This window comes from Ranitomeya imitator, chromosome 5 (genome assembly GCF_032444005.1).
Source record: "Ranitomeya imitator isolate aRanImi1 chromosome 5, aRanImi1.pri, whole genome shotgun sequence".
Classification (NCBI taxonomy): domain Eukaryota; kingdom Metazoa; phylum Chordata; class Amphibia; order Anura; family Dendrobatidae; genus Ranitomeya; species Ranitomeya imitator.
This window is the reverse complement of record NC_091286.1, coordinates 654,994,877-655,139,055: the sequence shown is the minus strand read 5'-3', so window position 1 is coordinate 655,139,055 and position 144,179 is coordinate 654,994,877. Positions and strand designations below refer to the sequence as shown.

Sequence of the window (144,179 nt, the reverse complement as noted above, 5' to 3'; positions counted from 1 at the left end):
CCAAGCCTGGTTTCAGCACCGTCAGCTGTTTCCGGGTTGTGTCAAGCTCACTGAGACGCCTATGCTTGCCCCGTCGTGGTGCTGTCGGGTTAGCCAACTCCAGGGTGCCTCCAGTTTAGGAGCTTCCTATGTGGGCTGCGTGAACTGGTAGTCAAGGCTGGTTCTGTAGTGCCAGTAGGCCCAGCTCCCCCTGTAGGACTGTTGGGGTTCGGTAACTGCGGCTGCCTCGCGGCCTAGCTATTCTCTCCTCTCCTGTGGGCCTTCGGGTCCACCACCTGGTTCCAGCACCGTCAGCTGGTTCTCGGCAGTGTCTTTTGCTCTTGTACCTTCTGCTCCCCATCCTGGTTCCAGTACCGTCAGCTGGTTCCGGGCAGAGCCTTTGGCTTAGGTGCCTCCTTCTGGGTATCCAAGTTCCACCAACGTCAGGTGGTCCTTGGTAGTGCTTTCAGGCACGGGTACCTCCTGCTTAGTAACCGGGTTCCAGTAACGTCAGCTGGTCCTCGGTAGTTCCATTGGCATTCGGACCTTCGGCTACCCATCCGGGTTCCAGTACCGTCAGCTGGTTCTCGGCAGTGTCTTTTGCTCTTGTACCTTCTGCTCCCCATCCTGGTTCCAGTACCGTCAGCTGGTTCCGGGCAGAGCCTTTGGCTTAGGTGCCTCCTTCTGGGTATCCGAGTTCCGCCAACGTCAGGCGGTCCTTGGTAGTGCTTTTTAGCACGGGTACCTCCTGCTTAGTAACCGGGTTCCAGTAACGTCAGCTGGTCCTCGGTAGTTCCATAGGCTCTTGAACCTTCGGGTAGCCATCCGAGTTCCAGTTCCATCAGCTGGTTCTTGGCATTTTCTCAGCCTTCTTGTACCTTCTGCTACATTTCCAAGTTGAAGACCCTAAAGTCGACGACCCGGAAGACCACCCCGATGACGACGACGACGACGACCCGGAAGACCACCCCGATGACGGCGGAGACGACGACGGCTGAGACGACGACGGCGGAGACGACGACACTGGAGACGACGACCCTGGAGACGACAACATGGAAGACCGAGAAGCAGAAGAACAAGAGGCTGCAGAACAAAGAGCAGAAGAACATTAAGCATAAGACTTAATATCAGAGCAAAAGATATTATCTAAATTATATGCAGAAGAAGACTAAGCAGTGTATGGGGGTGAGTCCGTTCCTCCTCGTGGTGCCCCTGGATAAAGCCTGATGCTGCAGGCCAAACTGAACGCGGACAAATGTAACTTTTGTGACTGGCAGAACGGAAGGTGTAATCTTCCAACTTTTATAGATAACTACGGGAATGCCTGTCACAAATGAGAATATGATGAAGAAGTAGAATAGGAAGAATAATAACAGTGGAATAAAAAGAATATGTAAAATAGGAAGAATAATAATAGTTGAATAAAATGAATATGAAGAATGTAATAAAAAAAAAAAAAAGGTAAAGGATGAAGAAGATGATAAATAAGGTGAAGAAGAAGTTGATGTCAAAGATGCTGATGATGATGAAGATGAAAGTGTGGGAAAAGAAAAAAAAAAAAAAGAAAAAAAAGAAGGGGAAGGGCGTGGAATAGTGAAACATCAATATCTGACAAAATAAAAAAATGTACATAGTCAATATCTTTGTCACTCCGAACGTCTTAAAAAAAAACAAAAAACATGCTATTCTATTTGATTGGGATAAACCTCTATGAATTTAATGTCTCCGCCACCTCCCCAAATACATCCGGCATTATTCTTAGTTGTTTTCCTTCATGTAGAATGAACCTACAAGGCAAGAAAGGGTTTATTTTAATTCCGATATTTTGGTCCCATTGACTTGCATTGGGATCGGGTATCGGTATCGGCGATATCCGATATTTTTTGAATATCGGCCGATCCTATCCGATACCGATACTTTCCGATATCGGAAGGTATCGCTCAACACTACTTCCCAGACATCACTGTCCCCATTGGAGCTCACAATCTAGATTCCTTATCAGTATGTGCAGCCCGCCAGGGTCCTGGTCGTTGCAGTAATATCATTCTCCTCTAGGGGGGAGTGATGTTACATTTGGAGGCAATAAAGGAGATCTCTTTGCCAGGTATCACAAACATACAACACATTTCATACTCCAGTCCACCAGGGGGAGCTATGCTCCTATCAATCATAAAAAATAAATAGAAATGGATGGCACTAGAGCGACAAAATGTAGTCAGGACTTAGAACGGAATCCCAAGTTGCCAGGTGTCACGCATGCTGGGGGTAGTGGTGCTCTGCACGATAATAAAGAATGAGGAGTTCATATAAGCGGTTAAGAAAAAATCTGCGGCACTCACCCCAATGTAGCAGTGAAGACGTGAGACTTTAATGGAGAAAATAAATCAATATTACATCCATCAGGACATAAGGTAAGCAGGAGGGTGCGGTAATGGAGCTTGGACGACGGCCGTTTCGCTTACCTTATGTCCTGTTGGATGTAATATTGATTTATTTTCTCCATTAAAGTCTCACGTCTTCACTGCTACATTGGGGTGAGTGCCGCAGATTTTTTCTTTTCCGCTTATAGGAGCTATGCTCCTATTTATTAGGGCACGCTTCACACTTACGTAAAACTGGTGGCCTGGAGAGGAAGTTAGGCAGTTGCTGGCTGAGCTTTGCTCAAGAAGTTGGTCCCTGAGAGGGGTGGGAGCCTGTCATAGGCCTAGACAGAAGGTCACGGAGCTGCGCCTGCCCCACGTGCGGCAGTTCCTAAGAAAGGACACGAAAGGAGAATTGTATTGTAGAGAGGGTGAAGAAGTCATAGCAAAGGAGTGGATACCAGAAGGAGTTCTGCCCTGCACAGGCTGCCTCTTTCTGAGGTGCAGGATCCCAGTAGCCGGAACACTGAGGGAGCAACAGCCCTTTATGCCTTGCTCCAGAGACCGGCAGGACAGCTAATTGCAAGTTACTGATCCGCCCCATACACAGGAGGCAAGGTGGCACCCACGAGAGGCCGGGGCATGATAGAGTCCCTGTAAAAATCCTCAAGCCACCAGTCATATGGGTTGGTCTTTCTCTCTGTCCCCCAGATGGATAAGAGATAACATTGATAACATCTACAACATCTGTGAGGACCTTATGAGAGGCTTAGCAGTAAGGTACTACAACACCAAGGCGCTAGAGGAAGGCTACTGATTTCTACCTGGATAAGGGGACTCTGGATTTGCCTCCAAATCTGCCAGACTCTGCCTACCCTGTGTTCTGTGCACTGGACTGTGGATGCTGAAGCCTTCAGTAAAAGGTAAAGAGACTGCATCCTTGTGTCCTCGTTCTTCACTGCACCTCACACCATCCACCATCTACACACTGGCAAGCCCTGGGGACACACTTCACCTGTGGGAAGGTTTACCATCTAGCTGCCATAACATCACCCCAGCGGACCCCTTAAAGCAGCGTCGGTCACCCTGACCGAACACCACAGGTGGCATCACAAACATTTCCCCTTTAAAGACCTTTCCTGTTATGTTTGCTAATGACAGGTGTTATGAAGGCAATCCAGAAACACAGTGTGCTTAGCGATCAGAGCGCACACAGTGATCTGACAAATACCCAAAAATACAAGAACGAGCTCTGAGACGTGGAAACTCTGTAGACTGCACACCTGATCCTATCCTAAACACAACTAAAAGCGGCTGTGGATTGCGCCTAACAACTACCTAGGCAACTCGGCACAGCCTAAGAAACTAGCTAGCCTGAAGATAGAAAAATAGGCCTGACTTGCCCCAGAGAAATTCCCCAAAGGAAAAGGCAGCCCCCCACATATAATGACTGTGAGTAAGATGAAAAGACAAAACGTAGGGATGAAATAGATTCAGCAAAGTGGGGCCCGATATTCTAGGACAGAGCGAGGACAGTAAAGCGAACTTTGCAGTCTACAAAAAACCCTAAAGCAAAACCACGCAAAGGGGGCAAAAAAAAACCCACCGTGCCGAACTAACGGCACGGCAATACACCCTTTGCGTCTCAGAGCTTCCAGCAAAACAAAAGACAAGCTGGACAGAAAAAAAGCAACAAAAAAGCAAAAAGCACTTAGCTATACAGAGCAGCAGGTCACAGGAACAATCAGGAGAAGCTCAGATCCAACACTGAAACATTGACAAGGAGCAAGGATAGCAGCATCAGGCGGAGTTAAGTAATGAAGCAGTTAACGAGCTCACCAGAACACCTGAGGGAGGAAGCTCAGAAGCTGCAGTACCACTTGTGACCACAGGAGTGAATTCAGCCACAGAATTCACAACACTTTCCCCTTTTAACACGGACATCCCACGGGCCACGGATCGGGTCAGCCACCGTGACATCCCCCCGAGAACCGAAGGACCCGGTACCGAGTACCCCATGGCCCAAAGGGCGCTCCATATGTCTATGGAGTGTGGACAGAAACCGGAGAACCCAGAAGAAACTCACGCAAACACTGGGAGAACATACAAAGTCCTTGCAGATGTTGTCCTTGGTGGGATTTGGACCCAATGCCCCCTATGTATATATTTTCATTTTAAAGTGGTGGTTGCACATCTGGTGCACAAAGTTGAGAGCACATATTACAACTGCCAAGTTGGCTGGCCCTTACTTCATATGTTTGCAAGCTTTTGGAGCACAGAGGCCCCCTCATTAGGCAATTTGCACCCCGGGCAAATGCTCATTTTCCTAGGGAAAGCCTTGACCACACAGGTATACCCCCTACATTGACCTCTGCAGAGAAAATGTAATATCACATGGATATCATTCAGTTAATCACCTCTTTGTTTTGGCTTTCAAAATGGAGGTCCCAAACTGCCGACCCCCCTCCTCAATGCCATGTCCCATGACTTGGGAAGCATATAGTATTGTATTATCATTGCTGCTATATTGCTATGCAATCAGCTTTGCCTTGTAGAAGTTTATCCTGTTTCTTTTCCTGTAGCCTAGCTCTGATGTAAGCAACACTTCCCTTCTTCTCCAGTTAGTGTTTGTCAGACATCTTTCTATGTTCATCTCTGTGCACCTCTAGTTCTGAATTGTCATTTCACCTGCTGCAGCAGTTGCAGTTACTCCTACTATTACTATTGTCCACAATTCAAGAATTCAGCCTGAGAATGAAATCTCTGTAATCGAGTTGAAGCTATCTGATAAAGTTCTTGGTGTGAGTACTGGTACATACAGACAGTCACCGATTTAGTGTCTCAAGAGCCCCACACTCGCAGCCTAGTTATGGAGTCAGAATAGTGAATGATGGAATATGTGAGTCAACCGCCCATATTCCGTTTGCTTTCCTTGTGGGGGCATTTTTCCTTGCCAGACTATCTGCTCTTAATTACACTTTGATTCTATTTAGCAAAGATCTAGTGATACGGTCTCTCCTGTTATGACCTGGTGGTCAGGACAATAATGGACCTGGTGGTTAAGAGCACACGGAATGACCTGATAGTTACTGATAATAAAGGACGAGCTCTGGGACGTGGGAACTCTGCTGACCGCAATCCCTAATCCTATCAAACACACTAGAAATAGCCGTGGATTGCGCCTAACGCTCCCTATGCAACTCGGCACAGCCTAAGGAACTAGCTAGCCCTGAAGATAGAAAAATAAAGCCTACCTTGCCTCAGAGAAATTCCCCAAATGAAAAGGCAGCCCCCCACATATAATGACTGTGAGTAAAGATGAAAATACAAACACAGAGATTAAATAGATTTAGCAAAGTGAGGCCCGACTTACTGAACAGACCGAGGATAGGAAAGGTTACTTTGCGGTCAGCACAAAAACCTACAAAAAGACCACGCAGAGGGCGCAAAAAAGACCCTCCGCACCGACTCACGGTGCAGAGGCGCTCCCTCTGCGTCCCAGAGCTTCCAGCAAGCAAGACAACAATAAAAATAGCAAGCTGGACAGAAAAATAGCAAACCAAAGAAATACAAGCTGGAACTTAGCTTCTGCTGGGAAGACAGGTCACAAGAACGATCCAGGAGTGAACTAGACCAATACTGGAACATTGACAGGTGGCATGGAGCAAAGATGTAAGTGGAGTTAAATAGAGCAGCCAGCTAACGAATTAACCTCGTCACCTGTGGAAGGAAACTCAGAAACACCCACCAGAGGAAGTCCATGGACAGAACCAGCCGAAGTACCATTCATGACCACAGGAGGGAGCCCGACAACAGAATTCACAACACTCTCCTCATGTAAACCACCATGTGTTATAGGGTGTTATACATGTCAGGTAATGCTTCCTGTGAGATTTAAAAGAAAAAAAATGTATGCAAATTAGTTCTCCTTTAGAGGAATGAAAATTTTCTAGTTCCCTGTTATTAAAGATAAGAAGTGTTTAGCAAATCTCACAAAACTCGATTTGGGCAGATTCATGTTTAATGTAATTGTCTATATTTGCCCCGTATTCACATGTAAAGCGCCATGGAACAAATGGCGCTATAAAAATGTATAATAATAATAAATAATAATAATAATTTGCTCAATTTGGACGGGGAGGTTCAATTTGCATCTACTGAATTTGTTGCAAATCAAATTTGCCCGGAAAGTGTTAAAAAAAAGAAGAAAAAGCTGCAAACTGTAATGCTTGTATCTCTTTGGTCCTATCTATACTTGACCCTGTCCTATTGCTGCAGCTTCCAGGCTGGTCCTTTGATCGCTCCACTTTGGCCTTCTCCTCATTCTGGCTTTTACACTGCTGCTGTTGACTAGGCCCCACTTGGTCATGAGGCACAATACACAATATTAACATCATTGATGTGTATCACTCTTATGCAAGCAGGTGAGGCACAGTCAGCGACAGCACGGGAAGATCTGGAATGAAAAGAAGGTTAAAGAGCAATCAGAGGAGTGGCCAGGGAGCTGTGATGGCCGGACAGATATGGAGGAGAGGGTCAAGATTTGGAGAGTATGATAATTTTTTGTTTTTATACCCTCAAAAAATTGGATTCATTACAACCCTATTTTTGTTGAAAATTCATACCAAAATTTGTTTCCTCTGTTAGAAATGAAGGAAAACTCTCCATTTAGAGGTTTACCATTTTAGGGTTGCTGTCTTTTTGAGTAGAATTATTTGCATATCTAATTTCCTAATAATTGGGAGGGAACTAGTTTAAAGTGGCCTAAAAATAAGCACTGGTGTATTTTCTCATGCCTAAGCAGAACTACCTGATACAATCACTACCCGTATAAATCTAAGCCGGTGGATTTTTATGTGCCATTTAATAAGGTTTTTTGGCAGCTTAAGAATAAGCCCTGAGTTGACCGGAGGTCTTCTACTACACTTGGACACTTGAACCTCTGTTGTGACAGCTCAGGCTGATATATGACGAGGTAACTGTAAGCCGAGGGGTCCCTATACTTAGCAGTGTGAAAGGTCATGGAGCATTTTATGCATGACAGAGGTTATGTGTGAAAACAAATGCAATCCATAAACTATATAGGGCATTTACACCCTGGAAAACATGGAGATCAGTCATGGGTCAGGTCACAGGTTATCTTAGGCAAGCCATAGAAAGCTTCAGGGGGTTCCCAATTCCATACATTCCTTTGGTGGCTTATAATTTTATGGTGCTGGTGCCAGTGATCTGAATAGTTTATGTCTGGATTCAAGAACTTAACCGGGTGGGTAGAAAAGGGCAAGTTACATGAGGAGGACTAAGACCCTAGAAGGTCATATTGTAACATCATATTTTGGCAACTCAACAGTGGACACTAACCCATTCATTCTTTCACTTTTGTAAATCAAATATCAAGGAGATTTGATGGGATACCATAACAGCCTACAGACTGCCCACATTGGAGCCATCCTATTATTACTTTCTATGGCGGATGTGGGTAAAAAACATGGTGGGTGCTGTCCCCTAACAGAAACGGCTAGCCTCGATCGTTGCCTTTTAACCACTTAGACCACAAACATCAAATGACCTTAGCTTTTGATTTGGGTCAGGTGCATCTTCACTCATTAACCCCTTAAGCCCCACGTTTCACGTTAATGACCAGGCCAATTTTAACAATTCTGACCACTGTCCCTTTATGAGGTTATAACTCGAACGTTTCAACAGAAATATTGATTCTGACAATGTTTTCTCGAGACATATTGTACTTCATGATATTACCTGCTTTTATTTGTGAAAAAAAAATGGAAATTTGGCGAAAATTTTGAAAATTTCGCATTTTCTAACTTTTAATTTTTATGCCCTTAAATCACAGAGAAATGTCACACAAAATAATAAGTAATATTTCCCACATGTCTACTTTACATCAGCACAATTTTGGAAACAACCTTTTTTCGTTAGGGAGTTATAAGGGTTAAAAGTTGACCAGAAATTTCTCATTTTTACAACACCATTATTTTTTAGGGACCACATCTCATTTGAAGTCATTTTGAGGGGTCTATATGATAGAAAATACCCAAGTTTGACACCATTCTAAAAACTGCACCCCTCAAGGTGCTCAAGACCACATTCAAGAAGTTTATTAACCCTTCTGGTGCTTCACAGGAATGTTTGGAATGTTTAAAAAAATGAACATTTAATTTTTTTTCACAAAAAAATTTCTTCAGCTCCAATTTGTTTTATTTTTCAAGGGTAACAGGAGAAAATGGACCCCAAAAGTTGTACAATTTGTCCTGAGTACCCTGATACCCAATATGTGGGGGTAAACTACTGTTTGGGTGCATGGCAGAGCTCGGAAGGGAAGGAGCGCCATTTGACTTTTCAATGCAAATTTGGCTGGAATTGAGATGGGATGTGATGTTGCGTTTGGAGAGCCACTAATGTGCCTAAACATTGAAACCCCCCCACAAGTGACACCATTTTGGAAAATAGACCCCCTAAGGAACTTATCTAGATGTGTGGTGAGCACTTGGCCCACCAAGTGCTTCACAGAAGTTTAAAATGTAGAGCCATAAAAATAAAAAACGGTATTTTTTCACAAAAATGAACATTTCGCCTCCAATTTTTTATTTTTCCAAGGTTACCAGAAGAAATAGTACCCCAAACGTTGTTGTGCAATTTCTCCTGAGTACGCTGATACTCCATATGTTGGGATAAACCACTGTTTAGATGCATGGCAGAGCTCAGAAGGGAAGGAGCACCGTTTGACTTTTCAATGCAAAATTGGCTGGAAATGAAATGGGACACCATGTTGTGTTTGGAGAGCCCCTGATGTGCATAAACATTGAAACCCCCCACAATTGACCCCATATTGTAAACTAGACCCCCCATTGAACTTATCTAGATGTGTTGTGAATACTTTGAACCCCCATGTATTTCATTACAGTTTGTAATGCAGAGCCGTGAAAATAAAAATTCATTTTTTTACGACAAAAAATGTTTTTTAAGCCCACCAAATTTTTCTTTTCCCAAGGGTAACAAGAGAAATTGGACCCCAAAAGTTGTTGTCCAATTTGTCCTGAGTACGCTGATACCCCATATGTTGGGGTAAACCCCTGTTTGGGCGCACGGGAGAGCTCGGAAGGGAAGGAGCACTGGTTTACTTTTTCCTAATAGGAAAATGGAAATAAATAATTTTTTTTTTCCCTAACTAAGGGGGTGATGAAGGGGGGTTTGATTTACTTTTATAGCAGGATTTTTAGTGGATTTTTATGATTGGCAGCTGTCACACACTAAAAGACGCTTTTTATCGCAAAAAATATTTTTTGCATTACCACATTTTGAGAGCTATAATTTGTCCATATTTTGGTTCACAGAGTCATGTGAGGTCTTGTTTTTTGCGGGACGAGTTGAGGTTTGGGCATGTAACATTTTTTGATCGCTTTTTATTCCGATTTTTGTGAGGCAGTATGACCAAAAACCAGCTATTCATGAATTATTTTTTTTTTTGGGGGGGGAGGGGGGCGTTTATACCATTTATTCTTCGGGTCGGTACGATTACAGCGATACCTCATTTATATTTTTTTATGTTTTGGCGCTTTTATACGATAAAAACTATTTTATTTCGCTGATGATGCCGTATTGTAACTCGTTTTTTGCGGGACAAGATGACTTTTTCAGCGGTACCATAGTTATTTATATCTGTGTTTTTGATCGTGTGCTATTCCACTTTTTGTTCGGCGGTATGATAATAAAGCGTTGTTTTTTTGCTTGTTTTTTTTTTTCTTTTTTTACGGAGTTCACTTTAGGGGCTAACTAGTGGGACAGTTTTATAGGTTGGGTTGTTACGAATGCGGTGATACTAAATATCTGTATTTACCAGAGGGGGGGGGGGCATCATGTTATAAGGTCAGATCGCTGATCTGATACTTTGCGGAGCCCTATGTCAGATCAGCGATCTGACGTGCACTGCTCCTGGCTTACCAGTGCCTGCTCTGAGCAGTTGCTTGGTAAGCCACCTCCCTGCAGGACCTGGATGCAGCCCCACGGCCATTTTGGATCCGGGGCCTGCAGGGAGAAGGAGGTAGGAGACCCTCAGAGCAACGCGATCGCATCACGTTGCTCCGAGGATCTCAGGGATGCACGCAGGGAGCCCCCTCCCTGTGCAATGCTTCCCTATGCCCCCTGAATGCTGCAATCATGTTTGATCACAGTGTTCCAGGGGTTAATGTGCTGGGGGCTCCTGACACATAGTGCCGGATGTCAGCTGACACCCGGCTGCAATCGGCCGCGCTCCCCCGTGAGCGCGGCCGATCGCTATGACGTACTATCCCGTCCCTGGGCATTAAGTCCCAGGTCACCTTGACGGGAAAGTACGTCATATGGGATTAAGGGGTTAATGTGCCAACGGGAGACCTTGCAACCTACTGAAGACCTTCATTGCCACAATCTTGATAATCATATGAAGACCAACCTGTGACTTCATAGAAGTAGTACCAATAATTATATCAGCAAGCCCACAAACAAATAAGTTCTTCATTGATGTGAAAATTAAAACAATTGTGTCTTTGTAAGAAAAAATATCATATGTTACCTTTATCTTAGATCTAAACTTCTTGAAACCGTGATTCTCCTAGTCAGTACATTTATATATTTATTAAATATTTGACCGCTTTTAAGATCATTTTTACTTGCTAATTAAATCCATACAAACAAAACCCAAAAATAATGGCAGAATATCACTTTTTTTTTCAGCATTTCACAGCATTTGTGATTTTTTTTTTCACTTTTTTTTCATTAAACTACATGGTAAAATTGAGTTATTTTGGAAAACATTGTCATCTTGAAAAAAGAAAAAACCTCACGCAGTTATATGGACAACAAAATAAAAAAGTTACCGTATGGCCTTTGGAAGAAAGGGAGGAAAATAATGAAAGTGCAGAAATGAAAACTGGTCCAGTCGGGAAAGTGCTAAAACATATTCACATAATAGTATTTCTCGTCTATGTGCACACAGTCCCATGTAATTTAATGGAACTATAACAAAATGTTTTATTTTGCTTTCTTTTTTGGTGGGGGTGTTATGTTTTTTTTAAAATGGATCTGTGTGTCCATTCCATTACTCAGTGCATGTCCTGTTACGATCCTTTTATGCCGGTAAGCATTTGTCATTCAAGTCTATGATGTTCCGTAAAAAAAATGTGGCACACAAAAGTCTTCCATTTTTAATGAAATTGTTGTTTTTTCGCGGATGCAACAACAGTCATGGCTGTGTGAAGGTTGCCCAAGTTATGCCATAAATAACTTGTTTCACGTAGGCACATTAAAAAGTTTCTCAAGAAGAAAGACTTTGCTTTTCAATAATTTATTTGATTACTAAAAATAACTGAAAGGCTTTTCAGAACAGCGGGTATTCAGTTTTCTGGGAAGAAAAAACATCACGAAGAGAACATCCAGAAATAACCAGGACCTCAAGTCATTGACATCAGGAGCCTCGTCTAGGAGCTTCTATCTTATCATTTGAAGAGTCAATCTGGTTTTATGCTAAAAACTTAGTTAAAAAAAAGTTATCTAGGAGTATTTTTTTTTTATGGTCCTAAAATCTAACAGGCGGGAAGTTGCTAACTACCGTACCGACCCGTTTTACTTGGCGTTGGCAGAGAGCCGTCATTAATTGTTCCTACCGGCTATTTAGCTGCTCCACGCCAGCATAGCAGACCTTCTTCCAGGCTGCTCTGTCAATGTAGCATGCCAATGTCATGCTGATTGACAACCGGCTCCCTGAAGTCAGGCAGAGGGGAGCCAGCTGTCAATCAGCACGACAGCCAGCTGTCAATCAGCATGACATCAGCAATCATACCCAGCCAACAGAGGAGAATGGAAGAAAACAAAGCCACAGAATCACCAGCTGAAGTGGTCTGTGGCAGAGATTGGTGCCAGACACAACAGGCTGGTAGTTAGCAACTATCTGCCTAATTTTTTTTGTTTTTTGTTTTACTATGGGCATAAAAAACGAAGTCCTGGATATCCCCTTTAAAGGATTTTTTTTTACCTAAAATGCTAAGTTTATACATAAACACAATGATGCCAAGTGTCAATCTTACAAGGACTTTCTACTTTTCCCCACTTAACCCCTTAGTGAGGTGGAGCCAAATTTTTTAAATCTGACCAGTGTCACTTTATGTGGTAACTCTGGACTGCTTCAACAAATCCCAGTTATTTTGAGATTGTTTTTTCAGGACACATTATACTTTATGATAATGGTACAGTTAGGTCGATATGTTTTGTGTTTATTTATAAAAAATATCAGAAATTTGAGAAAATTTTAATAAATGGCAATTTTTAAACTTTAGATGATTATCCCTTTAATCTAGATAGTCATATCACAGCAAAATATTAATAAATAACATTTCCCACATGTCGGCTTTACATCAGCATCATTTGTAAAATGTTATTTTATTTTGTTAGCATTTTAGGTGGTTTAAAAATGTAGCAGTAATTTTTCATTTTTTCAAGAAAATGCACAAAATTTATTTTTTTAGGACTTATCCATATTTGAAGTGTCTTTAAGGGTCTCCTATATTGGGAAACCCCCAAAGTTATACCATTTTAAAAACAACACCTCCTGACATACTGAAAACTGCTGTCGGGTAGCTTCTGCACAGATTACTAACTTCTAAACAGATTACTACAGCCGACAGACTCTAAAGGTACCTTCACACTGAACGATATCGCTAGCGATCCGTGACGTTGCAGCGTCCTGGCTAGCGATATCGTTCAGTTTGACACGCAGCAGCGATCAGGATCCTGCTGTGATGTCGTTGGTCAGAGCAGAAAGTCCAGCACTTTATTTCGTCGCTGGACCTCCTGCAGACATCGCTGAATCGGCGTATGTGACGCCGATTCAGCGATGTCTTCACTGGTAACCAGGGTAAACATCGGGTTACTAAGCGCAGGGCCGTGCTTAGTAACCCGATGTTTACCCTGGTTACCAGCGTAAAAGTAAAAAAAAAAAAAACACTACATACTTACCTTCCGCTGTCTGTTCCCCGGCGCTCTGCTTCCTGCACTGGCTGTGAGCGCCGGCCGGAAAGCAGAGCACAGCGGTGACGTCACCGCTCTGCTTTCCGGCCGCTGTACTTACACAGTGCAGGAAAGCACAGCGCCGGGGGACAGACAGCGGAAGGTAAGTATGTAGTGTTTTTTTTTTTACTTTTACGCTGGTAACCAGGGTAAACATCGGGTTACTAAGTGCGGCCCTGCGCTTAGTAACCCGATGTTTACCCTGGTTACCGGCATCGTTGGTCGCTGGAGAGCGGTCTGTGTGACAGCTCTCCAGCGACCAAACAGCGACGCTGCAGCGATCCGGATCGTTGTCTGGATCGCTGCAGCGTCGCTTAATGTGAAGGTACCTTTAGGCCGCTATTTGGTCATGAATTGCCATGGCAAACATCAGGACCACAAAATCCTGATCTGAGAGCACCAATTGGGATAAAGAAAAAGCCCCCACACTCTGTTAACCAATTATAATGATGTAGTCACTATTGACAGCAGCATCTAAGGGGTTAAACAGATTTGGACGGTGCAAACACTGATCGTGGCTGATGCAGCAAGTTGTCAGCTATAGTGTACAGCCAACAGCTGCTGGATTGTCTCCTGTATGGGGAGGCTAGTCTCTTATATCTCAGGTCAGTTAAAAGACATATTGGCGTTAATAGTCTTCATACAGTAAGGGGTTAATAGTCTTCATACAGTAATGGACTGGTGCTTACAAAGATGTAGAGGGCAAGCAAGAATAAGCATGCAGCATATAGTACAAGGTCTCCTAATGTTTCGCATTAAGTACACAGATTAATTGTACTTTTATTATGTACTTCAAGTTGTTTCTGAAGAGTCTCTTCAAACTTGCTCATTCCTGAATTGCCAGACATTGAATAAGTAAAAGTAGACTGAGTGCACGCATCAATAGGTGAGCTTTGGGTCACGCATCTGTCTATTTTAATTAAGGAATAAATCTACATTGAGGACGGCCAACATATGGTAAAGTTTTAATACTAGAGGATATGACCGTCCAAATTGGGTACATCTTGTCACAGTGGGATGGCTTTTACGCTTTTTTGATCAAAGTAGTATTAATTAAGTACATTGTGTTATTTACTTGTACTATTACTACTTATTTACTACAGGATATTTGCTCTTTTTGTTCTTGGGTTATGTCTGTGAAATGGCCACAGTGTGAACGTGATCTTGCACGTTGTACGTACACAAACTTATGCTCCTGCTCATTCTTTGGTTTTGCTCTTGTCTCTTGTACTTTGTACAAATATAGGTATGGACCCAATTTGGAGCTAAACACTTCATCTGGACAGCTTCTTATGGACAGGTGTCTGAACAGTCAGGCCTATTGCATCTCTGCTCTTATCTACATTGAGAATGTCTGACACAAGGTGAGGTTTTCCCTTCCCCCATGATGGCACACCTGAGAGAGGGGATCCGCCCAGCCAAGACTGGAATCCCTACTGAAAATAAAAGGGCGGTACCTCTCCGTTGCTTCAGTTCGGTTTCCTTTCCTGAAAGGGACCCTCGTGCTGAACATGGCGGAAGATATTTTTAGTTACCCACTACCCGTCCTGGTGTGGAAGAACATGCAGGCTTGTGTGCTGGTTCTCGGGTGCTGGAAGTGCCATCCACAGGTCCTCCGGGGCTTAACGTCCGAGTGGGCATTGGTGAAGCACGGTCGAATGTCTGGGCTCCCCCATGGCTGCAGCGCCGCCCTCCCCTCTCTGCCAATCTCCAGAAGCTCCAGGTGAGGCAGCCGCACGTCTAACGTCACGCGCAAGGCACGCTGGGAATTGGCGTGCCTGCGTGACATTGGGGGCGCGTTTCGGATCAAAGATGGCGGCACCCATGAAAAGTACGCCGGCCGGTGAAAGTCTCCGGCGGTGTTGCAGAGGGGAGGGGCCACCATTGGGCACTGGAGAAGGCGGGAAGTGCAGTGCATCCCTCATAAAAAGGGGGGTGACCACAGAACATGCACTTGTGCACAGAACTTTATCATGGAAGTGAGGCAGCAGGAGCAGAAGCAGTCGCCGTCACAGCAGCAGCAGGAGCTCTCGCCAGATGCCTTGCCGAGCCACCAGCATACCAGGATAAGCAGCTGCTCAAGTGGTAGGAGCAGCAGTCGTCCTGTCCAGCAAGACTCCTCGGCGTCCAAAAGGGACGCTGCACATGCATCTGTCCAGCCTCCAAAACCGGTACCCTTGACTATCAGTGGTGGTGAGTGATCTACGTGAATGTCACCCTTATGGTAACCAGGTCAATTTTTTCTGCTTGATCACTAGGGGTCGAGGAAGTCTAGCGGCAAAACAAAGAACCGAGAATGTGTCCTTTGTAAAATTCCGCTTGCAGTTCAGTGGCAGAAGGATCTCTGCGCTAACTGCATTAATAAAACTATACAGGAAGAAACCCCCAATTTCACCACCAGCCTTAAAGCCATTATACAGGCTGAAATAAGATACTCCTTAAAAATGGCCTTTAAAAAACCGAGGAGAAAAAGCCACAAGGCGTCTACAGATTTGGATGCCTCTCAAGGACAGGAAGGTCATAAAACAGCCCGAGCTCCCTTTATCTCCTTCACCTCTATCCAGTCCTCAGATTCCTCCTCAGACAGTGACACAGGGGGTCGACCATGTTTTCCAACTGAGGACGTAGAAAAATTAGTTAAAGCAGTCAGGTCTGCAATGGGCCTAAAGGAGGAAAAGACACCTAGGTCATTAGAGGATGTCATGTTTGGTGGGTTAGAAGAAAAAAGGAAACGTACGTTTCCAGTTAATGCAAAAATCAAAGTATTGATTGAAAAAGAATGGAAAAAACCTGAAAAAATGGGTACCTTGCCTTCATCTAAAAGGAGGTATCCCTTTGAGGAGAAAGACTCCGAATCTTGGGAAATAAATCCCTAAGATTGAAGGAGCTGTGGACAAATCTTTAAAAAAATCATCCCTTCCATTGGAATATTTGGACGTTCTAAAAGACCCTCTTGATAAAAAAGCAGATAGTTTTTTGAGACACATCTGGAAAGCCTCGGCAGGGGGCCTGAAACCAGGAATATGCTCTCATGGTCTGGCTACAGCAGATAGAGGATCAGCTAAGGGATAAAGTACCTAGAGACAACATTCTTGCTAACATATCCTTAGTGCACCTTAGTGCAAGGAGAAGCAGCTTTTTTGGCAGATTCTGCAAGATTAACAGCTAGAGAAGCAGGCTTGTCCAATGGGGCAGCACGGTGGCGCAGTGGTTAGCACTACAGCCTTGCAGCGCTGGGGTCCTGGGTTCTATTCCCACCCAGGACAACATCTGCAAAGAGTTTGTATGTTCTCTCCGTGTTTGCGTGGGTTTCCTCCGGGCACTCCGGTTTCCTCCCACATTCCAAAGACATACTGATAGGAATTCTAGATTGTGAGCCCAATCGGGGACAGTGATGATAATGTGTGCAAAACTGTAAAGCGCTGCGGAATATGTTAGCGCTATATAAAAATAAAGATTATTATTATTATTATTATTATTATTATAATGTGGCAAGGAGAGCCCTATAGCTCAAAGGTTGTCTGGGGGATTTACTGTCTAAACAAACTGTGCTCCATTCCATGTGACGGTCAATTCCTTTTTGGCAAAAAGATAGAAGAAATCTTGGAAAATGCAGGAGATAAAAAGAAAGCCTTTCCCAGTTTCTCTAGAGATCCCAAAAAAACTTTCTTTCGGAGGAGAAGATTTAACAGAGGTCGCCCCCCAGGAGATAGGAGAAATTGGGACTTTGAACATGTAGCCCAGCCCCCTTTTATCTTTAAAGGGCCCTCTACATCAGCAAAAAAAATCCCCCCAATGACATTACATCCGAGGTTGGGGGAAGGCTCTCCCCTCTTTGTCTCGGCCTGGATAAACATCTCCCCCAGCACCTGGGTTTTAAATATTACACAGGTCAACAAAAAAAAAATTTTTTTCTGGTGTCCAAAATATTTTAATGAATTTGGGGTATTTTTGGGGTGCTGATTCTGAATATGCTATCAGTTTTGCCAGATTGGCTCAAGTTTTTGAGATTTTTGGTATCTTATTTATAGCACTTGTTGGTAAATGCGACGCATCATCTCATTAATTTCTTTGGATTAGTACTTGAACTGAGCAGTTCTCAATATAGTTTTGTGTTAATTAGTGTTCTAAAAGTTTGTTCATAGCTTGATTTTTGCACTAACTTTATGTTGTTGTCTGTTTTCCAGTGAAAAGCATGAAATCATCAAGAAGAAGTTGTCTTAACGATCCAGACTCATTCTGTTACATTTGTGGTGAATACACACTGCCAATACACACTTCATCATCATCAGGTGGGGGAAGGTCAGGTAACATGGTAAACACAGGTACAGGCACATCTTCACAATGAGGGACAGGCCTTCTTGCAGATTCCATGTTAGGTTACTCCCATTTTCGTTTCTTATGCTTATTGAATCCTTGCACTTGCACTGCACAGAAATAACAGTCATCATGATGATTTTTTTGCTCTCTCCACACCATTGGAACACCAAATTTGAAGCTTTTTCTTTGTCCTTTGCTCCATTTTCGTAATAATTCGATACATGCTTTGCACACTATGTGTGGTGCCCAAAACTTGTCTTGGTCCCCAAGCATAACCCCAAAATAGGCAAAATACACTTTTTTTACGAAGTCTGTTATGTTTCTTCTATGTTTTGGCAGTGTGTATTCACCACAAATGTAACAGAATGAGTCTGGATCGTTAAGACAACTTCTTCTTGATGAGTTCATGCTTTTCACTGGAAAACAGACAACAACATAAAGTTAGTGCAAAAATCAAGCTATGAACAAACTTTTAGAACACTAATTAACACAAAACTATATTGAGAACTGCTCAGTTCAAGTACTAATCCAAAGAAATTAATGAGATGATGCGTCGCATTTACCAACAAGTGCTATAAATAAGATACCAAAAATCTCAAAAACTTGAGCCAATCTGGCAAAACTGATGACATATTCAGAATCGGCACCCCAAAGTTACCCTAAATTCGATGAAATATTTTTGGCACCAAAAATGCTGTTGACCAGTGTTATCAAAGACGGTCTAAAGATAAAATTCATCCATCCACCCAGGCAAAATTTTGTAATAACACCCGGAGGATGTCCCAGCAGGAGCAATCTGCTCTGTAGACAGAAGTCTTGGGACTTGTTCACAAAAATGTTCTGCAGGAAGTCCTGGCTCGGGAGGAAGGAAGTGGGTTTAACTCCCCCCTCTTTTTGATACAAAAACTGGATGGCTCCTGGAGAACCATAGTCAATCTAAGGAAGCTCAATCAATCAGTAGAGAACTACTCTTTCAAGATTGAGTCTATCAACATGACCACAAAACTTATGTTCCAACACTGCTTCATGACAGTAATAGACTTAAAAGATGCATAGTATCATATCCCAATACATTAGGAATAGTGAAAATACTTGAGTAGCGCTCTAGATACAAAACCAAGTGAAGCATTACCAATATACAGCCCTTCCATTCATCCTGTCTACAGCTCCCAGGATCTTCACCAAAGTGATAGTAGAGGTAATGTCATACCTCCGATCCCGGGATGTAGTGATTGACCTTCCTACAACAAGGAAGTCGTCCAGGTATGGGACAGAGATCCACTGCGCCCATCAAGTAACAGTTGTAGCATCAACTTTAATAGAGCTGGGATGGATAAAAAATACCCCCAAATCAAGATTAGTACCAGTAAAAATGCAATCCTTCCTAGGGTTAATACTGGACTCTGAGCTTCAACTCTGCCTCCTGCCAGAGAACAAAGTGGCCAAAATAATGAACCTGGCTGGTACAGCAATACATCAGCAGCAATGACCCTAAGAAAAGCAATGTCCCTTCTAGTCTCATTAACGTCATGCATTTTGGCTATAGGATGTGCTCAATTTCACCTGAAACAACTGCAGTGAGAAGTTCTGTCAGCTCAGAAACTGTTAAGAGGGCATTTAGAAGGAAATCTATTTATTTCTCTGGGCATAAGAGGTTCCCTAATTTGGTGGACTGTGAAGGAACATCTGACAATGGGGGTCCAGTGGCAGAAACCGGTCAAAGACATGATCACGACCGACGCAAGCAGTATAGGTTGGGGTGCTCACCAAAGGTCTTATTCAGTACAAGGAACCTGGTCCTTGCAAGAAAGGAATCATGGTTCAAACAAAAAAGAACTATGGGCAGTGGAAAAGGCCTGGAAACATTTTCTCCCCTTGCTCTGGGGCCTCGATACTCGGATCATGATGGACAATTGAGCAGTGGTGGCTTATATCAATCACCAGGGGGGATGAGGTCTCGGGGCCTCATGGAGGTGTCAGATCTACTTTTTCAGTTGGCAGAACAACACCTGTCATCTCTGATGGCACTACACGTAAGGGGCGTCGACAACACACATGCAGACTTCCTGAGTCGCAGAGGCTTGAGACAGGGGAAATGCTCCTTAAACCCCCAAGTGTTCCAACAAATAGTACAAGCCTGGGGCACACCAGAAATAGACTTATTTGCCACCTCACAAAAAAGTCAAGAAGTTCTGCTCCCTAAATCCAATAGAACATCCTTTTGCAGTAAATGCCCAACTAATACCCCAATGGTTCACCCAGGAAGTCAATAAACTTCTTCCATGCCCTACCGTAGATTCTACATTTTATAGGTTTTCTACTTTTCAATAGGGTGGAGACTAACCCTGGTGAGAATCCCTAGTGACTCAATAATGCCCTCTCAAATTCCAGGCTGCCAGATGGAAGCCCTTCACCTGAGAGTGGCTCACTGGCCCCTGGGTCAGCAGGTAAGGACTTCTGGCAGAATCCATGGGTCTGTTATTGACATCTGCCTTAGAAGGGAGAACCATGGCCTCCTTGGCCAAAATGGAGCTATGAGTATTATTTTCGCCCGATCCTCTCTGATCTTCCAGACTACTGTTGTAATCATCACTATCGGGGGGAATCTGTAGGCTAGAGAGAACCTCCAGGGGATGCAGCTCCAATGGGACCCATCCTAGTGTTGCTGCAGACAGGGTTGCAACTTCGGTTAGCGACTAGCACCCTTAAAGTTCAAGTTTCAACCTTGGGGCCCTATACAACTGCAACCTAGCATCAAATAGGTGGGTTTCACGATTCATAAAATCCTGTGTTAGGTCTAGGCCGGTCATTATCCCAAAAATCCCTCATTGAGATCTGAATTTAGTCTTAGAAGCCTTAACCAAAGACCCTTTTGAGCCTTTTAAGGGTGAGTAATTTAGGTGACAACTCCTGCAAACAGTGCTACTGGTAACCTTAATATCGACCAGTAGGGTAGGTGACTTACAGGCCCTGTCTGTGTGCCCTCCTTAGAACTATTCTGTCTTCAAAAACCTGAGTATAAGACCAGATCTGGCATATCTCCCCAAGGTAGTCCTTAAATTCCATAGGAGTCAGTAGATTATTTTACCATGATTTTGTAATAATCCTAGGAGTCCTGGGGATAAAAAGTACCATACATTAGATGTAAGAAGGTCCATGTTACAATATACGTCCATGACCAGCCAGTGGAGGAAAGACCAAACCCTATTCGTAGCCTTTCAGGGTAGCAGAAGAGGGTGCGGGGTAGCTAAAATACCATTGCCAGATGGATCAGGGAGGCCATTAGTTTATCCTACTCTGTGAGTGGCACTCTGGTTCCTGAAGGCATCAAAGCTCACTCCACCAGAGCCGTGGCTACCTCCTGGGCAGAAAAGCCTGAGGTATCGATTGATCAAATTTGCAAGGCCTCTACCTGGTTCTCACCCTTAAGTTTTTTCAAACACTACCGGCTAGACCTTTCTTCCTCTGCTTACCTAACCTTTGGTAGAATGGTTCTGCAAGCGGTGGTCCCTCCCTAAGATTTCATTCTACAAAAGTCTCTTAGGTGTGCCATCATGGAGGAAGGGAAAACACCAAGGTTACTTACCGGTAGCTGTTTTTTCCGGAACCCATGGTGGAACCTGTATATTTTCCCCCTTTATCACCCCTTCAGTGTGCACTATAGTTTTGGGTGTTTTTAGTTGATATAATGTGGTTATGGATTTACCATGTGTACTAAACAGGGGGGGCCTCTCATGCTCTGAAAACCAACTGAAGCGACGGAGAGGTACCGCCCTTTTATTTTCAGTAGGGTTTGATGTCCTGGCTGGGCAGATCCCCCTTCTCAGGTGTGCCATAATAGGTTCCGGAAAAATCGGCTACCGGTTAGTAACCTTGGTATTTTCATACTAGAGATTGGATAGGACCGCTCCGATTGGGAACACCTTGTCACGTTGGCATATAGTGTTAGTTAAGTACGCTATTATTATTTACTTACTACAGGGTATATGCTCATTTTGTTTTTTTCTTGGGTTTTTTATTAAAATGAATGACCCAACATAGGGTCCCTACAGCAGGGTGACCCCCACTATGGTGTCAATATGCTCTAATACTGCATTTAGACAATCACTAAATCCCTAAAGCTTATATAATAATATTTTGTTATTTCTACAGTGCCAACATATTATGCAGCACTTTACAATTCAGAGGGAATGTGTACAAATAAGATAAGCTTTTACACAGTAGCATATAGTTCAATGGCTACCAAAGGGTAATGCTAGCAAGCTTACAAGCTATGACTAAATAGGGGTGACACAAAAAGTAAAAAATAAAGTGCCATTGACATTTTCCATGTCCCTTTTATAAACTGCGCCCCTTGTCCCACCCGCTTAATGAGTATTTGAAAGTCAGGGCTCCAACTTATGCACCAGAAGCTCATTGAAGGTTTTGGGTGGAGTATTAATTTGGCATACAGTCAGTACATTTGTCAACTCTCCTAGTAGCATAAGTGAAAGTGGTCCAAACCCACCAACCATTTAATGAATCCTGATATCATCTGCTGGAAGCTCCCAAACACAGAAGGGTTGGACAATGTGAATTTCTACACACACTGCTTTTATTTTCAGAGGAGATTTCTCCCTATTTTCCCCTTGAAAAAAATATAAGTGCTCAGTATCCCAATCCAGCACAAATCGTTGGATTGGAAGGATTTTAAGGTCTCTATTTATATTATCGTATACGCTCGTGTATAAGCCGACCCGAGTATAAGCCAAGGGACCTAATTTTGCATCGAAAAACTGGGAAAATTAATTTAATAAGCCCAGAATGCATTGTCCCTAATCCCCATTATGATATGCATGGCTCCTTTTTTTCCCATCCTTGTATGCATTGCTCCTTATTCCCATCCTTGTCTGCATGGCTCCTTATTACCATCCTTGTGTGCATGATTTATCATTCTTGTATGTATGTCCCCCATGAGAAAAGCATAAAAAACAAAAACCTCCTACTTACCTTCCCTGCGTGCCCTCGCAGCATCTTGTTCCAGTGTCAGCACTTCCTACGGCCGAGTGATCATGTGTCCCTGCTCATTAAGGTATTGAATAGTCACCTTTCTCACACTTATTGAAGTGGAAAGATGTGAATATTCATTACTTTAATGAGCAGGCACCAGTGATAGTAGCAGTCGCTGGCTTCAAAGCAGCTGCTGGGCTGACACTGTGCGTGTGCTAGAAGAGAAATGAATGTTCACCTCAAGTGCAGTGAATATTCATTTCATTTGCTTTCTGTCACCTGATGCTCCCCCTCCCCCACCATCTTCTGGGACAATGACTCATGTATAAGCCGAGGGGGGCATTTTCAGCACAACCAAATGTGCTGAAAAGCTTGTCTTATACACGAGTATATATGGTGTATATACATATACATTTTCACATGTATATATAGTAAGATGGCTGTCGGACAGGTCCTTGAGGGGAGATATTTATCAACGAGGTTAATAGCTTCAGTGATGCAAGCCCGGGAAAGCAGGATCCAGCACAAATAGTGCTGACAGAGTTAATAGATCGTATCAGAGCCAGATTTTACAAGCAGTCAAAGAGATGGGTGGCTCCGTGGGCATTATATAGTAGATAAAATACAGACCAGTTTTCTCTTATAGTGTCTGTAACTGGAGCTGTGGAGACCTCCAGTGTATTTTAGAGGACACTGACCCAAGCGTGCGAACCCGCCATCCTGGACTATTTACTTAGCCTTTTCTGGCACAGAGTGAAAAAAACAGCCCTGTTCTTGGCTTATACTTGGTAGTTTATGAAATACTAAATAAACCAGCCTCGACATTTTAATGAAACTGCCTTAAGCGCCTACCTCAACTGCAACCAAATGAGTAGAAACCCTACAATATATAAATATACATATATCATTTATTGTTCTATTGCTTGTTAAATGCAAAATTAGCCAAAAAAGATGAGTGAGAACTAAAATGCTCGGTTGCTCGAACCGAGCAATTCCTAATACTCGCATGCTCGTTTCGAATAATGAGTATAATCGAAGTCAATGGGATAGCCAAGCTTTTTTCTGAGATCTGAGGGCCAGTGAAAATGTTCAAATGAATGGGAAAAGTGCTGAATGGAAGGAGAACAGCATGGGGAAGATCCCTGGAAGCATCTCTGACTCCCAGACTGATGCTGAGAACAATTGCCAGTCCTTAAAGTGGAGTAAAAGTGTGACACCCAACATTCCAAATCCACGAGAAATTGCATTTTACAGGAAAAAATGTTAAACATTTTTCTCAGTATAATGAGTTGTATATAAGGCAAAATTTAAAAAGGATTAAAAAATATATAATTTAACCCTTTTCCGGCCTTAGACGTATCCATACGTCCAGGTGGCCTAATACTTACCAACCTGGTGCGTGTGGATACGTCCAGGCGATTTTGTGAGTACAGACACCGCCGAGCGTTAGCTGATTCTGAACTCTCAGCATTTCGGGAGCAGGCAGAGGGAAGAAAGCCTCTCTGCCCCTGGATCGGGGGTCTCGATCGTTGCCGTTGTGACTCGATGTCATCATAACTACATCAAGGTCACCAGGCACTAGGAATCTATAAGATGCGCCAATTCTGACACTTTGCTGACTCTTCCTACTTGCCCTGTATTAGTGGCAAGTGGGGTTCACTGGGGTTAATTGGGGTTGTGGTGACCTCCCTGTGACTTCTCCGCAGTTCACTGAGAGAATTTCAACTGTGGTGAATTTGAATAAGTAATCTTTGCAAACATTACCAACCCCAGTGGCCATTTTCCTGGAGGCCACCGCATCTCAGCAATGGAGCTGCTGGGGCCTCCGGGCTTTGAGAAAATGCCGGCGGAGCCCCAACGCTGCACAAAGATACGCTGCTGCCCCCCAGCATGGAGACACCATGCTGCACAAATAGGAGCTGCCACCACCGCAGCCCCTTAGCACAGAGAACATCGCTGCCACAATGAGGTAATATGGGGATACTCCACTTACTGTTACAAAAAAAAAATTGGGTCAAAATTACATTTTTGGGGAAAAAAGTTAAATGTTCGGGTTTTTTTCTCACACTCCAAAAATTCCTGTGAAGCACCTGAATGGTTAATAAAGTTTTTGAATGCGGTTTTCAGCACCTTGAAGGGTGTAGTTTTTAGGATGGTGTCTCTTTGAGGGGTCTATATGACAGAAAATACCCCAAAGTGACTTCAAATGTGACGTGGTCCCTAAAAAAATAATGGTTTTATAATGGATTTAGTGGTAATGAGTGCCAGCTCCAACATGCCTTTCGGTATTCTGGTCAGCCTCCGCACATAACAGAAGAGTGGGCATGGATGTCTGACATTTGTGTGGCTCTCCAAAACTTTGAAGACTCCACAAAGACGGTGAGCGGTGATGACGCAATGGTCGGTGCAACTGTTCCGCTTCTGTGCCTACTTAAACAGTCGCTGCTCACAATTAAAGATGAAGATTTGCTTCCGAACTAAGTGGTAATGGAGGAAGACATAACACAGAGAATGTAGCCAGCCCATCCTCATCTCATCTGCTTGGTGCAGATCGGCTATCAATAAGAAGGTGGACACTGAGGAGGAAGAACAAGACGAACAGGAGCTGGTGGCTAGCGCAACAGAGACTAGTAGCCACACAACCTTTGTTCAGTCCCTCCTACATGGATGGGCTGAGGATGGGAATGAGGAGGAAGAGAGGGAGAGTCATCATCATGGTGGAGACAAGAAAGTGTTGGCTGATTGGAGCTTGGAACATATGGCCTACTCTATGTACCTCTGCCTTTCCCGTGACCCTTGCGTTACATTAATATTGGCCAAAAAAAGAGTACCATATTTTCTGGCGTATAAGACAACCTTTTAACCCATGAAAATCTTCTTAAAAGTCGGGGGTCGTCTTATACGTCGGGTGTCGTCTTATAGGGCGGGTGCGGATCAATGTGCGTATGGTGGGGGGGAGTGGTCCCAATGACGAAGAGAGGGGGTGTCTCACAGGGAAGGAGTAAGTGGAGTATCCCCTTATTACCTCATTGTGGCAGCGATGCTCTCTGTGCTGGGGGGTGGTGGCAGCTCCACTTTGTGCAGCATGGTGTCTACGTACTGGGGGTGGTGGCAGCTCCTCTTTTTGCAGCGTGGGGGCTCTGTGCTGGGGGGCAGCAGCGTATCTTTGAGGAAATGCCGGCGGAGCCCCAACGCTGCGCAAAGCCAGGAGGCCCCGGCAGCTCCATTGCTGCGATGAGGTGGCCTCCGGGAAAATGGCCGCTGGGGGCAGCACATTCTGATTCAGATCTCGTACCGAGATCTTGGGAGACGAGATCTGAATCTGAGCATGCGCCAACCCCAGTGGCCATTTTCCTGGAGGCCACCGCATCTCAGCAATGGAGCTGCTGGGGCCTCCGGGCTTTGAGAAAACGCTGGCAGAGCCCCAACGCTGCACAAAGATACGCTGCCGCCCCCCAGCAAAGAGCCCCCATGCTGCACAAAGAGGAGCCTTGCCGCCCCCAGCATGGAGACACCATGCTGCACAAAGAGAAGCTGCCACCGCCGCAGCCCCTTAGCACAGAGAACATCGCTGCCACAATGAGGTAATATGGGGATACTCCACTTACTTCTTCCCTGTGAGACGCCCCCTCTCCATCATTGGGACCACTCCACCCCACCATATGCACATTGGTCACCCGCCTTATAAGCCGACACATGGCGTATAAGAAGACCCCCAACTTTTAAGAAGATTTTATATTTTAACTAGAAAAGTTGGGGGGTCGTCTTATACGCCGGAAAATACGGTACTCTTTACCTTGCTAGACCCTCGCTACAAGGAGAGTTTTGCATCTCTTCTTCCTAAGGTTGAGCGGTCTTCTAAAATGGTGCTATACCAAAAGGCCATTGTGGAAAATATGTTGAAAAAATTCCCATCTGACAATGCTAGTGGCAGGGGCAAGCTGCCTCTGCTGTCTCCTTGATTTGCAAGGAAGAGGTACACTGTCAAAGGCATGAGCCAATTTCATGACAGTAGCCCAGCACCCAGGGCATGATGACTGGGTATTTTTGACAAGGAGGTAAACATTTTTAAAGATGTTCAAGGAATTCCTGTCCGACCAAAGCAGCAAACTCCTTAATTCCTCTGCGACTTTCCACTATTGGGTCTCAGAGGGAAAGCTCATGCCAGGTGTCCACCTTTATGCCTTGGAGGTGTTGTTCTGCCTTGCCACTATCCTCTTGGCAGAACAGGTTTTTAGTGCCGAGGTGAGGGGTTATCAAACAGACAGGCACTTTGTTTACTTTTATGAGACTGAGCCTGTCTATGAAAGCCTAAGCCTGGATTAGCCCACACTCTTCACAGCACCAGATGACAGCAGCATATAAAGTGTTAGTAATTTTTAATATTTTATTAATGAGGCCCATGAGTTGTTGCCTTTCATGGGTCTATAGATGTCCCTCCTCATAATTTCTGTCTGGCTTTGCACTTTCTGCGAAGCCATTATGACTGTATAAGTACATCAACTACACTTTCAAAATATTTTTGTTCAAAATGTTTTTTTATGCATTCAGTGACTTATCCATACAGTTTAACATAGTTATTGTTGGATTACGGTGAGATGTAAAGCTTACAATAAGCGTAAAAAAGGATTTAATTACTCATCCATAAAGTATTGCATGCTTTCTGTCACATTTGGTGGCATATCAGTCCAAAAAAGCATTTGAAAATTTTGCTTGCTTGTTCACATTTCTTACCCATTCACTATTCCGGGTTCTGGGGTACATTTTTGGATATATAAGACTCAAAAAAAAGTAAAAAAATGTTGCTTGGTTACATTTCTCAGCCATACAGTATTACGTGTTCTAGGATACAATTCATTGGCATATAACCACCAAAAAACTTGTTCAAAATGTTACCGTTATTATTTTGCACTTCAAACCATGAAATAGTCTATAGGTGATCATTTCCTTGGTATATAATCCTCAAAAAAACTTATTCAAAATTTATTGGTATCATATTGCTCACCCTTAGGGAATTACATCTTCTTGGGTACAGTTCGTTGCTGTAAAAGCCTCAAAAAACTTGATCACAAATTTATTGATATTATATTGCTCACCTATAGGGTATTTCATTTTCTTGGGTACACTTCGTTGGTTCTAAAGCTTCAAAAAGCATGTTCAAAATTTCAGTCAGGAGCTGGTACTCCACCACTGGCCTTTTCTGCTCAAAAGCTTTGCCAGTATGTGCAGTGTGGCTTTCAAGCACGTGGTGACATCACACACCATTTGGTGAGCTGGCTCTTGCATTCGCTGCAAGCAGCAGCTGTAGCCGACGCGGAATACCTTGATCAGAAACTCTGGCAAATTTGGGTATGTTTTCAGAAATTGCTGAATCACCAAATTGAGCATAGCTGCCAAGCATAGTACATGTGTGAGCTTGCCAAGCTCTTAGAAATTACAGAAATGTTCACAGACCTCGTAACACTGTATGGCTGAGAAATGGAAGGCTACAGCATTTTTACAAGCTTTTTCTTAGTTTTAGAGATCACAGAAATTTACTACACACTACAGAATAGCGTATAGCTGAGAAATGTAGCCCAGGAAAATGTGTCAACGATTTTTGGGTGTGTTATATAACACAAAAAGGACCCGTAATACTTGATGGATCAAAATACATTACATTTTTTCAGCCCCCACACAAAAAGCTGCAGCTATATATTTGCCAATGGACTGCACAGGCCTAATCCCCGTCTACAGAAAGGATTCTGTCACTCTCCCTGCTCCTGCGACTCTCTCTCCCTCCGTAGGGTAAATGCAGATTGTATGTGCTGCAAACGATTAGCCCTTAGAATGGCTGTTAGTCTGATGGTTCGGCTTCAGCACTTGTATCAGCACTACAAGATTCTGATTCGTTACATTGTGCACACTGGCCTTGATCAGCACTCTCCTCCTTCCAATCTGAAGTGTCACAGAGCTGTGCAATGGTGTCAGTGTGCCGAGCCATATGGCGCCTGTCCTTCTATAACCTCTGATGTCACACGGCCTGCCAATCACAGTAATGCCACAACCAAGAAGTCTACGGCATTACCGTGACTCACAGGCAATTCTTGCATGCTTATTGGCTGCGTAACATGTGCCAATGATGCGAGACGGGCATTAAGGTTTTACATCGAGGACCGCCCATTGCTCACCTAATAACAAGCGCAAACGAGCACCATGATACTCGAATGATAAGAAAGTTTGCTCATCCCTGTTAAGCAACTTTCCAAATATTTTCATATTTTACTCCTTCAATATTTCTGAAAGTCCTTAGTACTTTTACAAAACTGATACATGTCCATCAGAACTCCTGCACCTGGTTCTTATGGCTCTCTGCCTCCCTCACTCCACTTTGTACTACCTCTCCCTCCTCCTGCTGCTAGCTCTAAAACTATCCACAAATTGTGTAGATCTTGGTCTCAGAAGTGTTCAAAGTCTTGGAAAAAGCAGAAAAAAACATAGAAAAAGGAGATTTAATGAGGCAGTTAGTTCAGGATAGAAGCTATGCTGATATAACGATGACAGCAGTACATCGGATACACACAGAATTCACATTCAGCCTAAAATACTAAGAGAGACATACAGAGAGGTTACATCCAGCCTATATTACTGCGAGAGACACACAGGGCTCACATCCAGCCTGTATTACTGGGAGAGACATATGAACCTTACTTCAAGCTTATAGGCTGGATGTGAGACCAGGGTTTATCTCCCAGTAATATATTACTGAGGGAGACTCAGAAACCTCACATCCAGCCGTTATTACGGAGAGAGACATATGAACCTTACTTCAAGCTTATATTACTGGGAGATAAACCCCGGTATCACATCCAGCCTATATTACTGAGGGAGACTCAGAAACCTCACATCCAGCCTATATTACTGAGGGAGACTTAGAAACCTCACATCCAGTATATATTACTGGGAGAGACACACAGACCCGCACATCCAGCTTATATTACTGAGAGAGAGACATATGAACCTTACTTCAAGCTTGTATTACTGGGAGATAAACCCTGGTCTCACATCCAGCCTATATTACTGAGGGAGACTCAGAAACCTCACATCCAGCCTATATTACTGAGAGAGGTGCGAAGTTCACAACAAGTCTTCATTACAAAGAGAGACAGAGAAGCTCATTTTCAAACTATATTACGGGAAAGACACTCCCACAAGTGAAAAAAAAATATGAAACTTTTTTATTGCTACAAACCATTAACATGTAAAAATATATATATTTTTTTCTTGTCAAAGGTGTCCAAAGGTGCCTTCAACATCTATCTTGTACACATTTGGTAGGTAGAGATTTTAGATTGTGCGTCCAATTGAGAAAAGGCAACTGGTGTGAGTTAGTAGATCATTTATTGGTATTACTTCCCAATAGCACCAATCTGAAGGGACAGATTTAGTCTAATTAAGGTATTTCAGTCTTCAGCTAAAGTGGACAGAGTTTTTGATTCTGGCCATTTGTGCAACTGCACCTGGGTACATGCTATTTTGTGGCTCTATTAATGTCGATGTTTTTTGCTTTAATTAACTAATCGAGGCTTCACCGTTTCTTCACTGGCCAAGTATATGGCATTCCCGACAGCCGAATGGAGTGTTAATGTGTTTACATTCAGCCGTCGGCAGCTGCACCCTGGAGGATAAGTTCTGGACAAATGCTGCATTTCCTCCAGATTTTTATTCACACTTCAGTAATTTCCAGTTTTTACTACAGACATTTCTCGAGCTCGAACGCTGTAAGATTAGTGAGCAGCTGAACATTGCAGTCATGATAAGTACTGTGTTATGGTCATGTCAGGTCATGAATTATAGATGAAGGTTGCATACATGCTAGCCACCTTAGGGAGAGACCCAAGTTGGGCTAAATGTAGCGGGACGAAAGAGACCGAAAAGCCCTCTACTTAAAGGAAATACATAGTGGATGCTTTCCTGAAACGGAAAGTACTTGCAAGCAGCATAATACAAAGAATAGCAGGTTTACCCAGAATCCTTTGCAGTAGGCGGAGCTATGCAAATCATCTCTTTCCACCCCTGTCTAATCCACAGCGCTTGGAACCGCCAAGCGTGCAATGCTGCGGATTAGTTTCTAAATTTACACAGCCAACCAATTCCTACCTGTGGACACGTGTTTCGGGCTTTAGGCCCTCATCAGCACAGGGCTGGAATTGGTTGGCTGTATGGAGTGGGGCTCGGTGAGCAAGCGATACATACATGCTAGCCACCTTAGGGAGAGACCCAAGTTGGGCTAAATGTAGCGGGACGAAAGAGACCGAAAAGCCCTCTACTTAGACAGGGGTGGAAAGAGATGATTTGCATAGCTCCGCCTACTGCAAAGGATTCTGGGTAAACCTGCTATTCTTTGTATTATGCTGCTTTCCAGATGAAGGTTGAAAACTTAATTTTTATGTTTTTGTTTTCTTTCCTTCCAACCCCAATCCTGAGGAAAAAGAAGAAAAACTCTAGGATCATTTGGTTTTCAGATGTTTAAAATGACAAATGAATGGGGACAATGAAAATAATGATGACCATGTTCCCCGGAAACAAGGCTCTTACTAATAAGTCACCCTTGACCTCAACTTCCCTGCCATATAGTCTCAGGGGCTATCCAAATGTGAATTCCCTATTCAACACGTCTGGCCAAGAATTAAGGCTTTTTTGACCTCGGCATATTTAGAATGTCTCTCTCTGCATGTCTACAGCCTCATTGTTGCTTTGGTCATTAATCTGCCTTGAAGGGGTTGTCCACCTTCGGGGACAATTGTTTCTTACGTTAAAATTATTTTACCCCAAAATTCATGTGATTAGATTTTATTTAAAAAGTTTTACCATTGTCTTCTATGTCCTATATGTTGCATTATTTTGTATCCTCACCCACCCCCTGCAGACTGTGAGCCCTCGCGGGCAGGGTCCTCCCTCCTTATGTACTCGTGTGCCTTGTTATCTGCTCATGTTTAATGTAATTGTCTATATTTGCCCCGTATTCACATGTAAAGCGCCATGGAATAAATGGCGCTATAAAAATGTATAATAATAATAAAAATAATAATTTTGCTGGCTGCAGAATGAGTTAAGTGAGAATCCGTCAGTGTGCAACTAATTGAGAGTAAAAGTTAGGAGTTTCCGCCAAGTTTGGAAGAGGACTAGAAAAATTGGCATGGTCTTTAAATATATGGGTCCTCCAAATTAAATCTTTGTCTCGGGTAAAGGAAAACCTAGCTACACTTCTGACATATCTGAAGACTTAGAATATGGAAAAACAGACTGTGCCCGTTTGTGCCTCTTTCAGTTTTGAAAGTAACAAAGCAGTAGAAATGAGCCATTTCACCAAAGTCTTATCTGCCTGTTAGATGTTTCTTTCCGACTCCATATGCGGCACCCAGCTTTCAACAATTAATGTAATTTCCACAATACTAGGGTGGTTTTGGCCTCCAATGATAACACACTATGACCGAGAACAATGAGCTTTAAATACAGCCAGTTCATTATTCATTTGTGAATGGCTACTCCAATGGGTATGGCGGTCAATAAAGCTCAAGTCTTTAAGTCTTGGTTTTCTCGCCCCTGACTCCACTGTATCCTGAAGAACACTCGTTTTTCCACCAACATAGAAGAGGATTCTTTACTGTTAGGGCACTGAGAATCTGGAATTGCTTGCCTGAGGAGGTGGTGACAGCGAACTCAGTCGAGGGGGTCAAGAGAGGCCCGGATGTCTTCCTGGAGCAGAACAATATTGTATCTTACAGTTATTAGGTTCTTTAGAAGGACGTAGATCTGGGGATTTATTCTGACGGAATATAGGTTGAACTGGATGGGCAAATGTCTTTTTTCGGCTTTGCTAACTATGTTACTCTCTGGTACACTACTGACAGAGGAGTACACTTAGCTTGTGTGTTCCACCGAGAATTCCAGGAGACAATTCCAGGTAGTTACGGATCATAGCATGGACCAAAATACAACGCATTTCAGAAACACGGTTTCCTTCCTCAGTAAGATGATATTATTTTGGCCTCCAGGTCAGAATGAGCAGGTGGTACAGTGGTTACCATTATTGGTTGCATCACAGAGACCTTAAGTAAGGTCCATCTGCTTGACATTTGCGTGTTGTTCTTGGCGAGAGTCTCCACCTACAACTTCCTACCTGAAGGCTTTTTAGTTTCCTTTCAATTTGATTTACTATTTTTTTTGTAGAAATGAAAGATACATGTTATAATAAACTAAATATAGACAAATGAAAATACGAATAGAAATCTGCTTGTGTTTATGTCGCAGATGTCCGAGAGCCTACGTGGTCCATGCAGATGCCATACTACAAACATTCCCAACCAGCAAATGGGTTACCAGGTGAAAAGTCAATGATTTTGTTCATAAAAAAAAATTGTAAGAGGCTGATGGCCGGAGGGTGGTAATGCAAGTCGCCTACAAAGGCCAGATGTGCTCTGGAAACACTGCAAGTTCTTGGTTTTTTGGAAAGTCACCAGGTTCTCAGGAAGAAGGACATGCCTCATTTACTTCTGGGAATTCCATGATGTTGTTCTAATGGCTGAATTATCCCAGGCAGCAGCATGCTGAGTAGATGCAGGTTATCATCCATCTCTGTATTATGTAACGGAGATTTTAGAATTTGGTATTGTTAGTTACTTTTTAGTTAGTACTATTAGTATTATGCCAGGAAAAGAGGTTTGTGTCCTAAGCAGCCTTTGAGTGGATTGAGCTCCTAGTACTTTTGGTCATATCATATGCTCATTACCAAATTGCTTGAAGAAAAATTGAATGTGACACTGTAAAGATATATATTTTTGTGAAATTTGATGTGCCAGAATCCAATTGGATTTAATGGCAGCAGAGTGGTCACCATTTTCTTGGATTTAAAGGGGCCTAGATGGAGTTAAAAAAAATAAATAAGAAAACGTAATACTCACTAGGCCCTCGCCTGTCTTCTTTGATATGTTTCACTGGACCATCTTTGGTGTCTCATGCGCGGACTAGGCCGTGAGGTCATGATATTGTGCAATGCCATAAATGTGCGTTGCATGATGTCATAGTCTCATGGCCTGGTCAGTACAAGAGATGCCACAGTTACTGGACAGCAGCAGATGCTGAAGACCAACCATATCATTTACCTGACTGAAGAAGACAAGCAGCCATGTCCAGGGTACAGAAGTCCTCAATTGAACGGATACATTGCTGTCACCATGAGCTATTACATTTTCCAAATTTTTTATTTTGTGAGTGCTGCCTTCATTTTTGTATGTATATTGGAGGATTGGTTTATACCCAGGAGGCTCTGCACCCCTGTTCCGTTTGTTTCTTTTTGCTGGGGCTGCCTTGAATTTATTTTTATATAAATTACTTTATTGCTTAATGCAGGGTATTTGTTTGGGCATTTGTTTTTTTTTGTTATCTTAGGTTTTGTTTGTTAAATGGCCACAGTATGAACGTGCCCCTACAAACTGAACTTATACCAACATGTGCTCCAGATCATTTCTTTGAGAGAAAAAACAAAAGAAAAAACAAAACTATTTTGCTCCTAATATCCCCCTATACATTATCGTTTTACCATGCCGTGTTTCTACCATTTTTGATTGTTTTTTTTCCTAATTCTATTAAGCAGCAGGTACAATACCGCTTTCCCGGATTGTTCGGAGAAGAAATTTAAGCAGCTAGTGAACTGACACAGTGCTGGTCATATGCCAGGGCCCACCGGAAAGTCAACTACTTTTGTGGGCCAGTTTAAGTCTGTGCCTGAGAATACCTTACTGACATTGTGAAGGAGCGGGGTATCATCTTGTATCTCTTTCAGTTCCTTGTGAAGTCCACCAATCGTGAGTTGTGCTGTGCTATTGAGACAGACCGGGGTGGTGGATCTGGAGGGGGAAAAATAACCCCAGTTGGCTGTTTTGCAGTCAAATCAGTGTCAGAATCGAGGGGTTCAAGAGAGGCCTGGATGTCTTCCTGGAACGCAACAATATTGTATCTTACAGTTATTAGTTCAATAGAGCTCAAGTCTTCAAGTCTTGGTTTTCTTCTCGCCTGTGACTACCGTATCCTGAAGAACAAACGTTGTTTTTCCACCAACATACAGTAGAAGATGATTCCTTACTGTTAGGACCGTGAGAATCTGGGATTGCTTGCCTAAGAAGGTGGTGATGGTGAACTCAGTTGAGGGGTTCAAGAGAGGCCTGATGTCTTCCTGGAGCAGAACAATATTAGGTTCTTTAGAAGGACGTAGATCAGTGGAGTTATACTGCGAAATATAGGCTGAACTGGATGGACAAATGTCTTTTTTCGGCCTTGCTATGTTACTATGTTAGAATTAATAACAGCAGCATCACTCTCCAATTTTACAAATCGGGGAAGGGCGATGATAGAGCAACTCTGTCTCGTCCAGGCACTCGATTCCTGTCTGAAGTGAGCAATAGCTGCCGCAGTACCGCACCACTTTCCCAGATTGTCTGGAGTAGGATGGTGAGCAGTTAGCATTAGGTGAACTGCGGCAGTACTGTAGTGCTTGCCAGGGCCCACCAGAAGATCATCCGGTCATCTGGTGGGCCAGTCCGATACAGTATGTCCATATTAATTTCTTGTCTATTACAGTAGGTGCAGAATTATGGAAGCCAAAGATTTATTTTTAGAGTCTGAGTTTTATTTCTCACGGATTATGGAGATATTTTTCTATACAAGTATTGCTTGTTAAGGATGCTAGCCCTCCTATTTAGGCACATGGTGCACAGATTGAGGCTTTTTTTTTTCAAAGGTATACTCTAAGGAAGTCTTAGACTTCTAATTAATATAGAAAGAAAAACTAAACTAGACACAGAATGGCCAAAGGTGAAGAGGACGATACTTATCACCGGAGAAGGCAAAGTGATTGATATAGGATATTACCACAGGTGTCACTTAGAAGGAGGGGGATGTCAAGTATTAAACACCAGCTGTGCAGGGGGTTTAAAGTCATCCATTTGTGAATGATAGATGTTGGGAAGACTAATAGAGGTCAAAGAACGCAAATTGCTGACAAATTAGCGTGAAGATGAACTGGGATGGGTTTAGGTGAACATTTAGGATTGCTGCGCCATTAAGAGGAATCACAATGTGAAAAAATAATGTAGATCACTTGTACTCATTTCTCTGTAGAGAAATTACAAAGAGACAGTTGATTTTGCTTCTCTATATTTCCCCAGTTGTGACACCATCAATCTGCTGTAGAGGAATGTGACTGTACGAAGTCTCACCACCCAGCCACCAAAAGTGCTGTAAAATGAAAAATCTGTTACAGTGGGTTCCCATTGCGTTATGGGAACGCGCTTAACGGACAGCGTTGCACGGCGAAATTAACGCCGTGCAACGCGTCCGTTAGCGCGCCCATTCACGGCAATGGGAACGCGCAGCACTAGCGCGTGCCATGTTCGGCACGCGCTAGCGACGCGCCGGTGTTTCCTGGCACGCCGCGGACGCTGCTTGCAGCGTCCGAGGCGCGCCCGTGGTCCGTTCCCCGCTCTTTCAGATCGGGGATCTGCGAGAGCGGGGACGTTACCGCGACCCCGGGACGCGGCCACAGTAAAAACATTGCGTTAGCGCAACCCGCTAGCGCTAAACGGGTTGCACTAACGCAATGTGACCCTAGCCTTAGGCCGGGTTCACATTAGCATATCTGTATGCAGCGTATGAGCTGCATGCGTCATGCATACATATCTTTAACATGATGTACACAGGGACATGCGCTTGCATGCAGATGCGTACCCATCGCGGTGTCCGGTGAACGCAACATGTTGCATTTTTTTTTGAGGTGTCAAATATTGCACAATCATGCGGATGAGTGCGTCAAAAAATGCATTACTGTGTATGGGAACGCATTGGTACGCATGCGTTCAATACGCATGCGCACTTCAGACTGCGCATGTCCAGGAAATGATGTCAGAACCCCCACCATGCGCAAAAACAACGTAAAAGCATGCCAAAATGCATTTAAACACATGCAGCTGTTTTTTTGCGTCACGCATAAGATGATGCGGAGATGTAAGCATGCGTTTGGGCATGCAGATGATACACTGCGCACGGAAACGCTAATGTGAACCAAGCCTTAGAGTCAGCATATGCCCGGTATTAAGAAGTAGTATCAAATGGTGCCTTCAGGGGAAAGAAAAGAGTGTATTTAAGAGGAATGTGTCAATAGAAAAAAAATTCTTAATACCATGAGTTTGGTATAAAGGCTCATCTAACGCTAATGGTGTTTTTTTTTTTTGTTAATTTTCAGATCACAATACAAAAAAAAGATTTTTCTCACTGCCCACTAGGTCCAATACCAAGCTCATATCTCTGCCTCCACATGTAAGAGCATGCATAGAAAGCTCTCCTATAGGAGATGTTATTGTGATGAATCCTGTGTCATCACCGAGAACACCTCTATGTACAGTAGATGGAGGTAATCAGTCATTGTACAGGAGGAGGTGGAGGTGAGCTGTGACATCACCTATTGTGAATGGTGGATCCTGTGTTATCTACTGTATATAGGAGGTGTTAACACAGGATCCACCATTCCCAATAGGTGAGGTCACAGCTCTCCTCCTCCTCCTGTACAATGGTTGATAACACCTACTGTGAATAGTCAATTCTGTCTTCTACTGTTTATATTCCTGCTTGTAATACTTCTATAATGACTGTTACAAACCCTTTTTACCTCTCAAAGTGTTATTTCTATGTTTTCATAGAAAATGAAAAATATATATTTTTAATATTATTACTTTAAAGAGGACTTATTTTAAATGAGTTTTTTGTTAAAAGGGAATGTGTCATCAGAAAATAACCGGAGTTCTCCTAAGTACTTAGGCACCACTATCCGAAGGACTCTTCTAACTACTGTTTGAAAAAGTAATGGACAACCTCTTCTATCGATGACCTACCCTAAGGATAGATAATTAAAAAAAAAAAAAATTGTGGACAGCCTCTTAAAATGTCCATATTATAAAGGAGTAAAGTATCTACTGGAACATACAAGATCAAAATAAAATCACAACTTTTTTTTTATACATGTATGTTTATCATTGGTGGGGTTTGTCACAATAGGGCACCGTTATTAAAAGAAAATGTTCACGTCAGAAGAGCACAAAGGCAGTGACAAAGGAAGAACTTCTTACATCTCTATATCCGTGACATTTCTAGACACTGTGGTTCCAGCATTGGACGTTACACAAAGCCCGTGTGTCCTCCTGACTATAAACACGTCACCCGGCACAATACCCACCCGGAGAACTGCCATCTTCACATCCTGAACACTTCTGTCTCAACCGGTCCAGTTTGTTCTTCATTCAAGCTCTCTTTATTCTCCATACAATGCTCACCGTCACCGCTCTTCAGACATCAAGGAGCAGAAGTTACTAAATACCTGCTATTATTTAGGAGTTTCTTCTCCATTTCCATTCAAAGCTGAATTCAGACTTCTGCTAATTATTTTGTACAAGGTCAAATAGTGTCAAGGCCGGGCCCATGTGCGAGGACAATGTGAGCCTTCATTCCCTAGGCATACCCAAATTTATAGGCTTTAATATTTTAAATATTTTATATTTGAAGAGTATTTTTGCATATTTAAAACTAAAAGAAAAATATTAAAGGGGTTATCTAATCTGAATATTTTCTGGGAGAAGAAAATATTTTTGCAATATTTACCAGGTAATAACATCAAATCGCTGGATGTTCGCACAGTAGAGCAAAGCGTTAGGGAAAACAAGTAGGTCGGAACTTGCCATCTATTCTTTTTGAGTGGACAAAGTTTGGTTAGCCTTCTGCCAGCACTACAAGTCCAAGAACCTCCTTCCTTTCAATTCCAAGCAGGCAAGTTATTAGACAATAACAGGAGCAATACATATTGAGAAAGTCTGTCTCAATGTTATATCTGTGTGCAGAATGACAGGAGAACAGGAACAGGAGACAAAAACCCACCCTTACTTCCTGTAATGCAAGAAAGACCCACCCCCACTTTCTGTAGCACAAGACAGATCCACCCCCACTTCCTGTAGCACAAGAAAGACCCACCCCCACTTCCTGTAATGCAAGACAGACCCGCCCCCACTTTCTATAGCACAAGACAGATCCACCCCCACTTCCTGTAGTGCAAGAAAGACCCACCCCCACTTCCTGTAATGCAAGACAGTCCCACCCCCACTTCCTGTAGCACAAGACAGATCCACCCCCACTTCCTGTAGCGCAAGAAAGACCCACCCCCACTTCCTGTAATGCAAGACAGACCCGCCCCCACTTTCTGTAGCGCAAGAAAGACCCGCCCCCACTTTCTGTAGAGAAGGAAGGACCAACCCCCACTTCCTGTAGAGATAAAGCCCCAGAAACACTTGGATTAGGCTCAACTACAGAGACAGTGCAAGATTGCCTGCTCCTAGAGATGTAGAGGACAGCAAGTTAGACAAAAGGGAGACATCTAGTGGCCAGCACATTGGAGAGATATTTGGGTAGTAAGAGCCATAAATAAAATAAGAATTTAGAACATTTTAAAAGTAAAGTGCCTAGTAATGTGATAGAGTCTTGTAAAAGTAGTGCAGCTATTTATGGTTACATCCCTTGCTGGTCTATGGTAGTTTAATAATTTATTATAATTTATTTCTTTAGTCCTGGTGGACTGGGGTAGTAATGTAATGCCAACATCCCTGGTGGTCTAGAGTGCTGAAGGGGGTTACATTCCTGCAGTCTTAACTAGAGAGTTTGTTGGATATCACTGGTTTCTGCTTGATCTCTGCCTTAAAGAGGCTCTGATTAGCCGAAAAAATTTCAACATACTGTATAAGAGCAATGTTGAAACCTTTAATACAGGGCGGACCCATATTGGGTGCAACATTTGAAGCCGAACAGGGGCTAAAAAGTAAGAGGGCCACTTACACCTCCAAACAGGTGGAATTGTGCATTATGATGAGCTATTGGACTGCAAAGGGCCCATATATTGTTCTTGAACAGGGGCCCCCTTCTGTCTGTTTTGATGGGTCATCTATATTATAGCAAACAAGGAAATAGGCTGATAAACGTCATTCAACTGCTGAAAGTTGACCTTACCATGTGTCTCCTGCTCTACTCAGGACAACTTAAAAACAGTCATTTTAGGCGGTGAACCCCATGAGTATTTGCATTTTTTTAAATATATATTTTGTATTACTACTTAAAATTTTTTTAAAAAGTTATTGTTTTATTTGCTTATTTTATTCATCACTTTTGGTCTCCCTTTGTTTTCCACATACAAATGTTTTTGTTCCTTTAATAAAATATATATAAAAAAAATGTGCATTGCCATTCATCAAGGAGACAGTTGGACAACAGATACTCATTAAGGCACATGGATTGTGCAGCATTCCCCAAATACTTATATACTTATGTATATCGAAACAGTTCAACCTCTCCAAGGTTGTTATCTGACAACACTCGCAGGTCAGGGTCACCACAGCCACAGGGAGACCGTTTCGATTTTCATTCCTATATTTAATATAGACAGAGTTGGATTTATAATTTAGAACTTCATTAAAACTTTACCCTTATATGTCCCTCTAAGTTTTCCCTGTGTGTTTCGATAAATCAAAAGTACATGTATGGATTTTTCCAAAGCGTTTGATACCGTGCCGCACAAGAGGTTGGTACACAAAATGAGAATGCTTGGTCTGGGGGAAAATGTGTGTAAATGGGTTAGTAACTGGCTTAGTGATAGAAAGCAGAGGGTGGTTATAAATGGTATAGTCTCTAACTGGGTCGCTGTGACCAGTGGGGTACCGCAGGGGTCAGTATTGGGACCTGTTCTCTTCAACATATTCATTAATGATCTGGTAGAAGGTTTACACAGTAAAATATCGATATTTGCAGATGATACAAAACTATGTAAAGCAGTTAATACAAGAGAAGATAGTATTCTGCTACAGATGGATCTGGATAAGTTGGAAACTTGGGCTGAAAGGTGGCAGATGAGGTTTAACAATGATAAATGTAAGGTTATACACATGGGAAGAGGGAATCAATATCACCATTACACACTGAACGGGAAACCACTGGGTAAATCTGACAGGGAGAAGGACTTGGGGATCCTAGTTAATGATAAACTTACCTGGAGCAGCCAGTGCCAGGCAGCAGCTGCCAAGGCAAACAGGATCATGGGGTGCATTAAAAGAGGTCTGGATACACATGATGAGAGCATTATACTGCCTCTGTACAAATCCCTAGTTAGACCGCACATGGAGTACTGTGTCCAGTTTTGGGCACCGGTGCTCAGGAAGGATATAATGGAACTAGAGAGAGTACAAAGGAGGGCAACAAAATTAATAAAGGGGATGGGAGAACTACAATACCCAGATAGATTAGCGAAATTAGGATTATTTAGTCTAGAAAAAAGACGACTGAGGGGCGATCTAATAACCATGTATAAGTATATAAGGGGACAATACAAATATCTCGCTGAGGATCTGTTTATACCAAGGAAGGTAACGGGCACAAGGGGGCATTCTTTGCGTCTGGAGGAGAGAAGGTTTTTCCACCAACATAGAAGAGGATTCTTTACTGTTAGGGCAGTGAGAATCTGGAATTGCTTGCCTGAGGAGGTGGTGATGGCGAACTCAGTCGAGGGGTTCAAGAGAGGCCTGGATGTCTTCCTGGAGCAGAACAATATTGTATCATACAATTATTAGGTTCTGTAGAAGGACGTAGATCTGGGTATTTATTATGATGGAATATAGGCTGAACTGGATGGACAAATGTCTTTTTTCGGCCTTACTAACTATGTTACTATGTTACTATGTGAACATAAACTTTGCAATATATCTAATTAGAGAAATCTGCTTCTTTCTCCTCCAGGACTGATCAGTCATTCTCAATTCAGGAGATGGCAGTTGGTGCTTTTAAAATTCTATGGAGAGGGGAGGAGGAGCTAAAGGCAGGCATTATGCTGCAAGTTCTTGTGAAACAGTTCTTGTTCTTCCATAAATTTCCCAGAAGAGCATTGCATGGCAATTAAGCCTCCTTACCTTGGCATTCCTGTGCTGGAATATCACTCTCCACAAGGAGAAACCTTACCCCATAGGCCTCAGTCCAGAGCCTCTCACCTAGCTGAATCAGTTCTCATACTTTGCACTGATGAAGGTAAAATAGCCCCAAACACCATGTCGGCAAAATTAGATTTTGATTTCGCTTTCATCCAGAGTCATATTACAAGACTCGTTAAAGCGTTAATTGTGAGTTGTAGGATCGCTACTTCCAACAGGTGGCGCTATAGAGTTCAGAGAGAGAGGAGACTTGAAGAGGCAATTTGCATATTCTTCCATAGACATTAAGCACCATTTCAGGAGAACTTGAAGCATATGTCTATGGAAGAACATTAACTGTTTCAGGAGAACTTGCAGCATAATATTTGTGCCTCCTCTCTCCTCTATAGAATTTTAATAGCACCAAATGTCATTGCCTATCTCAATACCTGGAAAATCAGTCTTCACTGAAAATAGACTTTGGGATTTAACTTTCACCTCTGGATTTTACCTATGAATTTAGAATGATTGCAACAGAAGATATATGACAAAATTGCTAAATTTTCATGTGTATTATTGACGGTTTCTCTAATTTCCTATATTAAACTTTGGATGCTCCATAGGGGACTGGCCAGTCAATGAATTTTCACCATCTTGATTTCCAAATACACTAGGTCTTCTATATCAAAGCTAAAGCCACTGCAGCAGAGTTTTCATGGTCAACATAGGCTTCAATTGTAGCCGAATCATTTTTGGAAAACTAGCAGTACATGAATGTGGCCAAGACGGAATTTAATTTTTTCTTCAATTCTATTTACTTTATTTACAATTTCAAAATTTGAAACTGTCAAAGAAATAAGGTAGCATACCCCCATCTCCCCCGAGAACAAATGGATCGGGTGTTGCTATTCATCATGCGCAATACTTCTTTCACCCAAAACCATTTGCCAGGGGAGAGTAGAGAGGTCCCTCATCTTTACGAGAGAGTTGGCAAGTCCAGCTAAACTTAGCGGGTTTGGACAACTTTGTTCTATTGGGTGTGGGCACCTTTAGAGAGGGGCCACTTTGACTATCACCTAAAATAATAAAAAGGGGCTTGTCAGAATTGGTCAAAGCCATCATAATTTCTTTATTTTAAATCGGAAGTAGAGTGGGAACTGCAATGAGACTTTTGGCAGTCGCTTTTCTTAAGAGGAAAACGAAGGATTGGTCATCTTGGATTCCAAATTGCCCAGTACTTTTCACCCCTGACATACAGGGCCTGCGTTTGGCACAGGCAGACCAGGCAGACGCCTGGGGCCCCCACCTACAAAGGGGGCCACTTGCATGTGCAACCCCTGTATGAAGTGCCCAGAGGGTGTACAGCAGTGAAGCAGCAGTCCCAGAGCGTCTCTCCCAAACCCCCTTTGAGACCCCCTCAGTGCAGTGATTTACTCATGTGGTCCTGGAGCTCTGTGCTGTTTGATGTAGGATCAGGTTTCACGGTCACATACAGGAGCCATCAGCATAGGCTCTGACCACAGTCACTGCTTGTAATCTGACAGGGCGACCTGCTGTCACTACTGTCTGGATGACACAAGGCAGGAATATTGTCTGTTGAATCAGGGTATTTATTATATAGAAACAAATGAATTCCCACATGAAACAATAAGGGTAGACTATACACATAGTACAGGTGTGCATAGGAATCAGCGTTTTTGGTGCATTTTTTTGCAGCCAAAGCCTGCTCTCTTGGCAGTAAAAACACTGCTTTCAAAACACCCATTGTTTAGGGTATGTGCAGAGGATCCAGAAGTGGCAGCACCTTGGACGCAGTGGACATGTGCTACGTCCAAAGTGCTGCCATGTTTTGAACACAGGTGATTCCGCGTGTGTTTATTGAACTGTGTGGAATCACCACGTCCTATACATCGCAAGAGAAATCTCACCGCTGCAGAGACTCTAGTCTACACCAGATAAATTGGCATGCTGGGGTCTGGAGAGACGCGCCGCATGTCCGTCTCTGCGGGTGAGATGCACACATAGTAGAGATTGGAGTTTCTTGAAATCCCATCCACTATACTGTAACATCTGGCCGCTGCGGGTTGAACGGTGCCCCGCAGCGTTTACTGATTGTAGACACACACCCTTAGAGCTTTTGCGGTTTGTTTCTTACAGTTTGCATTTTGTCTACAGTACATGTTTAATAAAGTTCATGTTATTCACAAAAACACGGCGAAAAACAACGTTGCAACATTTTTTAAACTTTTTCATTGCTTTCTATGGGTGAAAAAAATTGCTGAAAGCGACACGCTGCAGATTTAAAAAAAGGCTGCAGTTGTGAAATTTAGTCAGGGGAAAATAAAAGGGTGTGCAGGAGATTTCTGAACATCTCAGTTTTTGCTTGTGCTGTAAAATGCTGTAAACTTCTTATTTGCAGAGGAAAAAGCTGCAAAAATTCTGCATATGAACATGGCGAAAAGCTGCTTTTCAAAGTGCCAGCAAAACATAGGAGATTTCCGAAATCTCCTGCAGGCGCTTGTTTTTTTCTGACTGGATTTCAGAACTGTAGCGCTATTTAAGCTGTAGCGTGTCACTTCTTTCAGTGTGTTTTCACCTGTAGAAAGCAATGAAAGAATAAAAAAGCTGCAGATATTGCAACGGCATTTTTCACTGCAATTTTTTGAGTGGTTTTGGTGAATTAAACTATTAGGTCTCGTTCACATGTTCAGTATTTGTAATGCAGGAACAGCAATGGAACAATGAGGCTATGTGCACACATTGCGGAATCTGCCACGGATTTTTCCACGCAGATTTCTAAAAATCTGCAGACAAGACGCCCTGCGTTTTACCTGCATATTTATGGCGGAATTACCGCGGTTTTTGTGCGGTTTTCAACAGCGTTTTTACACCTGCGGATTCCTATTATGGAGCAGGTGTAAAACGCTGCAGAATCCTCACAAAGAATTGACATGCTGCAGAAAATACAGCGCAGCGTTTCTGCGCGGCATTTTTCCGCAGCATGTGTATGGTGGATTTTTTTTTTCCATACGTTTACATGGTGCTGTACAACACATGGAAAACTGCTGCAGATCCGCAGCAAAATTCGCAGCGTGTGCACATAGCCTGAGAAGCACATCACCACTTCGGTATTTATCACCCTCCTGGTTTTGGCTTACACATACTGATGTGAAATACTGATCGTATGAATGTGGTCTTAAACATGCTGTAGACAAAGCAAACATCCTCACTCCAAAAAAAAGCTGAAGAAAGTGTGAAAAACACCACAGAACAAGCTGAAAAACAGGGGTTTTGAACGCAATGTTTTTACTGCTAATAGAAAAGGTTTTGGCTACTGAAAAAAATGCTGCATGTGAACATAGTCTTAGTCTGAAATGCTATGTCTATCTGTGGTGTTACATAGGACTGCAGGTGACATCTACTACATTATCTGTTCTCAGAGAGTTAGCACTGTTTTATCTGAAGAGTTAAAAATTTAAGAGGGGGTTGGGGGCAACTCTTTGTCTTGGGGCTTGGGCCCCCAATCTTTTCTGACCCTAGCAACGCCCCTGCCTACAGCTAATAGTGGCAGACCTGTTGGCTGATATAAGGCCCCTAAATATAGAGGCCACAGTGTGAGCACTGGCTTCAGGCCCCTCCACCAACTGTATCCGCATCCTGCTCATGTACTGTAATCTAAAGGTTTGTGTGATTTTACAATGTTAGCATCTGGGGCCCCCACTTTAAATTTTTGCCTAGGGCCCCACTTTGTCTAAAACCGGCCCTGCTGACATATGCTATTTAGGAATTCCTAGGGTGTTGGCTGATTAAAATAAGCAAGCGTTCTACTTTGGTCTAGTGCAATGTGATCAGTAGTGATGAGCAGATGTGCTCAGATAATCAGATAGGATATCGGATGATAACAGCCGCGAATCATGCAGCCATGGGAACTCGGACCTCTTACACTAGCATGCCCGAGATACTCCGATATCGCATTATCCAAGCTTGCTCATCACTAGTGAACAGCCATCTTTATTTTGAACTTTTGGTTTAACCAGAGTTGATGTTGCCATTCAACAGTTGCCGGAAAGCTCCTAAATTGTAAATCCAACTCTGATAGGAATTCTGTTTGCTGACCATAAAAGCTTATGCAAATACAACAGTACTTCATCCCTGAGGTGTCCGTTTTAAATGCTGCCAAGAACAGAAAGGTTTCAAACATCTATTAAATATTACAGACAAGACTATCGTCTGTCTGCAAGAAACAAATTGTCTTTCTGGTTGTTCTACCGAAAAGAAAAATGCCCAAAAGTATCCTGCATTGTATAGTTCTATTGTCCATGCTGATAACATATCCTGAAAGGAGAACATTGAGAGTCATCAAGGACCAGCCTCGGACAACATCGCTAGCGTCTCATTGAAGACTGTCACATCACCAGATGTCTATAAATTGTCCTATCCAGCAACCGGATTACCGGTAGTGATCTTCTGTTAATTGTTCTCTTGGACAACAGTAATAATTGTCAGGTTTTTTGTTGTATCAAGGATCTGAACTCTGAGGAACTGCTCTGCTTGAACTCAAATAATTGCTTCCACTGCATTTCCTGTTCCAGTCTCTCCGAAAATACAAGTTTCCCATTATTAATTCCACTTCTTTCCAAGAACAGAAGAATCCCTAGTAATAACGGTTGAGGCTCCTTGTCCCTGGGATGTCTGGTTGTCCGTTCATCCAAATCTCACGAATGATGCGTTCCCTTTCTTCAAGCCTTTGTGCTCTCTCAAGTTCTTCTGCAGACGTAAAAACGTTCATATTTAAAGTCCTCTCAAAGCGTCTGTGCCTCCTCGCGGAGAGATCGGAAGTGGTGTCAGAGTCGTCATCGCTGTCGCTGGTGTCACTCTCCTGTTTCCTGGGATTCTTCTTCACAGATGACCTCCTACAGTCTGTCCTACAGGATATCCTCATCACTAAAGCCACTAGTGTCAGAATTAGGCCGATGCATACTCCAGATACGAAATACAAAGCAGCTCTCTCCGGATTTTCTACAAATAAATCAGAAAGACGTGTCAGAAAGAGAGGAAAGGGAAAAAAAAAAAAAAAAAAACACCACACAAAACAAATCTATGAGCCAATTTTTAACTAACGAGTTTGCGTTTTGTATTTTAAACCACGGTATTTAATTTTTGAAGGGACTCTAGCTACACGAAGGGTGCGCCAAGTGCCTGTGCTTTGGTTTGGCACCACAAAATGACTTAACTTTCAGTGCACCTGCCCACCTACTTGTTTTCCATCTGTCATTTACACATGTAAAGTCAGAGCTGTCAAAGTAAGCCAGTGACGGACTGAGATGCATGGAAAACAAGTAGATGGGAAAGTGCACTGAAGTGTTTGGCCACGCCAAGTGTGCACCGAGTGTCTCTGCTTTGTTTGAAGAGTCATTCTGTGCTGAAAAACCATTCAGTACACCTTCGAACATACTTGTTTTTCGTCTAAATTATTTCGGCTATCCTCGATGTTGATTAGCTAAAGTAAAGGTACCGTCACACTAGATGATATCGCTAGCGATCCGTGATGTTGCAGCGTCCTCGCTAGCGATATCATCCAGTGTGACAGGCAGCAGCGATCAGGCCCCTGCTGTGCTGTCGCTGGTCGGGGAAGAAAGTCCAGAACTTTGTTTGGTCGCTGGACTCCCCGCAGACATCGCTGAATCGGCGTGTGTGACACAGATTCAGCGATGTCTTCGCTGGTAACCAGGATAAACATCGGGTTACTAAGCGCAGGGCCGTGCTTAGTAACCCGATGTTTACCCTGGTTACCATTGTTAAAGTAAAAAAAACAACCGCTACATACTTACCTACCGCTGTCTGTCCTCGGCGCTCTGCTTCTCTGGTCTGGCTGTGAGCACAGCGGCCGGAAAGCAGAGCGGTGACGTCACCGCTCTGCTTTTTGGCTGCCCGGCGCTCACAGCCAGACCAGAGGAGCAGAGCGCCGAGGACAGACAGCGGTAGGTAAGTATGTAGCGGTTGTTTTTTTTACTTTAACGATGGTAACCAGGGTAAACATCGGGTTACTAAGCGCGGCCCTGATCGTTGGTCGCTGGAGAGCTGTCTGTGTGACAGCTCTCCAGCGACCAAACAGAGACACTGCAGCGATCCGGATCGTTGTCGGTATCGCTGCAGCGTCGCTTAGTGTGACGGGGCCTTAAGAGCTGTCAGAGGAGGGTGGAGTTAGATGAATTGAAAACAAATAGATGGTGTGGCCAAACAATTCAGTGTCCCTTCCCAAGGATGAACCGATCAACAGTTCTTGGTTTGAACAGATATTTTGGGCTGACCGACTCCCTTAAAATCACTTTAGATAGGCTACAAAAAATAACATTTAGGATATAATCAGATTTTGACTAAACACTTAACCAGTAGAGATGACTAGACACAGCAATGAAAAAGGTGAATCAAACATGTGCCTTACAACATACACATACATTTGGGGTAAAAACTGAGAAGTAAAATCATGAGTCAGCATAAAAGTGAATATGAAGTAAAGAATCCTACCGCACTTCTCAGTAGTTACTCATTAAAAGCCGGTTTCCTCCCACATTCAAAAGACATACTGATAGGGAATTTGATTGTGAGCCCCAATGGGGGACAGAGATAATGTCAGTACAGCGCTGTGGAATTAATGGTGCTATATAAGTGAGTAAAATAAATGTGTAGGGCCTTATTGTCCGATATATCTGGTGGCATGATCTATATTTTATTCATTTCATATGATGGAAGTTACATTAACAACATACATTCATAGAGGACCCGCTCTGGCCCTGTGCCCAGACCTCCAAAAAATGAAATTCCTATTTGACCGATGTTTGACTTATCAATTACATTTTCTTTTGCAGTTTGTAGCTTCTTCTAGATTCTCGCAATTATATCCGCTCTTCCTGTACTGCAACAGCTTGGCAAATAGCCGGAAAACCAGAGCCTATGACAAATCATAGGAACATTGGCCCATTGTATGGCGTCAGTTTAGAGGGGTTGTCCAAGTTCAAGTCTGCTGTCACTATGCGATTGCCGACTTGTCTACCCTCACAGCCCACAGTCAGGATTCTTCATCGCCGGGAGCGGGACAGTCCATGACTGCTTGTATGTGATTTCCATGTATGAAGTCACGTGCCGACTAGACATATGCGGTAATACGAGTAAACTGAGCGAGGCCGGGCACATCTACTCAGAATGTGGCCAGAAGGATGTCACATATTTGCGGTCACATGGCCGCTTGAACCTGGCGCTGGAGAATCCCGACACCACACACTATGCTGCCAACAATGGCGACATTCACGCTATGCCAACTACCTGTTGTCATACAGTTTGAGTGAGGGTGAACCGGCCGCTAAATGAGCGTCAATCCACTTGCGGGGTCAGTGTTTGCTGGTCTAAATGCAATGGATTCACTTCAAAATCTGCATCAAAAAACATTTCCGATAACCTTTTTTTATTGATTTCAATGGGAAATTCGCATTTCAGTGTTGATACAATAAAGTGTTTGAAAAAATGTCTACCAACGAGGTAAACTCATCTCAAGGAAAAGAAAATTGGAAGAAAAAAAAAAGTCACTTTTGGAATCTGCTCAAAAGTTGACAAACAAAAAAAATGCTCAAAAAAACTAAAAAAAACAACTTAAAGATTTTTGAACATGTTTTTCTTGCGCCTTTGTAACTTGACAGTCAGATCTGAAAACCTCAACAAAAGCCCATGGATTTCTCTTGAAAATTGTATTATTGTCATCATTTGTCTCTAAAATCATTGTAAATCATCAACATTGTATATTTTTGCAGCAAGTTTGGAAAATTGAGGCAAAAAAATAGTTTATGCTGTGATTTAAAAAAAAAATTGTAGCAAAAAGTTAGCAATTTAAAATGTATGATTGCACAGGATCATTTTTAAAGCCGTTCATTTACTACCAGACCATAGTGAAAAGAATGTACGGTATATCTTAAAAAATGCAGATTTTTTACATTTGCATTTTTCTTTTTAGCGTGGTATTTGGTGCATTTTCTGATGCAGTTTTTCTACTGCCAGGTCTCATTTGCTTCAATCTGGAAATGCTGCAGTAAAAACGCTGAAACAAATATGTACGTGTGAACGCCACAGATAAGAGAATTTGGAGTTTTTCCCCACATACTTATGGTGTTTTCTTTCGAAAAGAAAAATAAAAAAAAAATTAAATATCTTTTTCACACAGTGAATTTTTCACCTTGTGTGTCTTGACCTTGGTTGCAATAATAAAAAAAAAAAAAAAAGTATTTTTGCTACAAAGTCTCAGTGATCTCAATGGGGAAAACCTGCAGTTAATACTGTACACAAAGAAATGTGTGCACAAGATAAATGAGGAGTAAATTTATGAAACTGAAAAGACAACCGTCATTGTTGCCCAAAGCAACCAATCGCAGCGCAGCTTTCAGTTTTCAAAAGTGTCATTTTAAATAAAAGCCTCACTGTGATTGGCCGCATCATTTCATCTAGGTGTAAAAATAACAGTAAAAGTCTAAACATAACAGGATAATGTGAGACTTGCACTGAAAATAGTAGCGCCATATGCTGGCGATTTTGCCTGACGTTTCTTAGTGTAACCATATGATGGTCTACTAGGCACAATACATATGGGAGGAATCCTATGGATACATTTACACCTAGGAGAAACGAGAGCAAAGTTATGAAAAATGCTAAAAAGACAAACATGTCTGTTTCCCCACAACTACCAATCACAGCGCAGCTTTCAGTTCTAAGATTACTTTTGAAAAATGTAAGCGGTGTTGTGATTGGTTGCTATGGGCAATATTTAGGCCCTAAAACAGACTTATGAAATAAGTTAAGAAATAGACCATTATGAAATAGTCCGCTTTGCCCATAGCAACCACTTCCCTAAATCTACTTTAGGGCCTCAATGTTGCCTATAGAAACCAGTCACAAGACTTAGAAAAAAATGAAAGCTGGGCTTTTAGCTTTAATTTCTAATGGGTTGCTATTGGTAACCAAAACAGGTTATTTCTTTAGCAGTTTTCGTAACTCAGCCTCCATTTTTTCTAGGTTTAAGAGAATCCTAAGCTTCTTCCATATGCATTGTGCCTAGTAGATCATCACACGGTTACAGTAGGACACTTGGGTCAGAATCTGCGGCATATGGCGCTGCTGTTTACAGCGCGAGTCTCACATTATCCTTTCATGTTCAGACTTTTACGCTACAGCTGCCGCTCTTGGACCTTTTAAGACTCCGCTTGCAACACTACAACATATAAATAAAGGCATCCGACATCTTAGACCAGTAAATGGGGTTGTGCGGCTCGTGAAGGAAATTCCCGGTATTTATAGGAGCAGGACAGCTGTGCTGGGCATGTAACGGCCAATAGTTTAGCAGGTGCAAACACTACGATTAGCCAGGCCAAATGTACACACATCTATAATTTCATCAGTAGTTCTGATCACTTACAATGTCGCTGTCGAGGGGCTGGCAGACAAATCAGTGGCAGCGAGTGCCATAGCCTACAGAGTCCTTAAGGATCTTACATAAAAAGAGCAGATGGCCAATCTGATTACGCTCCACAGTACCCATCTTTTAAAGCAACTGGATTAGGAAGGAAAGTTTAGTTCTATCTTTTTTTTTCGTGGGCTAAATCTGTAGACGTAAAAACGATAAACCTAAATATATATGGTTGAGAGAAAAGAGACATACTGGCACTCACCCGTCCTATTAAAATCCACCATTTTGTTCAAACATCAAGTGAAAACTGTATATAGGGTAAAAAATTGATAATAAATCTGAGGACACAAACTACTGAAAGAACACAAGGAAACCGTGATGCTCCTGAATAAGTCAACACTTGTGGTTGCACTGATGTAGAGTACGAGCTCATTCAGATGTCCCCGATTATCATAAAAGTTTTATTTTTGTTGTTGCATTTTTTTTTTAAAGTACAGAATATTTTGGGGTGAATACCTGCAGAAGAGAAAGTAGTGGGAAACAGATGCAGCATTTACACACATGGGAAAACTACATTAGAGCGAATTCCCGAGCTACAGAGTTTTTTTGCAACTGAAAATCAATTTCATTCTTCTGAATGGAGCGGTTTCTAATGAATGGGACAGTTGAGGATCTTTCTGCAAGAAAGTGCAAACATACCATGAAGAGCATGTTCACATGATGTGATCATGCTGGGCTTCAATTCGAGCAATATTCCAAAATTGCAGTAACTATGCAAATATTTTACAGCATCTTGAGACGAAAAAAAAAAAATGACGCACAACTAAATTGTGTGAAAACCAGTTATGTTATACAGGTTACAGGAAAATTACACTGTTGCAGGCCAATGAATTAGTCTAAACATTTTTTGTCTTTTTGGAGTGTTACAAAACTAAAGCAGCTTTATTTAAAGCATACATCTTGGCAATTGACTTTCATAAAACTTTATTGAAATACATAGGTGAAGATTACATGCGTTTTTGAGGCACTTCTGCTTTGAAAATGCTAAAAAAAAGGTGCGTTTTTTCACCTGTGTTTTTTGCATCTAACGCAAGTTTATGGAGAAAATCCGCACAGAAAACTCTGCGTACCTGCAAAAGAAATTGACATGCTGCATATTTGAAACACGCAGCACAGGTCAGTTTATGATGCGGAAAACAAAACCACAGTAGTCAAGTAAGGCCCAGACATGACTCAAAGAGGCTACAAAGTAAGGTCCCATGACTAGGAGACATGCTCAGGCCTTGGGTGAGTTTTATGGGGGGAAAATGGCATTAGAGTTCTTAAGATGGCATTTGTTAAGAAATAGGGGCAGGGGTGCAAGCAAGGGAAGAGGACACACCCGACTGGAGATCAAGATGGAGCATATAAGTTGACCAGATATGGTTAGGGGCAGCCTGTAGATGGAGCAGCGTCAAAACCACTTTGGATACCATAGAAGCACTCTTCAGCAGCATGAAGTCCTTTGCAGAAGAGAATAGTCCAAGCTGGCTCCTGGAGCAGTTATTGTTGAGCAGCTGAGTCGGAGAGGTGGCCCAAGCAGGTTGCGGCCTTATGAGAAGGGCAGTGTAAGCGGTTTATACCTTGTGGGAATAAAAGGACTAGAAATAGGAAAAACCCAATGTGGCTAAACAAAGAAGTAAGACAGGCAATTAACAGTAAAAAGAAAGCATTTGCACTACTAAAGCAGGATGTCACCATTGAAGCTCTAAAAAACTATAGGGAGAAAACTACTTTATCTAAAAAACTAATTAAAGCTGCCAAAAAGGAAACAGAGAAGCACATTGCTAAGGAGAGTAAAACTAATCCCAAACTGTTCTTCAACTATATCAATAGTAAAAGAATAAAAACTGAAAATGTAGGCCCCTTAAAAAATAGTGAGGAAAGAATGGTTGTAGATGACGAGGAAAAAGCTAACATATTAAACACCTTCTTCTCCACGGTATTCACGGTGGAAAATGAAATGCTAGGTGAAATCCCAAGAAACAATGAAAACCCTATATTAAGGGTCACCAATCTAACCCAAGAAGAGGTGCGAAACCGGCTAAATAAGATTAAAATAGATAAATCTCCGGGTCCGGATGGCATACACCCACGAGTACTAAGAGAACTAAGTAATGTAATAGATAAACCATTATTTCTTATTTTTAGGGACTCTATAGCGACAGGGTCTGTTCCGCAGGACTGGCGCATAGCAAATGTGGTGCCAATATTCAAAAAGGGCTCTAAAAGTGAACCTGGAAATTATAGGCCAGTAAGTCTAACCTCTATTGTTGGTAAAATATTTGAAGGGTTTCTGAGGGATGTTATTCTGGATTATCTCAATGAGAATAACTGTTTAACTCCATATCAGCATGGGTTTATGAGAAATCGCTCCTGTCAAACCAATCTAATCAGTTTTTATGAAGAGGTAAGCTATAGGCTGGACCACGGTGAGTCATTGGACGTGGTATATCTCGATTTTTCCAAAGCGTTTGATACCGTGCCGCACAAGAGGTTGGTACACAAAATGAGAATGCTTGGTCTGGGGGAAAATGTGTGTAAATGGGTTAGTAACTGGCTTAGTGATAGAAAGCAGAGGGTGGTTATAAATGGTATAGTCTCTAACTGGGTCGCTGTGACCAGTGGGGTACCGCAGGGGTCGGTATTGGGACCTGTTCTCTTCAACATATTCATTAATGATCTGGTAGAAGGTTTACACAGTAAAATATCGATATTTGCAGATGATACAAAACTATGTAAAGCAGTTAATACAAGAGAAGATAGTATTCTGCTACAGATGGATCTGGATAAGTTGGAAACTTGGGCTGAAAGGTGGCAGATGAGGTTTAACAATGATAAATGTAAGGTTATACACATGGGAAGAAGGAATCAATGTCACCACTACACACTGAATGGGAAACCACTGGGTAAATCTGACAGGGAGAAGGACTTGGGGATCCTAGTTAATGATAAACTTACTTGGAGCAGCCAGTGCCAGGCAGCAGCTGCCAAGGCAAACAGGATCATGGGGTGCATTAAAAGAGGTCTGGATACACATGATGAGAGCATTATACTGCCTCTGTACAAATCCCTAGTTAGACCGCACATGGAGTACTGTGTCCAGTTTTGGGCATCGGTGCTCAGGAAGGATATAATGGAACTAGAGAGAGTACAAAGGAGGGCAACAAAATTAATAAAGGGGATGGGAGAACTACAATACCCAGATACATTAGCGAAATTAGGATTATTTAGTCTAGAAAAAAGACGACTGAGGGGCGATCTAATAACCATGTATAAGTATATAAGGGGACAATACAAATCTCTCGGTGAGGATCTGTTTATACCAAGAAAGGTGACGGGCACAAGGGGGCATTCTTTGCGTCTGGAGGAGAGAAGGTTTTTCCACCAACATAGAAGAGGATTCTTTACTTTTAGGGCAGTGAGAATCTGGAATTGCTTGCCTGAGGAGGTGGTGATGGCGAACTCAGTCGAGGGGTTCAAGAGAGGCCTGGATGTCTTCCTGGAGCAGAACAATATTGTATCATACAATTATTAGGTTCTGTAGAAGGACGTAGATCTGGGGATTTATTATGATGGAATATAGGCTGAACTGGATGGACAAATGTCTTTTTTCGGCCTTACTAACTATGTTACTATGTTACTATGAGTCCAGAGGTGACCCCCAGAGTGCAGTAGAGACAAAAGGAGCCCCACCAGGGACCTTCTGGTGACTGAAGCACATCGTGCAAGCCAGCTAAGATGTCCAGGAGGAATTTGTGCTGAAGCGCCGGCCCTGTGGTGGACGTTGAGATGCGCTCAAGTTGACATTCTGATGTCTCCGAGCACTGATACCCTATCATCAAAGCATGCCAATATAATGGCAAAAAAGGAAGCAAAAGGCTCAGTTTCATCAGTGACGGCAACCGGAGCACAGGCTGGCCCGGAGGAATACCATCTAGGTAGTAGGTAGTGTGAAGGATCCATAACGGCTGCATCCATTACAGGTGGCAAACGGATGGAGAAGAGGCAAGTAGAAATGGGACACAGACAGCAAAAAGAGAGTGACATAGGAGGGTGTATGGCTGTCACAGGAACTGTTTCGACCATGCCTCGCAGTCAGCCTGGTAAGTAATGTGGTCATTATTTCAGCAGCATCTAGTGGGAATGTAGAGGTGGCACAACAGATTGCACATGTGGGCTGTGTGGATACCAGTGCAGTGTCACACCGATTGTCCTGGTGGGGATGAACCCAGCAGTGTTATAGTGAGGGGACATGTCTGCATTAGAGAAGGCTGGGGTTGTGGCTGTAGTACTAGAGTCCGTTGTGAATAGTCAGGTTGTTAAACAGGATGCAGCAACAGTATCGCTAGGTGACCCCATTATGTCATCAGCGAGTAACATGGATCTGTTTTGACGTGACTGGCTGTTGGGGCACACTTAAAACAGGACATGAAAGGAAAAAAAATCTGGAAAGACTAATATGTCAAGATTTCTTTCTTTAGCGCCATTTGGAGAAGTTTAATTTTAATCATGTGAAGATAGATGAGAGCAAGAAAGAAGATATATTTTAATTTCTCAGTTCTTCACTAACTGGCTCCTGGTTTTTGCAATTCTGGCTAGTGTAGAAGGAGAAAAGGCTCCAGAAAATTGTTCTACTTGGTTTTGTTATATAGATGGTATGGGCGAAAGATATCGTATCTATGGAAGTATTTTTTGGTTGCAATACGACGAATAGGTCAGGCAAAGGAAAGCGGTCCGGCCTAATTTGCGCTGGGACCATAACAAACTTAGTTTGTGGGTGCCATTGACAACACTGCTTCACAGTCCTTTCCAAGGGTCCCTCGAGAGTGAAAGGATAGTCAGTGGGAGCCCGTAAGAGTGTGTTGGCATTTCAATGAGAGAGTGAAATTTTGGATCCTCATCTAGATTAAAACTAGAGTGTTCAGGATGTTTGAAGACGGGAAAGGGTAAGTAAGGGTAATCTTCAAGTAAAAGGGAAGACTCCAATGTAAGAAGAACAGATGGAACTGCATCTAATTAAGTATCCAGACAAGAAAGCTGCAACTTTCTTGCTGGACTGTTTTCGCATTTGGTTCAAAATTACTTCTAGAGTCGGTAAGGTTTCTACCTTAGTCGGGAACTAAAATTCTGCTATAGTACATCCTGTGGTGGTTTCTGAAAGGTTAGCAAAGGAAGTGGAGTTGGACTATTCCTGAAAGGTCTTGCCAACCTTCCCATTACTCCATTGAAGGATTTCCCTGATGGATTTAGTTCCCAAAAAGGAACCTAACAAATTGTTTGCTCCATCACTTACTGGACTCAGAAGAGTCATTTGTGAATTACGGGATCAATCTTCAGTTGCTTCCATTGTCATATGTTTTTTGAAAGGGGGATTGAATGAGCTGGGCGGTTTGGAAAGGGATCCTTATTGGCAAAACATTGACGCGGCTTTTCACTTACTACTAGTTCATCTGGACAGTTTTTACCTTTTTGGATGACATTGGGAAGGGAGTTTTATGCTGATTGTTGTTTGCCTATGGGATGCTCAAGCCGTCTGCATATTTTCAGAAGTTCAGTTCTTGTGTTGAATGGGCTGTCAGAGATGTAACTGGTTTAGTGTCAATTATGCATTAGACGATTTTCTATGTATTGGACCAGCTGACTCCCTCATGTGTGCCGTTCTTTTAAGGACCATTCAGCAATTGGCTTGAAAGTTTGGGATTTTACCATCCCTAAGTAAAACTGTAAAGCCAACAAATGCTTTAAGTTTTTTGGAGCTTGAGTTGGATACCGTGTCAATGGAGTGTCTCTTGCCGGCAGACAAGGTGGCTTGTGCCACCGCTTTGGATTCTCGTCCGACGCATTTCAGCCACTTAAGTGCAGGTCGGAAAACGGTTTTTGGAGGCTTACAAAGGATGTTTGGATGGATGAGGTAATCTCTACCGCGGATTTTGATCTGGCAACGGATGTTGCGGAGTCACATGGCTTTGTTGCATACTTTGAAGGAAAATGGTGCGTGGAGGAGTTGCCTGAGGCCATGGAGACTTCATAGGTTGACAAAAACTTAGTGGTGTTGTAAGGGTTTCAAATTGTTGCAGCAAAAATTGTTCTGAGTTGGAGGAATAAAAAGTTTGCTTTTTACATGACATGGCGGTGGTACAATACATCAATAATATATCAGCTCAACCCCCCAGGTGGTTAACTTAATGTGGCATTTGGTGTGGCCTTGTTTGGAGCTGAATGTATCCCTGCAGGCATCTCATGGGCCCAGGGTCACTAATTAAATTGCTGACTCTCTCAGTTTCAGTATAGTAGGATTTTGAGAGCGGTCGCCTGTTGTGCAGCAGCATGGAGCTAACTGGCCACGCATTGAGGTTGGTCAGAGAATCGGTGACTCCGGTCACTTGGGAGAAGAATGGGATTTGTGGCACCATTTGGAGGTGGGGGGGGAACCAGTCTGATGAGGAAAAGTTGTAGTTGTTGCTGCATCTGATTGGAAAATTGTATAATTAAGGAATTTTTCTGTTTGTTGTGAAAAATCGCATGGCTGCATTAGCTTTCCTGTTCAAATTAGCAGAGGGGAAGGTTGTCACAAAAGATTTTATGGTTAGGCAGGCGATGAAGGGTTTTAGAAAAGGGGGGAGAGATAGGGATTGAAGACGGCTGATAACATTTGAATTGTTAGGTAAAATTGTGCAGGTATTGAAGGAGATTTGTTTTTCGGGGTAGGAGACTGTTTCAGTTGTCTTTTACCCTAGTGTTTTTTGGGGCTTTCAGAATTAGTGAGCTTGTGAGTAATAATGGATATAGCCAGGCTAGATTAGAATATTAGAATGTGGTTTGCGAAACTGAGGTGATGTACTGTTGGTTGAGAAAATCCAAGATCGATTGTGGTGACACTTTGATTAATTGAGCTACGAGCAGTAGAAGGATTAGTGGAGTGCCCAATATCTCGCATGAGAGCATTTGAAGGTGCAGGGGGATCAAGCGGATCGTTGCCAATTTATGAGAACGGGTTGGCTGTCTCATTTACAGTTTGTTTCGAACTTTAGGTGGTGTTTATTGGCTTGTGGTGGTGGGGTGGATGGGTCTAATTTTGAGTCCCCTTAGTTTAGGATAGGGGTGGCGACAGAAGCTTCCAGATGGAGCCTGCCCCTGACATGGTACAAAAGATTGGACATTGGGAGTCAGATACCTGTCGTACATTCGTCCAAAGAGGTTATGAATGTTAATTTTGGGTACATTTTTATTTGACATTAGGTTATGAGATTGAAAAAAAACTCTGTTCACACACGTCCATAAAATTAAACTGAGTGACCATTTCAATCACACTAATACAGACAGCAAACGGACGTGTCAATCAGACGTCTTTTTCAGACAGCACATTGCACGTAGAGTTTCACTGATCTATACACGCCAGTATTAAAAACAGGACCAGGTCGCCGATCCGCAAGACTCAGAGCAAGACCTATTCTCATCAGCTTTGCGGATTACATGCTGACGTAAAAGACAATGTGAATCCGTGAGACGCAGATGAAATGAGGAAGACAGACTTTTGCTGGGGTCACGCGAGCGTATATTCTCTCATGGAAGAGAATCACGCTGATTATGCTAATGACAGTTTGCATGCAAAAATCGCAGCACAAGTGCGGAGAAGATGGAGAACTTAATTTCTCCATCTTCTCTATTGTATGAGTCTGAGTGTCGAATAACATCTGAGTGCAGTCCAATGTTTAAAACGCACCTCTAGACTTGAACGGGTGTGCGTGATCGGAATTCTGGAGCCACAGCCTGCTGCAATTTTTTTTCCATAAAAAAACCTGACTCTCTTGGACGGTAATACTCACATGGACGTGTAAATCTATTAATTTTTAATTATTTTACATAATTAGGTTAAAATCAACAATATTCCAGCGCTGAGCGTCCATGTGGTCTCGGCAGACAGACTGCAAATAATGTGTCATCCATCCTACTGCAGACCTCAGGGCTAAATATTTCCAAATATGTAATAGCGTGTTTGCTTTACTTGCTGTTATATTTGGAAATAAAGTTCTTCAGACCTAAGCTCAAGCCAGAAGACATTACTCATCTACAAACAAAGCAACTAGAGACATCCGAATGAAAAAAAGGAAAGCTTTCATCTATGAGAAAACGAGGCGTCTTATAATAACACATATGGATTACAGCTCCTAATCACACTGAGGAGTGGTGGCTGAAATGTCTATTAGGATAAGTGGCCGTGTGCTGCTGTTCCGGATCCTTAGAAGAGTAGTTCTTAGAAGATGACACATCTCCGTTATAAGTGTCAGCTCATTTAAAAGGAACCGGTCACATCCCCATATGCTAGTAACATGCGGTTATGAGGTCAATCTGCAGGTCAATTAAGTTCTAAAGCCGTGCAACCGCTGCACTGAAAGCCTAGCTACTGGGAAGAAATTAGCTTTATTTTCCCCAGCAGCCACTGGTTTTAAAGTTGTAAAGACTCCGCTTTAGTCAATGCTCAGAACATAGTGGCAGGGTGCGGTTACAACCGCCACAGAACTGATTGACAGCCAGCTCAGTGCAGAGGCGGCTGTTGGTCATTGTGGTAGGACATGGTTACAGCCGCCACTCACTATGCGGAGAACGGTGACTAAAGCTACACCAGTAGCATCTCTATGACTGAAGGCTGGAGATATTTACTTCCAGACGCCGGGCTTTCAGTGCAGCTTTAACCTACAAATTAACCCAATATCTGCAAATTATTAGTATTTATGGACTTGACAGGTTCTCTATCAAAACGGAGTTGGCGAATAAAAAAATATATACATCCCCGGGGTATATAGCAAGGGATGAAGAGATCAAAGTTAGAGATTTGCATATCGATTTCAAGCCAATTGCTTCAAATTTTACACACAAAAATCAAATTTAGATGCTCTAGAGCCCAGATTTATGCAATTTTTTTCTCTCGACTCATGTCTGCTGGCCACAACACTGCTACATTTGTTTTTTTAAGGAATTAAAAAAGAAATAAAAACATTATAAAATCGCTTTTTTTCCCGGGCACCTCTGCTCCACGATGGGTCATCAGCTTCCTCCTTCCAGCTCTCATATCCTCTTCGGTCTTCCCTCTTCAGCACCTCCGATGAAGACTAAGGCTCAAGAGAAATCAAGTCGTTGCCTGAAGCTTAGTGAACAACGGAGGCACTAAAGTGTAAAGGAGACTGAAGAGAAAAAGTGGAAGTGAGCCAGTGGATGATCAAGAGAGATACGTGGTGCCAGGATAAATCAGGGGCAAGAAGAGTATAAAAATAGTTTATTCTTTAACACCTCCCGTCCCAGTCTGGAGAGACCTAAGAGTCTAAAGGGCATTTACTAGCAACTCAATTCCCACCCAATAAATTCTATACAAATTAATAATCCTGGACAAATATAAGTGAATCTGTTGAAATTCACAGTTATTCTCGGGTTCAGGTACGAGAGAGCCTAATGGACACCAGGGACAAAAACTTAAAATTATGATGAAGTTTTCATTTTATGAAATGTCAACGTAAAGAATATTTTTTAAAAAAATGGACAGCTTCTGGAATGAAAATCAGACTAATGACTGGTGTTTGATTTTCAAGCTGCCCTATAAAGAATTGGAGAGAAACTGAAATCCACCGGGTGTTCTTTACGAGATGGCTGTTAATCCATTTTCCACCAGCTTCCTCTTAGAAATTGTAGAGAGACCTAATAGATCAAAGCTGCTGCCCTTTACTGGACCTCCATATTTCCTTAAGTTCATCACTTTCAGAGGTTCAGAGCAATGTTTTACTAAGTAATTATGGAGATTCTCTCCAGCAGACAAACTACTTTTATGGCTGAAAAATTTGGTCATACAGTGCCATAAGGAAGCACAATATGGCCACAGATGGAATGCCTACAACTCCAAAGTAACCATCAGAATGGTCAGTATGTGCTGTACATTACAGGCAAGTATGTCTTCGTACCACATACCTGTAATAAAGGAGTAAGCTGCCAAGACATTGCTGATCAATGCCATCTCCGAATTGCTTTGTCCCACAGGTGCCATGGTTTGATTGGAGATAGGGGGATCGATGGCTCCCATAGAGAGGTTATTATCGATTGGGTAGAAGGCAGCCGCCTGTCCTTTCTTTGCTTCTGTAGAATACACAAGGAGAACAGTCAATGTTACTATGGTGGTTAATGTATACCACATTTAGGTCACTCCATTATCTGGGACAAGTAAGGTCTTTGATCTCAAACAAGACCAATCATCTAACAATGAAGGGTTCTTAATGGTACCTGCAAGGTGGGTAATATGGACAACTCAAATCTCACACCGATATTCGCAAAATAGGATGATAACTGTATAAAATGAGTTCTGTGATCAAATGAAAGGAGGTGTAACCAGTGGGAGACATGCAGATCAGGAGAGCTGACTGGCAGTCATTACATGTCTCACACTGGTAACACCCAGGATCGGACTGGCCCACAGGGGAACAGGAGAATCCTCAGGTAGGCCCCTGTAAAGGAATGCTAATGGAGTAGTAATATTACATATGATTCATAGGAGAAAAAAAAGGTATCATAATCATTCAATAAAAAAGCAGACCAAATTAAAATTAGATCAAAGCAAAAGTAAATTTGTGCTCCAGGTTCTGAATCAATGTTACTGGTGGGTCTTTGATAAACCAGTCCAACACTGGTAATGCCCCATTAATGTTAATATAATCTCTTAAGGCAGATTCTCTGGGAGATCTATGTCCGGCCCATAAATATTAACAGCTCCTTTACATATTAAAAAAAAGGTGAATTTTTCTGGAATAAAACTTTGGATTGCAGAGGTATCATTTTATTCAACTCTCTATGACCTTCATGAGCATGTAGAGGTTTAGCAGGATGGATCCTACTGACAGATTCCCTTTAAAGGCGCTGTCTCATGCAATATACATTGTGGAGTTTCCCTTCCAGAGTAGGAGAAGATCACCGTCTGGGAGAAGCGTGACTTGAGACGCCGATATATTTTCTTGCCAAGTTTTCCAGAACACAACCAGAACTCTTCTCCAATATAAACCTCTCAGCGGATGAGCTTAACGAGAGATCACACTGGACACCGTCTCGCTGACTTTCTCCAGACCTGGATCCGAGACCTCTGCTCTATGTCTGGAGCCAATTAGACCCGAGACAGATGTATTAATCACTTCCTCTCATACAGGCTTATTAAAATTACACAGACCGCTTCTGGCAGGACCGTTCCGCTTGGACGACAATCAGATACCGAAATCAGCTATTTTCTTGTAAAGCCAGGGGTTCTCCAGTTTGGACAATCTTTACTAGCTGTAAATTAACAGATCACATCGTAGCCTCCTGCTGGGATCTCTAGCCGTAATCCATTCCCTTTCTCATAGATGGTTACTATCGGATAGAGCTTTTAAAAACAAGCAATTTTGCAATTTACAGTTTATTAAAATTTGCAGCGGTTTTTGAGGTATTAACTAGTTTACAGTATGTTGCCTTGGAGACCGACCACCACTGCTGTCATACTTGTTAGTACTATATGAAACTGGCCAGGATTAGGAGATAACAGTGCACTCTGGCAATCCTGGTCTTCTTTAAAAAAAAGTGCTAAGAAGCTCAGCAAGAACACTGCGCATATTGTGGTCGGTCTCCTAGCAACAATTTGTAAATAAAGTAAAATGTAAATACCTCAAGAATAGATGAAAATTTTATCAAGCAATTTTTACAATTAGGTATCGGACATTACTTATTTTTTAACATGGGAATAACCTTTCTAATTTCCTGACAGCGCCACCACAGGACATATTAAGAATTACACAATACCTCATTTAACGGTCTGTCCTTTCTCTTGAAGACTTTCTTTTACTCTTTGTAACTGCTCTCATAGGGGCCTAGAACAGTGGACCCCCCATATTAACTCTAAATTCTTTAACAGCGTAAGTAGACATGGGTTTTTGGAAACTCTAAAGAGTAAACCTATAAATATATGCCCGGCTATGTGGGTTGATTAAAACCTTTCACTTTTTTTCACTTTAACAATGGAGTGCTGCCTCTTTTTTGAATATACATATATATATATATATATATATATATATATATATATATATATATATATATATATAGTACAGACCAAAAGTTTGGACACACCTTCTCACTTAAATATTTTTCTGTATTTTCAGGACTATGAAAATTGTACATTCACACTGAAGGCATCAAAACTATGAATGAACACATGTGGAATTATATACTTAACAAAAAAGTGTGAAACAACTGAAAATATGTCTTATATTATAGGTTCTTCAAAGTAGCCACCTTTTGCTTTGATGACTGCTTTGCACACTCTTGGCATTCTCTTGATGAGCTTCAAGATATAGTCACCGGGAATGGTTTTCACTTCACACGTGTGCCCTGTCAGATTTAATAAGAGGGATTTCTTGCCTTATAAATGGGGTTGGGACCATCAGCTGTGTTGTGCAGAAGTCTGGTGGATACACAGCTGATAGTCCTACTGAATAGACTGTTAGCTGCTTTTTTCTTGCCATAATACAAATTCTAAGTAAAGAAAAACAAGTGGCCATCATTACTTTAAGAAATGAAGGTCAGTCAGTCCGAAAAATTGGGAAAACTTTGAAAGTGTCCCACGCTTGTGACACTTGACTACACGTTTTACATCTGGGCTAGAGTGAATACTTGTGGTAAAGATGGCTTTTATGGTGGACGTGGGTTCCATAGATGAGGGAGTAGTAGGCCCAAAAATCTAATTGTTTTGGGAGTTTTTTTTTTTTTTTCTTCATTTTCAACCCCTGCACCAGTGTCTCCATGCCCTAAAAGATTTTTCAACTGTCTTTTTCAGTAGTTAGGTTGGGCCCAGAATTAGACTGAAAGAGTGGCAGAAAAACGCTCCATAAACAAAACATCACTGCTGTGTCACTTTTTAAGCACTTCAAGGTTTCCGAAGCAATTAAAAGTAGTGAGATGATCAATCTTTGGGCAGTATAGAGTGAAATACACCAGTGCAAGAATGACTGCACAACCGACCACAGGCGTTTTTCGGAAACAGCTTTTCCTGGGAAAATTCGAAGCAGTTAAAAATTAGGACTATGTTCACACAGCGTGGGAGAAAAAACATTAAGTTTTTGCTGGAGGATTTGGAAAGAAAAAAAAAAAAAAAGGTAAAGAGTTTTTGGAGCAGAAACTTCATGAACATAGACCAAGCCGCCTGAAAATGAATATGCTGCTTCTTTTAACACTTCAGGGTTCGTAAGCTATAGCAACAAAAGCCACAAAATCTGCACCGCAATGTCATTTTTACTTTTGCTGTTCATTATGTTCACTTTCTGCAGTGGATTTGTATTTTATTGGTGCCAGTTTTTAATTTCGAAGCATTTCATTTGTGTTTCAACTTTAATTGCAGATTTTTTGTCACCCACCGAAGTCTTTGCTAATCTGCAGCAAAATCACTAACACCACACTATGTGCAAATTTATCAGGGTGGATCCACAACAAATTCTGCAACTATACATTTTTTATTTTTTTTTTCAGCTTCTAAGGTCACTGCCGTCACACTATCAGTATTTGGTCAGTATTTTACATCAGTATTTGTAAGCCAAAACCAGGAGTGGGTGATAAACACAGAAGTGGTGCATATGTTTCTATTATACTTTTCCTCTATTTGTTCCACTCCTGGTTTTGGCTTACAAATACTGATGTAAAATACTGACCAAATACTGCTAGTGTGACGGCAGCCTAAGGAAAATCCACAAAAATACTCGCGGAAGCAAATCTGTATCAAATCTGCTACATGTCTTGTGGATTTTCTGGCAAATTTCACATGGACCCTAAAAGTATGGAACAGGTCCACTATGGAAAATTCTGCACCAAAAAAAATTGTTCACATTTTGCTGTGGAATTTCCAAAGGTATCACGTTTCATGATTTTTATTGCCAAGCATTAAGTCAACAAAAAAAGAGCAGAATTATTTTTTTTAACTTGTGGATTGGATTTCATACAATCTCATCCGCAATATTTTCTACTAGAATAAATTGTGGATTTTCCATCCAGGGGGGAAAAAAAGGAAGTACTGAAATTTTCAGCGTATCCGACCCTTGTGAACAAGTCCATTCTCTCTATTTCAAACTTTCCAAAAGTTGAAAAGGGGTTCTACTTTTGGGGAAAGGGATTTGGTTTCTCAATCTATATTACCTGGTAGAACTTGCTCCGTTATGAATGCAGGATCAGGAAAGAGGACCCCATCCCCAATGACATCGCGGTCATACGCTCCCGGCAGTCGGGTGAAGTGTGTTTGCCGTACTCCTTGGTAATGTGTTGATTTTGGCTGGGATTCAAGCAGCAGTTTCTTTGGTACTAAGAGAAACAGAACGAAAAAGGTTTTAAAAAAAATCATTATTAGCAGTAAAAGGAATTTACTCCATTATACTTCTAATTAATGCCCCCGAAGATTAAAATATGTTTATTTTTGCTACATTGGATTAGATTTCTCAGACTGGTGAACACAGGGGGAGGCCGAGAAAGCTTCAGGCTTAAAGTACCCAAAAAAAATATATAAATGTAATGGAAAAGCAAATGGAGCAAATGCAGAATAATAAAATCATGAGCAACATGAGTGTAGTGCAACATAAGTTTACATAGTGTTTTGAATTTCCAAATAATTTTTTTTGGTATATCCTCAAGATGTTGGACATTTTGAGAACAGGGTCCCCTCTCCCCCATTTTGCTGCAGCCATGGACAGTCCAATCAATGGACTTCTGTAAGGATTAAAAAAAAAAAAGTTGAAGAAGCTATTAAGAACTCAATGGAGAGAACCGCACATACACAAGAGCAGGAGGCCTACATCTCAAGGCCACGGTCATCGGATAGGTGGTTGAGATCGATGCGGGTTCCATCATTAAGACCTAACAGACCCATCGATGTCTGAGATGAAAATACGCCTTTAAACTTTTATATAAATTAACGTTCCATTAAGATAAAGCGTCCTCTGGAAACACACATGCCATAGAAAAAGTCTGCTCATCGATTTTACGGGGTACAGTGTAATGTTTTGTTTCCCCTGTGGGGGTGCTGCAAGGAAACTGAACCCTTGAGTCCAGTTTCTTTCAATGAGTACCGCCAGAAACTTGGGGTCTAAACAGTAGATCACATTGGCATCCGCTAATTTGTAAGGTAATATTCGTACAAAAAGGAAGTGTGCATAGCAATCTAGTCAAAGGGTTTTCCTGTCAAAACAAACAAAAAAAAAAAAGACTTTTGACCCCGTAACCAAATCAGCATCCACAGAGGTGGTCAGTAATATCACTGCTCCTGGCTTAGCAGAGACCACCGGATCAGTATAATCGGAGCAGGGAGTGGAATGCAAGGGTGAGTACGTAATATTTTACTGTTTTAAACCCACCCAATTAACCAATTGACAACTTTACAGCAGATGTATCCCCTAAAATCACATCAGGATCTACCGACATTGAGTATATGTCACCACCAGACAGAGCAGATTTATATTGAAGCTTTCCTCTCTAAGGTTTTCATTTTCTACCTTGAAACCATCGACCGCTCCAGTTTACAGAGATGACAAACAATGGCCCGCTGTGTGAGCAGATTAAATAAACGTTCCTCCGCCGTGATTATACAATCCCTCCCAAGATGTGCTAAACTTTATGAATGGATTGGGAAGGGTTATAAAACTTGAAGTTGACAATGAGCTAAGGCAGGAGAGATAAAGCTGTGATCACGAGGGGCAAAGTGTTCAAGATTAATCTCATTACAAAATCCCTACAGTCATCCAGAAAGTGCTGATAACAGAAAGAGTTCACTGTAAAGCAAAGGCATGCCTGAGAAAGATGAAGTCTGTCAGGATGGAAGCTAGCAGTGTCCAGAGAGCAACTTGAATGAAGGTGATGGAGTCAGTTGGCTTCCCATCGGAATAAAAGTTTTCAGAGATTCCGACAAATTCCAACGTATCGCTGGATCGAGAGTACAGTTTTAATGTAAACCTACCCTAAACTTTTCAGATTTCATAGTGATAGGTTATTCGTTTTGGTGCCGATTTAGGTGCTAGGTCTCCACAATTGTCAAAACAAAAGAGATTGTTCCCATTTGTCTCGCCTTGAAAAGCAAATTAAGACATAAGACTTTGCTCTCCGAATAGAACTGATCACAGAACTACAGAGAGAGAGAATCAAACCAAGTCAAAGGAGTACAGAGCTTAGTGGAGGGCTTCTGCCCTAAGTTTAAGTAGTTGATGAGGACTTAATTTTTATCCATTGGAAGACCATTCCTGACATGGTTATTACACAGAAGTAGGGAGAAAAGTCAATGCCAGATCCCTCTGGCGCAAATCATCCAAAGTTCAACAAAATAAGATCAGGGATGTTTGGATTAACGCTTGGCCAAGATCTCTACAAGCAGCTTGAGAATCATTTAATTGTGTAGCAAGGGTCGGACATCAATTTGCAAGGTAGCTACTTGTTACAGATGGCACTAGTGAGATAGCTTGAGATTTAATTTTTTGGTTTTTCCCATGGGGAATAGCCAATATTACTGTCCTTCGCTTATCTCCTCAAAAAAATTCAGTCTCGTACTTCAAAGTTTCCTCAAGATCAGATTTTGGATGACAGTTAATTATACGCGTTTACCATAATTGCCACATGTGCAGTAAATTGGACAAAGAGGGTTTAGACCAACGATCTGTTCAGATTTGCATCTAGTACAATTTTTAAAAATGTTGTGAACATTTTCTCTACAGATTAGCTGGGACTAGAAAGGAGAATCTGATGAAATTTGATTTGTCAGATTTGGTTGAACTCAGCCAAGAAAATTGATTTGCATTGTATTTATGCAATGTGAATAGAGTTGCCGGTAAAAGTAAATTATTATGCTCTGTGTTTTTTTCTAGGCCATGATGCACAATAAATGGATGGGTTAAAGATCACAAAATACTATACGCACCTCTCTTCCCGCCTATCCTGGTCTTCCAGCTCTCCACCCGTTCTTCCACTGGCTTGCTTCCTCCCACCTAAATCAAGTCTTATCCTCCATTTTCACTCTTTGGCACCTTTAACGCTCACTACTAGGCCTTCTACAACGTCATGACTTGTGTTGCCCTGAATCATTTGTGGTCTTGAGCCAAAGGTTCCAAAGAGTGATGGCAGAAGAAATACCAAAGCCACATGGAGGAAATAAGCCAGCAAAGGCCTGGCAGGGATCTGCAGCCCAAGGACACATAAGGAAAGTATATCCTGTGTATTTTTTTAACTCCCTTCTTGGCTCCAGAAATTTGCCATTTTGCTCGAACATATATTTTGAGCACGTCAAAAACACTTTTGGCAGGCACTGTACTAAATAAGGTAGGTACCTCTGACTGTGGTGCCCCTCCTGTTTTCATCATGGTTACGCACCTATGCATTCGCTCCTACCCACCCCTATGTTAAGGGGTGGTTATAAAATAGTTGGCCAATGGAAATTGGAAGTGGCTAGTACAGCCCCTAACTAGTATTTAAAGTGGGCAGTGAGCCATTCTCCTCGGGTCCTAGAGGCGCTCGTTTTTTCTAGATTTACAAGTCACAGCGGCAGTAAATGAAAGAAAGGACACTTACGTTACACCTCGTTGGCCAACTTGCCTGTGAATATTGATGATCTAGGTTTAATAAAGTTAAGTCCCTTTCTTATTGTTAAGGAAAAAAAAAAAAAATTAATAAAGCTGTGACCGACCTTCACCCATCAATTAGTGTACTTGCTTTATTTGTTATGACCGTAATTGTGAGTGGGAAGGGGTGCCGGTGAGTTATGTTTGGGTCGCTGCAGTTTAGCGAACATGCTCTGATAAGGTCTCATCCGAGCATGCTCGTGCGCTAATCACTGGTAAGCATTAGAAAGTTATATGATGCATAGAATTGCAGCAACCAATAAAACAGGAACATATTAACAAGAATACATTAAGTATTTTATTAACGGGGCTCGATTGACCAAAAAAAGAAAAAAAAAGCTCTCTAATCCCACAAAATATGGTGGCATGATTGCAGCAGCTCCATACTCTGCACCGCAGACCACCAACAGTGCAGCCTTTAGAATATTGTATATAAAGCGGCCAAATGTTTGAGAGGAGAACGACTAGCTGGAGTCTCATTAAGCTGCGGTGGCAGAAAATAACAGACGAGAATCTCCTCCATCCTAACGATGGGGGTGAAGAGGTTGGCACGGCCACAGCAGAATTGTATATTCCTCCTTGTAAACTCTTCTTGGACATAAATGAAGTGGTGGGACATATGGTGAACATTACAGAGACAAGGAGGGGATGTTTACTATAAATTACAGCCTGGAAAGCAGATTTTTAGGAAAGCTGATCTTATTCATTAGTATGCTAATGAGGAACCGCAGAATTTCCTATGATTTACTCTAAAATTCATTTAACTAGACAAAAGATGAAGGACTGAATTCCGGTAAAAATGAAATTTTCAGGGGGGTTTGAGGGGTTGAAGTGGCAAGAATTTTCCATGCTAACACTTTTGGCATCATTTGTGAACTACAATTGGCTGGTGTAAGAAAAACCACACACGCAGAGGCACCAAGAACCCATCGTAAGATACCAAGTGGGCCTTTCCCACGTGCTGTTCGGTCAATACTTGCCTATAATTTGCAGCACTGATGTGTGATAATATGGAGTAGTTAAGGGTGAAGATAGAAGTGGAGTTTTCCACCACAATGGCACCCCTAAGGGTCTTTTATAGAGGCAAGACGTCATTGCTACCTGTGACAATAGAGTTGTTTGTTTCAACATAATGGTTACAGCATAAAATTATCCTTAACCTCTATTTCTCTATCTCCGAGGATCTGTTTATACCAAGGAAGGTGACGATCACAATGGGGCATTCTCTGTGTTTGGAGGAGAGAAGGTTTTGCCACGAACATAGAAGAGGATTCTTTACTGTTAGGTAATAAAGCTGGGTTCACATTGCGTTAGTGGGTGTCTGCTGACGGAATCCGTTACATGGCACAATTAACGCTATGTAACGGATCCGTTAGCGCACCCATTGACCGCAATGTATCTAACGCATCGCTAACGAACCTGTCACCCCGAAAATCGCGGGTGAGGTAAGCCCACCGGCATCAGGGGCTTATCTACAGCATTCTGTAATGCTGTAGATAAGCCCCCGATGTTACCTGAAAGAGGAGAAAAAGACGTTATATTATACTCACCCAGGGGCGGTCTCGCTGCTGGTCAGGTTGGATGGGCGTCTCCGTGCCGCTGCAGCACCTCCCATCTTCATTACAAGACGTCCTCTTCTGATCTTCAGCCACGGCTCCGGTGCAGGCGAACTTTGCTCTGCCCTGTTGAGGGCAGACAAAGTACTGCAGTGCGCAGGCGTCGGGCCTCTGACCTTTCCGGCGCCTGCGCACTGCAGTACTATCCTGCAAAGTACGCCTGCGCCGGAGCCGTGGCTGAAGATCAGAAGAGGACGTCTTGTAATGAAGATGGGAGGCGCCGGAGCGGACCGGAGACGCCCATCCGACCTGACCAGCAGCGGGACCGCCCCTGGGTGAGTATAATCTAACGTCTTTTTCTCCTCTTTCAGGTAACATCGGGGGCTTATCTACAGCATTACAGAATGCTGTAGATAAGCCCCTGATGCCGGTGGGCTTACCTCACCCACGATTTTCGGGGTGACAGGTTCCCTTTAACCCCTTTACCCCCAAGGGTGGTTTACACAATGACAGGGCCATTTTTTACAATTCTGACCACTGTCCCTTTATGAGGTTATAACTCTGGAACACTTCAACAGATCATGATGATTTGGGCATTGTTTTCTCGTGACATATTGTACTTCATGACAGTGGTAAAATTTATTTGATATTACCTGCGTTTATTTGTGAAAAAAGCGAAAATTTAACAAAAATTTTGAAAATTTTGCACTTTTCCAACTTTGAATTTTTATACCCTTAAATCGCAGAGATATGTCACACAAAATACTTAAGTAACATTCTCCATGTCTACTTTACATCAGCACAATTTTGGAACCAAAATTTTTCGTTAGGGAGTTATAAGGGTTAAAATTTGACCAGCAATTTCTCATTTTTACAACACCATTTTTTTAAGGGACCACATCACATTTGAAGTCATTTTGAGGGGTTTATATGATAGAATGGTGTCACACTGGGTTATTTTCCAAAAACTTCACCCCTCAGGGTGCTCAAAGCCACATTCAAGAAGTTTATTAACCCTTCAGGTGTTTCACAGAAATTTTTGGAATGTTTAAAAAAAAATGAACATTTAACTTTTCTCAAAAAATTTATTTCAGCTCCAATTTGTTTTATTTTACCAAGGGTAACAGGAGAAATTGGACACCAAAAGTTGTTGTAAAATTTGTCCTGAGTACGCTGATATGCAATATGGGGGTAAATCACTGTTTGGGCGCATGGCCGAGCTCGGACAGGAAGGAGCGCCGTTTGACTTTTCAATGCAAAATTGACTGGAATTGAGATAGGACACCATGTCGCATTTGGAGAACCCCTGATGTACCTAAACATTGAAACCCCCAAAAAGTGACACCATTTTGGAAACTAGACCCCCTAAGGAACTTATCTAGATGTGTGGTGAGAACTTTGAACCCCCAAGTGTTTCACTACAGTTTATAACACAGAGCCGTGAAAATAAAAAATCTTTTTTCCCACAAAAAATATTTTTTAGCCCCCAGTTTTGTATTTTCCCAAAGGTAACAGGAGAAATTGGACACCAAAAGTTATTATCCAATGTGTCCTGAATACACTGATACCCCATATGTTGGGGTAAACCCTTGTTTGGGCACACGGGAGAGCTTGGAAGGGATGGAGCACTGTTTTACTTTTTCAACGCTGAATTGACTGGAATTGAGATCGGACGCCATGTTGCGTTTGGAGAGCCCCTGATGTGCCTAAACAGTGGAAACACCCCAATTCTAACAAACCCTAACCCAAACACACACCTAACCCTAATCCCAGCTGCAAATTTATTCCAACTCCTAACTTTAGCCCCATGTCCAACTTTAGCCCCAACCCCACTTTTAGCCCCAACCCGAACTTTAGCCCCAACCCGAACTTTAGCCCCAACCCGAACTTTAGCCCCAACCCGAACTTTAGCCCCAACCCGAACTTTAGCCCCAACCCGAACTTTAGCCCCAACTCCAACTTTAGCCCCAATCCTATCTTTAGCACCCAACCCTAACCCTAACTTTAGCCCCAACCCTAATAGGAACATGGAAATAAATACATTTTTTAAAATTTTATTATTTTTCCCTAACTAAGTGGGTGATGAATGGGGGTTTGATTTACTTTTATAGTGGTTTTTTTAGCGGATTTTTATGATTGGCAGCCGTCACACACTAAAAGACGCTATTTATTGCAAAAAATAGTTTTTGCATCTCCACATTTTGAGAGCTATAATTTTTCCATATTTTGGTTCAGAGTCATGTGAGGTCTTGTTTTTTGCGGAACGAGTTGACGTTTTTAATTGTACCATTTTTGGGTTTGCAACATTTTTTGATCACTTTTTATTCTGATTTTTGTGAGGTAGAATAAACAAAACCCAGCTATTCATGAATCTCTTTTTGGGGGCCCTTATACCGTTCCACTTTTGGTAAAATTGATAAAGCAGTTTTATTCTTTGGGTCAGTACAATTACAGCGATACCTCATTTATATCATTTTTTTATGTATTGGCGCTTTTATACGATAAAAACTACTTTATATAAAAAATTATTTTTGCATCGCTTTATTCTGAGGACCAACTTATTTTTTCGCTGATGCTGTATGGTGGCTCATTTTTTGTAAGACAAGATGACATTTTCAGTGGTACCATGGTTATTTATATCCGTCTTTTTGATCGCGTGTTATTCCACTTTGTTTGGCGGTATGATAATAAAGCATCGCTTTTTGCCTCTTTGACGGTGTTCACTGAAGGGGTTAACTAGTGGAACAGTTTTATAGGTCAGCTCGTTACGGACGCGGCGATACTAAATATAGTATGTGTACTTTTATTTTTTTGTTTATTTATTTAGATAAAGAAATGTATTTAGTGGAACAATATTTTTTTTTCTTTGTTTAGAATTTAGGCACTTGAAAGCCACCTCCCTGCAGGGCCCAGAAGGCGCCCCGTGGCCATTTTGGATCCAGGCATGCAGGGAGGAGAAGGTAGGAGACCCTTGGAGCAACACAATCACATCGCGTTGCTTCCAGGATCTCAGGGAAGCACGCAGGGAGCCCCTTCCCTGTGCGATGCTTCCATATGCCGCCGCACCAGCTGCGATCGTAGCCGGGTGTCAGCTGACTATCAGCCACGCTCCCCCCGGGAGCGCGGCTGATCGCATTAGACGTACTATCCCGTCGGTGGTCATACGGCCCATACCACCTCGACGGGATAGTACGTCTAATGTCAGAAAGGGGTTAAAAATAGGCATGTTTATGCCAAAAAAAAAAAATCTCCTTGACCTCTATTAATGTTTACAAGTATGCTCTGACTTAAGACCTCAGAAACCCATGGTTTACAGGTCTGGTGGCCATAACACTAGAAGACCAGTCTTCGTAAATAGCTCACCAGAAAAAGGGCCAATAAAAATGTTAGATCGCTCATCAAGATCGCTCATCTGGCATCAGCTTATTTGCCTTCAGAACAAAAAGATCGGGCAATTAATCTTTCACATCCTCCTCTCCTTTTACATTATGTGGAGGTACACATACACAATAGATATAAATAATCCAAATCTGCCAATTTGGGCATAAGCAATCAAAAGAGCCCTGTACGCAATGTAATGCTGGCCAAACCCAGAGATATTGGCCAGCTTGGCAGATAGCCATTTATGGGGACTTTCCAACTCTTTCGACAGATAAAGATCCAGCATGTTCCATGTTGGACTACTGATCTTTAAGTTAATCCCACCCAGGACAACATCTGCAAAGAGTTTCTATGTTCTCTCTGTGTTTGCGTGGGTTTCCTCCGGGCACTCCGGTTTCCTCCCACATTCCAAAGACATACTGATAGGGATTCTAGATTGTGAGCCCCATCGAGGACAGTGATGATAATGTGTGCAAACTAAAGCGCTGCGGAATATGTTAGCGCTATATAAAAATAAAGATTATTATTATTGTCAGAGAGATAAGCTACCACCAGCGTAGTCTGGCAGTGACTTTCCCAACTCCTCCTTATATGAGAAACCTGCCAGCTGAATGATTGGCTGGAACATTTTTCAGTTGACAGCTATCTACTGTGTGTAGAGCCCCAAATGTGTATAGGAGTCATAAGACAAGCTGCGCACCATTCGGTTACTGTCTGGACTTGAAACTCCTCCATTGCTAGGACCGGTTGTCCCTGCAATATCTTCATCAAGCCTATGTGCATTCTAGAGCTGGCAGAGATTGCTGTAGGCAAGGCAGCATATACAAAGACTATGACACTTACACATAAGCGATCAAGAGATCAAGAGTTGAGGATGGAGGCTGATATTAGGCTGAACAATCATTTGGAAGGATCGTTTCCAAGAGTGCTCATTTCCAGACTATCAGTCTGTTTAAGCAGGATGAAACTCATCTGTCAAATAAGCAAAACACTCATTCGCTGGGCGAAAATCAGGAAATGTGCTGCCAAGAACAACAGTAATTTTGCACACAGAACATTTGTGTTAATGATTGTTTTGTGTGCATAAAGTGTAGTCTTCCTGTCTAAACAGGCTATTAAACAACCTCCAAGTTTGCCTATATGTAACTGGTGGTTTATCGGCCACCAATGTTTAACGTAAATGCACCCTACTGCTTCATTCAGACTGCCGATTTTCTCACATACAAGAAAAACAGAATAATTATTTTCAGGGTGTGGGCCAAGTGTCAATTTTTCTCTTCCATCGAGAGAAAATAAAAATAACGTTTCTCCTTTCTAACAATCTGTGAAAAATTGAACAAGACTGATGTCAGAGTGTGGTCCGATTTTTCTTCACATACTTATAGACTTGCATTGCGGATTTTGATCTGATGCTCGGATCAAAAACCTTAACATGTCTCCTCAATTTTGCCAGAAGCGAAAAATCAGACAGTTAAAAGGCTCCAAAGACTATCAATGGCATAAGTGCTATCCATGAAAATGACGGATAACACTCATATGGGAAAATTGGACGTCATTAGCTTGACTGTCCAGAAGCTTTCAATGTGAAGATACATGATGAAAAACAACATTAACATTTTTTTTATTTTTTTTTTTTAGCTGTCTTGTGGTATATTTACCCATAGTTGTTTTAGGGGTTTATTTTTATATTAGTTAATTGCTGCAACACCACCATAAAACCAGCACATGTATATCCCCCGAAATACTGTGCATTTACGGGTAAATGTGGCAAGTGTCAAATGACTTGAACTACAATATTTCATCTACAGAAGAAAAAATACAAATGCCTTGTAAATCAAAAAAGTAAGGTCAACGCAACATTCTTCCATTTACACATTCCATTACACGATGCTGCCATTGTGGTTCTCCATTCACTGGTTGGGTAATAGATGGAAATTTACCAGATGTCAAGTTCTGAATATTGAAACCTTTTTGAGGAGCGGTTCAGTAGGACCTAAGAAAACATCTTCACATATCCAAAGTATAGAAGGCAGGAGGGAGGCAATTTTTTATTTAACGGAAGCCGAAGATTAATTGTTTTCATACATTTTTGGCTATAAATCTCATAGGGAATACAAGTGGTATTTTGCCTCTAATAATTATCCCATTGTATCTTAAAATCCATGCTCTGCCGTTAAAATCTTTGCTATCATTACATTAATATATCACCATCAGTAATTCCAACCCATTAAAATATGTATGGTTACTACAGAGGAAAATCTTAGAACACAACCCCTTTGTCTAGGATAGCTCTTGATACTGTTTTTTTTTCCCCGGTGAGTGTCCTGTCTGTATAGTTATCATGTCTAACAAACATCAGTGAATTAGCAGAGTGACCAGCTTTGTAAATTGAGAAATTTAAAAAAGTGTCATATAATCATTTTTTTTTAAGATATTAGACATTTGTATGAGTTACAAGTGCTTCGAACCCAATGGTAAAGGAGCCAGTTGAGAATGTCTAGCCTCAGCGATTGGGAAGAAAATACTTGGGATAAAACATAGCCATTATAATCCTCAACAAGGATTTCAATTAGAGCTAAAAAAAAAATGCATTTTGGGCATTTGTTAATTATTAATAATGAAAACTCATGCACAAGATTGTGCCCCAGGAATGAAGCCTATATAGAGATGCGAATGGTCCTTACGGCATCATAAAACATATGGTGCCAATTAACCCACACTGTAGGTATTCTCTTCAAGTACCATGCTTCTGGCGGTGGGGGTAATGGGTATCCAATCTGACATGTAGTTTTGTTTGTCAGATTCTACACAAAATGAAAAAAATAATTGGTAAGCTTCTGCGTGAAATCACAAGAATAGCAGCATACAGTAGGGCCTCTGAGTTCTTGGAGAGCCATTCAACACAGAAGCATATTGCTGAACAAAAGCCACATGACTAATATATGGAACATGGTTGTATTCATCTAGAAACCAGCCTATTGGCACTCAGGTGCCCCATTTGTCCACCATATTTCATAGTGCAGGTGGAATAAAGCTGCCCTTAACTTCACAATTGAAATCCGGAGTCAATTTTACCAACACAAAATCCACATCAAATCCATTACGAAACCCTATTCTTTCAGAAGTCCGTTTTCCACGCAAGAGAAAAATGGACCACACTGAGCAAAACAATCAATTCTAGTGTCAGCTTTTCATGTATGTGGAGAGAAAAAAAAAATTCTTCACCTTCCCTTGACAATCTGAAAATCGAACCGCACTCATATGCAATCCAATTTTTTCACAGAACCATAGACTTGCATTGCCGATTTTCAACCAATTCTCAGATCAAAATAAAACAAGACTGTGATTTTTTTGTGGACCTTTCAGTTAGCAACAATTCAAACATGTGGATGGCCCCATAGACTTCCACAGGTACAAGTGATATCCATGAAAAAAAATTGATAGTACTTTCATGTAAGAGGAAGCAGGGATATACCTGAAGAGCCCTTGAGTGATGTAACAGTGCAATTGCAATTGCAGGGAGAGCAAGTTCTTTTGCTAGACCTGGTCAGGTGACTCGCATGCCTGAGCTCCAGGAAATAAAAGCCCCGAGAGTCAAAACGTAGGGAGATTTGGTGCCAAGAAGGAAAGCAGAGCAGACAGACCAGGGATGGAGCCGCCAGCGTGACAGGCCTCAGCCGAAAGCCTATGCAAGTAAGGTTACGGTCATGGCCTGACCTGGTCCATATGATGCCTGGCGAGACCCAGAGTCCTGCCTACGCCAGTCAAGACCCACAGTCCTGAACTGAGCCTTTCAAGACCTGGAGCTGCACTCTACGTCAGTCAAGTTCCAGGTTCTTCCTGCCCAAGGAGACATTCGCTGAAGTCAAGCACCGAAGACCCACAAGAAGACATTGACCAGAGGAACATACCTGTGGTTGCTGAGTGACAGCGCGAGTGAGCAGGCCAGCTACTTCCAGCTGCTATAACATATGGTACTAGCCTTGGCTAGGACATCAGGTGGTGAGTGGGCCAGTTGGTGCGTGGGAGGCTCAATGCGCTTTAATAAACTTAGTCAGAAAGACTTGCTACCTAGCGGGAAAACCTGGTGACCCCGCTAAGGCCAGAATTGAAGGAAAAACTTACACGGTAACTCCTGTGAACGGGTGTAACCTCCTTGTAAAGAGAACATTCGTGTTATATAGTGTGGAGCTTTCTTTGTGGTTATTACAATTGCATAGATATATGGTTTATTATTGATTTTCATTGCTTAATATGACCAATTGTCTTAAAACTGCTATAAATTACATAGTTCACTGACTGTTGTTGACTCGTGCCCTCTAAGCATTGCATCCGGTCATCTGTATTACATGTGCACAAAAAAATGGACGTCTGAATGAAGCCTAAATGGAGTTAATGTAACATGCAGCAAAGAAAAAAAGAAAAAGTCAGCCTTGGATTTGTGCCATATATTCTCTAGTAAAATACACAAGAGATTTGACACAAGCTAAGGCCGGAGTCACACTACCGTAGAACACAGGCGAGTGCTGAGCGAGAAAACATCGCATAGCACTCGGATCAGTGTTAATCTATGGGGCAGCTCACATCAGCATTTATTTCCTCAGCCGTATTCGGCGTGCGTGTAAAATCGCAGCATGCTGCGATTGTCACCGAGACTCGCCAATGCAAGTGTATGGGTGCAAGAAAAAAAGTTAAAAAAAAATAAAAATAAAAAAAAAAAAAAAATTCGCACAGCACTCGGACCATGCGAGTGCTGTCCGAATTTTACGCATCGCTCTCCTTTGAAAAGTCAGCAATTCATGTGCCGCGTACAGCAAAATCACACTGACAGGCTAGAATAGAATAGGTAAAATAGATATATACACATAGAATACATAGATATATAGATGTCAGTGACACACACATATACATACATATATATATATGTATACATATATACATACAGTATATACAGCTTACAGTACTCGGCAGTTGAATTGCCGGCTTTTCTTCTATCGCTCTATGGGAGATATGTGTATATATATATATATATATATATATATATATATATATATATATATATATATATATATATATATATATATATATATATATATATATATATATATATCTCACATAGAGCGATAGAAGAAAAGCTGGCAATTCAACTGCCAAGTACTGTAAAATCACTGCAGGAGCCGACAAGATAGAAGAGATGGATCACATACAGTAATTACAAATAGAATATGTAGATATGCAGATGTCTGACAAATACAATTAGTACAGTGTGTTCTGCTTACTGTACATGTATTTAATTAATAAAAGGTAATTAATCTGAAAAAAATTACGTGGGCTCACAATTTTTGTAACCAACAGAGGGAAAGCAGATGGCTGGGAACAAATGTTTATAGCTTGGGAAGGGGATAATACACATGGCGCATCACAGGCTATTGATATCAGCTCAAAACAGTATAATTAGCCTTTACTGGCTATTAAAATGGAGTACTCCCCCCAAAAAAAATTGTGGGGTCTTCCTTTAATTAATAACCAGCAAAGGTTATGTAGACAGCTGTGGGCGGATATTAATAGCCTAGAATGGGGCCATGGATACCAACAGGCTAAAAACATCAGCTCTCAGCCACCCCAGAAAAGGTGCATTTTTAAGATGCGCGAATTCAGGCAGTTAGCCTTCCTCTTCCCACTTGCCATGTAGCAGTGGCAAGTGGGGTGATCGTTGAGGGGGGTTGATGTCACCTTTGTATTGTCAGGTGACATCAAGACCTGACGTTAGTAATGAAGATGCATCAATAAGGCATCCTCATTACTAACCCCATACTCATTGTATGAAAACACAGACACCCAGAATAAAGTCCTTTTAATAAAGGAGTCTGTGTCATTCTTTCAATTAATCTTAATTAAACCATACTTATGATCTCGCCCATTCCCTCGACGCCCTTGTCAACTGTAAGAGAGTTAAAAGTAAAATTAATAAAGCAACAATATTCCTCACCTTTCCACTGAGATGCTGCTAATCCATTTGTCGCACGTCAGGTCTAGCTCTGCTACATCTAGATGGCAGGCTGCATGGTTGCATGATGCGACCACAAGGCTTATCGTCTAGCAGACACTCAGCACCGTGTGCACAGTGTCTCCCTGTGTACTCCTATTCCCTGTCTGAGGACACTACGAATGTGAGAAAGTTCTCCTGCTTGCGGTGCCTTCAGACAGGTCCTGAAAGTTCACACCCAATTAACTCACTTCACCTTTCTGACGTCAATTTGAGCGCTGTGGGATAATTTTTAATGTGTATGTGTATAATCCCTACGTAATGTGTTCTGGTAACATGTAGAATAGCGGAGAAAATGCCCAAACCCCATGGTAGTGTATAAAGACAAGTGTATGCTGCAGGGATTCGCCAGTTTCTGAGCCGGGACCAGAGGATATGTATGAGTTAAACAAACCCCCAATCAGTGGGCAAGGCCTCACACACTTGCATGGAGCAAAGGAGCAAAGGCCGAGCACACATACTATGCACTGCAGGGGTTTCATACCTGGGAACAGAGGGCATGTATAAGTTATACATACACCCGGCCAGTAGGCACGACCTCACTCTCTATACACTTGTATGGAGTGAGGCCGTGCCCTCTAGTCGGATATGCCCACTGGCTGGCTGCATCATTGGTCGAGGCCTCGCTCCATACAAGTGTATAGAGAGTGAGGCCGTGCCCACTGGCCGGGTGTATGTATAACTTATACATGCCCTCTGTTCCCTGGTATGAAACAGACAAATCCCTGCAGAACACAGCTGGGGGAATTCATATCAGTTCTGACAGTACAACCCCCTTAACAAAAGGAGAGGTATTTCCTGGTTAAGTGAGGCATAGGAGTAGGGTTGAGCGAAACGGATCAGACAAATTCAAAAATCGCCGACTTTCGGCAAAGTCGGGTTTCATGAAACCCGACCTTAGTGTTGGATCAGCCATGAGGTTGGCGATCTTCGCGCCAAAGTCGCGTTTCGCATGATGTGTTCAGCGTCATTTTTCAGCCAATGAAGGAGGATGCAGAGTGTGGGCAGCATGATGACATAGGTCTCGGTTCCCACCATCTTAGAGAAGGGCATAACAGTGATTGGCTTGCGTTCTGCAGCATCACAGGTGCTATAAAGGGGCGTGCACGCCAACCGCCATCTTACTTCTGCCGATCGTAGCATAGGGAGAGGTTGCTGCAGCTTCATCAGAAGAAGGGATATAGATAGGGAGGGAAGATTAACCTCGAAACTGCTTGTGCTGTAGCGATTTCCACTGTCCAACACCTTTTGTTTGCAGGGACACTGGAGGCTAGATTTTTGTGCATCAGCTCTGTAGCTTATTAGGCTGCCTTATAAGGCTCCCTGATAGCTGCATTGCTGTTTGCATGCCGCTGTGCAAACCAACTGCTTTTTTAAAAGCATAAATCCTGTTGCTCCTTTCTGCACAGTTATCTTGTTTATTTGTCCACACTTTTGTGTGCAGCAGTCATTTTTATTGCTGCCATACTTGTTCTAAGATCATTGTAGACAGATTGAAATTGTACTACAGTCCTTGTATTTTTTCATATATCTTCCAGCCACTTTCTGCCACTTACAATGTGTTGTTTTATGCACAGGGCCTGAGGTTTGGTTTAGTCTCCCCCCCAAAAAAAGTGAGATTCAAATTATCACAAAGTGGATATATTTCAGTCCTCTTAGTTTCTGTGATATTAGCCAGCCACTTTGTGCCACTTACATTGTGTTGTTTTTTGCACAGGGCCTGATTTTTTCTTCAGTCTCCCAAAAAAAAGGAGATTTAAAATCTCTACACATTTATATGCACCTTCTACCTTGTTTTACAGTACCATATAATGGTTGTTATTTTGGTTAGATTTTTCAAAAAATGAGGAAGTCAAGTGGAAGAGGCCGTGGGCGGTGGTTGCGAGCTGGTACTGATGGTGGTCGTGGTGCATCTGGTGGTAGTGGCAAAAGCACAATAGCACCTAAGGCTGGAGGTGTTGAGCCAGTGTCATTTTCTGGCTACACAAGGCCTCAAAGGCTCCCTTATCTGGGAGTAGGAAAACTGCTTTTAAAGCCAGAGCAGCAGGAAAAAGTTTGGGCTTTCCTTGCTGACTCAGCCTCTAGCTCTTTCGCCTCCGCTTCAGAAAGTTCCAAATATAAAAGCAGAGAGTCGTCATTGGATGCTCCTAACTACCAAACGTCCCTTACCATTGGTGCACCTGCTCAGAATGAAGGTAGTCAGCAACGCTACAATGCTTCCCTCACTGTAAGCCCACCGGTTAGGACAGCACCAGCAGCAAATGTGGAGGTATCGTCGCATGGCCAAAGCAGTCAGGAAATCACAAGGTTATTGGTAGGAATCACTGTATGTAGGCCAACATCGAGAATACCATCACCAACCCTCTCAGTCCGCCATGTCCACCACCACCCCTAGTTCCACCATGTGCACCTCTCCAGACCAGCTCACCCTACAAGAGACTCTCGTTAGGAAAAGAAAGTACTCATCCTCTCATCCACGTACACAGGGTTTGAATGCCCACATTGCTAGACTAATCTCGTTAGAGATGATGCCCTACCGGTTGGTTGAAAGTGAAGCTTTCAAAGCCCTGATGGCCTACGCAGTACCACGCTATGACCTACCCAGTCGACACTTCTTTGCGAGAAAAGCCATCCCAGCCCTCCACCAGCATGTCAAAGACCGCATTGTCCATGCACTGAGGCAGTCAGTTAGTAGGAAGGTGCACCTCACCTCACAACAGATGCATGGACCAGTAGGCATGGCCAGGGATGTTACGTGTCCATCACGGCACACTGAGTTAATGTGGTGGATGCAGGGTCCACAGGGGACAGCCACAGTGGGACAGTTCTGCCTAGCCCATGGTCTAGGAAACAGTTGGCTGTAGGCGTTCATCACCCCTCCTCCTCCAGAAGCGAAAGCTCGTCCACAGTCACATGACCACTCCATCCACAGCTGCCAGTGTTGCACAAGAGGTGTCCCATTATCGAACAGCTAGTGGTAAGCGTCAGCAGGCTGTGCTACAAATGAAGTGTTTGGGCGACAACAGACACCGCGGAAGTACTGGCCGAGTACTTACAGCAACAAACTCAGTCATGGCTGGGCAGTGTACATCTTGAGGCAGGCAAGGTAGTCAGTGATAACGGAAGGAATTTTATGGCTGCCATAGCCTTTTCAGAACTGAAACACATTCCTTGCCTGGCTCACACCTTGAACCTGGTGGTGCAGTGCTTCCTCAAAAATTATCCGAAGATACCAGCCAACATTATAATAATAATTATAGAGTAATCGATGTTGCAACAAGGTGGAACTCCACACTGCATATGGTTCAGAAGCTGTGCGAACAGAGGCGTGCTGTAATTAATTTGTGGGAGGATACACATACACGGGCAGGCAGTTGGATGGCAGACATGGAGTTGTATGGTGTGCAGTGGTCGAAGCTCCAAGACCTCTGTCAAGTCCTTCAGTGTTTTGAGGAATGCACACGGCTGGTAAGTGCAGACGACTCCATCATAAGCATGAGCATCCCACTAATGCGTCTGCTGATGCAAAGTTTGACGCACATTAAGGAGCAGGCGTCTGCGGCTGAGGAGGAGGGAAGCCTTGATGACATTCAGCCATTGTCTGCTAGGGGAACTCTCCTGGACGCGGTGGCGGACGAAGAGGAGGAGGAGGAGGAGGATGGGGATGAATATTTATGGGAGGACGATGCTTCACAGGGGGCAATAGAAACTTGTGGCGTTGCAAGGTCAGGTACAGGGTTTTTGCGGGACACAAGTGATGTTGATTTGCAAGACAGTGCTCCTCAACCCAGCACAAGCAGTCAATTGACTCCTGGAACATTGGCCCACATGGCTGAGTATGCCTTGCGTATCCTAAAGAGGGGCATTATCAAAATGATGACCGATGACGATTACTGGTTGGCCTGCCTCCTGGATCCACGATATAAAGGAAAGTTTCAAAATATTATGCCACATGAGAACCTTGAGCAAATATTGGCTACCAAGCAAGCAACTCTTGAAGACACAAAAGAGCACAGTGAGGTCAAAAATACTCTGCTGTAAAAAAAAAATCACAGTAATAAGCAAGTGCTTGTCAAAAGATGGAAAAAAAAAACAGGATATTTAGTTGATATGTTTTTTTTGCAAAAAAATGTATACTAAGCTGCTCCACAAATAGTCAAGGTATACCCTTATAGAGCAGTCCTATCTAATGTATATAATCCCTATCTGATGTATTTAAAACCTGGTCATCTGTATAGTACCTGAATAAGCAGGGTTCAGATTAGGAATATCCATGTGGACATGCAGGATGGAACAGCTTAAATGCAAATGACCCACAGAGGAGTGATAGACTCCCCAGTCTTGTAGAAACAAGAGAACAATTATAGAACCAGAAACACATGGGCTACTTGCACATTGAACAAGCACTTGCTTATTACTGTGATTTTTTTTTACAAAAGAGTATTTTTGACCTCACTGTGCTCTTTTGTGTCTTCAAGTTTTTTTGTGGTGTGAACAGGTTCCTACAGACTTGTTCAATGTGCAAGTAGCCCATGTGTTTCTGGTCCCAAACAAGCAACTTTTGTAGACCGTTTGGTTCAGGCATTCCCAGCACACAGCGGCGGTGCTGGTTCTCACACGAGCTGTAGGGGGCAACATGGCAGAGGTGTTAGAGGTGCACAAAGCTGAAGTGGCGTTGGACAGAGGGGATTTATGACCAGGTTGTGGAGTGATTTTGCAATGACCGCAGACAGGAGACAGCATTTGTCCAGTATGGTTACCAACTATTATTCCGCCATTATCGATGTTCTCCCTCACAGGTCATTCCCCTTTGATTACTGGGCATCTAAAATAGACACCTGGCCCGAATTGGCAGAATATGCATTACATGAGCTCGCTTGCCCAGCTGGTAGTGTGCTATCAGAAAGTCTTCAGTGCTGCTGGTTCAATACTGACCGAAAAAAGGACACGTCTGGCTCCCCGAAACGTTGATGATCTAACCTTCATTAAAATGAACCACTCATGGATTTCGAATTATTTTACCCCACCTTCCCCTGCTGACACGTAGCTTGCCAGAAAAAATTCTTGTTTTTGGCCTCCTCTTACTGACTGCTCCAATTCCGCCATTTGCAGGTGCCGAATGTCCACCATAGGCCATTTGTATACCTCCCTAAATGGGCTGACTTCCCCCACAGGGCCGTGGTCACAACTTGGCGCAAGCACCCGTGTGAGTGCCGTTTGCCTGGACAGGTGGGTGTGCCCACTCTGGGGCGACGCCACTTGAACAGGGTCCCTCATAGTACAATGAAGTGTCTCTGACGGTGGTGGTGCACCAACGTCAGACACACCGTCGTAATTTGAGGGGCCCTGTGCCAGTACTGCCGCCCACGAGAGAGTGTTCCCCCCAGCTCGAACTGTGCTCTACCACTTGCAAAACTTACCTGTCCCTGCCCCACCACTGTGTAGTCTGTGTGTAAAATCCTTAAATGGCACTGCCATTACAAGTTTGTTGAAATGATAGATGATAGTTAAAATATACAGGGGCCCTGGCCTCCATTTAGACCAGTTAATACTTTGCACCTACTACCACTGTCTGCTACTCAGCAGAGGAGCCCACCCCAGTACCTAGCTATGCCGCCTGTTTAGTCCTGTTACCAATTTTGAACTGCATTTAGCCTACTTTATTATTTGGGCCAATATCTGTGTTTCCTCCTCATCCTGCCCATTGCCCAGCCACTGCTAGATGAGTCTGCTGGTACATTGACCCAGACCACTACATTCCCCTTGCACTCTACACAGCCAGAATCTGACCCTGTTGAAAGTCAGGTTCCCCTTCCCGCATACTATACCACCTCACACGGGGACAAAGAGGAAGGTGCAGATGAAAGTGCAGGTTCCGTCATCAGATGGGGGGGCATACTCGTTGGCGACGTCACTGGCACAGGGCCTCTCATAGTACGCAAAAGTGTCTCTGGCAGTGGAAGGCGCCACCCGCCGTCAAACACATCGCCGTACTATGAGGGGCCCTGTACCAGTGCCAATGGCAACGATTGGGCCCCCCCTGCTTGCTCAGGATCACAGCACTTGCAAAGTTGAAATACGTCACGGCGGTGGAGCAGGGAGAGGTAAGTATTCCGCGTTTCCTGGGCCCACGAAAATCTTGAGCCAGCTCTACCGCCCCACAACTTTAGCCAAATGACCCCCTGTTTTCAATGCCCAACTATTATAAAGTAAATTAAGATTGACAAGCTTAAGTAATAAGAATTGATGTTTTTGGCATTAAAATGGGCACTGTAGGTATTTTGCTGTCCTCCACTCACTGCCGACTTTGATTCCCCATTGACTTGCATTGGGCTTCTTGTTTTGTTCAGCCCTTAACTTTTCGCAATAATTGGCCGATTTCACCCGACCCGCCTTTTGACAAAGTCGGGTTTCGCGAAACCCGACTCGATCCTAAAAAAGTAAAAGTCGTTCAACTCTAATGGAGAGGAATTCCTAGAAGTAGTGGAGACTGCAAGAAAAGGAGTAATGTATTGGGAACGAGTGCTAGGGCTGAAGTTATGTTCGGTACATGAGGGAAAGACACTAACCTGTTGTGCCCTATCCCACATGTTCCACTGTAAGAACTGTGAACTGTTCAGTGACTGTTGAAAAGGACTTGGTGTCCCCTGGATTGTGTGTGGCTGTTCCTGAAGAGGCAAGTCTGGATTCAGCGGAGGCCTAAGGCCCACAAGTGAGTGTGATGCGCCCCACACCTAACAGCACACTGGATATGGGACACTATTTTCCTGTAGGGTGCCAGAGCGTTCAGAAACAGCAGCTTGTCCATGAGTACTTCACTTGGTCACCTTAAAGAAGCACGAGCCACATCATACCCCATACCTCAAATGGTAGCACTTTATGAATAGTAATCCTGCATTTAAATCTGAAACCTCTTGATCCGATACGGTAACTCGAAACTCCTAAATAAAATGAATGAAAAAGAAGCTCTCTTTCTTCTTAGTTCCAAAACAGAGAACATTCCAAGAGAAACAGACACCTCAGTTCATGGAGGACTATTAAACATATTGCATTCTCATGAGTGGGAACTTGTGATCCATTTTCCTGCCTCCCGCTTGTTAATGCACATTACTGCTGACTCAATGGCTGGCTTTAAAGAGCCAACACAAGCTGCTGGCTTTGGAAGCCTGCCACTGTCAGTTCGATTTCCACATTGCGTTGGCAAGGCCCCGGTTATTGTGAAGGGTTTGCAGGGCACAGGAGGATAAAATGGATTAGCACAATAAAACTGTCAGCTATTCTGAGTGCAAATACCAACAAAACGTAAATTATGTAGATCAGACTTAAAAATAAAGCGATGAGGGAGAATAAAAGGTATAAATATGCTGGGACATTAGAGATGCCAGAAACGATGCTGGAAGAGCATTAAAGGGTTTTAACATAAGGAAAACAACATTATGCCATGCAGAGAGACATTGAACAATAGGGGAGTGTCCATGCCCTGCGGAGACACATTGGACAACAGGGAGGTAGCCTTGCCCTAAAGAGAACCATTGGACCATGAGCTGCCATGCCCTGCAGAATGCCATTGGACAACGGGTGGCCATACCCTACAGAACGCCATTGGACCATGAGCTGCCATGCCCTGCAGAATGCCATTGGACAACGAGTGGCCATACCCTGCAGAACGCCATTGGATCTTGAGCGGCCATGTCCTGCAGAACGCCTTTGGACAACGGGCGGCCATGCCCTGCAGAATGCCTTTGGACAATGGGAGGCCATTCTGTATAGAGCCATCCCTCGAATGATGCAGTGATTGAAACTGGAAACATTTGTTAATGTCTAAATGAGTTGCGGAGGACTGGCTGGTTGCTGGGAAAACATGGTGCTAGGACCAGGACACAGACTTGTGATCAGAGGCGTAGCTAGAGCTTTTGCCGCCCGGGGCTGTTCCCGAGTTTGGCGCCCCCCCCCCCCCCCCAGCTCAATACACACAAAGGTTACCAAAAATGGTTTTCCTGTTTTGTAGAACTTAAACTGGGCCTAATGGTGTCACCCCCACATGCCACACCTGTGACTTAATACCACCACACCATGACCAGGCCACATAGTGACCGAATAATACTACATACAAGGGACAAATACCACCGCACCATTTCCAGACCACATATTACCACCACATAGTGACTGAATACTACAATACTGATCAGTAATAAAAAAAAAAACCACAATACTATCACCATAAGTGCCAGTATTCACAGGAGATCTGTACTTAGTATGCAGTGTCTGTGTAGAGGTAATACAGAGATCACTGGTGACATTATACACAGGACCTCTATATAGTATACAGTGTATAGTGTCAGTGTATAGGTAACACTGACTCACCAGTGACGTCTCTAGGTGAAGTCCTTCATCTTTTATCCAGCACAGACCGCCATCATTCCTTCCAGCCAGGACTCGTTTCTGCAGGAAATAACACAGTTATCTCGAGCTCCGCTTGCAGAACACATTACTTAATTTTTCACAACTTCTACATTACACCACATGAAGAAAAAAAGGTGATCTAGTGTCACTCTGCACAGTAACAGGACCGCCCCCCCATTTAAAACAGTATACTCAAAAAATAAAATAAATACATCACTGCAGTAATAATATCCCTTAATTATCCCCTATGGTAATAATATTCCCCACCCTGGCCCCGTTTATCTCATTCCTGGCTCCAGCCATATGTTGTCGTATCCTGCCCTCATGAGTATCCATTCTACCCCATATGATCTCCCCATCCTGCCCCACCAGCCTCCATCGTATCCGTCCTGCCCCATGATCCAATCCTGCCCCGTGTCTCCAATCATGCCCCGTATCTACATTCTGCCCATGCCTCAAGTCCTGCCCCCAGTGTGTCCAGCATATTACCCCCATGTTGTCCAGCAATCTGCCCCAGTGTGTCCAGCATATTACCCCCATGTTGTCCAGCAATCTGCCCCAGTGTGTCCAGCATATTACCCCCAGTGTGTCCAGCAATCTGCCCCAGTATGTCCAGCATATTACCCCCAGTGTGTCCAGCAATCTGCCCTCAGTGTGTCCAGCAATCTGCCCCAGTGTCCAGCCTTTCCCCAGTGTGTCCAGCAGTCTGCCCCAGTGTGTCCAGCATATTACCCCCAGTGTCCAGCATTGCCCCAGTGTGTCCAGTATATTACCCCCAGTGTGTCCAGCAATCTGCCCCAGTGTCCAGCATTGCCCCAGTGTGTCCAGAAGTCTGCCCCAGGGTCTCCAGCATTGCCTCAATGTGTCCAGAAATCTGCCCCAGGGTCTCCAGTATTGCCCCAGTGTGTCCAGTAATCTGCCCCAGGGTCTCCAGTATTGCCCCAGTGTGTCCAGCATTCTGCCCCATAGTCTCCTGTACTGCCCCAGTGTGTCCAGCATTCTGCCCCATGGTCTCCAGTATTGCCCCAGTGTGTCCAGCAATCTGCCCCATGGTCTCCTGTATTGCCCCAGTGTGTCCAGCATTCTGCCCCATGGTCTCCAGTATTGCCCCGGTGTGTCCAGCAATCTGCCCCATGGTCTCCAGTATTGCCCCAGTATGTCCAGAAGTCTGCCCCAGGGTCTCCAGCATTGCCTCAATGTGTCCTGAGATCTGCCCCATGGTCTCCAGTATTCAGAGTGTCCAGCATTCTGCCCCATAGTCTCCTGTACTGCCCCAGTGTGTCCAGCATTCTGCCCCATGGTCTCCAGTATTGCCCCAGTGTGTCCAGCATTCTGCCCCATGGTCTCCAGTATTGCCCCAGTGTGTCCAGCATTCTGCCCCATGGTCTCCTGTATTGCCCCAGTGTGTCCAGCAATCTGCCCCATAGTCTCCTGTATTGCCCCAGTGTGTCCAGCAATCTGCCCCATGGTCTCCTGTATTGCCCCAGTGTGTCCAGCATTCTGCCCCATGGTCTCCAGTATTGCCCCAGTGTGTCCAGCATTCTGCCCCATGGTCTCCAGTATTGCCCCAGTGTGTCCAGCATTCTGCCCCTAGGTCTCCAGTATTGCCCCAGTGTGTCCAGCATTCTGCCCCATGGTCTCCAGTATTGCCCCAGTGTGTCCAGCAATCTGCCCCATAGTCTCCTGTATTGCCCCAGTGTGTCCAGCAATCTGCCCCCTGGTCTCCTGTATTGCCCCAGTGTGTCCAGCAATCTGCCCCATAGTCTCCTGTACTGCCCCAGTGTGTCCAGCATTCTGCCCCATGGTCTCCAGTATTGCCCCAGTGTGTCCAGCATTCTGCCCCATGGTCTCCAGTATTGCCCCAGTGTGTCCAGCATTCTGCCCCTAGGTCTCCAGTATTGCCCCAGTGTGTCCAGCATTCTGCCCCATGGTCTCCAGTATTGCCCCAGTGTGTCCAGCAATCTGCCCCATAGTCTCCTGTATTGCCCCAGTGTGTCCAGCAATCTGCCCCATGGTCTCCTGTATTGCCCCAGTGTGTCCAGCAATCTGCCCCATGGTCTCCTGTATTGCCCCAGTGTGTCCAGCAATCTGCCCCATAGTCTCCTGTATTGCCCCAGTGTGTCCAGCAATCTGCCCCATGGTCTCCTGTATTGCCCCAGTGTGTCCAGCATTGCCCCATGGTCTCCAGCATTGCCCCAGCCCCAGACAGTCAGAAATAAAGAAAAAAAAAAAAAAGTAAAATCCTCACCTCTCCCGTTCCCAGCGCAGGTCCGGTGCAGTCAGCGTCTCTCCGGCTCTGCGACGCTCAGGACAGAGAGGCAGAGCGGCGCGCACAGTAGTGACATCATCGCGCCCTCTGCTCTGAGACGTCGCAGAGTCAGAGGACGCTGCAGCTGCCGGCGCCGCAGGAACCAGGAGAGGTGAGTATAGGGCGGGGGCGGGGGCGGGACCCGGGGGTGGGGGGAGCTGGCCCTGGTCGTGGCGGCGGACGGCGCCGCCCGAAGATTTAAAGGGGCGTCTTTTTTTTTTTTTTTTTTTTTATCTTCTTCTGCAGCGCCGGCCGCCCCCAGCATTGTGCCGCCCGGGGCGGACCGCCCCCCCCGCACCCCCCTTCCTACGCCACTGCTTGTGATGCTAATGTATAGCACCATTACAATGTCATGTGGGGGCACAAGAGAACCCATAAGGAGGAGGTTTGGCAGTGTATAGAGTGAACTAATGACCCATTTAGATGAGTCAATCAGCAGTTCTTTAATGGTCTGTTTAGCTAAGCCAACCAGAATTATATGTGCATCGTTAATACAATTATTCTGTACACATAGAATATCATCATTCATCAGGTGATTGGCAGCATGCTTACATGGGTCAATAATTGGAGCAAGTGTTAATACCAATGATGGTTCCCCAATAAAAAAAAAACAAAAGTGTCTATCTTGTTATGCAAGGCCTAAAGAATGTGCCATGCATCCTTCAATATGGTCTTGATTTTGAACAGCCAAATCCAGACCACAACACTGCACCCATAAATGGCTGTTTTGGAGGTGTTCAAGGTTCCTGGGCGCGGGGTCTATATGTATTGAATTACGTTTTCTAAAATGTGGATAAATATAGCAATTGAGCAGATGGTGAGTCAGCAGACTGAGGTCTGCCTGTGAAAGAGGTGGGCCTGCAAGGCGAAATGTGAATACCACATCAGCTTAGAGTGCTTAGCCCTGAAAAGTCTGTCGAGGTTGTAGAACAGTCAAAAATGAGGAAATTTGTGGTGACAGATTGGTGTGCTCAAACCTGAGAGAGGCTGGACTAGACAGGACTAGATCGAAATAAACAATGAGATGGATGGCAAAGTGAAAGGCTTTGAGAATCCGGGTCAAGTTGAAGGTGGTGAGGTGACCCTACTGTTATTGAGTGAATGTAGATTGGACAAAGTGTAGCTTATTTTTCCCATAGTCAACTAGACAGCATCTTTGGATGAAGCATTAAAAAGTTCAGACAAGCTCTAGAGGCAGATTCTCCCAGAGATCTATTATAAATTAACAGGATGGTTACCAGTGTGAGACATGTAGATCAGGAGAGCAGACTGTCAGTTATTACGTGTTCCATACTGGTAACACCCTCTTATTTTCTCTGGAGGCAGATTCTCAGGGCGATTCATGTTCCGCCCATAGAAATACATGTTTTTCTTAACCTTCCTCTAGTGTTCGCTTTCTCTTACTCTTTCTTATGTTAACAAGTCAGTTTTGACCCGTGTCTTAAATCACCCCTAGGATACCCTAAAAACAGTTATTTGTGATCCAATTTGTTTCTATCCTCTTAGTTACCTTGTTAGGGTTTCTCATCCATGGAAGGATTGATTTTAATATTTTTGTTGTGACCCCCTGGGCCTTTCATTTGAGAGCATACCCTTCATTTTCAATATAAAAATATTGTCAAATGAACCTCAAGAGAATATTATAAACTTAAAAAAGTTTGTTATATTACCTGACTATTACTGAATGGTTTTAGAACACATTTCTTAAATTAAAAAAATATATACATATATATTTTATATTATTAACTCTAGTAACATCTATGGTGTTACGGGTCAATTTTGACCCATATCTAACTACTTTATGAAAAAGGCAAAACACAGATTTTTATAGAACTTTAATACAAATAAAAGATGAAAATTATATTAACATTAATAGCAATAATAAAAAGTAGCTTTTCTAGGACAAACAAATAACAATCAAGCAAATCAAATCAACAGAAATCAAGTACTAGTTTTAAGATGCATTAGTATTTAGATGCATGTGTGGCAAAAAGTGTCACTGTTCTTTGCAGAGGTATTTTTTTGCAGGCAAAGCACGATGTGTTTGTCTTTCTGTCCTTATTGCTAGGGCAGACCTGACACCTCTTTCTTTTAGAATCAGGTGGTCTCACTGGGGTTGTGGCTGTTGTGGTTGATGTTGAGGCAGGCCTGGTTGAGGAGGATGCTGGTGATGATGCCATTTGTGTTGCTGTGGGTGTGGACGAAGCACTTGTTGAGCTCTGGAGTTTTCGGACCAAGGCTGCAGCGGCTGGGTCTCGGGGCACTGGTTCCCTTTGGTCAATGTGTGCCTTGACAAGGGATCTTCCTAGTTCCTCAAGGAACAGCCTCCGCTTGTTTTTTTTCTTTGAATTCCATCCTTGGTCAATGTGGGTCCACAACACAAATGAATTGCATGATGACACATCAAGGATGTTGTAAAATACAACCATTGGCCATCTCCTAGTCATTCGCTGGCAAGTATAGGTGGCAGTCAGCTTGTCCAGGTTATCCACTCCTCCTTTGTTTTTGTTATAGTCCAGGATGATACTGGGCTTTTTGTCACTTCCTGATGACAGAGCTGCATCTTTGTGAAGTGTGGACATCAGTACCACATTCAGTCGTTTTTTGGGGCAGTATGAAACAGCAGTGGTGGTGTCTGTAAAAACAAACTTTGAGGAAAGTGGAGCCCTGTCCTTCATCTGCAACAATTCAGCGGGCAGCTCAGGTTTGTTTGTTTTTTCACTGTGCCCACCATGGTGATTTTCCTCCTGAGAAGTTCTTGTCCAAGGTCATAGCTGGTAAAAAAAATTGTCACAAGTAATGTTGTGACCCTGCAGTCCAGTAGTCATATCGAGGACTACATGTTTTCCTTGTTTTTTTCAGGGATGCCTCTTGCAGACTTGCCTGTGTAAATCTGTAGATTCCATGCATAGCTAGTTTTTGCATCACAGGCTGCCCAGATTTTTATGCCGTATTTGCCTGGCTTACTTGGCATGTATTGCCGGAAGGGGCATTTTCTGCGGAAAGGGAGAAAACGTTCGTCTACTGTCACCTCTGGCCCTGGGTTGAACATCAGTGGAAGGAGCTGCACCCATTTCTCCCAAACATCCCAAACATCCCTGATGGGAGCAAGTTTGTCAGATTTTGTTCTGGTGTCTCTGTTGTCAAATCTGAGGACTCTTGATATCAATTGAAACTTTTGAAGTGACATTGTTGCCCGGAAAATATTCCTGCCTGTCGATGCGTCCCAGAGACTATCAGTGGCCTCATTGCAGGATTTGTACACTCCAGCAAGGAGAAGAACACCAATGTAGGCATCCAGGACATCATCATGAAGGTCATTCCACATGTTGCCGTGGACTTTTTTTCCTTCAAGGTTTGTCATAGCAATAATGACTTCTTTTATTGACAATGGCATAAACAGATCAAAACATGTCTTGATGTCACTTACTCTTGTCACAGCAAACCTTGTAATCTCAGAGTCATTTTTATGACATTTGCAGCATGTGCCCTGCCATATACATCTGGAGGTACTGAGCTCCAACTGATCTTGCCACTTTTGGATTTGAATCTTTCAGCGGGAGCAGCTTCAACACCAGTGACCTCCTCATCAGACTGAGCAGAACTGTCTGTGTCTTCCGGTTGATACTCCACATCATCTTCCTCCTCAGAAACCTGTTCATCTGTATCAGTTTGCTGCTGTGTCCCCTCTGATTCATTATCATCTAAGATATAATCCAGAATTTGGCTTACATCAAATCTTCTCATTGTTGCATGTGTAAACTGGAGATGTATACTCTGCAAAGTACCAACTCTAAAGGCCCCTTCACATTAAGCGACGCTGCAGCGATACCGACAACCAGATCGCTGCAGCGTCGCTGTTTGGTCGCTGGAGAGCTGTCACACAGACCGCTCTCCAGCGACCAACGATGCCGGTAACCAGGGTAAACATCGGGTAACTAAGCGCAGGGCTGCGCTTTGTAACCCGATGTTTACCCTGGTTACCTTCCTAAAAGTAAAAAAAAAAAAACACTGCATACTTACCTAACGCTGTCTGTCCCCGGCGCTGTGCTCTGCACTCCTCCTGTACTGTCTGTGTGAGCACAGCGGCCGGAAAGCAGAGTGGTGACGTCACCGCTCTGCTTTCCGGCTGACCGACGCTCACAGCCAGTACAGGAGGAGAGCAGAGCACAGCGCCGGGGACAGACAGCAGTAGGTAAGTATGTAGTGTTTGTTTTTTGTACTTTTAGGATGGTAACCAGGGTAAACATCGGGTTACTAAGCGCGGCCCTGCGCTTAGTTACCCGATGTTTACCCTGGTTACCAGTGAAGACATCGCTGGATCGGTGTCACACACGCCGATCCAGCGATGTCCACGGGAGATCCAGCGACGAAATAAAGTTCTGGACTTTCTTCAGTGACCAACGATCTCCCAGCAGGGGCCTGATCGTTGGTCGCTGTCACACATAACGATTTTATTAACGATATCGTTGCTACGTCACAAAAAGCAACGATATCGTTAACGATATTGTGACGCCCAGGAGACCGGGATACCCAGCACCGGACCAATGGAGTCTGTCTCTTGAGGGGGATGTCACGGGTGGCTTGACCCGGTGCTGTGGCCTCAGGCAATGCACAGTGTAAGGGGTATCATGAGGGGACAGGCACTTACTTGATCAGCAGCAGGTTCTCCCAGCGGTGACGATCCCGATCCTGGATAGATGGCTATTGTCCAAATGAAAGACTGAGGCACTGAAACGTTTAACCAGTTTACTTTAACATAAAAGGATTTACAACCAGTCCTGTCACCGGAGTCTGTATGGGAACTCTGAGTTACTTTGATCCTGCCGGGGTCTTCGCCTCTTATTGTGCGCAATTTCTGTGTGGCCCTGCTGCTGTATGTGAACTGGCTGCCGGCCCAATCTGTCCCCTCCGGGTCCTGGTTCGACGGGCAACCCGAGTCCTTTTATCGGTTTACCCCCTCTGGGAGTACCGCTGAACTCTGTGTCTGTTGCTGCATCCGACCCTAGTGAAGCTGATATCACCTCACGTTTTTCCGGTTGCTGTATTATATATAATGAATACAGCCACGGATCCGGTATCCGTCTTTGCGCCTGTTCTGGGTAGTGATTAATGCTACCCGGTTCTCACAATGTCCTTTTTCTCTATCCCTCTTCTCCTCAGGCCGGTGATTTAGGCCTGGTAACAGTCACAGGGCTGTTAGAGATTCAACTGTATGACCTCTCACTATCAGCTCCTTGGCCCAACTGCCATTTCTTCTCTCAGACCAGAATGGATCAAGGGGAGTCTCTGGAGCTCCCCCTTCTGGCCGGAGGTGGTAGTGCAGTCTTGCTATTTTAGTATTTGTACTTACTGTCAATAACTATTTTTGTGGCAAATACCCCTAGGGGTGCCACATTCCCCCTTAGTTAAGAACAGTACTCCGGGACTGTGGGACAACAACATTTTGAAATAACAATTAATATGTACAGAGTCTTAAAAATGAAAAGTTACAAAAACCACTCAAGGAAACAAAAATAGAGTTCTGTAAAAAGTCACTTCAAATAGCGTCCATTAATACAGTTCTATCCTTGAAGGTATTAGGAAAGGCACTGTACTTAGTGTCCAGGAATTTAGTTCCATTTTTCCAACGGAGTTATCAACATAAAGTCTAAAGAAAGTTCAAAAAGAGCAAAAAGCAAAGTTCAAAAAGCAGTCTTTCCGGAGCTTTGATTTAGTGCCTCCGGGCTGATAAAAAGTTCAAGAATATGCAATAAGTTCATACAGACAAGTCTCTGTAGGCACTGGGCTTAAACGTTGCAGACTGATAACAATGACTATACTACATTTTCTGTTTAACTATATACGGCATAACATATATACAATTCACATTATGAGCTTTATAGTTGGTAATCTGCATACCTGGCCGGTAATTGACCCTGGGTACTACGCTGTGATCTACGTAATAGCGGTGTCTCTTCATGTGGTGTACTACTGTCTACTGCGGATGTAGTATCTGCCCGCTCTGCTAAAGATAATTCCACGACTATGGAGTTGGCAAGTCCACCGTGAATGGGATTACTCTGACCAGGAATCTGTTCTTCCTGGCCTGGAACCTCCTGTAGTACGGGGTCAGCCTCTTCCTGTCTTGGGACTTCTGGTATTGGGTTCGGTGTTGGGTAAAAGGCCACCATGGGAACCACTACTGCACCATGGTATGTTAGTAGAGTTTTGGGAAAGTCTCCTATACAGGTGTGATACACTTCCTCTTCTTTTTCCTTTACTGGTTGAACCTGTATGGGTTGAATAACTTCTGGTTCTGGCTGGACAACGTCTGGCTCTTTCAATGCTTCCGGACATAATTTAAGATTGTCTCTTGACACTAGTACAGATGTTAAGCCTCCGTTTTTGCTAATGAGACACATTTTAGGATTATCCACTCTTGTTGGTAAAACTGTGTAGGGTACGGCTTCCCACTGATTGTCCAGTTTATTGGTTCGACGATTTCTCTTGAGCACTTGGTCACCCGGTCTTAATGGGGTCGCTAGAGCATTCTGGTTGAAAGTTCGCTCTTGTCTTTCTCTAGTTTGCTGAAGGCTTCTTTCCACACTCTCTTGCACTTGGCGATACTGCTTTTGCCGTATGATATCCCAATTGGAGTCTTGAACTTCTGCGTCTGGTTTCAGAATTCCCATTTCTAGATCGATTGGTAATTGGCCGGGTCTTGCACGCATAAGGTAAGCTGGGGTGCAGTTGGTGGAGCTCACCGGGACATGATTATACAGATCCACCAAGTCAGGCAATTTCTCTGGCCATTGATTCCTTTCTGTCTCAGGTAAAGTCTTTAGTAGGTCTATTACAATATGGTTCATCTTCTCGCATAAGCCGTTTGTTTGTGGATGATAGGCCGTCGTCCGGATCTTTTTGCAACCATACATATTACAGAATTCTCTGAAGATCTCTGATTCAAAGGCTGTACCTTGGTCGGTGAGAACCTGTTCCGGATATCCATGGGGTCTACAAAAGTACGTTTGGAACGCTTTGGCTGCTGTTTTTGCTGTCAGATCTTTTACGGGTACTACTACCAAGAAGCGTGAATAATGGTCCACGATGGTCAAGGCATAGACATAGCCGGACCGGCTTGGTGTCAACTTCACATGGTCCATGGCTACAAGTTCAAGTGGTTGTTTGGTGATTATGGGCTGCAGTGGTGCTCTTTGGTTCTTTTGATCGTTTCTTCTGAGGTTGCACGGGCCACAATTTCTGAACCACTGTTCGATTGATTTTCTCATCCCGACCCAATAAAATCTTTCTCTTAGAAGTACTTCTAACTTTTTCCAACCGAAGTGACCAGCACCATTATGGTAAGCTTCGAGGACCATCTTCACATCTTGTTTAGGCACAATAATCTGCCAAACCAATTCATGTGTTTTCGGATTGGTGTATCTTCTACAGAGCTTCCCTTGATACAGGAACATTTTGCCTCTCTCTTTCCAGAGTTGATGCGTCTCTTCTGGGGCATCCTCATCGGGATATGCACTTTGCTCAGTCAACAGTCCTTTCACCAACTTCACAGCCGGATTGCTGTCTTGGGTGTCAGCCCATCTATGGTGTGCTAACGGATTAAAATTCACCTCTTGTTGTTTCTGATAGGTACTTGACTGATGATGTTTTGCCTTGGGACGATGGAAGGCTGGTAGTTCAATTTCTTCAAGCTCCCCCGTTTCCTCTTCTACATCTCTCAAGTGTGGCATCCGGGATAGGGCATCGGCATTTCCATTCTTGCGACCTGCTCGATACTTGATTATGAAGTTGTAATTAGATAACCGGGCTATCCATCGCTGTTCTAACGCACCTAATTTAGCTGTGTCCAGGTGGGTCAACGGATTGTTGTCAGTATAGACAATAAATTCTGCAGCGGCCAGATAGTGTTTGAAACGCTCCGTCACAGCCCAAACTACTGCCAGTAGTTCCAATTTGAAGGAGCTGTAATTTTCTGAATTTCTTTCAGTAGGCCGGAGCTTTCTACTTGCAAAGGCGATGACTTTCTCCCGACCTTCTTGCTTTTGTGACAGCACCGCTCCTAGTCCCACATTACTGGCATCGGTGTAGAGGATGAAAGGTTTATGGTAATCTGGGTATGCCAGAACCTCTTCTCCGGTTAGTGCCTTCTTTAGTTGTTCAAAGGAGTCTTCCCTTTCGTCGTTCCACTGAAAAGGAGGGTTTCGGTTTGAAGGTTTCTTCGTCTGCCCTACCAAGGTGTCTTGCAAGGGTGCTGCCAACTTGGTAAATCCTTTTATAAATCTGCGATAGTAACCCACCAATCCCAGGAATTGTCTCACTTCTTTTGCGCTGGTAGGTCTTGGCCAATCCCTTATGGCGCTTATTTTCTCGGGATCTGGTGCTACTCCCTCCGAACTCACGATGTGTCCCAGGTACTGTACCTTTGGCTTGAGAAGGTGACATTTGGATGGCTTGACTTTCATGCCATACCTGGATAAGGCTTCGAACACTTCTGCCAGGTCTATTAAGTGTTGTTCGTAAGTCTTTGAGTAGACGATCACATCATCTAGGTACAGGAGGACGGTCTCGAAGTTCTTGTGTCCGAGGCAGCATTCCATCAGCCGCTGGAAGGTACCGGATGCGTTGCAGAGTCCGAACGGCATGCGATTAAATTCACATAGACCCATTGGTGTGGTGAATGCCGTCTTTTCCTTATCTCTCTCAGCCACAGGGACTTGCCAATACCCGCTTGTTAAGTCTAAGGTGGAAAAATAATTAGCAGATTTCAAAGCAGTTAAGGACTCTTCTATCCTAGGCAAGGGGTAGGCGTCTTTATGGGTGATGTTATTAATCTTCCGGTAGTCTACGCACATTCTCATGGTTCCGTCCTTTTTTTTGACAATCACTAGAGGGGCCGCCCAGGGGCTACAGCTGTCTCTTATTACCCCGGCCTGTTTCATTTCCCTCAGCATATCTTTTGCACATTGATAGTGAGCGGGCGGTATGGGTCTATATCTTTCTTTTATTGGGGGATGGTCACCTGTGGGGATTGTGTGTTCTACCCCTTCTATCCGTCCGAAGTCCAATGGGTGTTTACTGAAGACTTGTTCATATTCCGTCACTAGCCTATACACCCCTTGTTTTTGATGGGTAGGTGTTGAATTTATGCCCACGTGTAGCTGTTGGCACCAATCCTCCATTTCTCCATCTGAGCCATTGCCTTCCACCTGACAGGTTGGTTCTAAGGGCTCAATGGTTGTGATGGCATTGTTGTCAACAGTATATAGCTTTGCCATTGTAGCATACCTTGGCAAAGTGACCTCTTCCTCTCCACAGTTCAAAAGTCGTACCGGCACTCGTCCCCGGTGTACCTCGACTATCCCTCGTGCTGTGAGTATAGTGGGCCTGCTGTCGGTGTACACTGGTTCTATTAAGGCTTGATAATCTCGTCCCTTAGTACCAATGGCTGCTCTACACCATACCAGCATTTCTGTTTTTGGTGGGATTACAATAGACGTTGGATCACTTACCCTCACACTGCCGATTTCTCCACCTGCAACTTCTACCTGTTGCCTTAACATCAATACTTTTATTTCCCTCCGGAGAACTCTCTGCTGGCAGGATTGGGCAGTTTCAGCAATTTGCTGTAAGACAGAAATGACTTCGGAAAAGCAGTTCTCTAACACATTCATTCCTATCAATACAGTTGGTTCACAGTTCCGCCGGTCAACATCAACAACAATTATACCCTGTTTCTTCAGTTCTACTTTACCAATCTTTATGGTCATCTCCCTGAATCCTAGTTTCGGTACCAACTTACCATTACTGGCCCATATATCTAGTTCAACATCAGAGGGCCCTTTATCAATATCTGCATCAGCCCAGTACCTCTTATAAAGGATATACGGTATAGATGAAATCTGGGAACCTGTGTCCAGCAAAGCGTTGAGGGGAATTCCGTCCAGCACGATCGGGATAATGGGTCGTCCTCCGATGTACCTGTCGTGCCAGGGTGTTGGGCCTTGAAAGTTCATTCCTGCGAAGCGGCCCGCATTCCCAGGGGATTCCCGTTTAAATCACAATCTCGTGCAAAGTGGCCTGGCTGCTGGCAACGGCGGCAAATGGGCTGTCCATCCGGTTGGTAGCGGTCGCGGGGTCGTCCTCTCCATGTCGGGTATCTCCGGGGTCTCATCCATGGAACATCCTCTCTACAGGGATTCAAGCTTCAGGAGGCTAATTTGCATATTCCAGGTGCCTTCTGGGAGAAGCGAAGTCTCCCTAAGCTAGAAGATCGTTGGGTACAGCCGGGACCAGCTGCTTCGAAAGCATCACCAAACCAGGGATTCAAGCTTCAGGAGGCTAATTTGCATATTCCAGGTGCCTTCTGGGAGAAGCGAAGTCTCCCTAAGCTAGAAGATCGTTGGGTACAGCCGGGACCAGCTGCTTCGAAAGCATCACCAAACCAGGGATTCAAGCTTCAGGAGGCTAATTTGCATATTCCAGGTGCCTTCTGGGAGAAGCGAAGTCTCCCTAAGCTAGAAGATCGTTGGGTACAGCCGGGACCAGCTGCTTCGAAAGCATCACCAAACCAGGGATTCAAGCTTTAGGAGGCTAATTTGCATATTCCAGGTGCCTTCTGGGAGAAGCGAAGTCTCCCTAAGCTAGAAGATCGTTGGGTACAGCCGGGACCAGCTGCTTCGAAAGCATCACCAAACCAGGGATTCAAGCTTCAGGAGGCTAATTTGCATATTCCAGGTGCCTTCTGGGAGAAGCGAAGTCTCCCTAAGCTAGAAGATCGTTGGGTACAGCCGGGACCAGCTGCTTCGAAAGCATCACCAAACCAGGGATTCAAGCTTCAGGAGGCTAATTTGCATATTCCAGGTGCCTTCTGGGAGAAGCGAAGTCTCCCTAAGCTAGAAGATCGTTGGGTACAGCCGGGACCAGCTGCTTCGAAAGCATCACCAAACCAGGGATTCAAGCTTCAGGAGGCTAATTTGCATATTCCAGGTGCCTTCTGGGAGAAGCGAAGTCTCCCTAAGCTAGAAGATCGTTGGGTACAGCCGGGACCAGCTGCTTCGAAAGCATCACCAAACCAGGGATTCAAGCTTTAGGAGGCTAATTTGCATATTCCAGGTGCCTTCTGGGAGAAGCGAAGTCTCCCTAAGCTAGAAGATCGTTGGGTACAGCCGGGACCAGCTGCTTCGAAAGCATCACCAAACCAGGGATTCAAGCTTCAGGAGGCTAATTTGCATATTCCAGGTGCCTTCTGGGAGAAGCGAAGTCTCCCTAAGCTAGAAGATCGTTGGGTACAGCCGGGACCAGCTGCTTCGAAAGCATCACCAAACCAGGGATTCAAGCTTTAGGAGGCTAATTTGCATATTCCAGGTGCCTTCTGGGAGAAGCGAAGTCTCCCTAAGCTAGAAGATCGTTGGGTACAGCCGGGACCAGCTGCTTCGAAAGCATCACCAAACCAGGGATTCAAGCTTCAGGAGGCTAATTTGCATATTCCAGGTGCCTTCTGGGAGAAGCGAAGTCTCCCTAAGCTAGAAGATCGTTGGGTACAGCCGGGACCAGCTGCTTCGAAAGCATCACCAAACCAGGGATTCAAGCTTTAGGAGGCTAATTTGCATATTCCAGGTGCCTTCTGGGAGAAGCGAAGTCTCCCTAAGCTAGAAGATCGTTGGGTACAGCCGGGACCAGCTGCTTCGAAAGCATCACCAAACCGCGCGCCTTACGGCGCGCGAATTTTTGCCTGTAGGACATTATTGCAAGAGAGCTTGGCTGAGTAGATTACACAAGAAGGAAAACACACAGCAAGTCAGCAGGATCTAGGAGCAACATGGCAGATGTGACAACCTACATGGTGAGCTGCAGCATGTGCTACATGTTCACAGATCGACCAGAAGAAGAATCCAATTTCACCTGTCAGAAGTGTAGACTAGTGGCCCTTTTAGAAGAAAAGGTGCGGGGTCTGGAAGAAAGAATAGCAACTTTGAAACTCATCAAAGAGAATGAAGACTTTCTAGACAGAACAGAAGCATCTCTACTGGTCACAGAAGGTGCAAAAAGTGTCAGAGAACCTCCAAAAGCAGATGAGTGGAAGCATGTGACCAAAAGAAGCAAGAAGACCATGGAGAAATCACCAACCACACAACTGAAGAACCGATATCAAATCTTTGTAGAGGATGAAGATGGCACACCTAAGAATGAAGCAATACCAGCAAGCAAAAAAGAAAAGGGCACACAGCAACAAGTGACAGCAAAAAGTACAGCCAAGAAGCAACGAAGAGTGGTGGTGGTGGGAGACTCACTACTGAGAGGCACAGAAGCAGCCATCTGCAGACCGGACATAACTGCAAGAGAAGTATGCTGCCTTCCAGGTGCGATGATCAAGGATGTGACCGATAGGATACCAAAGCTCTTCAGCTCCAAGGACGTCCACCCATTTCTTCTGATACATGTTGGCACCAATGACACGGCAAGGAAAGACCTACCGACAATCTGCAAGGACTTTGAAGAGTTGGGGAAGAAAGTAAAGGAACTGGATGCACAGGTAGTTTTTTCTTCTATCCTTCCAGTAGACGGGCATGACACCAGGAGATGGAACAGGATCCTTGATGCAAACAACTGGCTAAGACGATGGTGCAGACAACAAGGATTTGGATTCCTGGACCACGGTGTGAATTACTGGTATGATGGACTCCTCGCCAGAGACGGACTACACCTCAACAAACCTGGGAAACACACATTCGCCAGAAGACTCGCTACACTCATCAGGAGGGCGTTAAACTAGAAGAAGAGGGGACGGGAAGAAAAACATTAGACTCGAACAAAGACGACCCAGGAAAACATACTCAGAAGGGAGGTAAGAACATTTCTAAAACAATCCACAGTGAGGAGATTGGAACAAAACAAAATCCTCTAAACTGCATGCTCGCAAACGCCAGAAGCCTGACAAACAAGATGGAAGAACTAGAAGCAGAAATATCTACAGGTAACTTTGACATAGTGGGAATAACCGAGACATGGTTAGATGAAAGCTATGACTGGGCAGTTAACTTACAGGGTTACAGTCTGTTTAGAAAGGATCATAAAAATCGGAGAGGAGGAGGGGTTTGTCTCTATGTAAAGTCTTGTCTAAAGTCCACTTTAAGGGAGGATATTAGCGAAGGGAATGAGGATGTCGAGTCCATATGGGTTGATATTCATGGAGGGAAAAATGGTAACAAAATTCTCATTGGGGTCTGTTACAAACCCCCAAATATAACAGAAAGCATGGAAAGTCTACTTCTAAAGCAGATAGATGAAGCTGCAACCCATAATGAGGTCCTGGTTATGGGGGACTTTATATATATTATTATTATTATTACCCGGATATTAACTGGGAAACAGAAACCTGTGAAACCCATAAAGGCAACAGGTTTCTGCTAATAACCAAGAAAAATTATCTTTCACAATTGGTGCAGAATCCAACCAGAGGAGCAGCACTTTTAGACCTAATACTATCTAATAGACCTGACAGAATAACAAATCTGCAGGTGGTTGGGCATTTAGGAAATAGCGACCACAATATTGTGCAGTTTCACCTGTCTTTCACTAGGGGGACTTGTCAGGGAGTCACAAAAACATTGAACTTTAGGAAGGCAAAGTTTGACCAGCTTAGAGATGCCCTTAATCTGGTAGACTGGGACAATATCCTCAGAAATGAGAATACAGATAATAAATGGGAAATGTTTAAGAACATCCTAAATAGGCAGTGTAAGCGGTTTATACCTTGTGGGAATAAAAGGACTAGAAATAGGAAAAACCCAATGTGGCTAAACAAAGAAGTAAGACAGGCAATTAACAGTAAAAAGAAAGCATTTGCACTACTAAAGCAGGATGGCACCATTGAAGCTCTAAAAAACTATAGGGAGAAAAATACTTTATCTAAAAAACTAATTAAAGCTGCCAAAAAGGAAACAGAGAAGCACATTGCTAAGGAGAGTAAAACTAATCCCAAACTGTTCTTCAACTATATCAATAGTAAAAGAATAAAAACTGAAAATGTAGGCCCCTTAAAAAATAGTGAGGAAAGAATGGTTGTAGATGACGAGGAAAAAGCTAACATATTAAACACCTTCTCCACAGTATTCACGGTGGAAAATGAAATGCTAGGTGAAATCCCAAGAAACAATGAAAACCCTATATTAAGGGTCACCAATCTAACCCAAGAAGAGGTGCGAAACCGGCTAAATAAGATTAAAATAGATAAATCTCCGGGTCCGGATGGCATACACCCACGAGTACTAAGAGAACTAAGTAATGTAATAGATAAACCATTATTTTTTATTTTTAGGGACTCTATAGCGACAGGGTCTGTTCCGCAGGATTGGCGCATAGCAAATGTGGTGCCAATATTCAAAAAGGGCTCTAAAAGTGAACCTGGAAATTATAGGCCAGTAAGTCTAACCTCTATTGTTGGTAAAATATTTGAAGGGTTTCTGAGGGATGTTATTCTGGATTATCTCAATGAGAATAACTGTTTAACTCCATATCAGCATGGGTTTATGAGAAATCGCTCCTGTCAAACCAATCTAATCAGTTTTTATGAAGAGGTAAGCTATAGGCTGGACCACGGTGAGTCATTGGACGTGGTATATCTCGATTTTTCCAAAGCGTTTGATACCGTGCCGCACAAGAGGTTGGTACACAAAATGAGAATGCTTGGTCTGGGGGAAAATGTGTGTAAATGGGTTAGTAACTGGCTTAGTGATAGAAAGCAGAGGGTGGTTATAAATGGTATAGTCTCTAACTGGGTCGCTGTGACCAGTGGGGTACCGCAGGGGTCAGTATTGGGACCTGTTCTCTTCAACATATTCATTAATGATCTGGTAGAAGGTTTACACAGTAAAATATCGATATTTGCAGATGATACAAAACTATGTAAAGCAGTTAATACAAGAGAAGATAGTATTCTGCTACAGATGGATCTGGATAAGTTGGAAACTTGGGCTGAAAGGTGGCAGATGAGGTTTAACAATGATAAATGTAAGGTTATACACATGGGAAGAGGGAATCAATATCACCATTATGCACTGAACGGGAAACCACTAGGTAAATCTGACAGGGAGAAGGACTTGGGGATCCTAGTTAATGATAAACTTACCTGGAGCAGCCAGTGCCAGGCAGCAGCTGCCAAGGCAAACAGGATCATGGGGTGCATTAAAAGAGGTCTGGATACACATGATGAGAGCATTATACTGCCTCTGTACAAATCCCTAGTTAGACCGCACATGGAGTACTGTGTCCAGTTTTGGGCACCGGTGCTCAGGAAGGATATAATGGAACTAGAGAGAGTACAAAGGAGGGCAACAAAATTAATAAAGGGGATGGGAGAACTACAATACCCAGATAGATTAGCGAAATTAGGATTATTTAGTCTAGAAAAAAGACGACTGAGGGGCGATCTAATAACCATGTATAAGTATATAAGGGGACAATACAAATATCTCGCTAAGGATCTGTTTATACCAAGGAAGGTGACGGGCACAAGGGGGCATTCTTTGCGTCTGGAGGAGAGAAGGTTTTTCCAGCAACATAGAAGAGGATTCTTTACTGTTAGGGCAGTGAGAATCTGGAATTGCTTGCCTGAGGAGGTGGTGATGGCGAACTCAGTCGAGGGGTTCAAGAGAGGCCTGGATGTCTTCCTGGAGCAGAACAATATTGTATCATACAATTATTAGGTTCTGCAGAAGGACGTAGATCTGGGTATTTATTATGATGGAATATAGGCTGAACTGGATGGACAAATGTCTTTTTTCGGCCTTACTAACTATGTTACTATGTTACTATGTTACTATGTTACAGTTTGCCAACTCCATCTTGTGTCCTCTCATCTCCTGCATGGTTTTAGCCATTGAAGCAACAACATCAGCTAAAGAGTCAAGCTTTTGTTGAAGAGCCTCATTAGTACTGGGCCCCAGGGGCTTAGCAATGGCCCCAGACATAGCTGATGTCACTGGCACTCCCTGTTGTTGAAGTGCCTCTGCCATGGGTTGCGCAGGATCCTGATCCCGAGGTGCCTCTGCCAGCTGGAGACGTATAGCGCTCTCCTTTAATTGGGCAAATGTCAATTCAGGGTTCTTAAAAACAAGCATGCTCACATGCCCCCGGTGAGAAGGGGTGTAGAGTCCCTCAATAAATTGATCTCTTAGCAGTTTATCCGCTCCGGTGTTAAAAATGGGTTCAGCCAGTGTAAGTGATTTAAGGGCTTCCTGCAGGTTTAAGGCAAAGTCTCTCACGCCCTCATTAGCTTTTTGTTTGCAATTAAAGAATCGTATTTTAGCTTTGCTACTGGCCGTGGTTTCAAATGTAGCTTTTAATCCAGCAAATATGCGTTCAACAGTGCCTTTTAGATCAGCTGCCCATGCTGTGACTTCTCGCTTAGCATGGCCACTTAACTGCATCATCAGGAGACTAACACGCTGAACTTCACCCACAGGGAACATGTCAAAATGGGCCAGCATCTTTTCTCTGAAATCGTCAAGGGTATTAGGCTCACCTTCATACATTGGAAGCCATGGGCCACCCGGGGTATATGGCATCAGCACCGGCATGATGGGCGCCACTCCTTGCACCGCTGCGCTGCCGGACTCTCTATTGACACTCTGTCTTTCAGCTGCATTAGCGTTGCCGGGTGCTGCGGCGTCTCCGTGCTGCGACATACTGTGCCCCCTTAGTTAATCCGGACCCTTCCGGTCCTCCGCTTCCGTCGGGATAGTGTAGATTCGTTCCGCTGTGCAGCAGGATCGATTTTCCCCTTGCTCTGATGTCAGAGCGCTCAGCTTGGTGCCGCCCACAATGACATGCCCCCTGCTGCTCCCACCCACCGTTCTCTGTAATGGCGGATTCTGAAGTTTTTCAGTTAGACTGGGGCTCAGGTGATGGCGTAGCTCAATTAACAGTCTCGTGCCTAACGGTTATGAAGTGATTACCTCAGGGGATGGCGGCCATCTTTACTCCATTATAACCAATGGGGAAAAGTCACTTTCAATAGTTTTCAATGGGGAATGGATTTTTCTTTAATAAAGTCAATTTTCAAGATTTTTCATCCCAGTTTTCACAGTTTTGGGCTCCAATCACGGCACACAATACCCGGTATACGGGCTGGCTAGATCCTGTTCGTGACGCCAATTGTGACGCCCAGGAGACCGGGATACCCAGCACCGGACCAATGGAGTCTGTCTCTTGAGGGGGATGTCACGGGTGGCTTGACCCGGTGCTGTGGCCTCAGGCAATGCACAGTGTAAGGGGTATCATGAGGGGACAGGCACTTACTTGATCAGCAGCAGGTTCTCCCAGCGGTGACGATCCCGATCCTGGATAGATGGCTATTGTCCAAATGAAAGACTGAGGCACTGAAACGTTTAACCAGTTTACTTTAACATAAAAGGATTTACAACCAGTCCTGTCACCGGAGTCTGTATGGGAACTCTGAGTTACTTTGATCCTGCCGGGGTCTTCGCCTCTTATTGTGCGCAATTTCTGTGTGGCCCTGCTGCTGTATGTGAACTGGCTGCCGGCCCAATCTGTCCCCTCCGGGTCCTGGTTCGACGGGCAACCCGAGTCCTTTTATCGGTTTACCCCCTCTGGGAGTACCGCTGAACTCTGTGTCTGTTGCTGCATCCGACCCTAGTGAAGCTGATATCACCTCACGTTTTTCCGGTTGCTGTATTATATATAATGAATACAGCCACGGATCCGGTATCCGTCTTTGCGCCTGTTCTGGGTAGTGATTAATGCTACCCGGTTCTCACAATGTCCTTTTTCTCTATCCCTCTTCTCCTCAGGCCGGTGATTTAGGCCTGGTAACAGTCACAGGGCTGTTAGAGATTCAACTGTATGACCTCTCACTATCAGCTCCTTGGCCCAACTGCCATTTCTTCTCTCAGACCAGAATGGATCAAGGGGAGTCTCTGGAGCTCCCCCTTCTGGCCGGAGGTGGTAGTGCAGTCTTGCTATTTTAGTATTTGTACTTACTGTCAGTAACTATTTTTGTGGCAAATACCCCTAGGGGTGCCACAATACCGTTATGTGTGAAGGTACCTTTAGCGGATTTGGCAATACATGCCTGGACATGTCCCTAACTCAAGTTGTTGGAGGTAGAGCTGGCTGTGGGCTGTTGGTTTATATTGTGTTTATGAGTTCAGTTTTGGGACTTATTATTGTTTTTTACGCTTATATTAGACCTGGGTCGAAATTGACCCCAACAACACAAATGTTATAATTTTAATAAGAGCATTTTACAATTAAGTAAAATAGTTTTATTTTATTGTATTTTGTTTAACAATAAGTTCCTGAAAAAGTCAAAAAGTCTTGATGCAATAAACAAATGTATGTAGAATTTGTATGAATTTAAAACCTAAAACGGGACGGTCACGACCCTAACACTAGAGGAAGGTGATGTTAATATCTATGGAATATGTAAGTGAGCTATCAGATCACAGACATCATTTTATTCAACTTTCTATAACCTGCATGCCTATGTAGCTGGCTTAGGAAGATTGATGTTACGGAGATTCCCTTCAGGAAAAAAAAAAAAAAAAAACTTTGAAATTAGTCAGCACAAAACTATAGCTAAATTTGGAAAAAGAAGATGCTTGGCTATCACTTTCAAGGTTTTTGACGTCCAGGATCAGCCCACAGAGTTGGTGGGAGAAGTCAAAGGGTGGAGCCGAGAAATGAACCCCGTCAGCGTTCTCTGTCCACACCCCACTGACAATTTGCTCCCACCACCTATTTATCCATAATTAAATTACTTTCATGAAGTTAAAGACCTTACAAAATTTCAGCAAAGGCTGTGATATCCTATGATATTCATTGACACTGCTGTATGATACAAAATAGGCAACGCAGTGAACAACAAGAATACATGTATTAATAGAAATAAGTGGTACAGTACAAATCCCGTCACCTAGACAGCAACTGTTAATTCTGAATAGAAGTATTTAAAGGGTTTTTCTTTATGGCACATCTATAATATAGGAGTTAAATGTCCGGCAGACCACCCCCATCTGTCTGGAGAATAGTGGTCACTTCTATGCCTGATGGAAAAGCCTTTAAGTGCTATAGTTAGGGGAACAGCAAGAACAAAGCATTCTTCCTCTTTTGTCTTTATTTTTTTTTTTTATCGTTATATTGTTTCAGAGATATGGGCCTTTTTATTTCGTTCAAATATTTATGGTCTTTACTAATGGGGTGTGGCTCAAAAGCTAATTATGCAGAGCAGCCTAAAAACACACCCCTGAGGAATCATGTGAGCTCTGCCCCCAAGGTGAAGACCTTTATATAAATTAGAAGTAAATAAAAAAGGACTCATCTCTCTTGATGGGGCCTTTGAATAGTGGATTTGGAGAAACAAACAAAACAAAAAAAGACAAAACTGAGGGGAGACGCGGGAATAAAATATTAACCAGCCACTGGCTCAGGTGACAATCAGGGGACAGGGAACTGGTGTTCTCCTGAAAGGTGTAGGTCCCAAAAGTGGAATCACTACTCACCAACTAGGAGTCTTTAGATACATGGAAATCCCAAGTAATCGGACAATTTTTGACATTCGATCATGAAAAGGTCTTGTCTCATCACCATTAGAACATCATAGGAAACTTAAATGTGGGGGCCGTCTACTATTAAAGTTTTTGCAGAGGAATCCTCTCCTAGTGAATCCAGGCCTTGCATGTTTAAAATGGTCATCCAATCATATGAATGGCGAGCATGTATTAAAAGGTTTCCCCAATTCAGGGGTAAGTGTATGGCCGGATGAAGCTAATCACTAGGCCAGCTTCAATTTTAACAAGGGGTGGTTTTCATGAGAAGCATATGAAATATGGCATCATCATTAAATAGTGACCAGTAGTATGGTGGCATCTACTTAATAATAATAATCATCTTTATTTTTATATAGCGCTAACCTATTCCGCAGCGCTTTACCGTTTTCACACATTATCATCGCTGTCCCCCATGGGGCTCACAATCTAGAATCCCTATCAGTAAGTTTTTTTACGTTCTTGCGTAGCTTTCAACGGCCATGAAAAGATTCTATAATTTCTTTTATTTTTTTAAGATACTTTTGGTGAATTGATTCATTTAAGATGTGGAAGGAGAAGGAGGAGATGTTGGCCAGTGAAAAGCAAATCACACCATATGGAACTTCCATGGCTGACCTATATATACCGAAGAAACTTTATAGTGTAAATATAAAACATTGTGGCGCTTCTAGATTTTATTTGGATTATAAGGTTTTTTTTTGTTTAGCAGTATAACTATAATTATTAGTTTAGTCTGAACATTGTACAAGTCCAAAAACAAATGTAATGAATTCTAAGAAAATTACAACATTTCTATAATGGGCCAGACATTAAAAAAATCTTTTAAAAACTTTTTAAAATCTTTCCTGGGGGCCAACTATTTTGAAGGTACACGCACTATCTTATTTATTGTACAGATAATACAGTAATGAACAGAAACAGATAATAGAGACTATTCATTTACGACCTGTGTTTTGCCTGATCCCCTGGCAGTGGGGGATGGGCAAAAAAATAAAAATAAAAGATACATATCTAAATGAATATAATATGGAAGTGTGCCTATGGTGTACAGACCCCTCTGGAGAAGACCAAGACACAAACTAGAGAGCTTTATTCTCACGATAATGTAAAAATGGCATATTGTGAATTTAGGTTCCATGGCAGACACGCTGTGGTCCATTCTGACCCCCCTCTTCTCTCTTTGCCTGCTTCCTGTGTGTGTAATTAAAAACCCCTCAGTTTCCCTCCTCCCACAAGAATTTATATAGCTACGCTGCAAATGCCAGAATCTGAACACTACTCATCCCCCCCACCTGGTACTGGCCAAAACTAGTATAGAAAGCATGAGATTCTATGTTCTATTAAAGTGATATATATAAGAGCACCGATCCGGGCTAGAGATATAAGAATTATATATTCCGGATGTCCTTCGATAGATCTATAACTCACTGAAACCGCTAGCAGCTAAACACAATGAGTGCAAAGAGGATTTCTCCGCAAGCGAGTCGTGTAATTACTCTGTGTTTACACTTAAAAAGAAGACCCATGATGTGGAGCACATCCTGATCATTGTGTATTTCATATACGAGATTCATACAATGAGCTAGGCATAAATATAGTTGCCATAACTCCAAGTAAAGGGGAGGTTTCTGCCTCTAAGTGAGGTCTCCACAGGTTGAGTGCATGGGTTTGGGGCTGTAAGATAACTTAGAGACTGCAAGACTACAGTTTCACTTTGTCTAGGGTCTAGCTGCTATAGAGGGGTGATTCATCTGGATGTATGCTCATCCCCTCCTCCACAGCACATGGTTGGCCATGAGATAAGATGACATAATGAAATGTAAGTGATTTTCCAACATTAATCCCATTTTATTTGTAATCGTCTTGTACAGGGGGGTCAAACTGCATTCCTTGAGGGCTGCAAACAGGTAATGTTTTCAGGATTTCCTTGTACTGCACAGGTGATAATTTAATCACCTACACAAATAATGAGTTGGTGATTAAATTATCACCTGTGCAGTACAAGGAAATCCTGAAAACATGACCTGTTTGCAGCCCTTGAGGAATGCAGTTTGACACCCCTGGTTTTGTACATACGATAATGGCCTTCTTTATAATATCTTTTATATTTTGCAAGCACTGCCTACCTTTTTTGGAGTAAAATATAAAACTACTAGCTTGTCTCTCCTTGATCTAATAATGAACTGTCGCATCCTCTGAAGTGAATTGCGCTACTAATCTGGGTTGGCTCCGAACCCATTAATAATTACTAAATCGGAGCTGGTGGCAGCGAAATTTGTCCTGTGCAATTAGGGGGGCTTTATAGTGACCAGAGGCATTGACAATTATTGTTCCTGCCTGAATGGGAGTAGTCACCCTCGCTGCAGTTTGTCCATTAGCCAGTACAAAGTAAGCCAGCCTTTCTGGCGACTAATTATCCTAGGTGGACTACCTTGACTGACCATCAGGTAAGGGGGCGCGAGAGAGTGGCAAGTTTCAAACCAGAACTGGGAAGTGGGATATAGATAAATCCTTTTTAGAAGGAACCAGGGGCAACCAAACAACCCCGGTTCGTTACAAATTGGTGTGAGTGGTGGGGATGATAAAAGTATCCTCCCCGTGAACCGTGACATATTGGTGGGATCCCTGACATACAGTGCGATTCATGACATTTATACAGAGCCTTTTCTGTATCTAATAGAGATCCCGGTCTTCTCTTGGCCTCCAGCAGTAAAATAGACCTTTTAGGCTATTAAATCCTCCAACCTCTAACAATGAGATGACTCTGCTGACACCTTACCATTCTACACAGTAAAGCTGAAAGCATATTCTCTTTAAATTGAGATGTTCAGTTGAGGTTGCTCAGCAGTCAACCTTGTTGTTTGGAGTGAATCTAATGTAAAGAAATAATTTTCAAGGGGCAATGGGAGCTGTGATTGTAAAAACTTTCAGGCTACTTTCACATTGAGTTGTTGTTGAGTTTTTTTTTTTTACACTGCATATTTTTGAAAAATTGCAAGTAACCAATTTTATTTAATGGGTGTAGAAAATCTGCAAAACAAAAACTCATTAAAATCTCATTATGAGGATGCAGACAATCTCATTAGTCCATTAATAATAACGATAGCTGCAAATATAAAGCATGGACATTAAACAAACAAAAAAAAAGTTACAACTCTAAATACTGGGGCATTTACGAGTTATTTAGTCCTCCAATAATGTTTAAGATTTGTCACGTAAGGGCATATTTGCAGACTCTCCAAAATGTAAAAAGAATGAAAAAAGAGCAACCTTACTACCACCAAGAAGAGATGAAAAATCCACAGAATAAGAAAACCAACCATTTTTACAATTTACCAACTATTAAAATCATTGAACCAACGTTGGCCAGGACTAGGAGGCAACGTCTCACTCCAGTATTCCTGTCCGGCTTCAAAACAACACTTACAAGCTCAGCAGGAATGCACTTGGGAGCGCTGCGCATAGGTGGTTTAGCAGTGTTGGTCGGTCTCCAAAGCAACCTGCTGTAAATAAAAGTGTTAATATCTCAAGAACGGCTGAAAATTTTACAAAGCAGTAAAAGCAAAATTGCTTGGCTTTATAAGCTCTATCCGAAAATATAAATCTATGAAAAGGGAGAGTAACTCTTCAAATGGTATTCTTAGCCAACGTCAGCATATAGTAATGCCACAATTGTGCCTTTTTCCTTTTATTTTTCTGTAACTGTATCAGCGGGGGTCTTTAGCTCACATAGTGCTCAAGACTAGAGCTGAGAGACTGTTCGGAATCAGTTGCTGAATCTTTATTTGCCCTATTTGTGCCATATTGGTACCTTATTTGTGCCGAATTTATATTTGACGATCGATTCCGAACATATTTGGTCATTTCTACTCCAGCTGACTCCAGTGACATGTGACAGTGTTCGGCAAATTTTGGCAATATTCGCCGCCAATCATAATCAGAACCGCATTTTGAACAATTCGCTCAACTCTACTTAAGACAGAACTTCTGATAGACCACAAATGTAGAAAACCTTTTGACTCCAAGTTTGTACAAGGTCTTAAACATCTGGATGTAATCCATTATTTCGGCTCACTGGGGGCCACCAAAAATCTTACAAATTATTAACCTGAGAATTACAGTGGCACAACACAATATAGTCTAGAACACTCTTGTATCATCTCAGAAAGCAGTGTTGGCATGTGACTCTTCAGATCTAATAAATCCACATGACCTACTGCCCTGAAGAAAAAGGTACAGAACTAAAAGAACAAGCCTGGTCTCTGCGGGAGACAATCAGGTACACATGGGGCCGGGTGACATAGCTGACAGACAGGAATCTGTAATCTGACAACGCGCCAGGGACAAATGAGCGAATTAACAAAAGCTTCTGGAATGTTGGCACTAGCTCAATCCCCCTGCACTGTCACCCCGCTCTAGTCAACTACACGTCCCAGCATGTAATGCTAAACTTTACATTACAATGTAAAAGGAAAAGACAGCACAAAAAAAAAAAATTGGGACACAGACACCTTTGACATAATGCTAGTTTCTTTGGTCTTTACAACCGCGGTGTGACTAACTGGATTCTTCTAAGCGTGTCTTGGCCATCCTAAATTTTTTAAACTTGTGAGTCTCACCACCTTGTTAAGACCATAAAAATTAAATAGAAAGTACCATAACTCTGGAACCATTTGGCGTATTTTAAAAGCTAAGTCAACTGGAGTTGGCCAGAGTCCCCAATGGATAGATTGAACACTGTGGGATAATTTTTTTATTTTGGTTTCCTATTTTTCATTTTTGCCCCTGTGGCCAACTATATACCGAAAACCTCTTGCTGTATGGCCATATTGTATAGGAACACTACTTCTATGGGGAAGGCGTTCACTTAATACTCAGTGTAGGTTTTGATGCAATTTTTTTATTTTTTATTTGTAGTAGAGAGTAAATACAAGTCTTAAAAAAAAAAAGTATGTAGAAAAGCCGCAGAGACACCATCACGTGTTTCTCAACGCAAGCAATAAATAGCCAGGTCTTTCACTGGGAAGGAACAACCACGGGAAGGGCAGCATCCAAAAAGGAAAACCACCTATGCCAAAACATGGTATCCATCCACAGACAGCTGTCTCGGGGTATTTGCCCCTCATCAGTGTGGAGTAGGAAACTGGCTATTAGGAGCAGTGCCTGGTAAAAGGACAATAAACATAAGGATGAATGACCTCAGGGAGATCAAAACATCCAACACCGCGGAGACACCATCACGTGTTTCTCAACGCAGTGATCCAGAACACGGACCCCATCCCTTATGAGAAATATGCAAATTCATGTAGAAAAGCCACGGAGACACCATCACGTGTTTCTGAACGCAAGCAATAAATAGCCAGGTCTTTAAGGGATGGGGGCAGTGTTCATGGTTACTGCGTTGAGAAACACGTGATGGTGTTTCCGCGGTGTTGGATGTTTTGATCTCCCCGAGGTCATTCATCCTTATGTTTATAGTCCTTTCACTAGGCACTGCTCCTAATAGCCAGTTTCCTACTCCACACTGATGAGGGGCAAATACCCGGAAACAGCTGTCTGTGGATGGATACCATGTTTTGGCATAGGTGGTTTTCCTTTTTGGATGCTGCCCTTCCCGTGGTTGTTCCTTCCCGGTGAAAGACCTGGCTATTTATTGCTTGCGTTGAGAAACATGTGATGGTGTCTCCGCGGCTTTTTTACATGCATTTGCATATTTCCCATAAGGGATGGGAGCAGTGTTCTGGATCACTGCGTTGAGAAACACGTGATGGTGTCTCCGCGGTGTTGGATGTTTTGATCTCCCCGAGGTCATTCATCCTTATGTTTATAGTCCTTTCACTAGGCACTGCTCCTAATAGCCAGTTTCCTACTCCACACTGATGAGTGTTGTGAATTCTGTTGTCGGGCTCCCTCCTGTGGTCATGAATGGTACTTTGGCTGGTTCTGTCCATGGACTTCCTCTGGTGGGTGTTTCTGAGTTTCCTTCCACAGGTGACGAGGTTAATTCGTTAGCTGGCTGCTCTATTTAACTCCACTTAGATCTTTGCTCCATGCCACCTGTCAATGTTCCAGTATTGGTCTAGTTCACTCCTGGATCGTTCTAGTGACCTGTCTTCCCAGCAGAAGCTAAGTTCCAGCTTGTATTTCTTTGGTTTGCTATTTTTCTGTCCAGCTTGCTATTTTTATTGTTGTCTTGCTTGCTGGAAGCTCTGGGACGCAGAGGGAGCGCCTCCGCACCGTTAGTCGGTGCGGAGGGTCTTTTTGCGCCCTCTGCGTGGTCTTTTTGTAGGTTTTTGTGCTGACCGCAAAGTAACCTTTCCTATCCTTGGTCTGTTCAGTAAGTCAGGCCTCACTTTGCTAAATCTATTTCATCTCTGTGTTTGTATTTTCATCTTTACTCACAGTCATATGTGGGGGGCTGCCTTTTCCTTTGGGGAATTTCTCTGAGGCAAGGTAGGCTTTATTTTTCTATCTTCAGGGCTAGCTAGTTTCTTAGGCTGTGCCGAGTTGCATAGGGAGCGTTAGGCGCAATCCACGGCTATTTCTAGTGTGTGTGATAGGATTAGGTATTGCGGTCAGCAGAGTTCCCACGTCCCAGAGCTCGTCCTTTATTATCAGTAACTATCAGGTCATTCCGTGTGCTCTTAACCACCAGGTCCATTGTTGTCCTGACCACCAGGTCATAACAGATGAGGGGCCAATACCCCGAAACAGCTGTCTGTGGATGGATACCATGTTTTGGCGTAGGTGGTTTTCCTTTTTGGATGCTGCCCTTCCCGTGGTTGTTCCTTCCCGGTGAAAGACCCGGCTATTTATTGCTCATGTTGAGAAACACGTGATGGTGTCTCCACGGCTTTTCTACATGCATTTGCATATTTCCCATAAGGGATGGGGGCAGTGTTCTGGATCACTGCGTTGAGAAACAAGTGATGGTGTCTCCGCGGTGTTGGATGTTTTGATCTCCCCGAGGTCATTCATCATTTTGTTTAAAACAAAAGTAATCAGAGACTAGAATAAAATAGGTTAAATCTGTACTGCCTGTGAATGATTGAAAATAATTCAGAAATCCAGGAATGCGGTTAATTTGTCAATATGTTTGGAAGTGCCACACCTCATTTGTGCTTTGTCCTGATGAGATCTGGCACTTCGAAACGTGACAGAAAAAATGCATTCCTGGATTTCTGGCTCCTTTTCCATCAGCAATCACTGGCAACGCAGGTTTAACCCATTTTACTCCGGTTTTAATAATTATTTATTATTATAGCACCATTTATTCCATGGTGCTTAACATATGAAAAGGAGTACACATAAACAAGTCTAATAATTTTAAACAATACTAGTCCCGACTGGTACAGGAGGAGAGAGGACCCTGCTGCGAGGGCTCACAATCTACATTTTCTAATGCTCCCCAAGCTGTGAGACGAAGCAGCCTTGAGCCTTTTTAGTGGTTGCGAATCTCAAAACCCTACATTTTACCCAGATGCAGCTATTGTCTTCCAGCTTTCTACCCTTAAAAAAAAAAAAAATCTTACATTATTCTGCCTAAACCAAAACTACAGCTTTATTGACATAGCATATTTTGGTAACATCGGTCACAGTTAAAAGTGATGTACCAAACAGGTCAGTACTGGGCCCTCTTCTTTTTAACATGAATGACCTTGTCGGGGGAATATGGTGTAGAATTTCAATATTTGCAGATAATACTGTGCAAGTGCAAGGTAATCAACACAGGAGGATGATTTATTATTAATACAGAAGGATTTATGCAAGCTGGAGGCTTGGGTGTAGAAATAGCAATTGAAGTTTAACGAAGATAAGCGTAAGGTCATGTTCTTGGGCAAAGGAAATTAAATATATAGTTATGTATTAAAAAAGGTAAAATACTGGGTCAAACTGTCACGGAAAGACTTGGGTGTATGGCAAATAACTCCAAAGAGTTACTGATAGGGAATCTTAATTAGGAGTCCCAATGGGGACAGCCCCAATACGTTCTGTAAAAGCGCTGTAGAATTAATGGTGCTATATGAGCGAGTACAATGAATAAACTTTAGTGCCAGGAAGCTGTTGCCAAGACTCACAAAATAATTGGATGCATTAAAAGACATAGATCATGATGAGAATATAGTTTTGATTACATTGAAGTCACTAGAGCAGCCACATTTATAAAGATGAGAGCACCCCGAGTTGGGAAGGGGTTTTCCCAGAATAGGTTGCAGAGTGAGACTGCCTAGTGTTTCTTAGGCTACCTTCACATTTGCGTTGTTGGGTGCAGCGTCGGCGCCACGACGCAACCAATAACGCAAGTGCACAACGCTGCGTTTTGCGACGCATGCGTGGTCATAAGAAAGCACAGAGCAGGAATTTCGGCGCAGGAAAAACACTACAAGTAGCGTCCTCTGCGCCCTGTCTGTGCGTCTATATGACGCATGCGTCGTACAACGCAGTACAATGCATACCGGCACATGTCCATGCACCCCCCATGTTAAAGATAGGGGCGCATGACGCATGCGTCGGTATGCGTCGACGACGCTGCGCCCAAAGGCGCAAATGTGAACCTAGCCTTATAGAGGAATAAGGATGGTTAACCCCTTAGTGACCGAGCCAAATTTTTGAAATCTGACCAGTGTCACTTTATGTGGTAATAACTCTGCAACGCTTCAACAAATCCCAGTGATTTTGAGATTGTTTTTTCGTGACACATTATACTTTATGATAATGGTAAATTTTGTTCAACATTTTTTGTGTTTATTTATAAAAAATATCAAAAATTTTAGAAAAATGTTAAAAAATTAGCAATTTTCTAAATTTGAATGATTATCCCTTTAATCCAGATAGTCATACAACAGCAAACCATTAATAAATAACATTTCCCACATGTCTGCTTTACATCAGCACCATTTGTAAAATGTTATTTTATTTTGTTAGCATTTTAGGAGGTTTAAAAATGTAGCAACAATTTTTCATTTTTTCAAAGAAATTTACAAAATTTATTTTTTTAGGGACTTATCCATGTTTGAAGTGACCTTAGAGGTCCCATATAATGGGAAGCCCACAAACGTGATACCATTTTAAAAACAGCACCCCTAAACATATTGAAAACTGCTGTCAGGTAGTTTATTAACCCTTCAGGTGCTTTACAGGAATTAATGCAAAGTGGTATGACAGAAATGAAAATGTGTATTTTTACCACCTAAATGTCGGTAACTTCTAAACAGATTACTACAGCCGTCAGACTCTAAGGCCGCTATTTGGTCATGAATTGCCAGGGCAAACATCAGGACAACAAAATCATGATCTGAGGGCACCAATTGTGACAAAGAAGAAGCCCCCACACACTGTTAACCATTTATAATGATGTAGTCACTATTGACAGCAGCATCTAAGGGGTTAAACAGATTTAGATGGTGCAAATACTGATCGTGGCTGGTACAGCAAGTTGTCAGCTATAGTGTACAGCCGACAGCTGCTGGATTGTCATCTGTATGGGGAGGCTATTCTCTTATATCTCAGGTCAGTTAAAAGACGTATTGGCGGTCATTAAGGGGTTAAATACGAGTATGGAAGCCATTTTTCACAATGGTTTGGCATTGTTGATGGTATTCATGTCCATATTTTATGGTATTGTTATTTGGCCATAGGCATTTGTATGCAAGACCCCAAAGTTTGGGATTACATTAATATTTTGTAAAGAATATATTTTATATACTGTATGTGCCTTTTATTCTACGCACCGTTGCATTGTTTGGCTATGTAGGATTAAACAACACACACAGGGTTAATTCTATCACCTAGCTGGTAGTTTGGGAAAAGTTAGGTGGGAAGAGTGAAAGTTATAAAGGTTCCAGCTACTGTCTGTGGAGCAGGGAGTGCAGTCAGAAAAGCAGAATTGCAGCCAGCAACATGTAGGAGATTTAGTTCTCCCTGTTCCAATAGGCCGGCATGGCACAGAGTAATCGAAGACGTTATGGGATAACACATTAACTCTTCAAGTAAAGGAAAGGCGTAATAACCTGGTCCCCCAAGCGCACATCCAAGTACAGTATGCCGTGGACATAGGAGAACTTAAAGGGACCAAAGAAAATCACCCACAGACCAAATTGAATGCTAGCTACCCACACAATGACCGTCATCGGGAACAAGGACATATAGCCAACTAGAGGTCACAAAGAAATTCTATAGCGTCAGCACTAGACACCAGCTCAGACACCTGGATGGACTTGCAGCTACGCACGCCTCCTATATACTTGGTTTTCATTTTCTGCTGCTATAGCCTGGTCACTGGAAGTTGTCTTAAAGAAAAACTATCATTGACTGTTACACTTTACTGAAGCAGCAGCAGGCATCATCCTGCTTGCTGACTAATTCAGTCTCCTCCTTCTTACCAGCATTATAAATAATGCCACCATCCAGGTTGCTATGGGGAAACCGTAATCGCCAACGTTAACTCCCGAACATCCACAGCTATGTGTCCTTAACCATTAGTGCACCAGGCATGACCTCCACCACCTCTAACGTCCAGACTCTGACCCTCTGCCCGATGTACTTTGTTCCCCTGCGCACTCTATGTACAGGTATTAGTAAGTGTAATTTTAGAAAACGTGACATTTTGTGAGGACACGACACCCAGACCTCCACCGATCAAAACCCCTGACAAGACCCCACAGATGGTGAAAAAAAACAGGCCGAAGTGCTTGCCAAACAGTGGTGCCTTCCAGAAAGAGCGTAATAGAAAGTCAAGAAGAGAAGCACTTGCCTGAGCACTTCTGCTTTCTCATTTTACAGACCAACAGAGGTCCTTTCACTTGGACCACTATGGTGTAAAGTTTTAAAAAAATAAAATGTGCCTTTACAATAAAAAAAAAAATAAAAAAAATGGGAAAAACAAGTGCAAACCATCCACTGATAACCGGTAGCCACCTTCCTGACTGCCATGTTTTTTTGTTAAGAACAATCTCAGAGGAGAGATCTAGGGGGAGGAAATGCGCTCACAGGGTAATATGTAAGGCGGGGTTGGTCTCGCTTTTTAAAAATAGAACACTAGGGTGTCGTGTAGAAGACATCACCAAAGAAAAGCCAAAAATAATCCAGCTGTGGATCCCGCAAAAGGTGAAGGAAGCCTCTTCAATAAATGTGTATTGAGAAAAAGTCTTTGAGGAAACTTCATTGTACCTGATAAAAGGAGTCTGAAACACGTAGTTATACTACATAGTTACCCATTTACTGTGTATTTGGTCAGTGGATCGCCCCTTGCCAGCAGGACAGTCAGAGCATCCAGTTTCTTCGAATGCAGCCTCCTATGCACTGGCTACCAAAAGAGCCACTTAATGGCCATTATTACAGTATTATTTCCCAACAGCTACCCGGACACTATAATACTGCACAGTGGCTAATTATTACTGTTTGGTCAGTATCTGGTGGCATTACTTTCTGTGCTGTATGGCACCATTATCTAGGAATTCCCATTATTTCTAGACTGCATTACAGGCGCCCGGGCCCACTTTTCTTTTGCACAGATTTTCATCTTGTCATTGAGAAGGGTTTGGAAAAGTTAATCTAAAAAAAACCAAAACCCTCTATGGCTACGTCAGCATTAATAAAGCGATGATCTCTGTATACTGGTGTCATGCCCCTAAATTGGGAATGAATCCATACATGCCCGAAGATGAAGCAGATTTGGCCATATTCCTCATTTTCCGCCCTGTTATGCACACATTTGACGTAATTACATCAGTGTATGGTGCCAGGATGTGTCGGAGACTCTAGTAAATTCCACTTTACACTAGTAAAACACTGATAATGCTCCTGGTGCCGGCATTGTAGTCATTACAAGAGCGATCAGACTGCTCCCCGGCATTTAAGCAAACACTACTATATCAACAAAGTCATGACATGGACAATGAGAAGAGGACAACTACTGGAGAACAGTTCTAGTCCTGTTTCCGGCCACTGCACAGCATTATATGAAATGGTGGCAGTCTCAGACACAGGGATGCAAAGTCTGATGAACCCATTGATTTCAGTAGCAGCTGTTGTCGCTCTTATGGGTACCGTCACACAGTGCAATTTTGATCGCTACGACGGCACGATTCGTGACGTTCGAGCGATATAGTTACGATATCGCAGTGTCTGACACGCTCCTGCGATCAGGGACCCCGCTGAGAATCGTACGTCGAAAGAAAGTTTCAAACGATCTGCTACGTCGTCTAGTGTCCCGCTGTGGCGGCATGATCGCATGGTGTAACATATCGTATACAATGTGCGCATAGTAACCAACGGCTTCTACATCGCACATACGTCATGAAATTATCGCTCCAGCGTCGTAGATTGCAAAGTGTGACAGCAGTCTACGACGCTGGAGCGATATTGTTACGATGCTGGAGCGTCACGGATCGTACCGTTGTAGCGATGAAAATTGCACTGTGTGACGGTACCCTATGTCTATGGAGACCTCCTGAAGGAACAATGTAGAACTTTAATGCCTGATCCTTTTGCCCAAAACTGAGAAGCTGGTTAAGCTGCCAACAATTATTACTGTACATGGCTTTTGGCCAAACCATGATTCTTCCAGTCGATCAGCTGACAGTCACCTCTGCGGTCTCTCCCACACATAGAAGCACTCATTTGGCCTAATGGAAAACAAGTAGGTGGGAAGGTGCACTGAACAGTTTGGCCAAACCAAGGGTGCACCCAGCGCCTGTGCTTATTTTGTTCAGCCTTTTTATGCTGACACTTTGTAAAAGCTGTTGGGGTACATATGACCCATGTATTGACAACGAAGGAGGGCTTGTTTAGCTTTTCAAATGAGGTGGTCAACCAGCCCCCTTCACACACAGCTCCAATAATGTATGTGACGACAGAGGAAACGCTGCCTTATGTTGAACACAACATGAAGCGATACTGCTGGAGGCCAGAGCTAAAGCAGATATTGTATATTCAGATTGGGGCATATTAGTAAGTTGCATAATTTGCATTTTTATGCAGATTTAAAGCTAACCGGATAGCACTTCTAAGATGCCCATTATGTCCTATGCAAAACATGGTAATGGATTTTGTAATGTGAATGCCTCCTTTATCATGCTTTTGTGAAACCATGCCACATCTATCCATTGTAGTGCATCTATTCTCATTCATTTCAATAATATGGAGCCTCAATACCAGACAACCCATTGCTGATTTGATGCCATTTTCAAAGCTTACACAATCAGTTTAAAAAAAAAATCAAATCAATCATACAGTCCAAAAATGGCAGACATGTCCACAAACAAAATTTGGAAAATCTCTCTCTTTTCATTCACTTGAGAACAATACAGTTAGTTTCTGCTCAAATCTTTTTCAAGTTGGAGAAAGACTAATGGTACCTTCACACAGAGCGACTTTAGAACAATAACGATAGCGATCCGTGACGTTGCAGCGTCCTGGCTAGCAATATCGTTGTGTTTGACACGCAGCAGCGATCAGGATCCTGCTGTGACATCGTTGGTCGGAGCTAGAAGGCCAGAACTTTATTTCGTCGCTGGATCTCCCGCTGACATCGCTGAATCGGCGTGTGTGACGGCGATTCAGCGATGTCTTCACTGGTAACCAGGGTAAACATCGGGTTACTAAGCACAGGGCCGCGCTTAGTAACCCGATGTTTACCCTGGTTACCAGTGTAAATGTAAAAAAAAAAAAAAAAAAAAACACTACATACTTACATTCCTGTGTCTGTCGCATCCCCCGGCATTCTGCTTCCCTGCACTGTGTCAGCGCCGGCTGGCCGTAAAGCAGAGCACAGCGGTGACGTCACAGTGCAGGGAAGCAGAACGCCGGGGGATGCGACAGACCCCGGAATGTAAGCATATAGCGTTTGTTTTTTTTTACATTTACACTGGTAACCAGGGTAAACATCGGGTTACTAAGCGTGGCCCTGCACTTAGTAACCCGATGTTTACCCTGGTTACCCGGGGACTTCGGCATCGTTGGTCGCTGGAGAGCTGTCTGTGTGACAGCTCCCCAGCGACCACACAACGACGAAACAGCGACGCTGCAGCGATCGGCATCGTTGCCTATATTGCTGCAGCGTTGCTTAATGTGACGGTACCTTTACTAAAATCCTCAAAAACGGTCTTGAAAGCCCTTCCAATAAATTTTTATGTCAAATACATTCTGCTGTTTGTATAAGTTTTTTCCTGCCCCAAGGGAGGTTTCGAAAAGCTTGGTGGAAGTAAGTGTATGTCACTTCAAACATCCTGATTCCAACCTCTCCAACCTAGGCACTGTCCGATCAGAAGGCCTCTAAAATCTCTTCAGGAAAAAAAAAAATTGTTCCAAAATTACTTCAGCAAATGCATTAGCAAAGGAAAAACTCTTAAAACCCCTCCAAACAAAGTTTCTTGAAGCGGATTTAAAACTTTTGGCTTTCGAAGACACGGAAAAAATTAAATTACTTAAGTTTGGAGGAAAACTAGAAAAAATGGAATGTAAAAAACCTCCCACAAAAATAGAATATTTGTCATCGCCGCCAGTATCAAAACTATTACAAATGTTTTTATGGAAAATTTGTGAGGCTGGTAAGGCAACCATTTGGTATATGAAGGGGGGAGGCATTATAATATCTCAGGGGTGCGCAGAAAAGATTAATGTAAACCCTTCTAATGTGAAATGGTGGCTTGGATTCGAGAGGTGTTCCAGATTCATCGTAGTGTGTCTATTAGTAATGTTCCATTGCTAAAAAAATTTTTACGGGAGGAGGTACCCTTACATTTCAGCAGGACTTGTTTTACGACATAGAAAAGTCCAAATCATGAGAAAATTTAGAACCTCAATCAAGTTGAGTTTTTCATTAAAAGAGAAAGGCAGTGGCACGGCGCCAGGCCATTCTGCTCCAGGGCACAGCTGCTGAGCCAGATTTCATCCAGACCAGCATTGCAACAGAAAAGAGATTGTATAATAGACTTATCTTATTTAACTTAGAGCTCATTTTTAGTAGGACAGTAAACAGATTAGCGCTGACGTGAAGAATCAGTGATACAAATTGACTACCTCAGAAATAGAATTAGCGCAGACTAACATTCGGGGAAAGTCATTTTACCAAGAAGCAGAGCCCTAAAGGAGGCACGAACATAATATCTTAGGAACAGTGAGTAATCACAATGCTACATGCTATACCTAGGTTTATGTAAAAGACTATACATGGAGGAGAGTATCAGGAAACATCTCATTAAAGGGAACCTGTCACCCCGTTTTTTGAGATTGAGCTATAAATACTGTTAAATAGGGCCTGCGCTGTGTGTTCCTATAGTGTATGTAGTGTATCCCGATTCCCCACCTATGCTGAGATATAACTTACCAAAGTCGCCGTTTTCGCCTGTCAATCAGGCTGGTCAGGTCGGGAGGGCGTGGTGACATCGCTGGTTCTTCCTCAGCTTTACGTTGGTGGCGTAGTGGCGTAGTGGTGAACAAGCAGCGCGCGATCTGCGCTGTAATCCCTTGCATCGGTGGGGGCGGCCATCTTCCTGGGGCCGCGCGTGCGCAGATCGAGTGCTCTGCTGCACGGGGCTTCAGGAAAATGGCCGCGGGATGCCGCGCGTGCGCATTAGAGATCGCGGCGGCCATTTTCCCAAAGCCGAGATGCAAACCGCCGCCTCCACCGATGCAAGGGATTACAGCGCAGATCGCGCGCTGCTTGTTCACCACTACGCCACCAACGTAAAGCTGAGGAAGAACCAGCGATGTCACCACGCCCTCCCGACCTGACCAGCCTGATTGACAGGCGAAAACGGCGACTTTGGTAAGTTATATCTCAGCATAGGTGGGGAATCGGGGTACACTACATACACTATAGGAACACACAGCGCAGGCCCTATTTAACAGTATTTATAGCTCAATCTCAAAAAACGGGGTGACAGGTTTCCTTTAAATTAATTCAGGTTTCCATTTAGTCCCATTATCAGGAGGCAATGTATTTTTCAGACCAAAATTTGGTGTGAAAATTGGAGTGTGTCTTTTAGTCTAAGTGTAGCTTACCTAGGGTGGGAGGTGGAATGCAGCAGAAATCGGGCGGTACTGCAGGAAATTCTGAAGGCTCTGGGCAGGCAGGAGGGGTTGTTCGGCGGTGTGTGGGCGCCGCCAACATTTTGTGAAAGCCCAGAGCCCCCCACACACATCAATGGTTTCAATGCGGTGGACTATAGGAAAAAAGGTCGCCGGAGGCGGCATATGAGCAGATTGAGATCTCAGGATCCAAGATTTTGAGATCCGTCTCCTCCAGCCATTTTCCCAGACTCCACTGCATTGAAACCATGGAAGTGCAGGAACTCCGGGCTTTCACTAAATGTTGGTAGAGCCCCTGCACTGCCAAACACCCCCTTCTACCAACCTGGGATGGGACTCGCAGCATCACCACTCAGCATCGCACCTATGAACACCTCACATGACCCCTGCTTCACCAGTGCTGCCGCCCACCCACCGGTAAGCTGAATTAAGACTGCAAGAAGGACCTTAATTTAATGCTTAATTTTTCCCTATTTTCCACCTGAAAATTTTTGATGCGTCTTATGGTCCGAAAAATATGGTGTATAAAATCCAGCCCCTTGCCATGCCATACAGTCTGCCTTTACCTACTTGTGATGGAATTCAGTCATCACTTTACAATAAACCATTCTAATATGGTTCTCCAAGCCTTACATCACCAAGCGAATTGCTGAGTGCCGGATGGAGTGGTGTAAAGCTGTCACCACTGGACCTTGGAGACAATATGTTCTGCGCAGTGACTGATCACACTTCTGCAACAGGCACCTGATGGACAAGTCGGTCATTGGTGAATGCCATGAACACGCTACCCCCTGACTGCATTGTGTCTGCTGTACAGTGTGTTGGAGAATAATACTTCTATAGGCTTGTTTTTCATGGGTTGGCCTCCATCTCTTCGTTCTAGGGAAGAAAAATCTTAATGCTTCAGCACCAGACACTGTAGACAATTGTAGCTTCCAACTTTGTGGAAACAGTTTAGGCAAGGTCCTTTTCTGTTCCCCATGACTGCCCAGTGTGCAAGATCCATACACACATGGTTGGGGGAGTTTGGTGTGGAAGAACATGACCGGCCACATACAGCAGCGGTCCTTCGCTCCATCCAACACTTAAGATAAACTACTACGAGTGCTTGATGTTGGACAAGAGGACCCACCTCACAGTGGGAAATTTGCCCCTTCATCCAGACGACCATTTGTGAGCTCCGATATCTGCAAAATCTTATTTAAAGTCATCCCAGAAAATCAGAAGCTGTAATCTGCAGAGAGGACAAGCCCATATTAAACTTTTGCATATTTGAATTGTAGACGTTCCAACTAGATCAGCGTCTAGGTCAGTGGTAACTGGTCTCTAGACGAGAGGTTCGCAAATCTCTTACCTTCCAGCTTACTGGAAGCAGTATCGATTTCTTGGGGTTGGTGCGACGTGAGGCATAGATGAAATTGTGCCAGCCTCGCCTAATCAAAAATCGTTCTGGGGACAGCAAAAAGATATTTGTGGGCCTCCAGTCTAGCTGCCAGGTTCAACTGACCTGGAAACTGGAATCAATCCAGTCATGTCCAATTCTAGTACTTTAGTCCACTACTATCCATACTGTCTGTGCACCACGATTTAATGATAACATGCATCATTATTTTCGGAGCAAAATATTGGCGTAAAGTAAACCAACTTATGGTATAAGGAAAAGCAGCTACAATGCAAGATGGGCCAAACTCAGTGGGTGTCATTTTGGTGCGGTCTAAAAGATGTTAAAAAATTTGCTCCATTGTTTCTGATCAACAGTTTCACTCAAAAAAAAAATGACAAAACAATGCACCATTTGCGTCATTTTTATTTCTAACTTGCTTTGAGTAGTACATAAAAGAAGCCACCATTTTTCAAACAGAAGTCTCCAAAACTTTTTAGACAAAGGATTCACATTCAAAAGATCAAAGAAAAATACAACACAATTAAAGAGGTGATATTCACAGAGCGTGATATTACTTGGCTTCGTAATAACATGTTACCCACAGTAATAATTACAGACTTCTAAAAGGTTAAATGCGCTTGTCCTAATTACTCCAGAGAGCTGCTCATTGTGGGGTAGAATAATTGGTCATGGTCGACAATCAGAGCGTAATATTTGTACTTAAATATGGAGGTCATTCTTCATGCAGCACGTAAGAAGCCTCGGGCTCAGCAGAAAATGGTTCGTTGCCCAATTCACGAACGTCTCTAGCAGCTCGGCCCTAGTGCCTTAGGATTTCGCTGCTAAACAGTGAGCACAACTATTACTTCCACAAAGACAATCTGCAAACTGGCATCAGAAGCAGTCTATTACAAAATAGAAGAGTCAACCAGGTAACGGTACTTTTGGACAGCTTTGACCAATCTACTATGGCGAGAATACCCTACTGGTTAAGCCAGCCTAGCAGACGCGTCACCATTTGTCTGACTATTGTCTCGTCATCTATTCGAGACATATCTATGAAAATAGAGCCAAAATCATACATATGCACATTAGATAAAAATTCGCAAACTCACTGAATTTGGCATAAATAGGGTATTCACATAATTCTGCAAGAACTGGTCACTAGCCGGTATGTGTACAGTACAGATACAAAGTGCTATTAAAGTGCATGGAGGATGTGCAAACAGATGATGCGAGGGACCATATTTGGATGAAAACTTTGTCTTATCGCCTCATTTCACTTATTTACCTGTACTCATTTTGACCACACAATCTAAAGAAGTGTGTTTTTAGGCCACACTTAAAGCTGAGTATTGGGAATTAATTGAATTGTCCTGGGTAGTGCATTCCAGAGAATTGGCGCTGTACACGAGAAGTCTTGGAGACATGAGTGTGAGGTTAGCAATATTGAGGATGTTAGGCCTCTTTCACACTTCCGTCTTTTTCCTCCCGTCAAAATCCGTCAACTTTTGAAAAAACAGGATCCTGCAAATTTTTCTGCAGGATCCGTTTTTTTCCCATAGACTTGTATTAGTGACTGATTGTGATGGATGGCCATCTATTTCTTCCGTCGTGCACTGGATCCGTTGGAAAATAGCGGTCCATCGTGCAGAGAAAACATTCAGAGGAACGTGTTTTCTGCACGTCAGAAAATCGCTCAGCAACGGATCCTGCGCTTTCAGTTGTTGGCTATAATGGAAGCGTATGGACGCAGGATCCGCCGCTGACCGTCACACACTGGAATCCAGTGACGTATCCCGTTTTTTTTCATTCTGAGCATGCCCGGAACCATTTTCCAAGTAAGGGAATTCTCTATCTCTAGAATTTTAGACCTTAAAATTCAGGCTGGAACTCGTTCGATGCATCCGTTATAACACAGTATGTGTTACACATGTTTTACACTATTTTCACAACATCAGTCAATACGTCACTTCACTTATGACGTACCCCGAACAACGGAAGTGTGAAAGAGGCCATAGTCTTCATTAATTAGCGAAATGGAGAGCATGACTAGAGTGATGGATGAGGGAACAGATGTAGGGTGATGCAGAATCATGGAATGCTTTGTGGGTGAGAGCAAAGTCTATATTGTACCAAATAGTGGATGGGCAACCAGTATAATGACTGGCACAGGGTAGAGGCATCGGTGTAGTGGTTGGAAAGGACTATGATCCTGGCTGCTGCAGTCAGGACAGGTTGGAGAGGGGAGAGTTTAGTATGAGGGAGACCGATGAGTAGAGAGTTACAATAGTCCATATGATAAATAAGAACAACAGGTAAGAAAAGGTAGAATTTTAGATATGTTTTTGAGGTGTAGGTAACAAGCAATTGGATGTAGGGGGTGAAAGATCTGAATCATATATGACAGATGATATTGGGGAGAATGATAAAGCCTTGGAATTTCAGTGCCTGATCCTTTCAATCAACAATACGATAACTGCTGTCAGAGGCGCTCATAGGGAACACAGATAAAAGCATTCAACAAAGAAAAGCTTTCCCATGTGGAGTTTGGATAACAGTCAGCCACAGCTAGAACTCCCATGTGTATGGGAGCCTTAAAGAGAAAATCTTGCCCAATTTATCTGAAAACTGAAATATACGTTAGAGTTGTTCGCCAAGACCAGACTACACTAAGGATGAAAGAATTCTTTCAGTAAAAAGGTTGCAACGTTATTAATTTGAATATCCAAACTGGGCAATCACTTTAAGTGGAGTGACATCCATTGATCTTGTGCATGGTCTATCTAGAGTTCAAAACATCAGGATCCTTTGTTAGCTGCTCTCCAAAGTCGCTAACAGAATATGGCTTCTTTCTATGACATCCATACAAAATTACAGGGATCATTATGAAACAAATCTTTAAGGAAAATTGTGTGACTGACAGTTATGGTGCTTTAAAGCAGAAAAATCACTCAAAGGAGAAACTTGGTGGCCATTTCTTAGATGTATTGCAGTCTGCTGCCTGTTGTCAAGTCTAATCCTCTACAGCAGCCGGCACACCGGCTTAGATTACAATTAGTGATGAGCGAGTGTACTCGTTGCTCGGGTTTTCCTGAGCACGCTCGAGTGATCTCTGAGTATTTATGAATGCTTGGAGATTTAGTTTTCCTTGCCCTCAGCTGGATGATTTATGGCTGCTAGCCAGGCTGAGTACATGTGGGGGTTGCCGGGTTGCTAGGTAATCCCCACATGTAATCAAGCAGGCTAATAGCTGTAAATCATCCAGCTGCTGCGATGAAAACTAAATCTCCAAGAAGTCAAATAGTCGGAGAACACCTGAGCATGTTCGGGAAAACCAGAGCAACGAGTACACTCGCTCATCACTAACTACAATAAGTCATGGGTTGTGCTTTGAGTCTCTACACTATGTGGGGAGCAGGTTTTGGAGTTTACTTTTACCGTATACAAGCATAACAGAGGTGGGCTTTCAGTTGAGGGCAATTAGGCAATTGGACAACTTCAGGAGTAATTCAGGCTGGGATGTGAGGAAAAGGAAGTGCAAACTCCTATAATGCTGGTAGAATGCTGATGAAAGATTAATTACCTACTCAGAGTGGATGCAAGTTACCAAGCCTGAGAATCGATATAGTTCCTGGACATATTAGACTGGAGTGCGCACGAAAGCTGCTGTAACTTGTTGCAGAGGATGACTAGCAGTAAGACCAGGCTTTTAAGACCTTGGTTAAACGGAAAGTTTAAATATTTTATTAGTTTCATATTTATTCCAAATTTTAAGAAATACAATTTTTGATTGTATGATCTATTAATCTGGTCACTTAGGTTCTGCCATCATTGTATTAGTCAGACATGTATCTCCAATGATATAATCTTAGGAAATGAGGTCTTCCTAATAGATGGGTTTAAATGTGCCCTTAAGACTTCCTGTGGTTTGTCATCACCCATTATGAAACTACAAGTCAATGCAAGCCCCCTCTTAAAAATAGAAAGTGGAAGCAGACATAGCCCAACGTAAAACCAAGTGAGTGACTTGCAGGCAGTGTGTCAGCTATGCGCTGAGTGACGACCATTACACTGCTTGCCCCTGCATGTGCCGTCATGCATCACTGGCAAACCTGGAAATTAGAGGAAATTCATACGCTTTGTGGTTTTTTTTGTAAAAATCAAGGGAAGGTTTCGTTTGAACAGCAGATCCTAAACTATAGACATAGAAGGGAGCTCGAACGCTTCTTTCCAATGGTTGTCAGTCACGTGCAGACAATACAGTCCATCTACTACATAATTGTCTAAGGGTCACTTCTGTCTGTCTGTCACGGATAGTCATTGGTCGCGGCCGCTGTCTGTCATGGACATCCAAGTCGCTGATTTGCCGTGACCAATCAGCAACGGGCACAGTCCAGAAGAAAATGGCCGCTCCTTACTCCCCGCAGTCAGTGCCCGGCGCCCGCATACTCCCTTTCGGTCACCGCTCACACAGGGTTAATGCTGGCGGTAACGGACCGCGTTATGCCGAGGGTAACTCACTCCGTAACCGCTGCTATTAACCCTGTGTGTCCCCAATGTTTTGCTATTGATGCTGCCTATGCGGCATCAATAGTAAAAAAATTTAATGTTAAAAATAATTAAAAAACAAAAAACCTGCTATTCTCACCCTCCGTCGTCGCGTCCTTTCCTCGGCAGTGCAAGCGGCAGCTTCCGGGGCCAAGGATGGTATGCGAGAAGGACCTTCCATGACGTCACAGTCATGTGACCACGACGTCATCACAGGTCCTGCGCTCATCCAATCCTGGGACCGGAAGCTGCCGCGTGCACCACACACAGGCGACAGGACTACAAGGGCTCCCTCGGAAGGTGAGTATGTTTCTTTTTTATTTTAACTCTTTTTAACCTGTTACATACATGGCTGGGCAATTTACTACGTGGCTGGGCAATTTACTACGTGGCTGGGCAATTTACTACGTGGCTGGGCAATTTACTACGTGGCTGGGCAATTTACTACGTGGCTGGGCAATTTACTACGTGGCTGGGCAATTTACTACGTGGCTGGGCAATAAACTACGTGGCTGGGCAATAAACTACGTGGCTGGGCAATAAACTACGTGGCTGGGCAATAAACTACGTGGCTGGGCAATAAACTACGTGGCTGGGCAATAAACTACGTGGCTGGGCAATAAACTACGTGGCTGGGCAATAAACTACGTGGCTGGGCAATAAACTACGTGGCTGGGCAATAAACTACGTGGCTGGGCAATAAACTACGTGGCTGGGCAATAAACTACGTGGCTGGGCAATATACTACGTGGCTGGGCAATATACTACGTGGCTGGGCAATAAGCTACGTGGCTGGGCAATATGCTACGTGGCTGGGCAATTTACTACGTGGCTGGGCAATTTACTACGTGGCTGGGCAATTTACTACGTGGCTGGGCAATTTACTACGTGGCTGGGCAATTTACTACGTGGCTGGGCAATTTACTACGTGGCTGGGCAATATACTACGTGGCTGGGCAATATACTACGTGGCTGGGCAATATACTACATGGACATGCATATTCTAGAATACCCAATGCGTTAGAATCGGGCCACCATCTAGATAAAAATAAGAATAAAAATGTGAATTGGGTTACCCCATTCTACAACACAATCTTGGAGGACAGGACCTTCATCCCAAGTTCTTTTTGTTAAGAAAGACTCAATACTCAAATTGTCTCCTTAAAGGAGAAATACACTATTTTTTTTTAATTCTATTCAAGCTCCTCCCCCAAAAAAACAAATAATACAAAACTATTAAATTACCAATTCTTCCATAGTGCTGCCCAAGCTGCTTCCTCAAGGTGTGGACAAGCTCAAAGTGACCATTTGTTGGCTGCAATGGTCACATGGTCGTTGATGCCGGAAGACAAAGAAATGAGACCAAGAGGGGATATAGAAAGCATAAAAAAAAAAAAAAGCCATAAGGGATCGATAGGTTACTATTAGAGACTAGATGGTGGCCCGATTCTAACGCATCGGGTATTCTAGAATATGCATGTCCACGTAGTATATTGCACAGTCCACGTAGTATATTGCCTAGCCACGTAGTATATTGCCCAGTCACGTAGTATATTGCCCAGTCATGTAGTACACTGCACAGCGACGTAGTATACAGCACAGAGCCACGTAGTATACAGCACAGACACGTAGTGTATTGCCCAGTCACGTAGTATATTGCCCAACGATGTAGTATATTGCACAGCGACGTAGTATATTGCCCAGTCACGTAGTATACAGCACAGAGCCACGTAGTATATTGCCCAGCCACGTAGTATATTGCCCAGTCACGTAGTATATTGCCCAATGATGTAGTATATTGCACAGCGGTGTAGTATACAGCATAGAGCCACGTGGTATACAGCACAGCCACGTAGTATACTGCCCAGTCACGTAGTATATTGCCCAGCCACATAGTATATTGCCCAGACACGTATGTAACAGGTTAAAAAAAAAAAAAAAGTTAAAATGAAAAAAATAAACATATACTCACCTTCCGAGGGTGCCCTTGTGGTCCTGGCGCCTGTGTGCGGTGCACGCGGTAGCTTCCGGTCCCAGGGTTGGATAAGCGCAGGACTTGTGATGATGTCGTGGTCACATGACCAGGACGTCATGGAAGGTCCTTCTCGCATACCATCCTTGGCCCCGGAAGCTGCCGCTTGCACTGCCGAGGAGAGGACGCAACTATGGAGGGTGAGAATAGCAGGTTTTTTTTTTTTTTTTTTTTTTAACATTACCTTTTTTTTTTTACTATTGATGCCGCATAGGCAGCATCAATAGTAAAAGGTTGGGGGCACACAGGGTTAATAGCAGCGGTTACGGAGTGCGTTACCCGCGGCATTTTGCAGTCCGTTACCGCCGGGCACTGACTGCGGGGAGTAAGGAGCGGCCATTTTCTTCTGGACTTTGCCTGTCGCTGATTGGTCGTGGCTGTTTTGCCGCGACCAATCAGCGATGTGGATTTCCATGACAGACAGAGGCCACGACTAATGAATATCGTGACAGACAGAAAGACAGACAGACGGAAGTGACCCGTAGACAATTATATAGTAGCTGGAGAACCGATTCACATGACTCCGGTCCACCTGCAACTGCTGGATGGAAAACCTTCAATTCTCCGTTCCTCCAAAAATTCTGGGCTCCTCTTTTGATCAGTGTGTATATCATGCCTCAAAGATGACGCTGCCCCATCCCAACTATGCAAGAGAGCCAGGAATGCTCGGAGGAATGGAAAATCGCAGGACTGCCGTCAAGTGGTCACAGATTACTTACCACGACAATATATTTCAGAGTCCTGAAAATGGATTGTCCCATTTGTAGTGTAGCGACTATAGATTTTTATTTTGAGACTAAGGTGAGATCCTTAAAGAAGTTGTCCAGCATAGGATACAAATCTACGGTCACTATGTGACTGCAGACTTGTGAATCCTCACATCACTAAGGATTCTCTAGTGCCAGGAGCGGATAGCACATGACCACAAGTATGTGATTTGCATATATGCAGTCACATGCTGACAAAACATGATCAGCTTCATTCAATATAAATGTATTGAGTGAGGCCAGAAAATCTAGTCGGAATGTGGCCAAAAGTGTGCAAATTGCATACTTCTGATCACATGGCTACACGCTTCTGGTGCTCACAGAGAAATTCACATTAAGTGACTGCAGACTTGTAACCTAGGGCTGAACGACCCCTTTAAAACATTATGACTCACTCCCTGATAGATGTCTGGAAATAGAGGATCCAGTCTTGAATTTCAATGACTGATCTTTTAGTTATTCGACAGGAGAGCTTGGTCGAGAAGACAATTCCAGTGGATGAGGAATTCTGGGTAGATTGCTGATGGCCGATTTGTTGTTTATTTGACAACTTGAACCATGTGTATTGGGGGGCTCAATGCATAAGCTATCTACAATAATGATCATATATCTAGTATCTAATCATTGAGGATTGAAACACAGACTAACCAATCGCAAAAACATGGCCTTGGGTCTGGCATAGGCTTAATCTTCTCTACCCACACATGTACATTCTGCCAAACTATGCAGGCATATGTATGATGGTGGGAGTTTAAGAGAAATACCTGTAAGCTGAACAAGACTCACATATAGAAGGTTTTTGGTCCCAAACAAATTTGTAGTTGTGGTCTTCTCATTTAGGCCAGGCAGACTTTTTGAGCCCGTTGAGATGGCGGGGCCCAGGTGCAACAACAGCCTCTAACCCAGTGTTTCTCAACTCCAGGCCTCAAGACCCACCAACAGGTCAAGTTTTCAGGATATCCTTAGTATTGCACAGGTGATGGAATCATTGTCAGAGGAGGTACTGCAATTATCACCTGGACAATACTAAGGAATTCCTGAAAACAGGACCTGTTGGTGGGTCTTGAGGACTGGAGTTGAGAAACGCTGCTCTAACCTCACTATTGCTAAGCCCCTATTAGCCAAACTATACAAAGCTACAATCTATAAGATCAGACAGACCCATGTTCTACGCAGGAAGTTTTCATATCTTGGCAGACACGGACAAGTGTCACAGTGCATGCTTCAAAAGCTGTGGCAGATACAGGAAGAAGTGTCTGTTCATGGTAGGTTCACCTCTCTGTATCCCATACAGAGCTGGAATATCCCAACTATTCATAGATGAAATCTGATAGGGAGAGGTGTTTTGGAGAAGAGAGGGAGGAGGGGAAGAGAGGAAACACATGGGCCTCATGACAGGCAGATTGTAGTAATCAAAATGCAGTCCAATTTACCGCAGAAACCCCACAACCCTTCTAGGAGAGCCAGCTCACAAATCTAGGTTTACATTACATAAGATTACTACGAGAGCCATATGTCACAGGTTTGTAAACATTCGGGTTAAAGCACGTTCTCCATAATATATAGTTTCACCATAAACACATCAATACCCTGGAGGATCCCATTAGAAATAAATTTGAAAAAAAATATGTATTTTCGAAAAAGATAAACTGACAATTATTACTAGTCATAATGGCCCCAAAGCCCAAAATATAGGACTACAGGTCAACATCTCCATCATTTCTATGAGGTATGTATGACTGTCAAGGAAATAACCGGGCATATGAGCCCAATCTAAAGCGTATGCCAGTACTATAAGTCATCTATGGTCATCTCTGAAAAAAAATATGGTGCAGCATTGAAAACGGTGTTCCTAAAGAATAACCAATGTATACTCGCCCAATAAGACTATGAGAGCATCAGTACTGGTGTTCACTACTTTACACTATTGGGTGTATCTACTCTACTATGCAAATTGCCTCTTCAGAGAAAAAGAGGACTTAAACTCTATAGCGCCACCTGTTGGAAGTAGCGATCGTACAAGTCACAATCAACCCTTTAACGAGTCGTGCAATATGACTTAGGATAAAAGCCAAATCAGTATCTCAATTCGCAGACACGGTGTTTCAGGCTGTTGGTCCTCGTCAGTGCGAAGCATGAGAACTAATTTGGCTAGATGAGAGGCTCTGGACTGGGGTCTAAGGGGTAACGTTTCTCCTTATGGAGAGTGACATACCAGCTCTGACTTGTCAAGGTAAGGAGGCTTATTTGCCGTGCAATTCTCCTCTGGGAAATTTAATATGCAAATTGCCTCTTCAGAGAAAACAGCGGAAGTCACTTATTTGTCCAAGACCATTGTAATATTAATTCATCAGGTAGGTATATGGCTATGGATACCAAGATTTGGCATGATGTGTAGTTTTGTTCCCATCAGTGATGGAAATCCAGAGGGGTCTCAGCACCTTCAGTAACCAGTTGGATCTCCTTGAGATTGACATGATGCTTATTCAGATTTCCAATAAATAAAGGACTCCATACATATTAGATGAAAATTGGCTGAACTCTTAAGATTTTGGCTCACAGATGTGTATGGGGGAGCTTCCAACTCTTGGGCAAAGATGAGACAATTGGAATTTCTATGCCTGATCCTTTAGTTTTTGAAGGGACATATGTTGAGGTCACGAGAGACCATTCGGCCGTGTGGTCATGTGTTTTTAAAATAAATAGAAGAAAAATAATTCCAGAGTATGGGGGGGTTTGAAGTAATCAGGAGAGATGGCATTCATTTGACACCTGTCAGTCTTATGACCAGCATTAAGGTGGCCATACACGTTAGACAGAAGTTAGTTGTTTAACAACTGCTGACAAGAATATTTCTGTGTAACAACTGTTCACCAGACAATCTTATTTTAGTACATATAGGCCATTGCAGTCGCTAAAACTGACCACACATGTTGAATGACACAGGGTGAGGGAAGAGCGATCTCTTGGAAAGCCCCCATACATATTTGATAGCTGTTGGGCAAACCATCACTTAACCATCTCCTCCGACTTCCCCATACACAGGAACACTTCACTACTTTGACAGATTTTATTCCAATGTGGTGTTGGGTACCTTGGGAATGTTCTGTCCAAAGAAAGATCATTTGCAGATGATTGATCTTTCATTTGATTACCGGACATCATATTTAAACACGGACAACTTTGTTGCAAAGATGGTCGATCATCAATTGACTAAAACACATCAGCTACTGGGTTCCTACTAAATTTATTTTCTACCTTCCTTGTAATATAAAAAGGTTAAATATTCGTCTTGTTGTAATAGCAAGGCAAGCTGTTTGCAATACTGTGTTAAAATACAGAAAATAACAAAAAAATATATATAAAAGTGTATGTGCGAGCATGTAAAGGAATAAGGGAGTGGATGCAGCACTCTAAAGTCCCAAGTTCTCAGACAAGTTTTTCTAACAGCTTCTGAAGGTTATTTAGCATGGCAACACACGTGGTGTAGAACAAAAAGTAATTCATATTCCTGCCTGCCCTGAAAGCCAGCCTATTACACAAACAAATGAAAGACATGAGAGGACATCACAGAACAGGGGCACAGACTTGTGAAACAAGGAAAACTGCATGAGTACTCAGGAGCAAACCAACCAACCATCAAACTCCGGGGCAAGCTATCAAACCAACCAAAAAAAAAAAAAATGGTCTCATCCTAATTTTCGCAATTTGCAAGTTAATACAAAATTATTTTTTACATTACATATTACATGCCAGGTATTAGGAAGGGGTAAATGGAGAGAACTCTGGATGCCCAGACCTGGATGAGTGATGCTACAAAATGCAAAACCACTTTTGTTTGACCCTACATTTATTTATAGGAGAACCCTACCAGTGTCTAAAAATGCCCCATACACATTAGACAAAAGTCAGCTGAAAGTCTACGATCTCAAGACAGTCAACTGTTCAATATGTGGGGGGTCCCCATCTGATGGGGGAGATAGAAGGATCAGTAGTTCGAAATAGGACATTCTGAATTCTTGTTCTTTGATAGAACCGCTGGAAGATTCCTCAGTTCCTCTTAAAGAACACAAACGCTCCCTTCTATGAGAGAGTTGGGTGAAATAGATAGCTGTTGGCAGAACCATCAGCAGCTAAAAAGTGTTTGGGGGCTTTAGCCAAAAGTTCAAATAAATGTTTTATTCTTTTAAAATACTTATTATAGTCTAAGGCCTTTTCCTTCACAAACTTTTTTTTTTATTCATGGAGCATCGCTCCACAGTAAAAAGCAACAAGGCCCCAGTTTGAATTGCATGCGAAATTCCCACATGTCAATGAATGGGTTCGTGAACATTCAGCACATGAATTCCATCCATATTTAGTCTGCGTGCTCTGTTTAAAAAAAAACCCACAGATTTATCAATGCAGCCTTGCCACTGGAGGATCCTGTAAGCCAAAGAGTTTCTTTATTAAAGTATTTTAAGCCAATCGACTTTCAATGGAGTGCAACTTAATCTTCTGCACCAACCGCTTTACACGAGGGAGGTCTACCTCTTGGCTTGGCTCTCTGAATTTGACATAAAGGCTTGCGTCTTCAAGAACTTTATTGCCAAGCCAATCTGTCAAGATGTGTCATCTTGTAAGCATCATGGATTAGAGAATCAGTGTTCTTTATTTTATGCCTGTAAACATTAGGTGGTCAGCAGGTCCTACTAAAACCTAAAGCGTTAGGACCCCTTTACTGCCTCTTCTCCATACAGAACACATACATGTGTTTGGATGATGCAAAGGGTGAATGTCAGGAGAGATGGCTGTCAAACAAGCTAAAAGCCTTCTGATGTTTATGGCCACCTTCCACCAGCCAATATCTAAAATAGTTCTGACCAAGCTGAGCCATCACTCAAGGCTACCAACAGCAAAACATTGTCCTACCATTGTGAAAAAAAATAATTCTAAAAACAGATTTCAAAATTTGCAAAATTTTGAAATATTTAGAAATTACAATTTTTGTTTAACATGCCACCAAATATGCGACTTTTTAAACTATGCACAGGAACTGGCAATCAGATTACAACAACAAAACAAGGAACAGGGACTCCTAGGGATGTCTGGACATCCTCAATGAGATTATATAGCAGTGAACACAACAGCTGGAACTGTGGAGGACTGGGGTGAAGGAGAGGAGGGAGCATAAAGTGGACCATAAACTGCTTTAAACTGAGCAACATTCTGATGTATTTCCAAACTAGAAAGCTCTCCGGTAGGGATTTATTAGAAATAATGCTGAAAGGTTTACCATACATTATGGCTCTTTCAATTTTGCAAATTCATGGCAAAACGGGGGCATTTTTGGACAATTTTACAAAAATTGAGGCAGCAGTTTCATAGGAATTGAGCAGAAGGTTATTGTCATGTAGGTTTTAAAATAATTTCCTATACGTAAGAAAACCAACAGATTCGTGGCCAAAAATATTACAATAGGGCAATCAGTGGCTACAGGAGAAAGTGAGGAGAGGACATAATGAGCATAACTCCATGGAGTTTAGCCATTTTTTTCCCCTTATCAAGGTTGGTTTCCAATAGGCACCCAAATTTCCTTCTACATTCCAAAAACAATCTTTGAGTTTGGCATTTGGTTTCTCATGATATTAATGTCTCTGGGGTGACATGGATGCATTTATGTCAAGTTGAAGACGATATTGGCGCTATTGGGAGGAAATCAATGAATGAATGAAAAACAACTCCAGAAGTAGGGGACACTTTTTCGCAACTTATCAGTCATATTAAAGCTGGAACAATTTAACCAGGCACACATACTTGGCTTCAAAAACAAAACTAAGCAAAATGCTGATGGACCCAAAACTTAAAGATGATCATCAAGAACCTACAATCAAGAGTCTTATGTGAAACTTCAAGGAAACACCAACAACATCATTGCAAATTCTAACTACATTTTTTACTAGCTTCACAAAATTGCTTTTTGGGGGAACTTTTCCAGCTTTACAGAGAAGCCTTTTTGAAAATTTGCCCAGAGAACACAACGTATAGGAAAGGAAAAAAACAAAACAAGCACACCAAAGCCCGAAAGTGCTGGGTATGCACTTTTCACAATTCAGTGTTTGACAAAAAAAATAGTCCATGAAAAGTGCAAGAAGAAAACCACAAAGACCTCTGCAAATATTTAAATCCAGCCTTACCCAGACAGTCACAGACAGGCGACAGACCTTCTACTATCACTGGTAGGTAACTATATCCTACCTTTAAGGAAGTCTTCTCAATGTATCCAGTTTTCAAATTCTGCAAAAAGTAAGTGAACCCCCCTAGTCTGCCGTCACCATTGGTTTAGACTTATCCAAGGATTGGCATGCTGATGCACAGGTAACACAATCCACGGTCTGCTGTTTCCTTGGGGCGAGAATGAAGTTATCCAGGGGTTTGTAAAATGAATGGGAAGCAGCTGAAATTGAAGTAGACAAGCGATGCTTGAGGCAGGCAGACAGGCACACTGCCTACGAATGAGTGGTCCCAGACACAGTAACATTTGCTAGAAAGCCTGGAGTCTGATAGACTTGTCTCATTTCCTCCAACCTCTTCACAATACTTTTTCTTTTGATTCTCCTCCCTTCTCAGCTTTTCCCTGCCACCACCTCCTCCTCCTTCTCCTACCCCTCCTCCTCGCCTCTCCTCAGCCTCCATATGAGGGTGTAGACCAGACCAGGGATCAGGGACCAGTACAGGTCTGGCTGTAAGCACTCACTGGCAGCAGAGATTTGCACTCGGATACTGAACACTCCATCTCAGGCGGCTCTGGCTTCACTCTCGAATTCCTAGTCGCCAAAATTGTATAGCTATAATAGCCAGAACTGTGGGTCTACCACCCCATGCAAAAGTTGCTTTTGGTCCGTAAATTGTCATTCCACTACCCTAGCCATTTATATAAATACCCTGCGTCATTAGAGCCCCCTGGAGCCAACATCTCGTGCCTTTTAGTCCATCCCAGCCTCCATCAATGATTCTCAGTGATCATCAACCGGGATCAATGTCTCTTCCCCTACATTTTTCTGCAGTCAGATTACATAGCAAAAACCTGCTGACAGATTCTCTTCAAAAGCCGCAGCCCAACTCCTCACACACTTCGGTTTTCTCCATAATTTTCGGGAAGCTGTTTATCTTCTCCAAAAATAAAAGGACAGATCATCGGAAACCCAATATCCAGGGTATTTCTCTGGAAAGCCAACCACCTGTAATCAGCAAGTTATCAACTATCCTGGGAACAGAAGATAACTCACTAACATATATCAGACTGGCCAATGGTGAAACAGGGGAATCCCTGATGGGCCCCCTCTGAACAATTCATTATATAAATATTCATATAACAAGCTTTCCGGATTATTATATAACCAGAAGCGTAGCTAGGGTTAATCTTGACTACAGCAATTTGACGCACCCCAATTGTGAGCATAGGGGAACATCAGCAGGTGACCTCACTGTTATTGACAATTAATCTGTATACAAAAAGGAGCACTAATATTTCTATATGGAGATCATATTGTGGTAGTTACCAGACCTGCAGACCATATAAGAGGTCACAGTAGAGTTACAGATGGTGACTTACAGCAGATGTTCTTTTTGATAGAGTCGTTCACTTTTCCAGTGTTTTCCATCTGGCCCAGACCGACATGACAACTTCTCCAGACAGGACTTGTCTGCAGAGATTATAACAAAGACACGTTTCACTTCTCACATTTTCTGCACTGTCCCCATCTATCGCCAACCTGCACAAACACCTAATCCTGCCGATACCCCCAATACTGAGCCACTGCTGCCGTATGTGTCTCTCAGTGATGAGCCAGTGTACTCGTTGCTCGGGTTTTACAGAGCACGCTCGGGTGACCTCCGAGTATTTGTTAGTGTTCAGAGATTTAGTTTACATCACGGCAGCTGAATGATTTACAGCTACTAGCCAGGCTGAGTACATGTGGGGGTTGCCTGGTTGCTAGAGAATCCTCACATGTAATCAAGCAGGCTGATAGCTTTAAATCATTCAGCTGAGGCGATGAAAACTTAATCTACAAAAACTGTGCTCCTCTTACCGCCCCCCATAATAATGCCCACCACTGTGCCCCTTACATAGTAATAATGCCATATTTGTGAGCTCTAGATTGTAAAATTCCCCCTAAAAATGTTAATGCCCTTTGCTAGTGCCCTTCACATTTTGTCCCTAAAATAATAATACCCCATATGCAACTGATGGTCACAATACTGTGAGTGCCCCTATAACAATAATGTTTAAGTGCCCACTTAACATTTAATAAAGTCCCCTGAGTCCCGTCCCCCCCCCCCCATGTACAGTAACAATGGCCCCACTATTACAGATTTGAGCAGGAGGTGATGTGACGACTTTCGGCTTCTCTCAATTCTCTTCTATTGAGAAAAAACTAACCTTTCTAGTTGACACATGCAAATAAACATTGTGTCCATGACCACCTGAATGCCAGGGATATTGGGGGCTCATGCACCAGGCGCCCCCTACCATAGTTTGGCAGTCTGCAGGCAAGAAGTTAGAGGCTACGTCACAAGTGTCCCTTTGTCATCAACAGTCTTCTCGGCACAACACTCCTGTGCAGGTGTACTTATTTGCCCTGTTGAGGGCAGAGCGAAGTACTGCAGTGCGCATGCGCCTGGGCTCTTTGTCCTTTCTTGGCACCTGCGCACTGCAGTACTTTGCTCTGCCCTCAACAGGACAGAGAAGTGAACCTGCGCAGGAGCGTGATGCCGAAGAGACGAGTCATCCACACGAAGCAAGCAGGAGGGCGGCATCGCAAGATGGGAGGTGCCAAGACAGGCGACGCCCATCGCCCCGGATCGCCCCACAGGTGAGTATAATGTTATTTTTGTTATCTTGCAGGTTGGTTTGGAAGCAGATATCCAGCATTATAGAATCATGTATATCAGTGCTGAAAGGCAGTGGCCATATCTCTTATCGGCCAAACATGGTGACAGGTTCCCTTTAAGTCATAGAAGACTAAGTGTTTTTTATTTCCCACAGGCCACACCATTGCTTGGCTGCATTCAGCCTCTGTTGTGAAAGCCTGAAAGTTTGGCGTTATTGTTATTCTGCACTGTTATTTCAGCTTCTTCTATGGAGACAGTACCTTTTGTCCAGTATTTGCTTCAGTGACTTCGTATGATTGAATCATTGTAGTATCTGCCCCAAAAGTTAGTGTATGTTCATGCACTTTATCCAGTCTTTCTATTCCCCCCATTTAGCTTAGCAGCCTCTGTATTTTATCCATTATTTTTAATATA

At 43.2% G+C, this 144,179-nt stretch overlaps 1 protein-coding gene across 1 annotated transcript; it reads right to left on the bottom strand.

Moving 5' to 3' along the window:
- Positions 1-41,469: 41,469 nt before the first annotated feature.
- EVA1A (eva-1 homolog A, regulator of programmed cell death) lies at positions 41,470-141,174 on the bottom strand. Its single transcript, XM_069728183.1, has 4 exons — positions 141,129-141,174; positions 65,406-65,567; positions 61,179-61,343; positions 41,470-46,750 (listed from the first exon to the last, which is right to left on the bottom strand). The coding sequence occupies exons 3-4, from the start codon at positions 61,288-61,290 to the stop codon at positions 46,386-46,388; spliced, it is 477 nt and encodes a 158-aa protein (XP_069584284.1). The 5' UTR covers positions 61,291-61,343; positions 65,406-65,567; positions 141,129-141,174; the 3' UTR covers positions 41,470-46,385.
- Positions 141,175-144,179: the final 3,005 nt, after the last annotated feature.

What these genes read in the sequence shown, in the direction of transcription:
- EVA1A (XM_069728183.1), bottom strand. Translation starts at nt 61,290, where the DNA reads ATGGGAGCCATCGATCCCCCTATCTCCAATCAAACCATGGCACCTGTG. An exon ending in AGCTTACTCCTTTATTACAG is followed by an intron (nt 46,751 to 61,178) that starts GTATGTGGTACG and finishes ATTTATTTGTAG; the next exon opens with AAAATCCGGAGAGAGCTGCT.